Genomic DNA, 113,320 nt, shown 5'->3' with positions numbered 1-113,320 from the left:
CAAAAAATGTGCTGTTATTTTAAAAAACAAGGACATTTCTAAGTGACCCCAAACTTTTGAACGGTAGTGTAGATACAGAAATACATCACAGCTCAGGGCTTGGCTAACACCAAGATTTCTCATTTTGATATCTGTGACTCAAGTTTGGGTTGGTTTACCCTCTCCCAACTCCACAACTCTGGAAAAATGGCAATTTTTTAAAAAGCCGGAATTAATTTGTTCGTTAAATGATTGTAATAGCCATGGTGGAATGACAGCAGTGCGAGGGTGAGATTGAGGCACGGCAGCCTTGATATTTATTTAAAATGTTCTCTGTTCTCACTACATTGCTGGTGCGGAGTCTGTTTGTCCTCTGATAATGAGTTGTTTACTCTGAAGGAAGAGTGGAAATCATGAGCCAGCCAACCTGTGTAGTTGGCTCATTGTGGTTATTTCGTCCACCAACACTAGAGAATGAGATGAGTGTGACTGAACTCCAAGCTGTCTTGGTCAGAGGCAGCAGAAGCCCGAGAGGAAGTGGAGGTGACACAATACTGGGCTTTACAGGAAATGACATAGCATTGGGATGAAACTTCCTGTGTCCCTGGATCATGTCACTCTCCAGTTTCTCAATCACATTCTTAAGAAATGATTTATATAAAAAATTATTTAAGGTAAAATCATGTCAGGCATAGAACAATCTAGTTTACTTGCATACTGTGCACCTTTTTGTGTATGGGGACAACAAGCACTTATTGTTGAATTTCCTTGTTTGACTGACTCCGCTGCTATTATCTTTAAACAATGTCAGTTTTCCTATTTTTCCTTATCATTTGTCATCATTCCTGTTGTGTGGTGTCAAATTAGGGCAAGCCAGTGTGAACACTTGGGTAGTTTAGTTATACTAATGTATTTGTGAGATTAAGCTGAATTGAGTTCACATAATTTGAATTGATTTGTAGTGTGTAATACTATATCTGGATAGACTGAATTGTAAATGTGGTTTATGCCACAAACTGGAGTAGCAGTAGAACTGGTCCTGGTTTCCTAAAAGCATGTTAAGGCTAAGTTCATCGTTAAAACCAAAGGATCCTAAGGATGAACTTAGCCTTACGATGCTTTTGGGAAACGGGGCCCTGGGCTGTAGATCCTATACTTCACCATCATTCCTGTAAATAGCTATATTGAATGTTATGATGTACACTTTCACTCAGATGATTCTATTTGTAGTGGTATTTTAAGTTTGTATTGAGACCAAACTCAACATCCTAAGTGTGAAATGTAGTTTTCTTCCCTATTTCAATGTTCAACTCTCCCCCCCTTTAGTGTTGTTTCACTTGTGCCTTCAACATTGCTCTGGACAACATTATGAAGCTATTTGGACATATTCATAAATTGTTTTGTTATTGCAATGTACATAGTTGATGTGAATAGTTGTGCAAAGATGTGTATTTGTTACATAATCATAGTGTGATTTTGAAATAAGGAATGTCATTTTCCAACCATTTGCTGGGTATACTTCCATAACTCTCAAACTGTGCATAGACTTACAGTATATATCATGAAACTAAGGGCTCTGCTTCCGATCCCTTTTTCACGTCTCTGATCAGTTAATATACTGCTGCTCATTTCTGATTCCTTTTTTAAAAATCCTTCAGATGGATCCGAAACTTTTCTACAAAGATATCCTAGTTATTAAAATAACTGGAATCTGGAATTATCTACATTCATCATTCTGTTAAGAATGACAAAATAAGCCATTTCCCTATTTTATAACAATGTAAATGAAATGCTAGTGGGAGATTTTGATACAGCATCTGAAGTCAGCTGCTGCCTGCTAACCAAGGTCAGAGAGATTCATGGTTAAGGGCTGGATTCAATCCGTATCGCGGAAGATCCGTCTTATAGCACGATAGAAATTTAAAGGCAATGTTCCCGCATTCACGTAATCGCTGCATGTCGGCTTAATCGCAAATGACCTTTACATTTTAGCACGAATCTGCCACGATGTGGATTAAATCCAGCTGCTCTGACTCACTCAGCCCACAAGCTGTGGAGAACTATTTTATTTCAAACCACTAATACCATATGAAATAAGCCTACCCAACTGGGACCTCAAGGGAAAATAAGGCCTAGATTCAATCAGATTGTGTTAACCGGTGATAGCCAACATCACCATAGCTGATGTTTTGGCATGTCGGAGGTGTCAAATTGGTGAGTAGCTGCCTTGATCATTGTCACAAAGCCACACCCGTCCTACTCCTGTTAGAAATTCAGACCGAGAAAGTATAGGCTATAAAGAAACACTGAAATTGAAAATCATTCAACAAAATGAGGATTTTTAGCAGCCTAATGGAGGTGTAGATTACATCTCACATTCCAGTGTTTCAACTTGTAAACACGGCTATATGGGCTTTCACTTAATGCGACGTCCGATTTAAGTATAATGCCAGGAGCCGCTTGTGGATATGACAGCTCTAGTGCAGTTCCACCTCTGACACCACCTATGCTGATGTCGGCTAAAGCGGATCTGATTGAATCAATTATTTTTATTGCAATCAATTTCAAATTGGTGAGAATCCGCATTTCAATGAAACTATGCGCCTGTGTCATTTGCAATACTGTGTATTTTGGGACACCCTGTGTTATGACCCTGCAACATCAGTGACTCAGCTGGAAAGTAGTACACCCATGTTGACTGAACTGGTTTTCAACTTGGGAATGAACATGCTAAAACCAAGAGCTGGGGGCTAATGGGACCAGTGTTTGGTTCTGGGTCTATAAAACTGTCTAAATCATGAACTTACAAAATGTGCCACAATGTCACTTGGTTTACAATAAAACTATGGACCTGCTTTAAATTTGTATAAATGTCAAGATTAAAATACTTTATTGAACAACCTTTTACAACTGTCGCTGTCGATCATTAAAATCCATGTCGAAGGCATTTCATCTCTCCTTCTCCATTTTCACCCACTGGGCGATGGTGTCTGACTCCATCTTACGGGCCTTTATAACTGATGCTGGATCAGCATCATTGGCCTCTCTGGGGAAATAACATTAGCATTGAAATGCAGCCATTCCCATGTGGTGATACTGTATAAGAGACTAATATAGCACACTGTGAATTCACAGTAGTTGAGTGGAAGAAAGTCAAGTGAAATTTCTAATCATAAGTTCTCTCACCTCAGGTCCAAATGGTGAGCCCCCTCTGAGATGTTGATTGCAATCAACGATGAGCTCAAGGACTTTCTCACCTACAGAACAACAATCTTACAAGTGAGACAGACTGAATATATCACTGGCTATGTTTAGACAGGCAGCCAATTCTGATATTTGATTGGTCAAAAGACCAACTAGTGGCAAAAATATCAGAATTGGGCTGCCTGTGTAAACACAGCCACTGATGAATAGCATTTCAATTGTGAGGGTTTAGAAAAGTAGCACTCAAATACATTTGATTCAGATCTTACCCCTCCATTTGCCCATGGGTCCAGATCTCCATTGGAGAAAATGATGTTGCTGGCCGTGGAGAGGGCTGATCGAGACAACCAGAAACATAAAGAACAAAACATCACTGAGGAAACTATGGAAATATCAAGCAGACAAGGGTGGCCCTGTATGGCTACATTGGTAGAGCATAGAGCTTGTAATGCCAGGATTGTATGGTTTGATTCCCGCTGGGGCCATTCATACAAGAAATGTATGCACGCATAACTAAGTCGCTTTGGACAAAAGCATCTGCTAAATGGTAATAAGGGTTCAAGAAGCAAGCCCTGTGTACTGTATGGGAATTTCAGATGAGCAGAGCAGCACTAACAAAATCAATTATTTAAGATGTACGTAGTTAGCATCTGTAGCTGTGGTGATTAGGGGGGCAGCTCTTACCATCACCCCAAAACTGGGTTTTGAGCCAGCCAGGTCGGGGGATCACCCCCCAGCGCTTGGAGCAGTATTGTTCCCTGTGTTTCTCAGTGAAGGGTATAGGAGGGAACATGTCACTCACATTGTTGCTCTCATAGCACATCTCAATCTCTGTGCAGGCCTGAAAGAGAAGACATCAGTCTTTGTGAGAAAAAATTGCAAACATTTCCATAATTATTCCATTTTCAGTAGCTCTGCTTAGTTTTCCAACTTGATGAGCAAAGAACAAATGGTAATAGCTTGGTGATGTATACTGTACCTGGTAGTCCCAGGCCAGGCTATTGAAGCCCAGTCCACAGCCAGTTGGGTCAGCACATTCCACATACAGGGTGTAGAGGTCAAAGCAGGTCAGATCTCCTGTAGAGTTGTACACTATTCCTGTAGGAGATTTGGCATTACATCAACAACATATTACAACATGCCAGTTGCTGGTAGACCTAACATTGCATCTTCATATGGAAATGTGAGCACCTGCTATACAGAGCATCAATTATAAAGGAATTTCTGGGTTGATTGGGTATATGGTTTATAGTGATTCTGCCTGAGGAGCAGCTGGGGGATGTGTAGGAGGAGCACCCTCTAGTGGAAACTGATATGAAATGCCTCAATGATACAAAAGTCAACTGGCAGAACCCCAGGACTCATGGAGAACTCACTGGGCAGCCCTCTCGCCTACTTACCTGCAGTGTCTTTTAGGGCATGCAGCAAATCAGCTCCACCCAACATGGTGTCACAGGCCACCTACAAGCACATAGAGTTCTGGGTTGAACAACATAGTAGAGCTGAAATCCCAATGAGTTGTTATCTGTGACCAACAGTACCTTGACTGGGTTGGCAGGCATGCTACCCATGAAGTGGGTGCTGTAGGGGTAGTCCAGCATGGCCATGAGGGTGAAGGCATTACGTAAGAGCCCATTCAGCTGGTGGATGTCCTTATACGAGGATGGAGTCTTGCACAGGGAGAACGCTGACTGGATACGGCCATAGTCTGATGTTGGACAAACATGCAAAGGAGACGACGAGCATTACTGTAATGATGGAAAATCACAGTGCTTTTACAGTGACATACAACCCTATACGTATCAGTGATGACATTAATACTTTGTAAAGGCACATTCAAATGATGAACCCATTTCTACAGGGGCTTTTCAAATTGTATTTGTTACATGTGCCAAATACAACAGGTGTAGTACTTACAGTGAAATTCTTACTTACAAGCGCTTAACCAACAATGCAGTTTTAAGAAAAATACGTGTTAAGTAAAACATAAGAAATAAATAAATAAATAAAAGTAACAAATCATTTCAAGAGCAGCAGTAAAATAACAATAGCAAGGCTATATATACCGGTTAGTTGAGGTAATTGAGGTAATATGTACATTTAGGTAGAGTTAAAGTGACTATGCATAGATAATAAACAAAGAATAGCAGCGGCATAAAAAAACAGGGGGGTGGGGATGCAAATAGTCTGGGTAGCCATTTGATTAGCTGTTCAGGACTCTTATGGCTTGGGGGTAGAAGCTGTTGAGAAGCCTTTTGGACCTAGACTCGGCGCGTCGGTGCATGTGTAAAGGATGTCACGCAGCTTGCTTAGCTAATATCGCTTCCTCCTGATTCGGCACATACCAAGGCTCGAACCGAGGACCTCTGCCTCGCAAACACACGTGACCCCCCCATCTAAAGCATATTAAGTCGTGCCACAGAAAATCTAGCTGTTCAGCAGCGCAAGTAGAGACACTTCAGGCTGAGGAGTGAGTTTCACAGATCCCCATTTGCTACACATGCAGACTTTACCTTCCATTTGAGCCAGGTCTTGCAGCCTCTGGAACGCCCCTCTTACAGCATCCCTACACTCTGGGGCATAGTTCTCAAAATCCTACACACACATAAAAAAAACATTGGGTAATGTTAACAGAGAAATGTAAAAATCAAGAATGTAGAAAACCTAGAACTTTGGTCACTACAATCAAGGGACAAAACAGACCAGCTAATGTGAGACTATCTACTGTAAATTTGAACTTACGGATGTGACATCCTGGAAAAACTGTTTTGATTCCCCCATCCCTGCAGTAGACAGGATGGGAGCGCTGGCAGCCAGAGCCCCTGCTACAATGTTTGGGTACCTCAGTCTCATGTAGACTGACAACATTCCTCCATAACTGAAGGAGAGAGAGAGAGAAGACAACCTTTGTATGAGAGACTGGACTCTTTATCTCTACTGAAGTTGATGATGTCATTGTCTCATTGAGATTCTGTCTGATACTTTGGAAGAACAGAATTGGGAATTAATTGGATATGTAAAGAAAATATTATGCCTTCATTGTGGGAAAAGACATTTGGAACCGCAATTATTTTTTTATCTAAAAGCATAGAGTTTGCTTTGTAACATTTTTCATGAAACAAATTGGAACTTGCATTTAGCTACAAATAATAAAAATGACAGATTTCAGATCACTGAAACTAATACTGAAATCATTCAATAGACATTTGGTTTCCAATTGCCTGTAATAAAGCTCTTACCTTCCACCAAAGACAATGACTGGACATGCGGAGGCTCCTAGCTGCTGTTTCAGTTCTGTGATCATGATAGCATAGTCTGCTAGGGCCTGTTCTACCGTCAGTAACCCAACCTCTGGGATGTTGAACGAGTCCTGGCCAAATGGGAGTGATTTGCCATAGTATCTCTGTGGAGAGAAAAGTGGAACATGAATCAAACATTCAAGGTAACTGTATGCATCATGTTATAGCTAACAGCTCTACTTGAGTGTTTGACTGCCCTGTTCAAGGACATTCTGTAGTCTGGTATCAAAACAATCATAACAGAGAACTGATCTGAGCCTAGTGCCTGTGTAACGGATGTGAAATGGCTAGCTAGTTAGCTGTGGGGCGCGCTACTAGCGTTTCAATCGGTTACGTCACTCGCTTTGAGACCTTGAAGTAGTGGTTCCCCTTGCTCTGCAAGGGCCGCGGCTTTTGTGGAGCGATGGGTAACGATGCTTCGTGGGTGACTGTTGTTGATGTGTGCAGAGGGTCCCTGGTTCGCGCCCGGGTCGGGGCGAGGGGACGGTCTAAAGTTATACTGTTACACCTGTATCCATAAAGCGTCTCAAAGTAGGAGTGCTGATCTAGGATCTGGCCATACAATATTATCCTAGATCAGCAATCCTACTCTGAGACGCTTTGTGGATACGAGGCCAGCCTATTTCTGTGATACGGTTGAGTAACTTCCCCAGTTCTGTCATGATCACAAGCTTCAACATGAACATGTGACACATTATGGCCTCTTCTTACATGCTCAGCAAATATGACCAGGGCTCTTTGCTGTGCTGCCAGCTCTGTGATGAATCCAGAGTTCAGGGCAAACTCCCAGATGTCTCCCTCGTTTCCCGTGTAGAAGAAGATGGGCCCAGAACCTCTCTTCCAGTACTCATCTAGAAGGACACAGAGCATGGCAACAGTCAAAAGTGAGCATGCAAGTTGGACTGAATAAGAGAGACCAGCACAAATTGTGCAAAATAGCAATAACAATGGATGTTCACCTGTGATTAGGTACCGTTGCTCATAGGTTCCATTGCCCATAATGTTGAAGTTGAAGTGGTCCATTATTTGGGGAAAGTATTTCTCTTTAAACTGGGGTTTTGGGTCAGTGCTGTACCCATGAATCTTGACATAAAAATGTAAAAGCATGAAATGTTCAGAGGAACAAACCTGATATGCCTATAATGTAACATCTGAGATCATAAACATGCTAGAGTGAATGAAATAGCAGCAGTCTCTCTAGTCTTAGCCATTATGAACAGTCTTAGCCATAACTATGAACAAGTGTACTACGAATATAATTTGGTAACTATGAACATCGTTTAAGAAATGCAATGGGTGCTCTTGCATAAGTGAGCTAGCTAGACATACTACCAGCCATGCTCCAGACATTAGTAAACCCCAGTAACAGTGAACACTGAACGTCTGGGTAAAAAAGTTACCTGAAAACGGCTGTGTGTAAGCCCCTGCGTCTCAGAGTAGAGGGAGAGCAAGACAACAACGCAAATAAAAAAACAATTTGTCATATTGAAAAGGCTGTTGGTGAAAGCCTCTGTCAATAACTGTTTCGAAATGTTAATTGTCTAAATCACATGACATAGCTTCCTAACAGCTGATTTTGTTTATTGACCTCTGAACCCAAGCATCGTTTTGGCCGTGTGCATAGTGGAAGTTGTAGTTCTTCGACTCAGCTGTGAAGTTCTAAAAGACACTAGAGGGGAAAATCTACTAAATATTGCTGTTAAAGGTATCGCATTATGGAATCTACAGCATCAGCCTCTCATGGGGAATAAAATGCAAGAAAATACAATATAACTGTTGACTAATTTGTCCAGATAGGTAGATATATAAATTAGATGTGAATGTTGGTGGTAAAAAGTCAAATCTTTTAAGACAGTGTAAATGTCTGTCATAATGAATACAACTGTAATTCATTAGATATTAATATTGAGTATGAAAACTCTACTAATAACATTCAATATCAATTTAGAGGCATGTCTTGATTGTTTCTCTCTCGCTCGCTCGCTCGCTCTCTCTCTCACACACACACACACACATGTACTCTTACTCTCTCTCTCTCTCACACACACACACACATGTACTCTTACTCTCTCTCTCTCTCTCACACACACACACAAACACACACACATGTACTCTTACTCTCTCTCTCTCTCTCTCTCACACACACACACACATGTACTCTTACTCTCTCTCTCTCTCTCTCTCTCTCTCTCTCACACACACACACACAAACACACACACATGTACTCTTACTCTCTCTCTCTCTCTCTCACACACACACACAAACACACACACATGTACTCTTACTCTCTCTCTCTCTCTCTCTCACACACACACAGAAACACACACACATGTACTCTTACTCTCTCTCTCTCTCTCTCTCTCACACACACACACAAACACACACACATGTACTCTTACTCTCTCTCTCTCTCTCTCTCTCACACACACACACAAACACATGTACTCTTACTCTCTCTCTCTCTCTCTCACACACACACACAAACACACACACATGTACTCTTACTCTCTCTCTCTCTCTCTCTCTCTCACACACACACAAACACACACACATGTACTCTTACTCTCGCTCACTTTTTGTTTCTCTGTATCAGATATCATCACCTGAGTTTGATTGTGCTTGTATGGTTGCTGAGTCCATATTGTTCAACTACAACAGACTGGATTTTGTAGACCAAACTGATATCTTGAAATGAAGAACTGTAAGACTTGGTATACTTTACAAGATGGGGCTACTAACTCCAGTCAATTGATATTCAGACAGCAAAGACCACGGAAGACAAGTTGAAATCAAGACACGCATTGGTATCTTTTATTATATGAAGATTTTTTTTTTTTTTACAGATTGACAGTCAGGTAGTGGAAGAAAAATACATTTTATGCAAATTGAAACTTTGCAGGAAGGTAACATTTTATTGCAGATACTACAGCCTTGGGTTTGAATGAACAAATTGAGAACTTATACCATTCACAGCATCTCACAAAGCATCAGGCGAGGACACACTATAGAAACAGGACACCCCACAGTCTTCCTTTTTACATAGAGTAAAAAAAATCATCCAACATTCATCCAAATAATCATCTGTGGATTATTCTGTATCACAGAAACAGTCAATAAATAATAATTGTATAACTCCTCAATATTTCTGTTATTATTTATCTGTAAGGGCTTAAAACATCTCTTATATTTATGTTGTTTGTATACACCTTTCAGATCTCTTCCTCAGTGATACAAAGTCAAATACATGTTCTGTATGTATTTTTTTATTACTGTGGATCATTGTGAAACCTCTTATCCAAATGGAATTCTTAAGACTTAAGATTTCTGAAACAAAATCCTGCTTACAAAGGAAATACATATTCATATTTACATTGAAACAAAACAAGCCAAAGGCTCAAACAATTGGAGGGAGAGGGAAAGTTAATTTCCAAATAATCATTTAGAATAACATCTTGACCATTTCATGAACGACTAAGGGACACAGGACATATAGACTCAAGCCTGTTCTACTGTATTAACTGTCAATCTCCAAGCTGGCGTTATACTGTGCATTACCTTACCATTCCCCCAACACATATAAACGCAGCGCCACACAGACACATACAGACAATCCAATCAAGAGGCTTATGCTGCATTGATCCAAGAACTACTTATAACTCTAGCACTTTATTTAGCAGATTCTTGCTTTTGGTCAGAAGACCTGTTTGAAATGTGAACATGGAAACTGCGTACTGAAATAAGATAATTTATTCATACTGACCACAGCTGAGAAAAATATGAATTATTCTTATGACGGTTTGCTCTGTCAGCAAATAAATGCAATGTTCTTGAATATTTAACAAAACTCAAAACACAAATTGAAATAACACTGGATTTAAGATTTTAAAAATATAAACAAGAGTTTGATGAAAAATCTGGCGAAAATGAAAAGGCAAAATTTCTAAACAAATAAATACCCAGTGTACATCTGAATAACTCAGTATACTGCAGACAAAAGCACTACATATAAAAAATAAGCAAAGCTACAGTATCCCTACAAGTTTCACCTCTGCTCTGACTATGGCCTGACACCTTGGATCACACGTTTATGTAAGCAGGCGGAAGAAAAGGTATAAATAAGACATTAATAAATAATACGAGAAGGAATTAAACATAGGTAATTCTTACTGTTAGTATAAAAGCATATAAAAGAGCTTTGGGTCAAATCAGTCCATAGCTCTGATATTTTGTTTTGTTTTCTCAAGAGTGCCTTTTCATACAAAAATATCCATCAGTCCATTTGGCAAAGCAATGCAAACTCTCTACTTGAACTGATCGGGGATATGTCCGATCTGAGACTGCATGCTGCTGGTTGGTGGACTTGAGATGCCCTCCGACCAGTCAGACATGTTAGAATGCGGGGATGAGCTGGACCATTGGTCGGGAGACCCGGGGGAGGGGGTCAGAAAGGGGTGGTCGGGGACCTGTAGCTGGTGGTTGGGGGTGTTGTCCATGGGGCCGGAGTAGCTGTGCTGGGAGGGAGGGGTGAGGTACTGGGTGCTGGGCAGGTTCTGGCTCATGATCTGGGTCTCCTGGGGCAGGATGGTGTGGATGGGTATGGAGCCCTGGTTCCCTGTGCCCTGCTGGATCTCTGAGCCACTCAGCTCGGTGCTGATGAAGTTCTGGTTGCTGGCATGGCCACTGCTGCCAGTGCTAGAGTTCTGGTGCTGCAGCTGGATGCTCTGTTGCTGCTGTTGGAGCTGCTGTTGTAGGTTCTGTTGGTGCTGCATCTGCATCTGCTGTTGGACCTGCTGCATGGGGTGGGGCTGCGAGGCCAGCCGGGTGTTCTGCAGGCCCTGGTAGCTCAACATCTGGGACAGGCTGGTGGTGGGAAGCCCGGTGTGGAGAGAGGTCATCATGCCGTGCTGCCCGCTTCCTTGGTGCAGACCGCCCTGCCCCCCGACAGGACCAGCCCTCATGGGGTTGAACTGTCCGGGCTGGCCCATGCTGGCGTGCATCCTGGAGAGCCAATCACACTGGCCGTTCATGCCCCCAGAGCAGTTGGAGCCTGATAACGGAAGGTGGGTGAGACGGGGCGGAAGCGGGTCAAACTGCATGCGCGCTAGCTCCTGCTTGTTGGGCATACCCATGTGGTTGACCCCCATATGGGGGTCGGACATCCCCTGGAGGTGGTTGAGTGACATGGACGGGGACTGCTGGAAGGGGGACGTCATCATGGAAGGGGACGCCACGTCAGAGATATACCCGTGTGGAGACTCCAGGGAGTCCACGGGGGACAGAACAGCTGAGCTGTCCAACAGACTTCCTCCCTTCCCATCCTGGGAGGTTTTCTTCTTGTTCTTCATGTCCTTGCCGTCCTTGCAGCCGATGCCCTTGGCGCTGTGCTTGCGGGCCTTCTTGCTCTGGACCAAGGGCTTCATGCTGCCCAAGTAGCTGTTGGGGGAGCAGAGAGGGGGGGACAGAGTGGTGCCCATGGAGCCTCCATGGCCATGGCTGTGCATGGGCGGGCTGCGGACCAGGTTGTACTCGTCCATGAGACGGACAATGTCATGGTGCATCCTCTCTTGCGCTATGTCTCGGGGCAGCCGGTCCATGTGATCAGTTATCTCGCGGTTAGCAAAGTGCTCCAGCAGGACCTTGGCCGTCTCGTAGCTTCCTTCCCTTGCAGCAAGGAACAGAGGGGTCTCCTCCTGAGGCAGACACACAGACAAACAGAGAGAAATGTGTTTACAGTGGACCACAGATAGACAGCTCTGTCTTGCTAAAGAGATTTTATCTCAGTGACAATAACCTGTATAAATAAAGCTTAAATGTTGAAGGAATGTAGCTTACAGAAATATTGTATTATATTGTGTTCCATCAGGCAGCAAAGATTCCTTACCTTGTTGTTCTGCATGTCCTTGTTGGCTCCATTCTTCAGTAGTACGGTAGCTGCTTCAATGTTGTTCACTGCTGCTGCCCAGTGCAGAGCAGATTTGCCTGGTGAGAGCGAGGCAGGCAGAAAAACACGTTCAGTACACAACCCATGCCTGTCTAAAATGAAAACATTTTGTAAAAGCACATGGACTTTATCTTATCTTCTGCCCATTTCCAATGACAAATTCCTTGTTTGATTTAATTCGTGGATTGAATGTGCTTCACCTCTAGCTCTGATTGAAAGAATACGATGAGGCGATGAAGCCCATAGAGATTCAGCATTGAGATATGAGCCCTACCAAAGTCATCGATAGCGTTGACGTCAGCATGGCAGTTGATGAGCTCCTCCACCATGCCCTCCACTGCCAGGCGGGCTGCCAGGATCAGAGGGGTGGTGCCATCGTGCATGCGGGCATCCAGGTCTGTGGCACGATTCCTGATCAAAATCTACAGAAAGATACAATGAGTTGGTTAACCTTGTATGACAGGATTACCCAACTTGAGGCCCGCTGTGGTTTTATTTGGACCAACAGGTTATCTGAGCAACAAAAAAAAAGTCTGTAAAAACACCAGGAAATCAGTGATTTTAATTTTGGAAATCTGTTCCCAAGTATTCCCATGCATAATAGAGATAAACATGATCGTATACAAATGCAAGGAAATCTTGAAGTTATTATGTTTTATTCAAATAATGTATCTGTTTGGGCTTCTTGCGGTCAATTTGCAATCCACAAATGATTAGTAATTATGTTCCGGCCCCCCGACCATCTGCTCCAGAAATCTAGTTGATGATCCCTGTCGTATGAGATTATCTTTAGAGATACTAAGGAAGCAAGGGCACATTACCAATCCAATACAGTAGATCTCTTTGCTACACAAGAACAAAAATGTATCTGCATTTGACCCCCTACCTGGAAGACGCCCTGCGCATCAGCGGCCACGGCAGCGTGTAACGGGGTCTTGCCCATGTTGTCCTGGATGTTGGCATCTGCACTGGCCTCCAGAAGACGCTTGGCAGCATCAGAGCGGGCGTAGCGGGCAGCGAGATGAAGGGCGGTCTCCCCTGTGCGGTCTGTCTGACTGTGGAGGTTAGCACCCTGGTAAATGAAATCACTGATCACGTTGGCAGAGGCGTCTTCCTCCTCCTCGCTGTTTCCTGTTTCCAGACCTCCACCGCTACAGGAGGCGATCATCAGGGGGGTGAAGCCATCTGGATGGAGAGGAGGGAGGGAGGGAGAGACCATACTTTATTACCAGGGGAGTTGACCACACCTCAGCATTGACAGTCCAGTGCACTAGCGCAGGGTCAGCATAAGACTAAACAAAGTAACAAACAAATCTAATGAGAATTTGATGCTTTTGTCTGGGTGAATCATCACAGCTCTCTTTTCGATAACGGATTCTGATCAAGCTAGGCATTGGGGAGCTGCAGGAAGACACAGAGCTTTGGTAAACCTAGGCAGATGGAAAACTGAGCATTATCATCTCTGAGAGGAGGCTCAGACAGTCGACTTGGATGGGTTTCTCCTCTTCAAAAGAATAGCAAGCCCCCAGATCTCACAGATTTGGTTGATTCAGGCTCATTGATTGGTGAAGGAGAGTGTGTTGTGCTCTACTGTTGAAGAGTGCCTTACTTTAGATTTCTTAAACACTCTTCAGGGGGTTTGGCTCTCAATAAAAGTGTGTTCTTTATTTTTGTTCTGTTATTGGTTTTATTAATAAAGCATATGACAAGAAAGACCTATTAATGGTCCAATGATGGATGTAAGCATTAATCTGGAAGGGAGTTTTCCCCTGGGTTCAGGGCTTCTAGCTGCATGCTTTGATCTGGATCCCCTTACCCTGAGGACACAAGGCTTTAGCTGCTCCCACACACATGCTCTCTCTGTCTCGCCCCCTTGCTATTGCTCACTCAGATAAGGTGTAAATCAAACAACTAATATTTGAGGAGGCAGAAAAATACCTTAAAACATGATGTTAAGACAGTTTTGTTTAACTTCTTTACAAAGCAAGATTTTAGGTAATACAATGAAATAGGAATAACTATGTTAATTACTTAATTTAATGAGTAATTAAAAGTATGAGTTATGCTAATATGTGAATCATTATAAAATAATTGTTTATCTTTTTATCTAAATGTACCCTGCCACTTCCAATGACTCATAATTATGTACACCTCTCATCTTTCTAACTCTACACCAGTATTGACAACTGAAATGTGCCGTTCAAAAATATTTAGTCTTGACCTGTGCACTGCAGCTGGGGCAGAATTAACCAATTCCACATAACCATTTTACAAGTCCTACACACCAGGCAACTGATTAAATGGTACAATATTCTACAAGTTAAATGGTCAAACATTCTGTATTCACCACAAATATTGTCATGTAATTTCATGACATTTAATAATACATGTCAGAAGGGAAATAGGAGGGGTATGAAGTTCACAGTTAAAATCTGTCCTAAATTCCCTAACAATGAACCGAGTGGTTGTGTACACACCTGGTCCCCGTACGTTGACGTCCATGCAGTCATTCTCGATCTCGCCCTGAGGGGGTGTGGGGGCGATGGAGGGGATACGGAGATCAGCTGCGTCCAGGTGCTGCTGGGTCCACTGGCGGTGGTCTGTCTGGCCATCCAGGTCCAGTATCGCCTGCTCCTCAAACTGCTGGAACCAGATCAGGGGCAGATGGACAGTCAATTAGCTCAAACCGCAACCAAAGCATTTCAGCTCAAAGCTATTTGCAACCTAACGTTTAACTAACCAACTTTTACTTACTAAAATGCTGACATTCAGGACAATAAAACCAAAAACCAACACAAAGGAGACTATATTTTCTATATCTAAACATTGGTGGATATTAAGTTAAAGCTAATTAAATAGCCTATGTAAATGCACAAATATTTAAACAAAAACTTGAATCTAGTGATATTTGAAGACTATTATAATGATGATAAAGAGAAAATCTCTGACTGAAGATCTTTTCTTATTATTTCTCTATAGGTATTTCTTTATAAATCCATGTTCTACTCTTATTCCCGCCTTTCTCTCCAAATGCCAGTATGTGATGTAGTTAGACTTCTTACCCTAAAGCGCTTGGTGTCCGAAGGCTCCTCTTCTCCCCATTCATTCTGGTTGTCGTCCATCAGTGATATGTCCGAGAGGTTTTTCAGTGGCCTGTGATCCGAGAGAAATCCCATTGAAAATCCTGATACAGCAAAAGTGAGCTAGCTAACTATCCCAGCTGAGCACTCTTCCTCAGTGGTAGTGCACCAACACCGAAATAAAAGCATTGATTGACCCCCCCCAACCCCTATCGCTCCGATAAGTCAATTAATGCGCACGTTACCTATACCTGATGTATTATTATCATTAATGATCCAAACAAACCCCGTCCCCCCTCTTTCTCATCGCCAGCTACATCCCTCAGTCCCATAAACTCTCTTCACCGTTCCACACCCTGCTATGACCAAACCCACGACAAGCAAACTAAGACCCATGGTGGGAAAACAATGTGGTGGCGCATGGAAACCTGGGACACTTACTTCAATCCCACTGAATCCTCCCCCACCGGCTCCCTCCTCTTCTTCTTGTTGGGCTCACTGATCTTGAAGCCCTCCGGGAACCACAACTGGCCGTGCTCGCGACGACGCTTCCGTGAGGCGACCATCCCCACACCCACGAAAGCCAGGAGGGCCAGCCCAGCCAGGACCGCGTAGATGGGGTAAAGCTCAGACGGAGGCTGGGGGTCAACCTCACCTGGAGTGGGAAAGGACAACATGGTAAGGCGGACAGCGGCGCAGCCTGAGAACCCAGCCAGGCAGGCAGGCGCTGGATTGGTCTGAGGAGGACTGATAGTCCAGCTCCTCTAGTCTAGTAAAACCCCCTCCTGGAGCCTAGTATTCCACGGCCAGAGCTACAACAGGAATGATGAGCGCCGTTTGTAAAACAAGGTTGTTCCTTTTCTGTAATAATCAGAATTGCTAACCACTTTTCATCAAATAGAGCTAGAGATAAAAAAAATGAAAAACCACCACCACCTCCTCTCCCCTCTCAGCCCAGGGTACCAGGAGACAACTCTACCATTTCTTCTTTAAGGGGAAAAAAAGGGAGGGATTAATGAACTTCAAATTACTGCACGCGCTTTAAGCTGTAAAGACTAAGGATTTATTAGGATTTTCAAGATAACAAAGACTCCCAACTTCTAGCACACTCCCGATCAATTTTTCTTCTCTTTTTTTTTTACTAACGATTTTGAAATGATAAACTCTCCCAACCCAAACCCTTAGAGATGCATAAAGTCCTGGTATTACATTCAGCAAGCTGAAGGTTGCAGCAGACTTACACTGTAGGATGAAGTGTGTGTGTGCGTGTGCGTGTGTGTGTGTGTGTGTGTGTGTGTGTGTGTGTGTGTGTGTGTGTGTGTGTGTGTGTGTGTGTGTGTGTGTGTGTGTGTGTGTGTGTTAGAATGGTATGTGGATTGGGTAGGGGGCTGGATGAGTTGATTTACGGCAATTAACCATTTTGGAGCCTGAAGCCATTGGATTTACACACAGACTACTGCATTGATTGTTTAGTCCATGTGATTCACTAGTACATTTGTTCCATTGTTGAATGAAATACACACTCAAAGAACACCATATCACCCTTTTGTGGTGTTGGAGGGTTAAGACCTAGGGGATGAATACCATCAGTGTGTGTGTGTGTGTGTGAGTGTGTGTGTGTGTGTGTGTGTAGGGCTGAGGTATGATTAAAGAAGCATTAGGGATGCAAACCTTGGGTGTTGCAGCAGTACCCTGTTAGTGACTGTTAACATGGAAGAAGATAGAAACTCACTGTGAACAGCCTCTATGATGTAGGGAATATTGAGGTTTCCACTGGAGGCCAGGGCCCCCAGGAAGGCTGCTACATCAGTGGCACTCTGGAAGCACTCTGTGGACTGCTGAAAGCACTGGCGGTTGTCAATCTCCAGGTACACTATGGAGCTGTGGAGGACAGAGTCATATTATACACATTAGACCTGATCTAAAGCCCAGAGAGAAAGTAGAAGAGCACAATGGTTTCTGTTCTCACAAAACTACCAGAAGTTCTTAGAAAGCCAGACACTGATATATTTGTTATATAATCATCTATTGTGATGGAAAACTAAAGATATGGAAGGCCAGTTTACTTTCCACAACAAATACTTAGTCCTAGCTTGACTTTCACATTTCACATTCATGACAATATGAGGTTTGCATGAACATTCAGCTGAAATCCAGATTCCAAATGAGGATTGTTTCCAGAACATTTTTCTAATCCTTACCCTTTGATCAGCATGGGGTCCAGCTCCCTGCGTCTGCGTCTGTTTCCACTGGCTATAGTATACAGGCTATTCCTCATGGAGCTGAGCATGGTGCCAGGGATCTCTGTCCAACCCACTGAGCGCTTTATGTTGTGTTTGTTCAGCTCCTGCTCACTGCCGTAGTACGGGTAGATCATCATCTCTCCCTTGGAGTCCTGCCGGAACACCACGTTGGTGTGGAGAACGCGGCTCAGCTCGCGCAGGAAGCCAAGCGAGTTGTTCCGGAGCTGGTCGGGCATGATGTGCACCACGATGACCAGGCGGCCCACCGCCAGCTTCTCTGGCATGTTGTTAGCACAGTCCAGACCATCCCACTCACACTCAGCGTTGTTGCAGCCCTGGTCACAGTGGCCGTCCGCATAGTGGTCTTTACAGTACTGGTCGTACAGAGGGCTGGAGAGACAAGAGATTAGAGTATCATTCAGTATGACTTTTAATGGGATGTATAATGATGAAAGAAAAGCTTGTATCTCTACTCAGCCTTTATTCTTCCTCTATTCTCTACAGCATTAGCTGAATCAGGTGAGTTATAGAAGGTCTGGAGCTGAACCCTGCATAGCCAGTAGCTCTCCATGTGGACTGGCCTCCCCTTAGCTAGTATTCAGTGTTTAGACCCTGATGACACTCACTTGCACTGGCCCTCCAGGTTCTGACAGTCAAAGCCATCGTAGAGACAGCCGGCGTTGTTGCACTGCTCGTCACACTTCCCGTCATTGAAGTAACGCCAGCACTGCAGGGACGACGTGCAGTTCTTCCACGGGTCGTTGAAGTTGAGCGAGCAGTCGCCCCCGTCCCAGCCACACGCGTGGTTGTTACACAAGGTATCACAGAACTTGTTCCCCTTTCTTTCCTCACACTGGGGGATCTCACAGCTCACCTCCACCTCTGGCGGGGGCGTGATGTCACGGCCGAACCCACCCAGGAAGCTGTAGTCCAGGATGTGACATAGCAGGCCGTTGAAGTTGGTGGGGCATACGCAGTGGTAGTATGGAGCCTCTGAGCTGTACTCACAGGTTCCCCCGTTGTAGCAGGGGTTGGTGTTACAGGGGCTGTCTGTAGGGTATTCACACTCTGGCCCCGTGAACGAGGAGGGACAGAGACACTTGGGGCTCTTGTGTCCGGAGATGCAGGTGCCACCATTACGGCAGTGGAGACTCCCACATGAGTGGGCATCGTACTCACAGGTAGAGCCAGTGTAGCCCTGTAGAGGGGAAGGAGAGCAAATGTGTCAATCTAATACTACTAGTACTACTATTACAGTACATTTAATGAATGACAACACAGTGTAATACATCTGCTCAATGTCTTTATATACAGTATGCGTCTTGTATGCAGTATAATATGCCGGCAGCCTTAGTTGTGTGTGAACTTACAGGTGGACACTTGCAGATGAAGCCGTGAGGAGTGTTGCTGGCTACGGCACATGTCCCTCCGTTACGACAGGGTTTGCTCTTACAGCCGTCAAACACTGTGTCACAACGCTGGCCTGTAGGGTCACAGAGAGATATAGTTACATCAAGGACTGAATCCCCTTATCAATAAGCCAATCACAGGTTAACATTTAATGCCATACAGAGTAAATACTTCCAGTTGAAGTCGGAAGTTTACATACAATTAGGTTGGAGTTATTAAAACTCGTTTTTCAACCACTCAAACTATACTTTTGGCAAGTCGGTTAAGACATCTACTTTGTGCATGACACAAGTAATTTTTCCAACAATTGTTTACAGACAGATTATTTCACTTATAATATCACAATTCCAGTGGGTCAGAAGTTTACATACACTAAGTTGACTGTGCCTTCAAACAGTTTGGAAAATTCCAGAAAATTATGTCATGGCTTTAGAAGCTTCTGATTTGAGTCAATCATTTGAGTCAATTGGAGGTGTATCCGTGGATGTATTTTAAGGCCTAACTTCAAACTCAGTGCCTCTTTGCTTGACATCATGGGAAAATCAAAAGAAATCAGCCAAGACCTCAGAAAAAAACATTGTAGACCACAAGTCTGGATCATCCTTGGGAGCAATTTCCAAATGCCTGAAGGTACCACGTTCATCTGTACAAACAATAGTACGCAAGTATAAACACCATGGGACCACTCAGCCATCATACCGCTCAGGAAGGAGACGAGTTCTGTCTCCTAGAAATGAACGTACTTTGGTGTGAAAAGTGCAAATCAATCCCAGAACAACAGCAAAGGACCTTGTGAAGATGCTGGAGGAAACAGCTACAAAAGTATCTATATCCACAGTAAAACGAGTCCTATGTCAACATAACCTAAAAGGCCGCTCAGCAAGGAAGAAGCCACTGCTCCAAAACCGCCATAAAAAAGCCAGACTACGGTTTGCAACTACACATGGGGACAAAGATGGTACTTTTTGGAGAAATGTCCTGTGGTCTGATGAAACAAAAATAGAACTGTTTGGCCATAATGACCATCGTTATGTTTGGAGGAAAAAGGGGGAGGCTTGCAAGCCGAAGAACACCATCCCAACCGTGAAGCACGGGGGTGGCAGCATCATGTTGCGGGGGTGCTTTGCTGCAGGAGGGACTGGTGCACTTCACAAAATAGACGGCATTATGAGGGAGGAAAATTTATTGGATATATTGAAGCAACATGTCAAGACATCAGTCAGGACGTTAAAGCTTAGTCGCAAATGGTTCTTCCAAATGGACAATGACCCCAAGCATACTTCCAAAGTTGTGGCAAAATGGCTTAAGGACAACAAAGTCAAGCTATTTGTCACGCCCTGACCAAAGATTGCTTTGTATGTTTCTATTTTTTGTTTGGTCAGGGTGTGATGTGGGTGGGCATTCTATGTTTGTATGTCTATATTTTTTATTTCTATTGTGTTTGGCCTGGTATGGTTCCCAATCAGAGGCAGCTGTCAATCGTTGTCTCTGATTGAGAACCATACTTAGGTATCCTGTTTTCCCACTTTGAGTTGTGGGTGGTTATTTTCTGTTTAGTGTTTGTTGCACCTTTCAGAACTGTTTGCTAAGTCAAACGACACCGCTGGTTCTGCTCACACTGCCCTACCCTGTGCTTTGACCTCTTTCTCCCCTCTCTCTCCAGATGAAATCTCGCGTCTTGTGACGGCCGGTCGCCCAACAACCTGCCCGCTTGACCCTATCCCCTCCTCTCTTCTCCAGACCATTTCCGGAGACCTCCTCCCTTACCTCACCTCGCTCATCAACTCATCCTTGACCGCTGGCTACGTCCCTTCCGTCTTCAAGAGAGCGAGAGTTGCACTCCTTCTGAAAAAACCTACACTCGATCCCTCCGATGTCAACAACTACAGACCAGTATCCCTTCTTTCTTTTCTCTCCAAAACTCTTGAACGTGCCGTCCTTGGCCAGCTCTCCTGCTATCTCTCTCAGAATGACCTTCTTGATCCAAATCAGTCAGGTTTCAAGACTAGTCATTCAACTGAGACTGCTCTTCTCTGTGTCACGGAGGCGCTCTGCACTGCTAAAGCTAACTCTCTCTCCTCTGCTCTCATCCTTCTAGACCTATCGGCTGCCTTTGATACTGTGAACCATCAGATCCTCCTCTCCACCCTCTCCGAGTTGGGCATCTCCGGCGCGGCCCACGCTTGGATTGCGTCCTACCTGACAGGTCGCTCCTACCAGGTGGCGTGGCGAGAATCTGTCTCCGCACCACGTGCTCTCACCACTGGTGTCCCCCAGGGCTCTGTTCTAGGCCCTCTCCTATTCTCGCTATACACCAAGTCACTTGGCTCTGTCATATCCTCACATGGTCTCTCCTATCATTGCTATGCAGACGACACACAATTAATCTTCTCCTTTCCCCCTTCTGATAACCAGGTGGCGAATCGCATCTCTGCATGTCTGGCAGACATATCAGTGTGGATGACGGATCACCACCTCAAGCTGAACCTCGGCAAGACGGAGCTGCTCTTCCTCCCGGGGAAGGACTGCCCGTTCCATGATCTCGCCATCACGGTTGACAACTCCATTGTGTCCTCCTCCCAGAGTGCTAAGAACCTTGGCGTGATCCTGGACAACACCCTGTCGTTCTCAACTAACATCAAGGCGGTGACCCGTTCCTGTACGTTCATGCTCTACAACATTCGCAGAGTACGACCCTGCCTCACACAGGAAGCGGCGCAGGTCCTAATCCAGGCACTTGTCATCTCCCGTCTGGATTACTGCAACTCGCTGTTGTCTGGGCTCCCTGCCTGTGCCATTAAACCCCTACAACTCATCCAGAACGCCGCAGCCCGTCTGGTGTTCAACCTTCCCAAGTTCTCTCACGTCACCCCGCTCCTCCGCTCTCTCCACTGGCTTCCAGTTGAAGCTCGCATCCGCTACAAGACCATGGTGCTTGCCTACGGAGCTGTGAGGGGAACGGCACCTCCGTACCTTCAGGCTCTGATCAGGCCCTACACCCAAACAAGGGCACTGCGTTCATCCACCTCTGGCCTGCTCGACTCCCTACCTCTGAGGAAGTACAGTTCCCGCTCAGCCCAGTCAAAACTGTTCGCTGCTCTGGCACCCCAATGGTGGAACAAACTCCCTCACGACGCCAGGTCAGCGGAGTCAATCACCACCTTCCGGAGACACCTGAAACCCCACCTCTTTAAGGAATACCTAGGATAGGATAAAGTAATCCTTCTAACCCCCCCCCCCCCCTTAAAAGATTTAGACGCACTATTGTAAAGTGGTTGTTCCACTGGATATCATAAGGTGAATGCACCAATTTGTAAGTCGCTCTGGATAAGAGCGTCTGCTAAATGACTTAAATGTAATGTAAATGTTTGTTGGTCGTTTTGTTGTTTTTGTTCGCGTGCTCATCTTTATTAAAAGTATTATGGATACGTACCACGCTGCACTTTGGTCCTCCTCTCCTTCTCCCGACGACAATCGTTAGACTATTGGAGTGGCCATCACAAAGCCCTGACCTCAATACTATAGAACATTTGTGGGCAGAACTGAAAAAGCGTGTGCGAGCAAGGAGGCCAGTTACACCAGTTACACCAGTGTCAGGAGGAATGGGCCAAAATTCACCCAACTTATTGTGGGAAGCTTGTGGAAGGCTACCCGAAACATTTGACCCAAGTTAAACAATTTAAAGGCAATGCTACCAAATACTAATTGAGTGTATGTAAACTTCTGACCCACTGGGAATGTGATGAAAGAAATAAAAGCTGAAATAAATCAGCTGTCAGAGCAGCTTACCGATCACTGCACCTGTACACAGCTCATCGGTAAATAGCCCACCCAACTACCTCATCCCCATATTGTTTTTATTTTTGCTCTTTTGCACCCCAGTATCTCTACTTGCACATCATCATCTGCGCATCTATCACTCCAGTGTTAATGCTTAATTGTAATTATTTCGCCACTATGGCCTATTGATTGCCTTACCTTCCTAATCTACATTTGTACACACTGTATATAGATTTTTATTTTTCTATTGTGTTATTGACTGTACGTTTGTTTATCCCATGTGTAACTCTGTGTTGTTGTTTTTGTCGCACTCCTTTGCTTTATCTTGGCCAGGTCGCAGTTGTAAATGAGAACTTGTTCTCAACTAGCCTACCTGGTTAAATAAAGGTGAAATAAAATACATATATAATAAATAAATATACTATTATTCTGACATTTCATATTCTTAAAATAAAGTGGTGATCCTAACTGACCTAAGACAGGGTATTTTTACTAGGATTAAATGTCAGGAATTGTGAAAAACTGAGTTTAAATGTATTTGGCTACGGTGTATGTAAACATCCGACCTCAACTGTATCTTCTGGGGCTATATACTATAGGAAAACAGTGAAGAGGTGGTATATTCTTTTTTTTACTGTTGGGATTTCTCCTGCAAGGACAATGATTTGTCTCGAAAAAGACAGAAAAATGTCCGACTTAATTAACTCAGTTTGTCCTTACTTTCCCATATAAACCCCATGAAACAACTGGAATTGACATGAAACTAAACCCAACCCCACTCCCCAGTCACTCTCCAGTCACTCTCCAGTCAGAGCCAACATGTCTGATTGTTATATATATGTTACCTGTATATCCGGTACGGCAATCACAGCGGTAGTTGTTGGTGAGCTGGACGCAGTTGTGTGTCCCGCGGGTGTCACATGGGTTGGACAGGCACTCGTTGACGTCACCCTCACAGCGCTCCCCTACGTAGCCGGCGGGACAGATACAGTGGTAACCTCCCACCCTGTCCACACACTTCCCCTTGTTGAAGCACTTGGGCTCGTTGGTGACGGGGTCTGTGAAGGGGTTGCAGTCGTCTATGTTGATCTCACAGTGAACGCCTGCAAGGTAGAGGACGGGCGGGAGAGAGCAGAGGAACAGTCAGCCTCTTCTAAAACACTCAGCTGGGACACCACCACATGGGATCAAGAAGGATGGATGTACTACCTGCACTTGTTCAATACATCTTTTCATTTACCGTTTCAAAATGTTTCTCGTTTGCTTCTATAAAACCTTTTTGGCTACATTCATTTCACCAGTACTTTAGCTGACCAACAAGACACACTCCCTTCATGTGAAATACGAGAAATCAATCCCGTATTTCACGGGGACGAGAGTTTCGGACATGTGCTGGACGCTGTTAAGCCCTAATTAATGAAGTGTGGTGGATTGAGAGCGAGAGCGAGTGAGAGAGAGAGGGCGGGCGGAGAGGAACAGTGGAGACCGGGGGGAGAGAGGAATAGAGAGAGAGTGGGAGGATGGAGAGGAGCACAGAAAGAGGGATAGAGAGAAAGAGGGGGGTGGTGTGGAAGAGTGTGTGGAGGTGGGTGGCGGGTCCCTGACCTTGGGTTCCCCTGGGACAGGAGCATTTGTAGGTATTGATCAGGTCAATGCAGGTGCCTCCGTTCTGGCACGGCTGGGAGAAACACTCATTGATCTCATTGGAGCAGTTGGTGCCGACGTATCCCGGCACACACTAGGAGAGGAGAGGGAAAAGATAAATCAATGAGTGACATGAAACAAGGCTGTTTCTGTTTACCTGGTTGTTTTGCCAGTTTTCTGCACAGGACAGCAAATTCTCTTTCATCAGAGATCTACATAAATGAACAGTTTGTGAGTCTGTTAATAAACAACCTTTTGTCATCAGTTTGGATACAGAGTTTGATATGACTCTTTTTTATAGAAAGAACACCCACACACTCATTTATTTTCTGATTTAAATCATTCAATGGAAAGTGAGCATGACTGACTGACAATGTTTCTGCAAGACCAAGACCAGGAAACACACACTTTTTTGGCCACATGAATCGCTGTTCGGCCTAGGTATCATTTCTACATTAGGCTACATTTGTTATGCATTTCACCCAGCACCTGTGAAAAATTGGATTAAATTAAATTTGATGTAACTTAATTAGGACAATTCGTACCAATTGGATGTAATGTGCATTAGCGACAGTGCTGTGTTCCTAGTGAGCAGCCTACCTTGCAGGAGTACCCTCCTAGGAAGTCAGTGCAGGTGGCTCCGCTCTGACAGGGGTTGGGGATGCACTCATCCACCTGCTCTTCACAGTAGCTGCCTGTGTAGCCTGCCTGGCAGTGGCAGTAGTGAGTGTTCCCCGCATCCAGACACTGGCCTGAGTTACGACACAGAGCAATTACCTCCACACCTGGAGGGCAGAGAGATGGGGAGGGGAAGAGAGATGGGGAGGGCAGAGAGATGGGGAGGGCAGAGAGATGGGGAGGGCAAGAGAGATGGGGAGGGCAAGAGAGATGGGGGGGGCAGAGAGATGGGGAGGGCAGAGAGATGGGGAGGGCAGAGAGATGGGGAGGGGAAGAGAGATGGGGAGGGCAGAGAGATGGGGAGGGCAGAGAGATGGGGAGGGGAAGAGAGATGAGGAGGGCAGAGAGATGGGGAGGGCAGAGAGATGGGGAGGGCAGAGAGATGGGGAGGGCAGAGAGATGGGGAGGGCAGAGAGATGGGGAGGGGAAGAGAGATGGGGAGGGCAGAGAGATGGGGAGGGCAGAGAGATGGGGAGGGGAAGAGAGATGGGGAGGGCAGAGAGGTGGGGAGGGCAGAGAGATGGGGAGGGGAAGAGAGATGGGGAGGGCAGAGAGATGGGGAGGGCAGAGAGATGGGGAGGGCAGAGAGATGGGGAGGGCAGAGAGATGGGGAGGGCAGAGAGATGGGGAGGGGAAGAGAGATGGGGAGGGGAAGAGAGATGGGGAGGGCAGAGAGATGGGGAGGGCAGAGAGATGGGGAGGGGAAGAGAGATCGGGAGGGGAAGAGAGATGGGGAGGGGCAGAGAGATGGGGAGGGCAGAGAGATGGGGAGGGGAAGAGAGATGGGGAGGGGAAGAGAGATGGGGAGGGCAAGAGAGATGGGGAGGGCAGAGAGATGGGGAGGGCAGAGAGATGGGGAGGGGAAGAGAGATGGGGAGGGCAGAGAGATGGGGAGGGCAGAGAGATGGGGAGGGGAAGAGAGATGGGGAGGGCAGAGAGGTGGGGAGGGCAGAGAGATGGGGAGGGGAAGAGAGATGGGGAGGGCAGAGAGATGGGGAGGGCAGAGAGATGGGGAGGGCAGAGAGATGGGGAGGGGAAGAGAGATGGGGAGGGGAAGAGAGATGGGGAGGGCAGAGAGATGGGGAGGGCAGAGAGATGGGGAGGGCAGAGAGATGGGGAGGGGAAGAGAGATGGGGAGGGGAAGAGAGATGGGGAGGGCAGAGAGATGGGGAGGGCAGAGAGATGGGGAGGGCAGAGAGATGGGGAGGGCAGAGAGATGGGGAGGGCAGAGAGATGGGGAGGGGAAGAGAGATGGGGAGGGGAAGAGAGATGGGGAGGGCAGAGAGATGGGGAGGGGAAGAGAGATGGGGAGGGGAAGAGAGATGGGGAGGGCAGAGAGATGGGGAGGGCAGAGAGATGGGGAGGGGAAGAGAGATGGGGAGGGCAGAGAGATGGGGAGGGCAGAGAGATGGGGAGGGCAGAGAGATGGGGAGGGGAAGAGAGATGGGGAGGGGAAGAGAGATGGGGAGGGGAAGAGAGATGGGGAGGGCAGAGAGATGGGGAGGGGAAGAGAGATGGGGAGGGCAGAGAGATGGGGAGGGCAGAGAGATGGGGAGGGCAGAGAGATGGGGAGGGCAGAGAGATGGGGAGGGCAGAGAGATGGGGAGGGGAAGAGAGGAGAGATCAGTATGTAGTCTGTGTTTTGTTAGTGGTGTGAAATTAATAGCATAGTGGTGATTGAGGCTAACACAAACACACACACACACACACACACACAAACACACCTCATACATGCAGAAGGACAGACACACAAACACCCTCCTTCACACCCCCAGTATTACCTCTCTGTTTGGCTGCCACCTCACAGGAGACGCTTGGCACATCACAGTAGAGCCCTGTCCAGCCAGTCTGGCACTCACAGCTGTAAGTAGTGCCAGTCTGCCAACAGGTGCCCCCGTTCTGACAGGGGGACGAGTCACACCAGCGTACCAGATTCTGAGGAGACACACACACCATAGACAGTTAGTCACTAGCTGACAGGGGGAAATGTTTCTGTAAGTAAGCATGTACACTGTTGTTTCACAGATACAAACATTACCCACTGGGCACAGATGTAAATTCAACGTCTATTTCACGTTGGTTCATCTGAAATGACGTGGAAACAACGTTGATTCAACCAGTGTGTGCCCAGTGGGTAACTAGCTTATAGCTACAGTTATTTATACCACCTTTATTTAGTCAAGTACATGATCCATAAAAGCACATTTTACTTGACAATAACAACCTGGTATATAGCCTACAGCTAGTCTACTGTAAAGTCAGCGTGACTGGGCCTATACTGTACCTGGCAGTTGAGTCCAGTGTAGCCCTGGAGACAGATGCACTTGTAGGTGCCATAGCTGTCCTGGCAGGTGCCTCCGTTCAGGCAGGGCCTGGAGTCACACTCGTTGATGTCGTGTTGGCAGTAGCTGCCAGTGAAGCCAGGTGGGCACAGGCAGGTGTAGGTATTGATGCCGTCCACACACGTCCCACCGTTGAAACAAGAGCTGTTAAACAAAACATCCACAAAGCAATACCAGACGTGTCATTCAAAAACCAAATTCAATTCACTTTAAAACATGGTAAGTCCAATTAGTAAAATGAATTGAGAGTGAATATCCTGGGCTATAATGGGATATTTGAGTCATTCAACTTTCTGCCACAGGGGGCAGAAGTGGACAAGAGAAAGTAGTTTGGAGATGCATTCGTGGTTTGTGACAGAGATGCAACAGGCCATGTGAGGTAGAGAAATCCAAACTAAATAGGAATTCAAGCTCCCTTTACCTCTCAGTGCAGTCAGGTGTGTTGTTCTCACAGTGTATCCCACTGAAGCCAGGTGGACAGGTGCAGGTGTAGCTGTTGACACAGTCGGTACAGTTGGCTCCATTCTTACATGGGTTACTGTCACACTCGTTGATGTCCTCCTCACACTTAGTGCCACGGAAACCAGGCAGGCAGGTGCACGCAAAGTTGTCCACCTCGTCCCGACAGAAACCTCCATTGCTGCAGGGGTCTATGGGGGAAGAGAGCGGGGAGAGAGGTTAGCTTATAACTTAGCAGACTGGCTACAACTCAATAGTCTTGACTAGCTTCCTTTCCTTATGTTTTACTGACATGAAAGAACATGACGGGATTTATAGAGACGTGGTGGCCTTTCACCTCTCAGTCATGAAATAAAAGAGACAGGGGGCCACTTTAGAGTATTGAGACATGGCCACTGTCTCATATTAACCTGTTTTTATGATGAAGTCATAAAGATGATAGGAGACTTACTGGGCTTACAGTCGTCAATGTTGGTCTCACAGTTGCGGCCAGCATAGCCGGCCTTGCAGCTACAGTGGTAGTTGCCTTTGGTGTTCTCACAGGTGGCCCCATTGAGACAGGGGTTCTTCACACACTCGTTAATGTCCACTTCACAGGTCTGTCCTAGAGAGGGTAGAGGAAAGGAGAGAGTGGAGAGGTTTACTACACAGCACTGAGATCATTTGCCCATTTTCATAATTTTAATTTGATAACATACAGATAACCTAATACAGATAACGTACATATACTGCCTTCAGAATGTATTCATACCCTTTGACTTATTGCATTTTGTTGTGTTACAGACGGAATTCAAAATTGATTAAATCGATTTTCTTTCACCCATCTACACACAATACCCCGTAATGACAAAGTGAAAACATGTTTGTTTTTTTATTGTTGCAAATTTATAAAAAATGAAATATTGAAATATCTAATCTACATAAGTATTCACACCCCTTAGTCAACACTTTGTAGAAGCACCTTTGGCGGCGATTACAGCTCTGAATCTTTTTGGGATTGTACAGTATTTGCCCATTATTCTTTTTTAAATTCTTCAAGCTCTGTCAAGTTGGTTGTTGATCATTGCTAGACAGCCATTTCATTTCTTGACATAGCAGATTTAAGTCAAAACTGTGACTAGGCCACTCAGGAACATTCAATGTCGTCTTGGTAAGCAACTCCAGTGTATATTTGGCCTTGTGTTTGAGGTTATTGTCCTGCTGAAATGTGAATTGGTCTCCCAGTGTCTGTTGGAAAGCAGACTGAACCAGGTTTTCCTCTAGGATTTTGCCTGTGCTTATAGCTGTATTCCGTTTTTTTTTAATCCTAAAAAACTCCCTAGTCCTTGCCGATGAAAAGCATTCCCATAACATGATGCAGCCACCACCATGTTTGAACATATGAAGAATGGTACTCAGTGATGTGTTGTGTTGGATTTGCACCCAAACATAAAGCTTTGTGTTCAGGACATAACATTAATTTCTTTGCCATATTTTTTGCAGTTTTACTTTAGTGCCTTACTGCAAACAGGATGCATGTTTTGGAATATTTTTATTCTGTACAAGCTTCCTTCTTTTCACTTTGTCATTTAGGTTAGTGATGTGGAGTAACTACAATGTTGTTGATCCATCCACAGGTTTCTCTTATCACAGCCATTAAACTCTGTAAGTGTTAAAGTCACCATTGGTGTTTTAAAGTCACCATCCCTGAGCAGTTTCCTTTTGAAAAACCTCTCTGGTCTTTGTGGTAGAATCTGTGCTCGAAATTCACTACTCGATTGAAGGACCTTACAGATTTTGTATGTTGTGTGAGGTACAGAGATGGGGTAGTCATTAAAAAATCCTGTTAACCACTAGTATTGAACACTTATTGACTCAAGACATTTCAGCAAAAAAAAAAAAAAATGTAATTACAAAGATTTTCTACAAACAAAATTCCACTTTGACATTATGGGGTATTGTGTGTAGATCAGTGACACAATCTCAATTTAATAAATGTTTTATTCAGGCTGTAACACAACAAAATGTGGAAAGGGTAAAGGGCTGGGGAAACTTTCTGAAGGCACTGTACATGCATAGGAATTACATATAATCTACTGTAAAGATGTTGCTCGCTCACCTTGCCAGCCCTCTGGACACACACAGGAGAAGCTCTCGTAGTCTTCAGTCTCCTGACACTCACCTCCGTTCTTGCAGGGCTTGGGTTTGCAGGGTGCTAGCAGGGTCTCACAGTTCTCACCTATCACACACACACACACCACACACATTTTTAGATAATGGACATGAACAGTGTTCAATATTATTGTTCTTATATTATTATCGTGTCTAATATTATTGTTTTCGGAACCAGAGTATCATAACTGGAAGTAGTGGGTGTCTGGACACTGGATAGATCGCCCATAGATAATGCTTTTATTGGACATTTAAACACACACTTCATTCAGGAGGCTTCTTGCCCACAGTGAAAAGGTCTGTGAGTGTTAGAGAGCAGAGCTGTTTGGGCCTACGGAGACATTTCCCTATCTGTCTGTTTCCACGACACCCAGCACGGACAGGAAGCAGGCTGGAGTTTCCTGCTATTGTCAAGGCATTTGCTGTTCTGTGAGACAGGAAGTCTGCAAACAGGAAATGTGTCAAGCAGCTGGGCCGTTCAGTTCCCACCCCTCCGTCACACAACCAGAGCCACTATTATTCCAGCTCTCGACGCAGGGTGGAATTTTCCAAAAAGAAGACTCAGGGAATAAATAAAAAGGTTGCCCAAAGGCAGTCAGTCCATCATTATCTGTTTTATCAAATAATACGAGGGAGAAATGGATGTGAGGACTTCTTACAAATATTTCCCTGTACTGTTATCAGGGACACAACGTCAACACAGACGCTGGAGTTTTAGCCAAGAGGAAGTCTTGCTGCTGGACATTCATTGACAGCTTGGTCTTCCGGAGCATGTTTTTCCTGAACGTCCAATACCTTAGAGAAGCTAGAACTTTGAGCACCACAGCAAGGAAATACCAAAACATTACGCTTAGATAGACCATCAGACATATATTTCACAATAGCCAAATATGTTCATACCGGTATATGGCAGTAGGCAGTTGCACTTGTACGCAGAGACATCATCGATGCAGGTCCCTTGGTTCAGGCAGGGATTGGAGGCACATTCGTTAATGTTGGTCTGACAGCTTGGACCTGGGATCAAAAGGTCAAGAAGTTATCAAGCACATGAGTTTGAGTTAAGAGTCAGGGTCAAATAGATCAAAACAATATAAAATGTATTGATGGTGGGAGTGCAATCTCGAGGACCATACACACGTACACACACACACACTTACTCACCAGTGAAGCCGATTCTGCAGGAACAGACATATCCGCTCGTCATATCCTTGCAGGTGCCTCCGTTCATGCAGGGGTTGGACTCACACTCGTTGTTGTTGATGTCACAGTTCTTGCCACTCCAGCCATTGTCACACAGACAGTTGTAACTAAGGAAAAGGTGGGAAAGCTCAATATCAGAGTAACAGACACTAAATTCCACTTTGAGTCCTCAAATCCACACCTTTTATGAATACTTAGGGATTTACTGTAGATATATTCATACCATATATGTAAGGAAGATGTCTAGATGTACACAAAACACAACTTAGTGATTTCCTTGGCATTGAAACAGATGAGAAAAACAGACTCACCCATTGACTTTGTCCTGACAGTGGCCATGGATACACGGGTTGCTAAGGCACTCATTGACCTGGGAGAAGCAGGTGGTGTCATGGTAACCCTCTGGACACAGACAGGTGAAGCTGTTGATGCCATCGACACAGGTGCCACCGTTGTGACATGGGTTGAGGGCACATTCGTCAAGGTTGATGTTGCACATGGTCCCTGTGAACCAGAACCCATGAAGATGTTTACTTCTCTGACCTCTCATACAGTAGTGTCTCAACTTTATAGCACAAGGAACATTTACAGTTTACAAACTGATTCAATTGGTGTTAGAAAATGATACAGGTAACTGCCAAGGTAAAGGAAGAAACAACATAAAGTGTCTTAATGGGTCATTGGGTCACCACGAGCCAGAACAGCTTCAATGCACCTTGGCATAGATTCTACAAGTCTGGAACTCTATAGGGGGGATGCGACACCATTCTTCCACCATAAATTCCATAATTTGGTGTTTTGTTGATGGTGATGGAAACGCTGTCTTAGGTCGCTCCAGAATCTCCCATAAGTGTTCAATTGGGTTAAGATCTGGTGACTGAGACACCATATGCATTACATCGTTTTCATACTCATAAAATCATTCAGTGACCTCTCGTGCCCTGTAGACAGGGGCATTGTCATCCTATGGGGTAAAAGCCATGGTAGCCTGCCCAGGATTTTCATACATGACCCTAAGCATGATGGGATGTTAACTGCTTAATTAACTCACGAATAGGGTTGCACATTTTGGGGAATATTCAGAGGTGGAAACTTTCCATGAGAATTAACGGGAATATATGGGAATTAACGGAAATACATGCAAATTAATATTAATACCATTTAAATGTAGATGTTTTTTGAATTGGATATATTTACCATATTATATGGAGACAGAAACATAAACATTTTACCTTATCATAAGTAGACATAATTGCAAATGATTAAATCCTTCCAATAGAATTTTTTAAAAACAATTTAGTTACGAATTGAACTTAAATTAAATGAGTTGACTCTTCACATGGGATGACTTCAATGAACAACAAAAGAAAGGGAATATTGAATGATCCCCAATGATCCATCGCATCTCCCAAAAACGTTTTAAACATACATCTGTAAAATGATAGTCTAGAAACTAAAGCTTTGGTTGTCTTCCTCTCAGGCTTCCATGGCTTCTCCCTGGACATCCTCAATGTCCACCTCTTGAACATCACACTCTGAGGCTTCATCTTCACTGTCACTTTCCAACCTTCTTGAGGATGGCTCTTTGTCAGACTAAAAAAGCCTCAAATTTGCCCGGATGCAACCAATTTTTCAACCCTTGTATTGGTCAGCCTGTTGTGTGCTTTGGTGTGTGTGTTCCCAAACAAGGACAAGTTGCACTCTGGGGCGGCTGATGTTGGTGGGATTTGGAGGATGATGGAGGCAACAGGGGAAAGAGCCTCAGATCCACAAAGTCCCTTCCACCTGGTGGCTGATGAGATATGTTGGCACGACTGCCATATTGCATCTCCATCCCAAAGCCCTTGCTTGGAAGTGTACTTTACCAGACAGCCAAGAACCTTTCCCTCATCCAGGCCAAGGTGGCGAGACACGGTAGTGATGACACCATAGGCCTTGTTGATCTCTGCACCAGACAGGATGCTCTTGCCAGCATACTTGGGGTCCAACATGTACGCTGCGGCGTGTATGGGCTTCAGGCAGAAGTCTTCAAGCTTGTTGATGTATTTCAGAACTGCAGTTTCCTCTGCTTGGAGCAACAGTGAAGTGGGCAGGGCAGTATGGATTTCTTCTCTCGCAAGCAGAGCCTGAACACAGACAGGATGGCATTGTCTCCATCAATCCGTGCAATGGCTAGTGCTATAGGTTTCAGGAGTTTCAGGTTGCTTACCACTCTCTCCCAAAATACATTATCCAGGAGCATCCTCTTGATGGAGCTCTCCATATCGGCAGACTGTGATATGGCCATTTCTTGGAGAGACTCCTTCCCCTCCAGGAGACTGTCAAACATGATGACGACACCACCCCAATGGGTGTTGCTGGGCAGCTTCAATGTGGTGCTCTTATTCTTCTCACTTGCTTGGTGAGGTAGATTGCTGCTGTAACTTGATGACCCTTCACAAACCATTTCCTTGGCTCTCTTGTAAGAGTGTACCCATCTTTTTCAGTGCCATGATGTCCTTGAGGAGGAAATTCAATGCATGAGCAGCATAGCCAATGGGTGTGATGTGAGGGTAGGACTCCTCCACTTTTGACCAAGCAGCATTCATGTTCGCAGCATTGTCTGTACCAGTGCAAATACCTTCTGTGGTCCAAGGTCATTGATGACTGCCTTCAGCTCATCTGCAATGTAGAGACCGGTGTGTCTGTTGTCCCTTGTGTCTGTGCTCTTGTAGAATACTGGTTGAGGGGTGGAGATGATGTAGTTAATTATTCCTTGCCCACGAACATTCGACCACCCATCAGAGATGATTGCAATACAGTCTGCTTTCTCTATGATTTGCTTGACCTTCACTTGAACTCTGTTGAACTCTGCATCCAGCAAATTAGTAGATAAAGCATGTCTGGTTGGAGGGTGTATGCTGGGCATAGAACATTCAGAAATCTCTTCCAATACACATTGCCTGTGAGCATCAGAGGTGAACCAGTTGCATACACAGCTCGAGCAAGACATTCATCTACATTTCTCTGACTATGTTCCTCCATTGAGTCAAAAAACTTCTGATTCCAGGAGGACCATGAACTGTTGCTATCGATAAGGTGTCTGATTCATCATTTTCACATCGAATAGAAGTAGAGGGACTTTTGTCAGAGGTTGCTTGTTGTGAGCGGTGAGGGAACTTTATGCACTTGGCCAGATGATTCTGCATCTTTGTTGCATTCTTCACATATGATTTGGCACTGTATTTGCAAATGTACACCGCTTTTCCTTCTACATTAGCTGCAGTAAAATGTCTCCACACATCAGATAGTGCCCGTGGCATTTTCCTGTAAAGATTAGGGGAAAAAAGTTACAAAAAATACAATTCCATGTACAGATAAATAGTTAAGCAGTTAGATTAAACAACTCCTTTGTAAGATAAATGTTTTAAAATGAAACATGTTTGGAAACAGGTGAATTAACACTCAAGCAAGCTAAAATCCACATGGTAGCAAAAACTAACTAGCAGTTAAGTTAGAAATTATTTAAACACACTTTGCTGTAGGCTGCTATTTACTAGTTTACAAAAATTCATGTATGTCATAAAATATATTCACCCCACCCAGTATTGTAATCAAAACTTACCAGAAAGCATGTATTCCTTGGCTCAGACAGTGTAGTAGTGTGGGCTCAATAGCATCTCATTAGTGTGCAAGATCTTGAGAATCAGCTGTACATGTGATGGAAGAATGCACTGTGCATGTGATGGAAAAATGCACTGTGCATGCAGAGGTTTGCAATTCCATTGAATTGGGGATAGTGTAACCAAAATATGCCACAAGACCTAGAATTGCCTTATGTGTATCCCGCAAAAAAGATTCACTGTTATAAGCTAACTTTTTGATTATTTTAAGCAAAATTCCCCAAATTCCCGGGCTTAACTTCCCATGGAAAATTCCTGGAAACTTCCCGGAAAGTTTCTGACCCTTTGCAACCCTTCTCAGGAACCACACCTGTGTGGAAGCACAAGCTTTTAATATACTTTGTATCCCTCATTTACTCAAGAGTTTCCATTATTTTGTCAGTTACCTGTACAAATTAATAACACTTTATGGTTAGAAGTTATGAAACTTTGAACATAATATCATGTCGTAATCTTTGGAGTTGGTCAAAATCCATGAAGATATCATTTAGAAGTAAAACACAAAGCCCAACCCGTGCTACACCAGACAATGGACCATACAATGGGCTCTATATCCCCACAGTAAATTTATCCACCTAGACAAACATGGGCTTTTTAAGTCCGGTTTTGTTGGCCACTTGAAATGCCGCCGCCATTCAGTGGGTGCCACGCATAACATGAAGAGAGGCCATTTAGCCCTAAAGCATGGACCAGCTTCCCCCCTTTTAAAATATCAACTTTCAGGAATCTTTCTGGGGATCTTTCCTCCAGTGAAATCCCCGGTGAGTGTTGGTCCTTTCAGAGCCTGGTGAGAGAGGCCAGCTTGTGTCTAGGCAACAGGTTGGGGGGGGGGGGGGGGGGGGGGGGTCTGGAAAGTGACACTGCCACAGAAGGCCTCAAAAGGAGTGCATTCGCTTACCATCTGTCATCTCTCTCCCTCTTCCACCCCTCCACCCTACCCTCTATGCTCTTGTTTGTCCTGCCTTCACCTGAGAGGTCTGAATAGGAGAGGTAGGAGTACCCCCTTCAAATCTCAACCTGGGTAGCCACAGTCAGACAAACTGGTCCCCTACAGTATCTACTTACCGCTGTAGCCGGGCTCACAGGCACACTCGTAGCCATTGATCTTGTCGAGGCATGTCCCGTAGTCACATGGCTTGCTCTTGCAGTCGTCCAGGTTGACTTCACAGTTTATACCTAGAAGCAAAGAAATTATCATCAAAGTTTCTATAGTAACATTTTCACAGATTAAAGTAAATCTGGGTGTCGAGGACAGTTTCGAGCTTAGAGAAGTCTTTTAGTGTGTGTGTGTGTGTGTGTGTGTGTGTGTGTGTGTGTGTGTGTGTGTGTGTGTGTGTGTGTGTGTGTGTGTGTGTGTGTGTGTGTGTGTGTGTGTGTGTGTGTGTGTGTGTGCATGCATGCGTGCGTCTGACCTGCGGTGCCCATGGGGCAGGTGCAGATGTAGGAGTTCTCGCGGTCCTGGCAGATGCCTCCGTTCCGACAGGGCTGACTCAGACACTCGTTAATGTTGGTCTCACACAGCCGGCCCGTGTAACCAAGGCGGCAGTAGCAGGTGAAGGAGGCCAGGCCATCCTTACAAGTACCATAGTGACAGGGGTCCGAGAAACACTCATTGATGTCAGTCTCACAGTGTTGCCCCGTGTAACCTGGTAGAAAGACATGGAGTTGGTCACTTTAGTCTAATTTCTCTCCATTCTATTCAGGAGCCAGAAAACATTCAATCATTTTTAGTTTCTTTTGAAATCTATGTTTGTTGTTTTATTGTTGTTTTTATGAGTAAAAAGACGAAACCCGCACACTGCTCCTGCTAGTATCACTGCTCTTTATTAAGCTTACATATCAGCCCCAAGGCCTTCATCAGAGCTTTTGTGAGTGTTTTTAATTTGCACCATTGCTCCACTCACATCTGTTCAATATATTGAACGGGATTGGAGTCGAGGGAAAATAAACGTGTGTTACCAAATATAACAACTTTCTGTTTTTATACCTTCAGTGCATTCACAGGTGTACTTATTGGGGCCATCCGTGCACTTGGCGCCATTCTTGCAAGGCGTGCTGGAGCACTCATCAATATCTATCTGGCAAAGGTTCCCAGCAAAGCCTGGAAAAACAAGAAGATGTAGGGAGTGAGTGAGTGGTTCATTAGAGTGATCTTACCAAGCCCAAACTATGCCCACTCTATCCCTGGAAGCCTACATACATTATGATGAGAGCCCTCAATGACAGAGATGGCTGCATATGAATCAAAAGGCCTGCCGTACTACAGCTTACTGTGTTATTTCCTTCTACTCCTTTTCACCACTGCTCCCAAAAAGGGGGGGGGGGGTGGCTTCCAAGGCCTCATGACCAGGGGTGAAAGACAAAGGGGGGACTGTCTGCTCAATGTAATGCAAAGCCGAGCCAGTTGCCTCTTTTGTCCCCCAAAACTTTTCCATCACAATGTGCATTCTCACGTCCTGGTCTCGCCCCTTTCCCCGCCTGCTTCTCCCAACAGGGCTAGCTTGACCTCTGAACTCAGCTATTCAAATCCCTCATCATTGAAAATCAACCAGCAGGCTCCCTTATTTTCTCTAGTCATTCTGATCTCTGTTTTTATTTCTTCTTCCACCTTCTGTCGCAGGAACGGACAGTGTTCAGTAGTCACACATTTGAATTCTAAGTGGTAAAAAGAAGGATTCTATCTGATAAAGAACACACAGGTGGTCTAAGCCAAACAGCCAGCCAGAAACCAGTTGTCACTAATCCAAATAGGAAGTGGCTACATGGCTATCTGTTAGCTCTGCTCCATTCACAACACAGGGTCCTTTCAATTTTCACTGTCCATCCATGCTAACGCTAAAGTTACCTCACACACACCTCCCAGAGCCAAAGAGGGGATTTAGCCCGGGCTTCTGGAATCACACATTTCAAAAGGGACGAGTGGGGTTTCCATGGAGATGATGTGTACAGAAATGAAAGGAGAGAGGACCCTACCCCGGCCTGGGCTTACACAGGAACACATTTACATCACAAGCAGGCAATGGGGACCCCAAAATCCCCCGCCTCTACCCCATAACCCCTCTAGAGCATAACCGTCTGTGCGTCTCAGTCCCCTCCCGTACCCCAACACCCCCTCCCACTTTCACTACTGTTTCATTCAGGCCTCTCTCCTACCCCCTTACCCCATCCCCATCCCATAGATATGGGGGCTTTTCAGCAGCTAAACTCTTGTGTTCTCTGCTGTACCGCTCTACTGTTAACTGCACTTTCAACACACGGAGCCTCCTGCCTTTCTCTCTGAGCTATTTTTGATCAGAACCAACTGAGAACTGCACTATTTTCCATCAGAATTACTTCCACCTCAATAGCCCTGCTGAAAGAATCAAAACAAAAACACATTTTATAGGCTGAGAAACCTTGTTGAGTGTCGGTCCGCCTCCCGTTCTTCTATCAGAGCACTCCTCTGCTAACAGAACCCTCAATGCCTCTCGTCACATACTGTAGTCCAACCCTAATGGAATCCCTGTAGAAATACCTCTTCAAATCATCTAGATTCTACATGCAACACATCACTACACACAAAACCCAAACCTCACCACAACAGCTTCTACAACTACACAGAAATGTAATACATGAAAACACAAACCTATTTCAGCTGCTACTCTTAGTTAGACGTTATCTCCTTAATTCTCTCTCAAATAACGTTATTGTGGCTAGCTACATCCAAACCAAGTTTAAGTGCACACTCATCAGAGTAAAAACTTGTTCTAAGTGAAAACTTTGTCAAGCCCTTCCTTATGGATTTTCCTCCTCGTCGAGCGCTGGCCTGCTAAAGCCTGCCTGAGGGCAGGGATTAGAGTATACCTCCCGCACCCATCCAGTCCAGGGGGGTGATCGACCCCCTCAGACTGCCGCAGCGTCCCGGGGCTCACCTGTGGGGCACTGGCAGTGGAAGGTGTTGATCTTGTCGATACATTTCCCATTGTTCAGGCAGGGGTCGTAGGCGCACTCGTCAGTATTGATCTGGCAGAACAGTCCCTCGTAGCCTGCAGCCAATTAGCAAGGGAAACAAGACACAGGACCAGTTAGTTAACTATGAGGTTTGTACAGTAACATTGACAGTGCCTGACTTCAAAGATATGGGTTTAGATTGCAGCCATCCTTTGATTAAAACAGTGTCTTTACCTGGCATACAGATGCAGTGGAAACCTCCTATCTGGTCGAGGCAGGTGGCTTCGTTCTGGCAGGGGTTGGAGAGGCACTCGTTGACGTCGTGTTCACAGCGAGCTCCAGAGAAGCCGGGCTGACACTTACACTGGAACGAACCCATGGTGTTCAGGCACTTCCCTCCATGCTCACAGGGGTTGCCACCTAGACACGCAAAGAGACATGGAGTGAATCTTAACAAACATGTTACAGGGTGTGCTCCTTCACAATGCTGTGTAGGGGTTGTTACCTGTCTGCTGTGTAGGGGTTGTTACCTGTCTGCTGTGTAGGGGTTGTTACCTGTCTGCTGTGTAGGGGTTGTTATCTGTCTGCTGTGTAGTGGTTGTTACCTGTCTGCTGTGTAGTGGTTGTTACCTGTCTGCTGTGTATGGGTTGTTACCTGTCTGCTGTGTAGTGGTTGTTACCTGTCTACTGTGTAGGGGTTGTTACCTGTCTGCTGTGTAGGGGTTGTTAACTGTCTGCTGTGTAGTGGTTGTTACCTGTCTGCTGTGTAGTGGTTGTTAACAGTCTGCTGTGTAGGGGTTGTTACCTGTCTGCTGTGTAGGGGTTGTTATCTGTCTGCTGTGTAGTGGTTGTTACCTGTCTGCTGTGTAGTGGTTGTTACCTGTCTACTGTGTAGGGGTTGTTACCTGTCTGCTGTGTAGTGGTTGTTACCTGTCTGCTGTGTAGTGGTTGTTAACTGTCTGCTGTGTAGGGGTTGTTACCTGTCTGCTGTGTAGGGGTTGTTATCTGTCTGCTGTGTAGTGGTTGTTACCTGTCTGCTGTGTAGTGGTTGTTACCTGTCTGCTGTGTAGTGGTTGTTACCTGTCTGCTGTGTCGGGTTGTTACCTGTCTGCTGTGTCGGGGTTGTTAACTGTCTGCTGTGTAGGGGTTGTTACCTGTCTGCTGTGTCGGGTTGTTACCTGTCTGCTGTGTCGGGGTTGTTAACTGTCTGCTGTGTAGGGGTTGTTACCTGTCTGCTGTGTAGGGGTTGTTACCTGTCTGCTGTGTAGGGGTTGTTACCTGTCTGCTGTGTCGGGGTTGTTACCTGTCTGCTGTGTCGGGGTTGTTAACTGTCTGCTGTGTAGGGGTTGTTACCTGTCTGCTGTGTAGGGGTTGTTACCTGTCTGCTGTGTAGGGGTTGTTACCTGTCTGCTGTGTAGTGGTTGTTACCTGTCTACTGTGTAGGGGTTGTTACGTGTCTACCTCTCTGCTGTGTAGGGGTAGCTACCTGTCTACCTCTCTGCTGTGTAGGGGTTGCTACCTGTCTACCTCTCTGCTGTGTAGGGGTTGCTACCTGTCTACCTCTCTGCTGTGTAGGGGTTGCTAACTGTCTACCTCTCTGCTGTGTAGGGGTTGCTACCTGTCTGCCTCTCTGCTGTGTAGGGGTTGCTTCCTGTCTACCTGTCTGCTGTGTAGGGGTTGCTAACTGTCTACCTCTCTGCTGTGTAGGGGTTGCTAACTGTCTACCTCTCTGCTGTGTAGGGGTTGCTAACTGTCTACCTCTCTGCTGGGTAGGGGTTGCTAACTGTCTACCTCTCTGCTGTGTAGGGGTTGCTAACTGTCTACCTCTCTGCTGTGTAGGGGTTGCTAACTGTCTACCTCTCTGCTGTGTAGGGGTTGCTAACTGTCTACCTCTCTGCTGTGTAGGGGTTGCTAACTGTCTGCCTCTCTGCTGTGTAGGGGTTGCTTCCTGTCTACCTGTCTGCTGTGTAGTGGTTGCTAACTGTCTACGTCTCTGCTGTGTAGGGGTTGCTAACTGTCTACCTCTCTGCTGTGTAGGGGTTGCTAACTGTCTACCTCTCTGCTGTGTAGGGGTTGCTAACTGTCTACCTCTCTGCTGTGTAGGGGTTGCTAACTGTCTACCTCTCTGCTGTGTAGGGGTTGCTAACTGTCTACCTCTCTGCTGTGTAGGGGTTGCTACCTGTCTGCCTCTCTGCTGTGAAGGGGTTGCTACCTGTCTACCTCTCTGCTGTGTAGGGGTTGCTAACTGTCTACCTCTCTGCTGTGAAGGGGTTGCTACCTGTCTACCTCTCTGCTGTGTAGGGGTTTCAACCTGTCTACCTCTCTGCTCTGTAGGGGTAGCTACCTGTCTGCCTCTCTGCTGTGTAGGAGTTGCTACCTGTCTACCTCTATGCTGTGTAGAAGTAGCTACCTGTCTGCCTCTCTGCTGTGTAGGGGTTGCTACCTGTCTGCTGTGTAGTGGTTGTTACCTGTCGACCTCTCTGCTGTGTAGGGGTTGCTAACTGTCTACCTCTCTGCTGTGTAGGGGTTGCTAACTGTCTACCTCTCTGCTGTGTAGGGGTTGCTACCTGTCTACCTCTCTGCTGTGTAGGGGTTGCTTCCTGTCTACCTCTCTGCTGTGTAGGGGTTGCTACCTGTCTACCTCTCTGCTGTGTAGGGGTTGCTTCCTGTCTACCTCTCTGCTGTGTAGGGGTTGCTACCTGTCTACCTCTCTGCTGTGTAGTGGTTTCTACCTGTCTGCCTCTCTGCTGTGTAGTGGTTTCTACCTGTCTACCTCTCTGCTGTGTAGTGGTTTCCACCTGTCTGCCTCTCTGCTGTGTAGGGGTTGCTACCTGTCTACCTCTCTGCTCTGTAGGGGTAGCGTAGCTACCTGTCTGCCTCTCTGCTGTGTAGGGGTTGCTACCTGTCTACCTCTCTGCTGTGTAGGGGTTGCTACCTGTCTGCCTCTCTGCTGTGTAGTGGTTGCTACCTGTCTGCCTCTCTGCTGTGTAGGGGTTGCTACCTGTCTACCTCTCTGCTGTGTAGGGGTTGCTACCTGTCTGCCTCTCTGCTGTGTAGGGGTTGCTACCTGTCTGCCTCTCTGCTGTGTAGGGGTTGCTACCTGTCTGCCTCTCTGCTGTGTAGGGGTTGCTACCTGTCTGCCTCTCTGCTGTGTAGGGGTTGCTACCTGTCTACCTCTCTGCTGTGTAGTGGTTGTTACCTGTCTGCTGTGTAGTGGTTGTTACCTGTCTGCTGTGTAGGGGTTGTTACCTGTCTGCTGTGTAGGGGTTGTTACCTGTCTGCTGTGTAGGGGTTGTTACCTGTCTGCTGTGTAGGGGTTGTTATCTGTCTGCTGTGTAGTGGTTGTTACCTGTCTGCTGTGTAGTGGTTGTTACCTGTCTGCTGTGTATGGGTTGTTACCTGTCTGCTGTGTAGTGGTTGTTACCTGTCTGCTGTGTAGTGGTTGTTACCTGTCTACTGTGTAGGGGTTGTTACCTGTCTGCTGTGTAGGGGTTGTTAACTGTCTGCTGTGTACTGGTTGTTACCTGTCTGCTGTGTAGTGGTTGTTAACTGTCTGCTGTGCAGGGGTTGTTACCTGTCTGCTGTGTAGGGGTTGTTATCTGTCTGCTGTGTAGTGGTTGTTACCTGTCTGCTGTGTAGTGATTGTTACCTGTCTGCTGTGTAGTGGTTGTTACCTGTCTACTGTGTAGGGGTTGTTACCTGTCTGCTGTGTAGTGGTTGTTACCTGTCTGCTGTATAGTGGTTGTTAACTGTCTGCTGTGTAGGGGTTGTTACCTGTCTGCTGTGTAGGGGTTGTTATCTGTCTGCTGTGTAGTGGTTGTTACCTGTCTGCTGTGTAGTGGTTGTTACCTGTCTGCTGTGTAGTGGTTGTTACCTGTCTGCTGTGTCGGGTTGTTACCTGTCTGCTGTGTCGGGGTTGTTAACTGTCTGCTGTGTAGGGGTTGTTACCTGTCTGCTGTGTAGGGGTTGTTACCTGTCTGCTGTGTAGGGGTTGTTACCTGTCTGCTGTGTCGGGGTTGTTAACTGTCTGCTGTGTAGGGGTTGTTACCTGTCTGCTGTGTAGGGGTTGTTACCTGTCTGCTGTGTAGGGGTTGTTACCTGTCTGCTGTGTAGTGGTTGTTACCTGTCTACTGTGTAGGGGTTGTTACGTGTCTACCTCTCTGCTGTGTAGGGGTAGCTACCTGTCTACCTCTCTGCTGTGTAGGGGTTGCTACCTGTCTACCTCTCTGCTGTGTAGGGGTTGCTACCTGTCTACCTCTCTGCTGTGTAGGGGTTGCTACCTGTCTACCTCTCTGCTGTGTAGGGGTTGCTACCTGTCTACCTCTCTGCTGTGTAGGGGTTGCTAACTGTCTACCTCTCTGCTGTGTAGGGGTTGCTACCTGTCTGCCTCTCTGCTGTGTAGGGGTTGCTAACTGTCTACCTGTCTGCTGTGTAGTGGTTGCTAACTGTCTACCTCTCTGCTGTGTAGGGGTTGCTAACTGTCTACCTCTCTGCTGTGTAGGGGTTGCTAACTGTCTACCTCTCTGCTGTGTAGGGGTTGCTAACTGTCTACCTCTCTGCTGTGTAGGGGTTGCTAACTGTCTACCTCTCTGCTGGGTAGGGGTTGCTAACTGTCTACCTCTCTGCTGTGTAGGGGTTGCTAACTGTCTACCTCTCTGCTGTGTAGGGGTTGCTACCTGTCTGCCTCTCTGCTGTGTAGGGGTTGCTAACTGTCTACCTCTCTGCTGTGTAGGGGTTGCTAACTGTCTACCTCTCTGCTGGGTAGGGGTTGCTAACTGTCTACCTCTCTGCTGTGTAGGGGTTGCTAACTGTCTACCTCTCTGCTGTGTAGGGGTTGCTACCTCTCTGCCTCTCTGCTGTGTAGGGGTTGCTACCTGTCTGCCTCTCTGCTGTGAAGGGGTTGCTATCTGTCTACCTCTCTGCTGTGTAGGGGTTGCTACCTGTCTACCTCTCTGCTGTGTAGGGGTTGCTACCTGTCTACCTCTCTGCTGTGTAGTGGTTGTTACCTGTCTACCTCTCTGCTGTGTAGTGGTTGTCACCTGTCTACCTCTCTGCTGTGTAGGGGTTGCTAACTGTCTACCTCTCTGCTGTGTAGGGGTTGCTAACTGTCTACCTCTCTGCTGTGTAGGGGTTGCTACCTGTCTGCCTCTCTGCTGTGTAGGGGTTGCTTCCTGTCTACCTGTCTGCTGTGTAGTGGTTGCTAACTGTCTACCTCTCTGCTGTGTAGGGGTTGCTAACTGTCTACCTCTCTGCTGTGTAGGGGTTGCTAACTGTCTACCTCTCTGCTGTGTAGGGGTTGCTAACTGTCTACCTCTCTGCTGTGTAGGGGTTGCTAACTGTCTACCTCTCTGCTGGGTAGGGGTTGCTAACTGTCTACCTCTCTGCTGTGTAGGGGTTGCTAACTGTCTACCTCTCTGCTGTGTAGGGGTTGCTAACTGTCTACCTCTCTGCTGTGTAGGGGTTGCTAACTGTCTACCTCTCTGCTGTGTAGGGGTTGCTACCTGTCTGCCTCTCTGCTGTGTAGGGGTTGCTTCCTGTCTACCTGTCTGCTGTGTAGTGGTTGCTAACTGTCTACGTCTCTGCTGTGTAGGGGTTGCTAACTGTCTACCTCTCTGCTGTGTAGGGGTTGCTAACTGTCTACCTCTCTGCTGTGTAGGGGTTGCTAACTGTCTACCTCTCTGCTGTGTAGGGGTTGCTAACTGTCTACCTCTCTGCTGTGTAGGGGTTGCTAACTGTCTACCTCTCTGCTGTGTAGGGGTTGCTACCTGTCTGCCTCTCTGCTGTGAAGGGGTTGCTACCTGTCTACCTCTCTGCTGTGTAGGGGTTGCTAACTGTCTACCTCTCTGCTGTGAAGGGGTTGCTACCTGTCTACCTCTCTGCTGTGTAGGGGTTTCAACCTGTCTACCTCTCTGCTCTGTAGGGGTAGCTACCTGTCTGCCTCTCTGCTGTGTAGGAGTTGCTACCTGTCTACCTCTATGCTGTGTAGAAGTAGCTACCTGTCTGCCTCTCTGCTGTGTAGGGGTTGCTACCTGTCTGCTGTGTAGTGGTTGTTACCTGTCGACCTCTCTGCTGTGTAGGGGTTGCTAACTGTCTACCTCTCTGCTGTGTAGGGGTTGCTACCTGTCTACCTCTCTGCTGTGTAGGGGTTGCTTCCTGTCTACCTCTCTGCTGTGTAGGGGTTGCTACCTGTCTACCTCTCTGCTGTGTAGTGGTTTCTACCTGTCTGCCTCTCTGCTGTGTAGTGGTTTCTACCTGTCTACCTCTCTGCTGTGTAGTGGTTTCCACCTGTCTGCCTCTCTGCTGTGTAGGGGTTGCTACCTGTCTACCTCTCTGCTCTGTAGGGGTAGCGTAGCTACCTGTCTGCCTCTCTGCTGTGTAGGGGTTGCTACCTGTCTACCTCTCTGCTGTGTAGGGGTTGCTACCTGTCTGCCTCTCTGCTGTGTAGTGGTTGCTACCTGTCTGCCTCTCTGCTGTGTAGTGGTTGCTACCTGTCTACCTCTCTGCTGTGTAGGGGTTGCTACCTGTCTGCCTCTCTGCTGTGTAGGGGTTGCTACCTGTCTGCCTCTCTGCTGTGTAGGGGTTGCTACCTGTCTGCCTCTCTGCTGTGTAGGGGTTGCTACCTGTCTGCCTCTCTGCTGTGTAGGGGTTGCTACCTGTCTACCTCTCTGCTGTGTAGTGGTTGTTACCTGTCTGCTGTGTAGTGGTTGTTACCTGTCTGCTGTGTAGGGGTTGTTACCTGTCTGCTGTGTAGGGGTTGTTACCTGTCTGCTGTGTAGGGGTTGTTACCTGTCTGCTGTGTAGGGGTTGTTATCTGTCTGCTGTGTAGTGGTTGTTACCTGTCTGCTGTGTAGTGGTTGTTACCTGTCTGCTGTGTATGGGTTGTTACCTGTCTGCTGTGTAGTGGTTGTTACCTGTCTGCTGTGTAGTGGTTGTTACCTGTCTACTGTGTAGGGGTTGTTACCTGTCTGCTGTGTAGGGGTTGTTAACTGTCTGCTGTGTAGTGGTTGTTACCTGTCTGCTGTGTAGTGGTTGTTAACTGTCTGCTGTGTAGGGGTTGTTACCTGTCTGCTGTGTAGGGGTTGTTATCTGTCTGCTGTGTAGTGGTTGTTACCTGTCTGCTGTGTAGTGATTGTTACCTGTCTGCTGTGTAGTGGTTGTTACCTGTCTACTGTGTAGGGGTTGTTACCTGTCTGCTGTGTAGTGGTTGTTACCTGTCTGCTGTATAGTGGTTGTTAACTGTCTGCTGTGTAGGGGTTGTTACCTGTCTGCTGTGTAGGGGTTGTTATCTGTCTGCTGTGTAGTGGTTGTTACCTGTCTGCTGTGTAGTGGTTGTTACCTGTCTGCTGTGTAGTGGTTGTTACCTGTCTGCTGTGTCGGGTTGTTACCTGTCTGCTGTGTCGGGGTTGTTAACTGTCTGCTGTGTAGGGGTTGTTACCTGTCTGCTGTGTAGGGGTTGTTACCTGTCTGCTGTGTAGGGGTTGTTACCTGTCTGCTGTGTCGGGGTTGTTAACTGTCTGCTGTGTAGGGGTTGTTACCTGTCTGCTGTGTAGGGGTTGTTACCTGTCTGCTGTGTAGGGGTTGTTACCTGTCTGCTGTGTAGTGGTTGTTACCTGTCTACTGTGTAGGGGTTGTTACGTGTCTACCTCTCTGCTGTGTAGGGGTAGCTACCTGTCTACCTCTCTGCTGTGTAGGGGTTGCTACCTGTCTACCTCTCTGCTGTGTAGGGGTTGCTACCTGTCTACCTCTCTGCTGTGTAGGGGTTGCTACCTGTCTACCTCTCTGCTGTGTAGGGGTTGCTACCTGTCTACCTCTCTGCTGTGTAGGGGTTGCTAACTGTCTACCTCTCTGCTGTGTAGGGGTTGCTACCTGTCTGCCTCTCTGCTGTGTAGGGGTTGCTAACTGTCTACCTGTCTGCTGTGTAGTGGTTGCTAACTGTCTACCTCTCTGCTGTGTAGGGGTTGCTAACTGTCTACCTCTCTGCTGTGTAGGGGTTGCTAACTGTCTACCTCTCTGCTGTGTAGGGGTTGCTAACTGTCTACCTCTCTGCTGTGTAGGGGTTGCTAACTGTCTACCTCTCTGCTGGGTAGGGGTTGCTAACTGTCTACCTCTCTGCTGTGTAGGGGTTGCTAACTGTCTACCTCTCTGCTGTGTAGGGGTTGCTACCTGTCTGCCTCTCTGCTGTGTAGGGGTTGCTAACTGTCTACCTCTCTGCTGTGTAGGGGTTGCTAACTGTCTACCTCTCTGCTGGGTAGGGGTTGCTAACTGTCTACCTCTCTGCTGTGTAGGGGTTGCTAACTGTCTACCTCTCTGCTGTGTAGGGGTTGCTACCTCTCTGCCTCTCTGCTGTGTAGGGGTTGCTACCTGTCTGCCTCTCTGCTGTGAAGGGGTTGCTATCTGTCTACCTCTCTGCTGTGTAGGGGTTGCTACCTGTCTACCTCTCTGCTGTGTAGGGGTTGCTACCTGTCTACCTCTCTGCTGTGTAGTGGTTGTTACCTGTCTACCTCTCTGCTGTGTAGTGGTTGTTACCTGTCTACCTCTCTGCTGTGTAGGGGTTGCTAACTGTCTACCTCTCTGCTGTGTAGGGGTTGCTAACTGTCTACCTCTCTGCTGTGTAGGGGTTGCTACCTGTCTGCCTCTCTGCTGTGTAGGGGTTGCTTCCTGTCTACCTGTCTGCTGTGTAGTGGTTGCTAACTGTCTACGTCTCTGCTGTGTAGGGGTTGCTAACTGTCTACCTCTCTGCTGTGTAGGGGTTGCTAACTGTCTACCTCTCTGCTGTGTAGGGGTTGCTAACTGTCTACCTCTCTGCTGTGTAGGGGTTGCTAACTGTCTACCTCTCTGCTGTGTAGGGGTTGCTAACTGTCTACCTCTCTGCTGTGTAGGGGTTGCTACCTGTCTGCCTCTCTGCTGTGAAGGGGTTGCTACCTGTCTACCTCTCTGCTGTGTAGGGGTTGCTAACTGTCTACCTCTCTGCTGTGAAGGGGTTGCTACCTGTCTACCTCTCTGCTGTGTAGGGGTTTCAACCTGTCTACCTCTCTGCTCTGTAGGGGTAGCTACCTGTCTGCCTCTCTGCTGTGTAGGAGTTGCTACCTGTCTACCTCTATGCTGTGTAGAAGTAGCTACCTGTCTGCCTCTCTGCTGTGTAGGGGTTGCTACCTGTCTGCTGTGTAGTGGTTGTTACCTGTCGACCTCTCTGCTGTGTAGGGGTTGCTAACTGTCTACCTCTCTGCTGTGTAGGGGTTGCTAACTGTCTACCTCTCTGCTGTGTAGGGGTTGCTACCTGTCTAACTCTCTGCTGTGTAGGGGTTGCTTCCTGTCTACCTCTCTGCTGTGTAGGGGTTGCTACCTGTCTACCTCTCTGCTGTGTAGGGGTTGCTTCCTGTCTACCTCTCTGCTGTGTAGGGGTTGCTACCTGTCTACCTCTCTGCTGTGTAGTGGTTTCTACCTGTCTGCCTCTCTGCTGTGTAGTGGTTTCTACCTGTCTACCTCTCTGCTGTGTAGTGGTTTCCACCTGTCTGCCTCTCTGCTGTGTAGGGGTTGCTACCTGTCTACCTCTCTGCTCTGTAGGGGTAGCGTAGCTACCTGTCTGCCTCTCTGCTGTGTAGGGGTTGCTACCTGTCTACCTCTCTGCTGTGTAGGGGTTGCTACCTGTCTGCCTCTCTGCTGTGTAGTGGTTGCTACCTGTCTGCCTCTCTGCTGTGTAGTGGTTGCTACCTGTCTACCTCTCTGCTGTGTAGGGGTTGCTACCTGTCTGCCTCTCTGCTGTGTAGGGGTTGCTACCTGTCTGCCTCTCTGCTGTGTAGGGGTTGCTACCTGTCTGCCTCTCTGCTGTGTAGGGGTTGCTACCTGTCTGCCTCTCTGCTCATGGCCCTCCTGCTACTCGGACCCTATCTGGCTGATTTCTACCGGCCTCCCCTCCAACCCTGTCAGCCCTGGCCCATGACTGGGTTTCTGATCTCTGAGGTCGAGGAAATCACATTTCTAGTTCTTGACTAACCAAATATAATGAAGCCCATGAAGAATAAAGCCTATTCCTATATTGATCTAATGTGTGTTTATGAAAGCATCCCTCAGTGGTCTGAGCCTACTTACCTAGTGAGCACTCGTCAACATCCTGGTCACAAGCGGCGCCAATGTAGCCAAGGGGACAGGTGCAGATGGCCTTGCCGTTGACGGGGTTGGTGTCACAGTTAGAGCCTTTCTGACAGGGGTTACTGATACAGGCGTCATCCAGGTGACACAGCAGACCTGGCACAGCACAAGAACAACAGGAGACGTTGATAGGCGTTACAGTTATTTACTTCGTTAAAGTTATTTATTTAGTTATTGCTTTTCAACCTTGTAATAACTAGCTATAGTAAATACAGTGAGAGTATATGTGCTGCTGGCACTGTAAAAGGAAAGGCTACCAATTTACTCTCACTGTTGTAAACACACGAGATTCAGCATAAAATGGTGGGAGATAGACAAGTATAAAAAGCTCAGGGTCAGAACAATTCAAAAACAAGGAGAAATGCAGAAGACCAAAGTGCTTTGGCTGACCTGTGCGACCATGGGGACACTCGCAGAAGAAGGACGCCACACGGTCATGGCAGATGGCACCCTGATAGCAGGCGGCATTGGCACAGTCGTCAATATTCTCTCCACAGTCATCACCCGTCCACCCGTTGACACACACACACTGGTAGGCACCGTAGATGTTGTGGCACGTTCCACCGTTCTGGCACGCGTTGGGCATCAGTTGGCACTCGTCAACGTCCTCTGTACAGAACTGGCCTATAGGGGAGAACATGGAGGAAATGCACTTGTCAACAGCGCACCGTGCACCCAAATGGGTCAACGAGAGCCAACGAGAGCCAACGAGAGCCAACGAGAGCCAACGATTAATAATAATGAAAAGAAAGGGGACTTCCACTGTAGAGTTCAGAGTAGGGTCAAAGTTATCCCATAAAGACTGATGCAGGGTGATACAGTATATGTTTGTATTCACCTCATGACCTAGGTTAGGATTGGGGGTTAGTAATCTGATCCTAGATCTGTATTCATGAGCAACTTCTACCAGGAGTGTAGAGAAGAGTGGGTGGGTGAGGGGTACTGTATGGTTACCTGTGAATTCTGGTTTGCATTGGCAGTTATAGGTGTTAACTCCGTCCACACAGGTTCCTCCATTGTGACACTCGTGTCCTGGACAGTCGTCAATGTTAGTGTCACAGTTCTGACCCGAGAAACCTGAAGAGGACAGGACATCATGTTAAATACACACATATTACACACTGTTGTTTTTCATCTCAACAGAAGGGATCATGTTAGATTTTCATGAATAAAGAGGGAATATCAAGGAAACCTATTGGATATCTAAATATTTTTGTCTCTTTGGATCATTCTCTTTGCTTTTCCTAGTTAAAAAAATGCCTGGTTGGTGTCTTTCAAAACAAGGGAAGTGAAACTCTTTTACAGTTAATGCGGTCAACGGCCTCCTTCTTCAGAGGGTAATGAATGGCAGCGGTGGCAACCCTCCTTGAGTATGTGGCAGTCAGAAAAACAGCCAGCCACACCACAGCTACCCTTCCTGCCCTGGCATTACACAACACACCACCACACTATTGTTTGGCACCCTGACTGCAGAAGAAAAAGACAGGGACATTTAATAGGCAATACTGCCAATTTTGTGGGAGTAGAATCTGAGCATCATTGGATTGTTGACAATGAGAGTACTTGTCTTGATTCATAATATAAATGATTTTTCTTTGGTACTGAAGTTACTGTGAGAACCGTCCAAAATAGTGTGCAAGGCACAAAGACAGTGGTATGGCGCTTGCTAGGAGCTCAGTGGAGGTCTGTCTATCCCAGCCTGGCTTTAGAGCAGGGCGGAAGTGGTGACGTGATGGGTGGGGAGCAGGGAGAGGGGAGAGAAGATGACAAGTCCTGGTAACCCTGCCTATAGGACTAGCAGGCTCTATTTTGCTGTGAGAATGTTGTCTCTCCGCCATTTCCTCACAATAAGGCCCAATGCTTTCCTGCTCACACACACACACGCACACAGCACTGTGGAGCCACTACAAACAGCTCTCACACACACAGCACTGTGGAGCCACTACAAACAGCTCTCACACACACACATGCACACGCACACAGCACTGTGGAGCCACTACAAACAGCTCTCACACACACAGCACTATGGAGCCACTGCACAGTTTCCACCTCCTGCACTCACATCATGACCAGCCACTAGACAACAGAGAATAGTACTGCTAGTTTAATTCACAGTGGTTTTGGATGTTTGATTGAGTCAAGATGGCTTGAAGTGGGTAGACTGGCGGAGAAAACACTTAGCTGCCCCTAAGTGGAAACGGATGCTTGAAGTTGAAAGTTCGTACAGGATCAAATCCTAACTTTATATAATCTCACATAACTGAAACTTTTTCATAGTGTAATGGACTGATTGTAAATGGCTCGGGATACAAGCGCCTGCTAAATGACTAAAAAGTCATGTAAATGTAGGCTTCTGCTCATAGTGGATCAGACGGGACCACATTAAACAGAGCAGTACCTGGCACACAGGAGCATTCGTAGGTGGTGTCTCCCTTCTGGACGCAGGTGGCCCCGTTGTGGCAGGGGGAGGGGTTGCAGGGTAGGTAGCGGATATCACAGTGCTTGCCTGTGTACTCCTGGGGACACTGGCAGCGGTAGGTGCCCACCTCGTTCACACACACCCCTCCGTTCTGGCAGGGCGAGGGGCTCTGGGCACATTCATTGACATCCTGCTTGCAGGTCTGACCATAGAAGAAGGAGGTGCAGGAACAGATGTAGTGGGACTCGAAGGGGGTGCAATGCCCGCCGTTGGCACAGGGGTTAGAGGCACAGGGGTCTGCCTCCTGGCACTGCTTACCTGGAGGAGACAGACACTCATCTTGTAAATAAAGGATGAGACATTTAATAAATTCACGATTTTAACTTTATTTACATTAGGGCTCTCACAATAAAATATTATCACGATACTTAGGTGCCGATACAATATGTATTGCGATTCTCACAATTTTATATGTATTGCGATTCTCACAATTTTATATGTATTGCGATTCGATACTGTGGTTTTATTGTGATTTGATGTTCCAAACATATTGCTCACCATATATCTGCTGCAGACAGACAAGAGCCGTGAGAAAACAAGTTGATCAGTCATGGAAATAAAAATGCTGAAAACAAATTTGCTCCCTATTTCAAAAGAAGATGGAGAACAAGCTACAAAGGACAAATACTGGAGTTTTGGTGCAGGTACAGCCAACTAGCACAACAATTATATTGCGATATTGTCAAAACGATTCGATGAAATTTATCGTCAAAAATAATATCCCGAGATGTAACTGCATCGATTTTTCGCTCATCACTAATTTAATGGCCAAAAGTTTTGAGAATGACACAATATTAATTTCTACAAAGTTTGCTGCTTCAGTGTCATTAGATATTTTTGTCAGATAAGGCTTTTATTGACAATTACATGAAGTTGATGCAAAGAGTCAATATTTGCAGTGTTGACCCTTCTTTTTCAAGACCTCTGCAATCAGCCCTGGCATGCTGTCAATTAACTTCTGGGCCACATCCTGACTGATGGCAGCACATTCTTGCATAATCAATGCTTGGAGTTTGTCTGAATTTGTAGGTTTTTGTTTGTCCACCCGTCTCTTGAGGATTGACCACAAGTTCTCATTGGGATTAAGGTCTGGGGAGTTTCCTGGCCCAAAAGATCGATGTTTTGTTCCCAGGGACACTTAGTTATCACTTTTGCCTTATGGCAAGGTGCTCCATCATGCTGGAAAAGGCATTGTTCGTCACCAAACTGTTACTGGATGGTTGGGAGGAGATGTTCTCGGAGGATGTGTTGGTACCATTCTTTATTCTTGGCTGTGTTCTTAGGCAAAATTGTGAGTGAGCCCACTCCCTTGGCTGAGAAGCAACCCCACACATGAATGATCTCAGGATGCTTTACTGTTGGCATGACACAGGACTGATGGTAGCGCTCACCTTGTCTTCTCCGGACAAGCTTTTTTCCGGATGCCCCAAACAATCGGAAAGGGGATTCATCAGAGAAAATTACTTTACCCCAGTCCTCAGCAGTCCAATCCCTGTACCTTTTGCAGAATATAAGTCTGTCCCTGATGTTTTTCCTGGAGAGAAGTTGCTTCTTTGCTGCCCTTCTTGACACCAGGCCATCCTCCAAAAGTCTTCGCCTCACTGTGCGTGCAGATGCACACATACCTGCCTGCTGCCATTCCTGAGCAAGCTCTGTACTGGTGGTGCCCCGATCCCGCAGCTGCATCAACTTTAGGAGACGGTCCTGGCGCTTGCTGGACTTTCTTGGGCGCCCTGAAGCCTTCTACACAACAATTGAACCGCTCTCCTTGAAGCTCTTGATGATCCGATAAATGGTTGATTTAGGTGCAATCTTACTGGCAGCAATATCCTTGCCTGTGAAGCTCTTTTTGAGCAAAGCAATGATGACGGCACATGTTTCCTTGCAGGTAACCATGATTGACAGAGGAAGAACAATGATTCCAAGCACCACCCTCCTTTTGAAGCTTCCAGTCTGTTATTCGAACTCAATCAGCATGACAGAGTGATCTCCAGCCTTGTCTTCGTCAACACTCACACCTGTGTTAATGAGAGAATCACTGACATGATGTCAGCTGGTCCTTTTGTGGCAGGGCTGAAAAGCAGTGGAAATGTTTTTGGGGGATTCAGTTCATTTGCATGGCAAAGAGGGACTTTGCAATTAATTGCAATTCATCTGATCACTCTCCATAATATTCCTGAGTATATGGAAATTGCCATCATGTAAACTGAGGCAGCAGACTTTGTGAAAATAAATATTTGTGTCATTCTCAACTTTTGGCCACGACTGTACATACATAGCTGCTTGTATTTTAAGGAAAATAATGCCCTACGGTTAGTTGTAACCATGGTCAGTTTACATTTTTCAATGAACAGAAGACCAGTGAGTAATGCTATTTGTCACTACTAGAGTATGCAGCTTTTCCTTCCGGTATTCTGACTACAGTGTGAGTAGTAAATATGACAGTGTTCACCTGACCAGCCAGGGGGACATCTACACTTGTACTCTCTGAGGTTGACCAGATCGCAGGTGCCACCGTTCCGGCAGGGAGAGCTGAGACAAGCGTTGTCGATTGGCGTCAGACACAGGCGGTCCGTGAAGCCCGGTTGGCAGAAACACGTGGAGTCCACTGAGTTCCCACGGGGTACAGTGTGACACGAGCCGCCATTTTTACATGGAGAGGAGATGCAAGGGTCCCGGTGCTGACACTTGCTCCCTACGAATCCATCCCGACACCTGCAGAGAGAGAGAGAGAGAGAGAGAGAGAGAGAGAGAGAGAGAGAGAGAGAGAGAGAGAGAGAGAGAGAGAGAGAGAGAGAGAGAGAGAGAGAGAGAGAGAGAGAGAGAGAGAGAGAGAGAGAGAGAGAGAGAGAGTCAGCATTAAGGGTTTAGGGAAAGTTGTATTCAACAGGTGAGGACTGACAACAACAAAACACTTTCTTTTTTTTCAAGTTAACACGAGTCAAGCATGTGTGGCTATTGCAATGCCACCTGTCTTCTTCTGTTAGATAGATATAAGATGTGGGAAAGCAGGAAGGGTGGAAGCAAATACCTAGTTGGCTTCCACTTGACTGCTTTCACCTGTTTTCAGAGGTCAGTGCAAACAAGGACGGGAAGCCACTTTAGGCAATTGAGATTTCCCTACTGTGTGCTCATCAATATAAATCTCCAGCAGCCTGGGAAACAGCCTCAGCCTGATACTAACTAAGTAAGTAAGTAACGAACTAACTAGTCCCTGCTCACTGTGAAAGACACCCAGAGGGCTCAGACAGGAGGATGTTGTCTCTCTTTCTGTCCTGACCACTGTTTCAACAACACGGCAACATAGCCATGAGAACTATGCAGAAAAACCGCACATTTTCCTTTTCACTGTCATCCTCTCAGACAGACAATGTGTTAGGCCATAAACCACAGCAACTCCAGGACATGGGGGCAGGGGGTGGGACTGCAAACGGTTCCCAGAGAGGAGGGGGAGAGAGAGAGAGAGAGGCAGAGAGAGAGAAAGAGAGAAAGAGGGAAAGCGGGAAAGAGGGAGAGAAGGAGAGAGAGGAGGAGGCGCTGGAGGGAGAGAGAGAGAGAGACAGAGTGAGAAAGAGGGAGAAAGGGAGAGTGAGTGGGACAGCGGCTGTCAGGTCAGTGGGGATGGATTCACACATTTACTATTACAATGAGAGGGCTTGGAGAGTCCCCAGAAGCTACGCAAAGTACACTCCCAACCAAGGGCCACACAGCGTGCACACAGAGCATGCACACACACACATGCACGTGCGCACTGCACATACACACCCACACAATCACACAGGTGGCCAGAGAGGTTAGTGGGGTCAGTGAGGTGATCAGGGAGGTTACCAACTGTTCCACAGATCAGTCATGTCAGAGTCAGCTGAAAGAGATAACCCACCACCTTCAGTTTGGAACCTCACTGCTTCAACATGCTCCTATTTGTCTTCCAGAGGGTTTCTGTACTGTTTCCCACAGGGCTGAAGGGTGGGGGTTGGTCATTATGGATAGACTAACTCCATTCATCAATAGTACACAATAACATTGAGCTGGAGTCTGACAATAATGGTAATCCAGTCTCATTTTTTTACATAAAAAGTTGTCCACCATGGCGCCTATCAACAGCTCTTAGCAAGAAATATGCTCCACTCCACTCCTTTTTTTCAGTGCCCTAAGGACAAGACAGTGTCTATACCAGTCTTTAAACTCAGAGGTAACATCATGGATACTTAAAAGCAGTGTGCCCCCACCTCAACTCTCTCTCTCTCTGAGACAAGGGACACAGAGAGAGCACTGTAAACTCTATCATGAACCATACAGACACTTTTGATATCAGTCATTCTCCTAGCGAAGCTTTCGCTAATTCCTTGTCAATTCCCCCAAGGCAAAACATGAAAACAATACCAAACATTCCCAAACAAGCTGAGTCCTTCCTATTGGAGGTTGTTGCGTTTTTGTTTTATAGTTGCAACTAGGATTGCATTTATTTAAATATATAATACCTGTTGATTACAGCTACTGTGTGTCATTGATTACATAGTGTTACGGCTCAGCAACATTTTAATATCGTTAAAAGTTCTCACTCCAAAATACCATGATAGAATTGTCTATTACTATTAGCCATGGGGGGCTGGCTAAATCACATCCCCAAACATTCCCAGGGGGCCGTTGGATGGGTGAGCGAGAAGACTGGGGGCCTGGGGCCAAGCAGAGGCACCCTGTGGGGACAGACATGTGTTTAGACAGGGTTCCTCTCTCACAGGATTAGGGTGACCAGGGAAAGAAAACATCACATGCTAGGCTGGCCGCTAGCTACACAAACATTAAGGGTCCGATGGCATGTCACTCTGCTTTAATGCTAGGCTGAGCAACCTTTCCAGTCACTGGGATAAACCATGGAATCACCCCTCTTTGGTTACAATGAGCATGTTTGTTAGGATGTTTTTTTCTACAGAGATAGAAAAGGCCATCTACCAAAGTCCCATCACTGCCATATGCTATTTTAGGACTATTCTAAATCACTCATCTAAACATGGTCCTGTTTATTTTGCTGTGGAGAGAACAATTAATCCTCCGTTCATCCTTATTCTCTATAGTTTCTGTTCTGCTTTCATTTTTCAGATAATTCAAATAATTTGCTATCTTTTTTAATTATGACAGAGATGTATAAGAATGCAGAAGCATTCCACCAGGCAGCAATGCAATGCAGTTCTGAAATAGTGGGAGTCTATAAGGCAACCCGGGTCTCCCATAGAGGGGGACAGCGCAGACACAGTGGGTGCCTGGTTCTAGGGTTGTGAGGCTGGGCATGCGTTGCTCTCTGGGCCATCATTCCCAAAAGGCTGCAGCCAGGGAGCAGGTGCGCATGTTAATGAGGAGACGGCAGCTGCTGCCTAACCACCGCTCACTCACCCCTCCCTCCCTCTATCTCCCTGTTTCTGCGCCCTCTGTGCCCATCTTCTTCCCGCCGTACCTCCATCCCCCGTCCCCAGGAGAATAGCTAGAGCCTGGGCTGCGGGTGTCTGAATGCCCCCCTACTCCCCAGCCCTGGAGGGGGATAGGAGGCCCCATTGTTTCTCCTCCCCATTCAGACCTGACCATAGGCAGGCCAGGTTGGGCCAGGAGCCTCCAAGTTGAGAGTGTGCATTGAGCTGTTAAACCTTCACCTTTCTGTTCCTTCTTCCCTCCGTCCTGCTCTCCTTTCTATCTGGCTCATCCCTGCTCTCCTTTCTATCTGGCTCATCCCTGCTCTCCTTTCTATCTGGCTCATCCCTGCTCTCCTTTCTATCTGGCTCATCCCTGCTCTCCTTTCTATCTGGCTCATCCCTGCTCTCCTTTCTATCTGGCTCATCCCTGCTCTCCTTTCTATCTGGCTCATCCCTGCTCTCTCTCACACTCACTTTTTCTGGTCCTTCATTCGGTCTTCTTTTAATTTCCTCTCACTCACACCTCCTTCATGAATCTTCTTTCGCTCTCTTTCTCTCCAACTGTTCTTGCCCACCCTCTCTCTCTCTCACCCTCTCTCTCTCTCACTCTCTCTCTCTCACTCTCTCACTCTCTCTTTTCATGGCATCCATAGGGTTGTCTGGTTTTGTAAGCCACCATATTAGGATTTATGAGTCTCTCTCAACTGGGTCTTTGCTCCAAAGTCCTCAAATTCTGAGTCTGTTTGTTGCTTTTCAATGGTGAACCATGTTGGGGGGGGGGGGGGGGGGGGGGCGACAAGTGAAAGGGGATCCTAAAAGTGGAATTTTAAAAACAAACCCCAAACACACTTGAAAGATGCAGAGAGACACAAACAAAAGCTGTCTGAAAGAAAGGAAATTGGAACTGGTTTTGGAGGGGGGACTGAGGAGGTTGCTGGTTTGGAAGGAATGTTGGTGTTTACTATAAAAAAGCTTTCCCCGTCTCCTGAACCTCTTGACTGCAGTCCTCAATGGAGGCTTCTGGCAACCTCACTTTACAGGGCTCCACAAAACCTCACACCAGGTTTGAAACGGGGCCCAGACCTGCGCGTCCACACAAACATAGCAACGTCTCTCACACATGCACTCATACACACACACACACACACACACACACACACACACACACACACACACATACACAAAGGCCTAGAGAGCTGCCGTTTCTTACAACACAGCCCACTGTCTCACACAGGGGCTTCAAAGACAAATACATAAAGCACCCTCTCCCCTGCCTTGGTCCACGTGGCCCCGCTGCTCAAACACACTGTAGCATTGCCATTTGCACAGAGTCAACCTCAACGCGCGCTATCCAAGAATACTAAAAGTTCTCTCTTTAACTTGGCGAGAAGTCGACAAATACGCTGTCAGCACAAAATACGTTTTACAGGACACACACGGCTAACCGTCTTAATGCCTCACACAGACTATAAAAGGGCAAAACAAAAGACACTCAACTAACTCTTTTATGGAGTCTTTAGTTTGCACCACTCAGAACAAACAGTGAAAGGCAGCTGCTGCTGCTACAACAGACTCCTGGCTGCGTCATCTAGAGCTCGCTAATCTCGACAGCAGGTAAACTTTCTGCTCCAAAGTTAAATAAAGAAGAGCTGAAAAGAGGAGAGGAGTCAGAAGCTGTTCAAATATCAGGTGTGCGGCAGGCCGGAGTGGTGTTGCATAACAGGAGAACAGGAGGATCTCTAGTCAGGCTGATGCTGTTGTTGTTATCCTTTCACTGTTGTGCCTCCCTCCCTCTCTGCTCCAGTAGCCTCAATTGTCCTGCTGGGATTTATTTTCTTCCTGGCCACCAGTAGCCCGTGGCAACAGATCTCTCCCTCTGTGCGTGTGTGTGTGTCATTGATGCAGTGTGCATCAGGCGGCTCAGGATCAGCCCAGGCCGGCAGCAGATGTTGTCATGACACCTGACCTCGGGAGCAGACACCACTCTGGGGGTTTCCCCACTGTTGGGCCAATCTGCCATCTGTCACTCTCTGAAGTCGCTATGCACAGAAAGGCACTGCGGCTTTGAAGACAGACGGGCATGCAGGCGTACATATGCACACACAGGCGTATAAACACACACACACGTATAAACACACACACACACAGAGGCGTACAGGCTCCAGTCTCCCACTTGCCTGCTGTTGTCGCCTACCTCTGGACCTATCAGGGCTGTGCTTTGTTTCAATAGATCCTATGACAGCCATGAAGCCCCTCTATGTTACCCATTCTACAGTATCGTACTGTAGTTTATCTAGAGGGGAAAACAGACCAAGCAGACGAACGGTAGTTAGCAGAGTGGCTGTCCTATCGCATCTGAACCCCGAACATCGGCCGTCACTTTCTATTCATTTCCTGACAATTCTACATGTTGAATGCTTGAATCGCCAACTTGGTCGACCCCCAACAGGTGATGTACTGCGCAGGGCGGATGTTTTGATTGGTCTGTCGGTGTTGTAAGAGAAAAGGAACACTTAAACTGTTCTAATTTAATTTCATAACAACACCACATATTACTTGAACCTCTTCTTTTTCAGATTTCAACACAGTGTATTAAGTGACAAACTGTTTCTGGCACTAAACTGCCTTCAGCCTGGAGTCAAACTGTGCCAGGAACACTCTATTCCCCTGTATCACTTCTCTCCACTCTCTTTTCCAGGCAGTTTGGTGTCTGTGCCTCTGCTAAAGTATCCTTTCGTCTTCTCTGATCTGTTTAAAAGCACTCCCCGGGGCCTGCTTTGGTACTGTGCCTCAGCCTCTCTCTCTAGTGGTGCACATGAGAGCTGACCTTCCCAGCCCAAATCTGTTAGTGTGTATTACAGGCCTGTTTATTTGGCCGTTTGGCTGTTTAAGGGCAGGAGAAAAACAGGGGATATAGGAGTTGGGGAGGCAGGAGGAGGACAGTGGAGGAAGGAGGAAGACAAGGGAGACTGGAGGAAGACAGAGGAGGCAGGAAGAAGACATGGAAGGCAAGGGGGAGGACAGGCGAGGCAGGAGGAGGACAGGGGAGGCAAAGGGGAGGACAGAGAAGGCAAGAGAAGGACAGTAGAGGCAGGAGGACAGTAGAGGCAGGAGGATATTGGGGAGGCAGGAGGAAGAGTGGAGGCAGGATGAGGACAGTGGAGGCAATAGGAGACCAAGGGAAGCAGGGGGTGGACAGTGGAGGCAGGAGAAGAACAGGGGAAGCAGGAGGAGGTCAGGGGAAGCAGGAGGACAGGGGAGGCAGGCCTCGGGGACTTCTGACTCATAGCTGCCTTCTCCTAGTGACTGGTAGTGCTCACGAGCCAAAAGTGGTCCCTGAAAATTGCATACTACGTTATAAGTGTGCTGATATGTGCACCATGTCATTGCCCTCTCTCTCTCGCTTTGCTGTGGGTGCATCATGTGCATCTTGCCAGCTGTCACCCATATGGCGAGGGGCTGAAGCTCATTGGTTGAACTCGAATCGCTAGGGGGCTGGCCCAGGTCGGGGGAAAAATTTGGGAAAAATTTTCTGGAAGTCGCAGCACGACTTCCAGAAAAACAGTCGCTTTCAAACTAGGGATTTCATGGCTAATTAGGGGTAAGACAGTACTTCTGCTCATAGATTATGCATGTATGAAATACACATTGATACATCCAGTCCAAAGTGGGAGGTTTAAAAAAGACTTAGTAGTCGACAAAGTTCCACAGCATGTCTTTAAGTGCTTAAAGGTGGCTGAAGGTGTGTGACATGGAAGCAGACCATGAGGTAGTTATGGTACAGAGCACACTGAGCTAAGTGTTGTGTTTGGTTGAGTACTACCTATGAGAAAATTAAGTAATTCTAATGTATTTTTTGAAGTAATGCCCTTGGCGTTATTTTAAACATGATTTCAGAATGTTTGTTGCTGTTTTTAAAACTTTAAAGGTCCTCATCACTCCATCCAGAAGAAAGGCATTAGCTTATGTTTTATGTTGTCTTTGTGGAAAGTATCCTGTGTGAGTATGTGTGTGAAAGATCATAGAACACCTGCCACTGTAAGGCACAAGTCTTCTGTTTAGAGTTGAATGGCAAAACCACAAGTAATCATGGGTATTATGGAGCGTGCTGCCTTGTGGATAATGTAAGTCCCTTTCAGTTGTTCTGTTATGATCCACAGACAGGTGGTCGGGTTCAAATACACCAATTGAGGAAATGTTCCTCTAAAATGTTCTATCCTGCCCTGCTACACATGCACAACTGAGTGGCTGTCACTCATATTAGCCGGTGATCAAAGTTGATGTGATTTTTCTTGGCATGTGTCACCCGTCCGGTACAAATATCTCTAATCCGGCGTTGAAGTTCCCCAACATCAAGTCACTACAATCAGTCAGAACAGAACAGAATAGAACAGTTAGAGGGTCAGCTCAGCCTCTTTCTCTCCACTGAGGTATGTGCTAAAGGGAAGCTGACACCGCCCCCGGCGGCCCATGAAAGCACAGGGTAAAACCATTAGAATTAAATAACTTTTTCACAGCACCCCTTTTGATTTGAACGAAACCTTCCATACATACAGTATTTGCCCAGTGTAGAAGTGGTCAGAAAGTGACTTTTTGGACCTGAATGCCAAAACGTTCAAGAGATAAAAAGGTGCTCAAAGTTGACCCATTTTGCATACCCCACCATACCATGAGATATCCATGTCTTCATCACTGGAAAAGATCAACGGTTGAGATTGATACTTAAAAGCTTACAAACAGGGTTTTCAAACTATTTTATAATTTCTGGTGGAAAAAAATCTTTCCAGTGATTGTATGGTGGGGTATGCAAAATAGGACAACTTTGAGCACCTTTATCTCCTGAATGTTTTGGCATTCAGGTCCAAAAAGTCACTTTATGACCACTTCTTCCATGGGAAAAAACATCTATGGAAAGTGTTGTTTAAATCAAAAGGGATGCTGTCAAAAAGTGATTAAAAATGGATTTACCCCACAGGGCCCTGTGTGATGATATGATCACATGCAATACAGCACCTTTTCTTTCCCCAGTCCTTTCCTGTTTTCTGAATGAAAGGATGGGTGGTGGGGGGGGGAGACTAAGAGTCAGGGACTCATCTGCCCCGTAGCAAACAGAGGATGTATTGAAGCATCCCTGGCCGGAGACAAGGACCGCTTTCATTCATGATGATACTGTAGTCAGTCACCACCACACCACACATGCCAGGGAATTAATTGGCCTGCTTCTTTTTTAACTTCAGTCAGAGAAAGTTTTAACACACACGTAGCTAGGCAATCTAGCTAGCTATTCTGAAGGGAATTCAATAAAGCCTGGACAGAAACTTGAGAGATTGATTATCTGAGGTTATATCAGTTCCAGGTCTTTGAATACAGTGCCTGCAGAATATAATCTGTCATAGAAGCCTCTGCCTCAGGCGCTAACTGGAGTATTTCTGTCTGTCTGAAGGAAGGGTTACTGGCTGTTACTGAAGAATAGCGCTCCAATTACTGAAGCCTCAATTTAGATGACATCCTCACAAGCTGGAGACGCTGCTGTGACATATTGGAGTGGCCGGAGGGAGACAGGCTGTTACTGCAGATTACTTATCTCATCAGGCAAAGTAGTGCACTACATAGGAAATAGGTTTCATGGGCCCTGGTCAAAAGTAGTGCACTACATAGGAAATAGGGTCCATGGGTCCTGGTCAAAAGTAGTGCACTACATAGGGATTAGGGTCCCATTTTGGACACACTTAGAGTGATTAGGTCTATCTACAGTACAGGACAGGTTGGTGAGTGACATATTGCCCAATATGCCCCAGCCCAGTTTCATCCATACCACATCACCTCCAAATCTTCCCTCTCCAGTGAAGGACTAAGCCCTCCTTTGAAGTACAAGAGGTCACGTGACTCACTGTATCAATGGCCTGTCAAAAAAACGAAGTCGTTTTGAGCAGTCTCTTCTGTTTGCCTGCCGACTGACTGAGGTATGTGAACTCTGGGCATGGAAGCCCTCTCCAGACCATCGATCGCTCATCTCTCTGTCTGAGGCTCGGAGGCTAAACCCCTTGATTCTAGCCATCCCTGATAAGGTTTCATATTTTCTAGGTATTTTACAAATGTTCCATCCCGAGAATAAATCACTTTTCTCCCGGGTAACACGGAATTTCTCGCCCAAACCAGAAGTGTCATTCTAACTCATAAATATTTCTGGATTTGATTAGAGCTTTGATCGACATGAAAATTCAGACCTGATGAGCCATACATTAAAGACATTTTATGAGACAAACCTAAAAAAGCCCAAATGATTGTGTTGTTATCCAATACATAGCCTCTGATATATAGACTAGCACCACAGATGCACAACAGAAAAACTTAAAAGCCCAAAGATGTAGCTATGCTCTCCTGGGTAAATAAATGAAACAAGCTCCAGTAAGCTAATATTTTTGAGAGTGGACTGTATTAACTTACTGTATTATACTGTAGCATATGGAATGGAATTACGCACCTCGTTCAAACCATGCAGCTGGGAGAGAACATGTGATCCTGATGCAGGAAACGCGGCCTACAAAGTTACAATTATTGACTAGCATTTTTTATATACAGTTGAAGTCGGAAATGTCCATTGCAATGTCCATTGTTTCTTGGCCCAAGCAAGTCTCTTCTTCTCATTGGTGTCCTTTAGTAGTGGTTTCTTTGCAGCAATTCAACCATGAATAAGAGAATAAGAGCACCTCCTCTCAGCTGCCCACTGCACTGAGGCTAGGAAACACTGTCACCACCGATAAATCCACCGATAAATCCATAAAGAATTTCAATAAGCATTTTTCTATGGCTGGCCACCCCTACCCTGGTCAACAGCCCTGCACCCCCCACAGCAACTTGCCCAAGCCTCCCCCTTTTTCCGTCAAATCCAGATAGCTGATGTTCAGAAAGAGCTGCAAAACCTGGACCCCTACAAGTCAGCAGGGCTAGACAATCTGGACCCTCTCTTCCTAAAATTATCAGCCGAAATTGTTGCAACCCCTATTACTAGCCTGTTCAACCTCTCTTTCGTATCATCTGAGATCCCCAAAGATTGGAAAGCTGCCGCGGTCATCTCCCTCTTCAAAGGGGGAGACACTCTAGATCCAAACTGCTACAAACCTATATCTATCCTACCCTGCCTTTCTAAGGTCTTCGAAAGCCAAGTTAACAAACAGATCACCGACCATTTTGAATCCCACCGTACCTTCTCCGCTATGCAATCTGGTTTCAGAGCTGGTCATGGATGCACCTCAGCCACGCTCAAGGTCCTAAACAATATCGATAAGAGACAATACCGTGCAGCCGTATTCATAAACCTGGCCAAGGCTTTCGACTCTGTCAATCACCACATTCTTATCGGCAGACTCAACAGCCTTGGTTTCTCAAATGACTGCCTCGCCTGGTTCACCAACTACTTCTCAGACAGAGTTCAGTGTGTCAAATCGGAGGACCTGTTGTCCGGACCTCTGGCAGTCTCTATGGGGGTGCCACAGGGTTCAATTCTCGGGCCAACTCTTTTCTCTGTACACATCAATGATGTCGCTCTTGCTGCTGGTGAGTCTCTGATCCACCTCTACGCAGACGACACCATTCTGTATACTTCTGGCCTTTCTTTGGACACTGTGTTAACTAACCTCCAGATGAGCTTCAATGTCATACAACTCTCCTTCCATGGCCTCCAACTGCTCTTAAATGCAAGTAAAACTAAATGCATGCTCTTCAACCAATCGTTATCAGCACCTGCCCGCCCGTCCAGCATCACTACTCTGGACGGTTCTGACTTAGAATATGTGGACATCTACAAATACCTATGTGTCTGGCTAGACTGTAAACTCTCCTTCCAGTCTCATATTAAGCATCTCTAATCCAAAATTAAATCTAGAATCAGCTTCCTATTTCGCAACAAAGCATCCTTCACTCATGCTGCCAAACATACCCTAGTAAAACTGACTATCCTACCGATCCTTGACTTCGGCGATGTCATTTACAAAATAGCCTCCAACACTCTACTTAGCAAATTGGATGCAGTCTACCACAGTGCCATCCGTTTTGTCACCAAAGCCCCATATACTACCCACCACTGCGACCTGTATGCTCTCGTTGGCTGGCCCTCGCTACATATTCGTCGCCAAACCCACTGGCTCCAGGTCATCTATAAGTCTTTGCTAGGTAAAGCCCCACCTTATATCAGCTCACTGGTCACCATAGCAGCACCCACCCGTAGCACGCGCTCCGGCAGGTATATTTCACTGGTCACCCCCAAAGCCAATTCCTGCTTTGGCCGCCTTTCCTTCTAGTTCTCTGCTGCCAATGACTGGAACAAATTGCAAAAATCCCTGAAGCTGGAGACTCATATCTCCCTCACTAACTTTAAGCACCAGCTGTCAGAGCAGCTCACAGATCACTGCACCTGTACATAGCCCATCTTGAAAATAGCCCATCCAACTACCTCATCCCCACTCTGTATTTATTTAGTTTTGCTCCTTTGCACCCCAGTATCTCTACTTGCACATTCATCTTCTGCACATCTATCACTCCAGTATTTAACTGCTAAATTGTAATTACTTCGCCACTATGGCCTATTTATTGCATTACCTCCCTTATCTTACCTCTTTTGCACACACTGTATATTAACTTTTTTTCTATTGTGTTATTGACTGTATGTTTGTTTATTACATGTGTAACTCTGTGTTGCTGTTTGTGTCGCATTGCTTTGCTTTATCTTGGTCAGGTCGCAGTTGTAAATGAGAACTTGTTCTCAACTAGCCTACCTGGTTAAATACAGGTGAAATTGAAAAAAATAATTACATGAAGGCCTGATTCACAAAGTCTCCTCTGAACAGTTGATGTTGAAATGTGTCTGTTACTTGAACTCAGTGAAACATTTATTTGGGCTGTAATTTCTGAGGCTGGCAACTCTCATGAACTTATCCTCTGCAGCAGAGGTAACTCTGGGTATTCCTTTCCTGTGGCGGTCCTCATGAGAGCCAGTTTCATTATAGCGCTTGATGGTTTTTGCGACTGCACTTGAAGAAACTTTAAAAGTTATTGAAATGTTCCTCATTGACTGACCTTCAAATCAAATCAAATCAAATGTATTTATATAGCCCTTCTTACATCAGCTGATATCTCAAAGTGCTGTACAGAAACCCAGCCTAAAACCCCAAACAGCAAGCAATGCAGGTGTAGAAGCACGGTGGCTAGGAAAAACTCCCTCGAAAGGCCAAAACCTAGGAAGAAACCTAGAGAGGAACCAGGCTATGAGGGGTGGCCAGTCCTCTTCTGGCTGTGCCGGCTGGAGACTATAACAGAACATGGCCAAGATGTTCAAATGTTCATAAATAACCAGCATGGTCAAATAATAATAATCACATTAGTTGTCGCGGGTGCCAGAAGTCAGAACCTCAGGAGTAAATGTCAGTTGGCTTTTCATAGCCGATCATTGAGAGTATCTCTACCGCTACTGCTGTCTCTAGAGAGTTGAAAACAGCAGGTCTGGGACAGGTAGCACGTCCGGTGAACAGGTCATATCGTAAAGTAATGATGGACGGTCATTTCTCTTTGCTTTTTTGTGCTGTTCTTGCCATAATATGGACTTGGTCTTTTATCAAATAGGCTATCTTCTGTATACCACCCCTACCTTGTCACAACACAACTGATTGGCTCAAATGCATTAAGAAGGAAAGAAATTCCACAAATTAACTTTTAACAAGGCACACCTGTCAATTGAAATGCATTCCAGGTGACTACCTCATGAAGCTGGTTCAGAGAATGCCAAGAGTGTGCAAAGCTGTCATCAAGGCAATGGGTGGCTACTTTGAACAATCTCACATTTGTTTATCACTTTCTTAGTTACCACATGATTCCATATGTGTTATTTCATAGTTTTGATGTCTTCACTATTATTCTACAATGTAGAAAATAGTAAATATAAAGAAAAACCCTTGAATCAGTAGGTGTGTCCAAACGTTTGACCTTTACTGTATATATATCTTGAACATGATTATCTATTTTGGATGCAATTTGAATGGAATTGATGGAGAGAGAGAAAGACCGCGAGAGTGTGCTCACATGCACACTGATTTAAAGCAACGATTCGAGTGATAGGCTGTTTTAAAACTCTGCAGCTGCAATAAATAAAAATAAAAACATCTTTACAATTAAAAATTGAGGTGACCCCCCAAAAGCCAGATGGATATGTGTAAATTAGATGAGCATTCAGTTCATATATTACTGTAGCATAGGCTATGCTGCAGCAATGTAGGCCTACCTGTCATGAGAAAAAGTTACCATGATGAGATGATACATGCATTGTAAGCTGCGCTCCATACTGAGATGAGCTGTCTGTCCCCACCCTGAGCGTTGATGATTGATCATACAGAGAGCAGAGAGAAGGCCGTAGAGAATCAGATTTAGACATCGCATATCATTTAGCAGTTTCATTTCACGTCATAATGTTCATAGAAATAACTTATTCGAATTGACTGGTTTCTCGCCGTTAAATCCCACAGCCTTGCCAGGATCGTGGATCATATCTCTCTCTCCTGGCTCTGCTTGGCCCTACACTGCACTGCTTTCTGTTACTGTCATGTCCTCCTGCTAGATGAAAGGCCTCCTTCAAGGCCTCAGAGATAAACTACCCTGGCCTGCCCTGATCCCGGTGGCTCTCATTCGCCAGTCCAGATATGAGGTTGGGCCGCGGTACTCATGGAATGTAAAGTAGGCATCCCTGCAGTACTGTATAAAACTGAAGGATTGGATGGCACTTGACCTGGGAATCCCACTTGTCTTGACCTCAGAGTGACATGGTTTTATTTGAGGTTAAGGAACGTTGTAATCCTGTTAGGAATGGAAACATGGCAGTGGAAAGACACTTTCTGTCTGCTCAGGAAGGAGTTTCATGGAGACCATCATAGAATGTAGCTCATATCATTCAGTGGGTTAGACAGGCTGTAACACAGACAGACACCACCACACCTCACCACACCCAACTCTCTCTCTGTGAGCATCTCATTAAACCTCCAACATAAGGCCTTTGGTATACAGTAAAGCAGGGCGATATGGGGAAAAAATCCATATTGTGATAAATTGCTTGAATTGATGCGATAACGATAAATAGAACAATACGTTTATAACATTAATGTGCACCACAGTCTTTTACAATTATCCTTTAAACTACTACAACTAGTTTGATGGTTGTAGCTACCAACTGTCCCATTAACAATCACCCATATTAGAAATGCATTTCATTTCAAACTTCACGTTTCTCTAGCATAGGATACTTATTGTAATGAACGATATCAGCTGATAAGTGATTGGTATGTTCGGTATCGTCCCAGCTCTAGCCTAGAGTACCTTGTGGGTTGATGGGTCATTCATTACCAAACTCATAACATGAAAAGGCATCATGTCAATTATCTGCAGACCCCATCTGGATGTGGTTAGTCCATCCAGGCATTCACTTATACTGTATTATTTTCCCACAACGCTCACAACATTTGTCAACAATTCAGTAGGACCTGCCACACAATTCTTCCATTTTGAAAAGACACTGGTGAGAAATGCATGTTGAAGATTCAATTGTTATGGAAAGAAACTAGCGCTGTTAACATTAGGCCACAGTATTAGTATTAGATCAATCTGATAGGGTGCACTTAGCTTGCTCCGCCAAATGTTCCCGTTTCAGGCACTTTTTCACATCACTGCACTGTTTAAAGTTTGTCACAACCCTGTTTAAAGGCCCAGTGCAGTCAAAATTAAGTTTCCTGTGTTTTATATCATATTGTACAACAACTGAAATGAACATTGTAAAAGTGTGAAAACATTGGATCAGTGTTATTTCCTGATAGTTGCTGGTTGAAAATACAATCTACACAGGACCTTCTAATGAGCAGGTTTGCATGGGCGGGAGTTTCGGCTTTCCATGGTGACATCGCCATGTGGTAAATTGGTTAATAGACCAATAAGAAAGAGAGTTTCAAGCCTCTCTGCCAATAACAGCTAGTTTTCAGTTTTCTCCCTCCCCACTCAGACCACTCCCAGACAGTCCTTGCAAAATTGGTGGACAAAAAAATGTTGGGCTAAAAAGCTATTTGTGCCCATTTTAATGGAAATCTTTTACAGCAAGGCACTTAATTGTTTCCTAGAAATTATTTGATATTGATATAAAAATGGCTGCATTGGGCCTTTAAAATTTGTCCAAACATACTGTATATCCATAAACAAACAGCATTTCCAGCAATGAACACTAGAGAAGACACAACCTCTGCCTGCACATTTCAGACACATTGTGGGATTGTCAACTCTTGTTACTACGTAATAATAATTTAAAAAATAAGCATAGTATACAAAATTAGGCCTAGTAAAAAACTCCATCCCTCTCAAAAAAACATGGTGCTCCATCACAATCTCCATGTTTAACTAAAAGAGTCTGAGGACAGTGAGAGGCACAATGATGGCTATGTGGCCCAACAAGAGGGTTCTGCCGGACAGAATTAAGATGTGGCCAAGAGCCAAAATGGCTGCCTGGGCATGCAGGAGCCAAGTGCCGATCCGGCCGGCCTGATTGAGCTGCCGCACAAGCCCAGCTTTACCACACTCCACTGCAGCTCAGTAAGACGACACTGGCACTCCAATGCCACGCTGGAAACAGAGCCAATGTTCAGGTAGCCTTAATGGAACAGGGGGTAAGAGGGTTCAGCGGACAATAGAGGTTCTATGTGTCGGTGATGTAGAAGAGCTACTCAACACTTTGTATAGAACTGCTCATTTCACTTTCAAAAACAGTGAATAACAACAACAACATAAAAACAACCTGAGAAATGCATTACAACTTGTTTACTAACTTCCAGTTTCCTTATGTATCGGCTCCCAATTATGAAACCATCCAGTCTAATTATACTCTACTGCCATCTGTCCTTTGAAATCTCTCAGAAAGAGAGAGAGAAAGCCCATTCAACATCAACAGGGGGACAAAACCCTTCAGCAGGGGGAGGACAGAGGGAGTAGGGGGTAGGACGGGGGGAGTAGGGGGTAGGACGGGGGAGTAGGGGGTAGGACGGGGGGAGTAGGGGGAAGGACGAGGGGAGTAGGGGGTAGAACGAGGGGAGTAGGGGGTAGGAGGAGTAGGGGGTAGGATAGAGGGAGTAGGGGGTAGGGTAGAGGGAGTAGGGGGTAGGAGGAGTAGGGGTAGGACGGGGGGAGTAGGGAGTAGGACGGGGGGAGAGGCAGTAGGTCAGGGGGGAGTAGGGGGTAGGACAGGGGGAGAGGCAGTAGGTTAGGGGGGAGTAGGGGGTAGGACGGGGGGAGAGGCAGTAGGTCAGGGGGGAGTAGGGAGTAGGACAGAGGCCGCAGCCAGCACTCTGGGAAGCCTCACCCAGATTAGTCACACAGAATTAATCTGACTGGAGAACAATGGCCGCCGAGCTTCTGGCAAAGCCCAGCTGTCGCTCCGTGAAAGAAAAGAGAAACAAGATTTAGGGCCCAGAGTGGGTGTCTCGAACATAGACTTCTGCTGGAGAGAGGGAGCCTGCATGCAGTAGCAGTGGACAAAACTCGGCAGGCCACGAGACACACAGACACAGCAACCCCCAGTGCAGTCCTCATCAATAAGCCTGGGTTGTGTTTGCCTTCCAACAATAGGCATGTGCTGCTGTCTGAGAGAACTGAAAATGCAGTGTGCGGCATATGGCGGGCCTCATCTCAACACGATTTAACAACTTATCCCAAAAAGTTATGTCATTCACTAAATGATCTCTGGAATGTATAATATGTGTTTATACAGGCTGCAGGTGTTTCCCTCTAGTCAAATAATGGGATTTGAAACTTACTTGCACTCTCCATTTCCATCAGCTGTGGCCTCACACCTCCCCAGTTTCAAACACAACTCGGTGGACATAGAGCATCTTAAACCTGCAAACAGAATGTGTCAACACAACAACAACAGCACAATCCAAGTATAAATACTCATGTCTTCTTTCTATTTTCACATACAGTCATCACATTAACAAAATAACACCCAAGTGCTTTGTTAACTAAGCCATGAGTAATAAATTACAGAACTATCCCTCATGACGGTGATTGTTATGGCTTAGGTGTGACTACAGCCATCTTGAAGTGCAGTTTGTGGTGAATGGGACTTGACACCACACTGGTAGGTGCATTTGTCTTCCCTTTTCAGCTGTCCCATCGAATGTACTATATTTGGGGAGTAACATAGCTCTGCAAAAACGGTTCTGTGTAACTCGACTCAAAACTGCCCCAATGGCCGAGGCTTGAGTTTTCATATTCCTGTGAAAAGTTATAGACTGAACAGTGAACTTTCTGGCAAACGCGTCACGCACAGCGAACCGTCTGTTGCAGCGTCTGCCTGGCACCAGGTTGGTCTGGCGCGAGCTGCGTCTGCGAGCCGAGAGTGCCACAGCTGTCTAGCGAGAGGCGCACGCACAATGAATACATCCACATGAAACGTATGGAGGAAATGGAAACAATATCCATGTGCAAATAAAACCTACATAGAAAGTATACGTTGGAATGAGAATTAGTTATAACAGAGCAGTTATACGTAAATCTTAATTGGTTATCAGTGCGTTGTGGGGGCTCAAATCACTGCAAATTAAGAAACTTTCTCACAATTGTGGGAGTCATGCATGAGACTGCAACCAATATCAATATGTCAGATGTTGACAATGTGATGCCTGGCTATCTGTGAATACAAAATAAACTTATTAAGATAGAAACAAAACGGAAGCTGAAGAAAAAAGAAGCACAACTAAAGAGGCACTTTTGCCAAGTAATTCCCATATGTCAAGCCATCCTCAAAGAGAGATGCTGCCTTTCAAAAAACGCTTGGAGAACGAATGCAACAAGTGTAACGTTCTGAGATAGTTCAAAAAAATCAGGTTTGCGACTTCTTCCTATTTGTTCCTATCAGCATTTACTTTGCAATAATACGAGCGCATGTGACTGAATTCATGGAAAACATCTCCGTAATAGGCTAAATGTATAATTAATTTTTTAATGAATATTTACCCACTGTGTATCAAACCAAACATGGTTTAATATTATTATTGCGCTTACCTCGTGTTAGAACAATCAGCGACAACAGGAAAGTTAGTTTCACAAAGAAAGGATGCATTCCTTTTTTTCTGATTTAAAATTGATAAATAATTCCACCTGGAGTTATCATAGATCCTATTTTATTTTCCTCTTCGACAATTAAAAAAACGTCGAATTCATAATTTCATAGATCCAAAAAAGTAACCGTTTGCGGCGCGTCTCTGTGAACTCCGTAGTGTACATGCAATGTTGTCACTCCAGTTTCCAAGTTGTAAATGATTTGAGGGACTCAATTTTCAATTCCTCCATTCCCAATTCCACATCTAGGGGCGTTATCCTTCCGCGCCACAAAAGCCTTGTTCACATTGGCAGTTTGAAGTGACTCAGTATTTGTTTGTTTTTTTAGAATCTGCTGTTTTTCCTACAATCTGAACAGCCAAAAAGCACATGGAATCAGATATGTAACAGACACATATATTATTTGAAATCATATAAGATGCTGTATCTGTGCTTGATTAAGCGTGCCTATTGCAATGGAACCAATAGAAAAGTCCAAAAAGTGCGCACCTTCGTAGGTGGTTTGAAGTCAGATACAAATTTGATTCCTGGCCATTGGACTTTTGTCTGAATGGTCAAATCTAATTTATTTGCTCTCAAGTGGTTCTTAGACTGTTATTTGGCATATTTTGTTGCTAGCTAGCTACTCTGTTGACAGTTTGTTGAGCTCTAGTGGTGAAGTCCTGTGTGGCTTAGTTGGTAGAGTGTGGCACTTGCAATGCCAGGGTTGTGGGTTCGATTCCAATGGGGGACCAGTTTGAACAAATACTAAAATGTATGCACTCACTACTGTTGATTGTTTACAAACAAATTAGTGAATGTGCTAAATAGCTAGCCAAAAAGGATGGTTCTTGAAAGTTGGATAATCTTATCCTTTGAGGCTTTAAAGTGTTTTCACAGTATGGCTTTGAGCATTCGAAGCAACTGGGATGTCCATGGCAGGCATTGTTGTCACCTTAGCTTGCTGCATAGCTTCTGAGTGGTCAAGTACTTTTTGTGTGCCCTGGGTGAGCGGAGTTTGCTCATTTTAGACCATTCCATTGATCCTTAAGTGAAATCTACACCCACCCGGGGCACCGGGCCATGCAAAACAAACTCCTCGAGGGATTATAGCCTGTCAGCAAATGACCGCTGTCTGAACACACACATCCGATTTGGTCATTTGTAACTTGCTGTTTGGACAGTCAGTATTCCAAAACGGATTTGAAAAGCAACTGATTTGAGCATTAAGGCCTGCAGTGTGAACAGGTAATAGGCCTACTTCAACCATGACAACTATTCATTGTATCCAGAAAACTTTCTGAGGAGCAGTAGGAAAATACACGCACCCTATGTAAAGCCGTCAAAATAGCACATTTACAAACATTTTCTCCCTGCCGTTTCTTGTTAAATGGTAGGCTATTGCAATCACTGACAAAACAACACACATTAAAGCCACAGTATGTAGAATTCCCAGTAAGCCTAGGCTAATTTCTATTAATGTAATCCTAAATATAACAGAAGGAATCCTCAATTAAACCAGGTGAATTAAACCAATTAACCCCTAGTTTGGAAGAATATGTATTTTGTTTTATCTACTGTATGTCTTATGTCATAACCAAATGATGTAAGGGATAATCAAGGAGGGGCTATGCGTTCACAGGAAAATAATGTACGACGTGGAAGGTTAACTATCCTTCCACAGAGTTGCATTATTTTCCAAAGAAGGCATAGAGCCCTGAGTTGATTATCCCGTTTATACCATGGCTATAAATTAACATATTTGCCGCTAGAAATGTATTTATTTGTCAGTAGAAATGTGAAAACATCCACTGAAATAGCTAGCACGTTTACTAGCTAGCTGGATAACTACAGTAGTTGCCTAACTGGTGCCTTACTGCTATTATAAATTGGTTACCAGGGCCTCCCGAGTGAGGCAGAGGTCTAAGGCACTGCATCGCAATGCTAGAGTCATCACTACAGACCTGGGCTGTATCACAACCGGCTGTGATCTAGAGGCGCACAATTGGCCCAGCGTCGTCCGGGTTAGAGGAGGGTTTGGCCAGGGGGGCTTTACTTGGCTCATCATGCGCTTGTGGTGGGCTGGGTGCCTGCAGGCTGACCTCGGTCGTCAGTTGAAGGGCGTTTATTCCAACACATTGGTGCGGCTGGCTTCCGAGTTAAGCGGGCGGGTGTTAAGAAGCGTAGTTTGGCGGGTTTCTGAGGACACATGACTTGACCTTTGCCTCCTGAGCCCGTTGGGGAGTTGCAGTGATGAGACAAGATCGGAAAAGGGGTCAAATGCAAAAATAACAATGTACCAATGTAATTAGAAGAGTAAAAATAAATGTTTTGTCATACCCGTGGTATACGGGCCAATCAGCTTGTCACGTTCTGACCATAGTTCTTTTGTGTTTTCTTTGTTTTAGTGTTGGTCAGGACGTGAGCTGAGTGGGCATTCTATGTTGTGTGTCTAGTTTTCCTGTTTCTATGTTTTGGCCTGATATGGTTCTCAATCAGAGGCAGGTGTTAGTCATTGTCTCTGATTGGGAACCATATTTAGGTAGCCTGTTTTGTGTTGGGGTTTTGTGGGTGGTTGTCTTCTGTCTTTGTGTCTATGCACCAGATAGGACTGTTCCGTTTTTTTCACATTTATTGTTTTGTATTTTGTAGTGTTCGCGTTTATCGTCTTTAATTAAACATGATGAACACTAACCACGCTGCGCTTTGGTCCGATCCCTGCTACACCTCCTCTTCAGACGAAGAGGAGGAAATCTGCCGTTACACAGCCAATCAGCATTCAGGGCTCGACCCAGTTTATAAAACCAAATAAAGAATGTATTCCTATATTGTTTATGTTTTTGTTGGTGGCCCACTCTTTGATTGTATGCACATCTTACAAATACAAATGTAGGCTTTAAAGAGCTCTTTAAGCAGCCCAAGTGAAGATGTACTGTAAATTCACACAACACACAACGTTCTGTCTTGCAAACACTTGTGGGGAAATGTTCTAATCTACTCATCCCCATATGTTATATGCATTCCGATTCCTTTGAACAGCTTCTAATGTAGAGCATCACAACCTTCTCTCAGGATGTAGGCCTATGCATGATTCAAATCTGTCATCTAGCATGAACCATGATAACAGATCTAATCCTCCATAGTAAATAAGATAAGTAAATGCTGACAGTAGGCCTGGAACTTAGATAAGTACTTTCTGGTTGTGCTGAACCAGCAAAAACAGAGCAGGTCAGATTCAGAAATTGGTTCATTTTCCTGATCATTTTACAACTGCTAATTATCAAATACAATTGTATTGGTCACATGCATATGGTTAACAGATGTTATTGCAAGTGTAGCGAAATGCTTGTGCTTCTAGTTCCGACAGTGCAGCAATATCTAACAAGTAATCTAACAACTCCACAACAACTACCCAATACACACAAATCTAAGTAAAGGGATGGAATAAGAATATGTCCATATATTTATATGTACATATTCTTATTCCATCCCTTTACTTAAATTTGTGTGTATTGGGTAGTTGTTGTGGAGTTGTTAGATTACTTGTTAGATATTGCTGCAATGACCGAGCAGAATAGTCAAGATGCAATAGATGGTATAAAATACAGTATATACATAAGGGATGAGTAATGCAAGATATGTAAACATCATTATTAAAGTGGCATTAATAAAGTGACTAGTGATCCATTTGTTAGAGTGGCCAATGATTTCAAGTCTGTATGTAAGCAGCAGCCTCTCTGTGTTAGTGACAGCTGTTTAACAGTCTGTTGGTCTTGAGATAGAAGCTATTTTTCAGTCTCTCGGTCCCAGCTTTGATGCACCTGTACTGACCTCGCCTTCTGGATGATAGCGGGGTGAACAGGCAGTGGCTCAGGTTGTTGTTGTCCTTAATGATCAAGTATACCCTTCGTGAGAATGTTTTAGTAGTTTATGATGACTTTTAACATTGTTTCTCAGGCTGGTACTGTCACGACTTCCGCCGAAGTCGGTCCCTCTCCTTGTTCGGGCGGCATTCGGCGGTCGACGTCACATGTCTTCTAGCCATCACCGATCCACCTTTCATTTTCCATTTGTTTTGTCTTGTCTTCCCACACACCTGGTTTCAATTCCATCATTACATGTTGTGTATTTAACCCTCTGTTCCCCCCATGTCCTTGTCCGGAATTGTTTATTTGTAGTGCTTGTGCATGTTATGCTGGTGTGTAACGGGTTTTGTTTACCCATTGATTTATTGTTCTGTTTACGGTGGTTTTGTTTATTAAACTGCGCCGTTGTAAATCCGTTTTTTGCTCTCCTGCGCCTGACTTCTCTGCTGCCAGTACGCACCCCCTACAGGTACGTGTATCCTAAGGTTTCAGGGCACACAATCAGATCGTCAGTGCAAATGTTAACTCCCACTCACAAATACCATTAATTCATTTCAAAATTGTGCAATAATTAATTTGGCACTGGTACAAACATTTTCCAAGTATCACTAATCAGAGGGGTTGGGTTAAATGCAGAAGACACATTTCATTTGAATGCATTCAGTTGTACAACTGACTAGGTATACCCCTTTTCCTAATCGTAAACAAAGCAGAAGGGAACAGTTTTGCAACCGGTGGTTTCTATGCCTGCAGGGCAGGGACAAATTTTTTCAGTGGTGAATCCATTTCTGTGTGACATTTAAAGGAGCTGCGTACATGCCAACCGGACCTCCAGGTAGAACAAAAGCCTGGAGTGTGGGAAGAGGAAGACTGAAGCAAACTTTGTGTCCCTGGGTCCTGAGAATGGAGAGAAGAGTTAGAGGAGTAGATCATGGAGAGAATGGCAAAGGAGTGAAAGGATGGGGGAGAAGATGATGAAGAGAAGGTTAAAGTGGTTGAGGAAGTAGTGATGTCCCACTCCAGTCTCCCTTTCACCTAATTTATCACCTGATTTACTTAACAAAAGGCACATCGCAATAGGTGGTCCAGGTATCCTCATGACATGACACAAGTGGGAGGGGGTGGGCCTTTCCTCTGTTATTCTTTATTGCTCCCTTATTGTTCCCAACTTCTTGAATGCATACTCCATGAAGTTTGCACATGTCTAAAAAAATATTTTGTCTAAAAAAAACTTTAAGTGTGTTTACAATACAGTATTTATATGTGGGATATTGTTTTTCAACAGTAATTATTTTTTTAAATAGCTGGAGTTTGACAAAAAAAAAAATCTAACTTTTTCAGAAAAACATAGACAAAAGTAATGTAAATTATATAATCAGCTATTGTTTTATGCCCAATGTAATAAGAGGAACATTTGTATTGTGTCACATCCCAAGGTTGAGTGTAAACAGGATTTGTGTTGCCTTCCTTCTCATTGTGTTGATCTGGGCCATTTCAATGCCCCCCATCCCGGTAGCCATTATTGAAGACCATACATATGCAGGATATTCATTTGAGCCAGTTTGCAACAGCAGGTAAATAATCCTGCAGCAAAAGGAAATGTGAATTACTATGGGGTTGATAAAATGATTGGGTCAAGTCTGACATTTTAAAGTGGAAATTACAAACTTTAGAAGCCTTTTTAAATGTCAAATACACTACAAGTTTGCATTTCTTGCTGTGCAGGAACATTCTCAGTAACAAAAGAGCAATGAAATGAAGATGCTACATCTGTAATGACACTTAGCAAATTATTTTATCCAAAGCAATTTACAGTTAATTGAGTGCACGCATTTAAGTATATGTTACCCCTACGGGGATTGAAACCACAACCTTGGCATTGCTAATGCCCCTCTCTTACCAAGGCACACAGGGCCAGCCTCACTTTATCAGCTCATGCCACTGAAAACAGACAGGGTAGAATTTCACTATTAGATCACTCCCTGGAAAATAATTGTGTTGTCTACCTGTTAGTACCTGTCCTGGTAAAATGGTCTCTGTTAGCACTCCAAGGTGAGTTTATCACAGTTGGGAGGGGCTCTAGTTTCAGTTTGTTTTAGGTTGTGATTTAGTAGTGCTGAGGTACTGCCTGAGCTATCACTGCATGCCCAAACATTGACATGGCAGAGTCACAGATCAGAGCTTCTTACTGGCCACTTGTCTAAACACACGTATTACAATGCTACTCACTTATTACAATGCTACTCACTTATTACAATGCTACTCACTTATTACAATGGAAATATTAGACTGCTACAATATACAGTGGTACAGTAGGTGTATCAGAGAAACCAGATAATTATTTTAATTCCTCCCAAAAGCTGTCCTTCAAGTCTCTCTCTCTCTCTTATTAGTTGTTACTTAGACGAGTGTGTCTTTTCCTTAAACCAAGGCTCCATTCATCCCAATTCAACACTCCTAAACTAGTTGAATATGATCCATATCTCTAAATCTACTGTGTGTTGAGATGAAGTGTACAGCTAACCCAATCCACACCAGAGCATACAGCACTCTGAGCTAAAGAGAAACACAGAGTAATTGTTTGTACCATGCCATGTGAAAACCAGAACCATCCCTCATCCTCCCTCCACATGCTAGTAGGACTGAGGGGGAGGGAGATGGCTTCAGCGGACATGTTGGGACGTGTCTATTCACTACAGCTTCATAAAGAACTCAATGTTTGCCTCTTTTATGCATACATCTACGTACTGTATTACCATGCTGTACCAATTTGTGGTGTTTTGTCATCAGAAGATATAATTTCAGCACTGAAGTGGCACCTCACCGCCATATCATGTTTGAATTAATTTTAAGTTGATAACATCTTAGCTCAATGTCTCAGTTCAAGGCAGTCCAAACAAATGTTAAAATGCGTAAATTCCTTCAACAACATGTTGCTTAGGTTTGTAAATCAACAGGAACACATCGACTGGGCATAAACTCCTCTCCAACACACTTCCAGTAAGGGTTTAATTGTTGACTCATGGCACTCCACTGGATTATATAGCAGTTTGCTGAAGTGTGAACAAAAAGAGTAATTAACAAAATTTGCTGAAGTGTGAACAAAGAATTTGCTTTCTCTTCTGCTTCTCTCCTTCATCCACCTTCGCCCATCACGTACACATACAGGTGTGAGTATTCAATTAACACTCTTTGTTGAAACATGTTTCCCTTTGAAAGTAAAACAACCCTGAAAAGCAACGGATCTATCTAATCCTTTGAACGATCACCTGATCAGTTTCCTCTTGTGACCATATGCCCTGATATCCACACTAGCCCTGTTGTGTCAATTACTCCCACCTCTACGTCCCTGAGCTGCCCTGCCACACCAAGAGGAAACACTTAAGTCTGTGGGGGCAGGAAGGCCAGGAGACCCTGTTGCCTCGGTAATACCACACAAAGTGAAACACCCCCCACCCCCCACCACAAACCTCAGCCCTACCAACCGTTTGTCCTGCTTCTTGTCTGCGGGCACTGATGGTTAGGTTAGCCTGGTAATTACCATGTTGAGTGCACATAAACCTCCTGTAAGAGGCTCTGGGATCTTCTAATCACTTTAATATATGACTGTTATGTCACCTCCAGGCCACTGAGCTTTTTTAAACATCCAATCAGAGAAAAGTAGAAAGTCTAGTTGATCATCTTGTTTATAATAAAACAAGGAGTTACAGGCCAGGGACAGCTGAATCTGTGTAAGGGAGATAATCATTATGATTTATATCGCATTCATTTATTTGGGAGCTATATCACCACATGTACGAAAGTGGACCCCAGTCTTGTCAAGGCAATCAGTCTTGACAAAAGTGTTCTGCTCCAATGCGGCCAATGGGTGCGTTCGAGTGGATCAATTTTGTCTAGTCGATGGTCACCGCAAATGTTCCCTCAATTTTTTTAAATCACTGCAAATTTCAGGTCTGTGAGCGCAAACTTGAACATTGTGAAAATTCTGTGCCACTTTCGGTGCGTGTTTACTGTGAACACTGAGGCTGTACCCGCTTTAAGTTAGATTGAACAGTGGTCAAGTAGGCTCTGTGGCTATTTGATCATCATGTAGGCCTAACAGAGTGGTCTACCATTAAAAACAATGTAGAAAATGCATCCAATAACATTTTTACATGGAAATAGCTGTTCTATCGTCCAGCCTACAGTAGCAGTCAATGTGTGGTGTTCAATGTATGCCTACATTCCTTGAGACTTTTGAAAAAAACATGCAGAGATTGACATTAACCTGTTTATCCACTTGTCCTTCAGACAAGGAGGTGACTGAAAATATTGTTGTGTTGTTCGATGTACTTTACAAAATAAAATGCATAATTATTCCCATACCACTATTACAGAGAATCAGACGAATTATGCTAAAACTCTAGAAAGTTGAGTGAAGTTCAATCTCGTGCAAATATGCCCTCATTGATATTTCTTCTGCGCAGCTGTCCCGGGGGAGCTTCACTCCCCTGCATGTGCGCAGTTTAGAGGGAACATTGTGGTTATCGCCTTTCAAAGTGTGTTGCATTACGGGGATAAAAAGTCGTCTTTATTTGTCACATGTTTACAACCTTACAGTTGTAGACCTCAAATCAGATGGCCTGTTGTCCGGACCTCTGGCAGTCTCTATGGGGGTGCCACAGGGTTCAATTCTCGGGCCGACTCTCTTCTCTGTATACATCAATGATGTCGTTCTCGCTGCTGGTGATTCTTTGATCAACCTCTATGCAGACGACACCATTCTGTATACCTCTGGCCCTTCGTTGGACACTGTGTTAACTAACCTCCAGATGAGCTTCAATGCCATACAACTCTCCTTCCGTGGCCTCCAACTGCTCTTAAATGCAAGTAAAACTAAATGCATGCTCTTCAACCGATCGCTGCCCGCACCTGCCCGCCCGTCCAGCATCACTACTCTGGACGGTTCTGACTTACAATATGTGGACAACTACAAATACCTATGTGTCTTTTTAGACTGTAAACTCTCCTTCCAGACTCACATTAAACATCTCCAATCCAAAATTAAATCTAGAATCGGCTACCTATTTCGCAACAAAGCATCCTTCACTCATGCTGCCAAACATACCCTCGTAAAACTGACCATCCTACCGATCCTCGACTTTGGCGATGTCATTTACAAAATAGCCTCCAACACTCTACTTAGCAAATTGGATGTAGTCTATCACAGTGCCATCCGTTTTGTCACCAAAGCCCCATATACTACCCACCACTGCGACCTGTTTGCTCTCGTTCGCTGGCCCTCGCTTCATACTCGTCGCCAAACCCACTGGCTCCAGGTCATCTACAAGTCTCTGCTAGGTAAAGCCCCGCCTTATCTCAGCTCACTGGTCACCATAGCAGCACCCACCCGTAGCACACGCTCCAGCAGGTATATCTCACTGGTCACCCCAAAGCCAATTCTTCCTTTGGTCGCCTCTCCTTCCAGTTCTCTGCTGCCAATGACTGGAACAAACTGTAAAAATCTCTGAAGCTGGAGACTCTTACCTCCCTCACTAGCTTTAAGCACCAGCTGTCAGAACAGCTCACAGATCACTGCACCTGTACATAGCCCATCTGTAAATAGCCCATCCAATCTACCTCATCCCCATACTGTATTTATTTATTTATTTATCTTGCTCCTTTGCACCACAGTATCTCAACTTGCACATTCATCCTCTGCACATCCTACCATTCCAGTATTTAATTGCTATATTGTAATTACTTTGCCACCATGGCCTATTTATTGCTTTACCTCTCTTATCCTACCTCATTTGCACATGCTGTATATAGATTTTCCTACTGTATTATTGATTGTATGTTTGTTTATTCCATGTGTAACTCTGTGTTGTTGTATGTGTCGAACTGCTTTGCTTTATCTTGGCCAGGTCACAGTTGCAAATGAGAACTTGTTCTCAACTAGCCTACCTGGTAAAATAAAGGTGAAATTAAAAAATGTAAAAACAGTGAAATGCTTACTTACAAGCCCTTAACCAACAACGCAGGTTTAATAAAAACACGTGTTAAGTAAAACATTTAATTAAAGAGCAGCAGTAAAATAACAATAACGAGGCTTTATACTGTACAGGGGGTACCAGTACAGAGTCAATGTGCGGGGGTACCGGATAGTCAAGGTAATTGAGGTAATATGTACATGTAGGTAGAGTTAAAGTGACTATGCATAGATAATAAACAGAGAATAGCAGCAGCGTAAGAAAGTGTGTGTGGGGGGGGGGGGGGGGGGGGGGGTCAATGCAAATAGTCTGGGTAGCCATTTGATTAGCTGTTCAGGAGTCTTATGTCTTGTGGGTAGAAGCTGTTGAGAAGATTTTTGGAACTAGAATTGGCACTCCAGTACCGCTTGCTGTGCGGTAGCAGAGAGAACAGTCTATGACTAGGGTGGCTGGAGTCTTTGACATTTTTTAGGGCCTTCCTCTGACACCGTCTGGTGTAGAGGTCCTGGATGGCAGGAAGCTTGGCCCCAGTGATGTACTGGGCCGTACGCACTACCCTCTGTAGTGCCTTGCAGTCGGAGGCCGAGCAGTTGCCATACCAGGCAGTGATGCAACCAGTCAGGATGCTCTCGATGGTGCAGTTGTAGAACTTTTTGAGGATCTGAGGACCCATGCTAAATCTTTTCAGTCTCCTGAGGGGGAATAGGTTTGTCGTGCACTCTTCACGGCTGTCTTGGTGTGTTTGGACCATGATAGTTTGTTGGTGATGTGGACTTGTCTTGATCACATTGAGGGAGAGGTTGTTGTCCTGGCACCACACGGCCGAGTCTCTGACCTCCTCCCTATAGGCTGTCTCGTTGTTGTCGGTGGTCAGGCCTACCACTGTTGTGTCATCAGCAAACTTAATGATGGTGTTGGAGTCGTGTTTGGCCATGCAGTCATGAGTGAACAGGGAGTACAGGAAGGGACTGAGCACGCACCCCTGAGGGGCCCCCATGTTGAGGATCAGCGTGACGGATGTGTTGTTACCTACCATTACCACCTTGGGGCGGCCCATCAGGAAGTTCAGGATCCAGTTGCAGAGGGAGGTGTTTAGTCCCAGGGTCCTTAGCTTAGTGATGAGCTTTGAGTGCACTATGGTGATGAACGCTGAGCTGTAGTCAATTAATAGCATTCTCACATAGGTGTTCATTTTGTCCAGGTGGGAAAAGGCAATGTGAAGTGCAATAGAGATTGCATAATCTGTGGATCTGTTGGTGCGGTATGCAAATTGGAGTGGGTCTAGGGTTTCTGGGATAATTATGTTGATGTGGGCCATGACCAGCCTTTCAAAGCATTTCATGGCTACAGATGTGAGTGCTACGGGTCGGTAGTCATTTAGGCAGGTTACCTTAGTGTTTTTGGGCACAGGGACTATGGTGGTCTGCTTGAAACATGTTGGTATTACAGACTCAGACAGGGAGAGGTTGAAAATGTTAGTGAAGACACTTGCCAGTTGGTCAGCGCATGCTCTGAGTACACGTCCTGATAATCCGTCTGGCCCTTCGGCTTTGTGAATGTTTCAGTGTTCCTTGCCTCGAAGCGAGCATAGAAGTAATTTAGTTTGTCTGAGCAGAGGAACACAACTGTTGTCACTATCAGTGGAGGCTGCTGAGGGGACAACGGCTCATAATAATGGCTGGAATTGAGTCAATGGAGTGGTGTCAAACAAACGGAAAATGCGTCTTTGATGTGTTCAATACCATTCCATTGACTCCATTCCAGACATTATTATGAGCCATCCTCCCCTCAACAGCCCCCACTGGTCACTGTATATATGCAGTTCAGTGTGACTGACCTCTGACAAATTCAGGCGACATAAACAAAGTGTGTGGAAGACATAGCTGTCTTCCTGGTCTCTAGTAGAAAGGAACAACACAATCATGATGGAAGACGATGAAGAAGTAATCATCCATCATGTTTTAATCAAATATGTTTTTTCCAGAAACCACAAAAGTGCTGTTTCTGAAGTCCTGATGAATTCATCATTTTGCATTATTGAGAAATACTGATTCCCTGCAAAAAAGCCAAAGCAATGGATCATCAGTTTACTCTTTAAAAGTGTCATGCCTCTCCCTGGCTTAATCACTTTTTGAAGACATTAGTTTCTGTATGCCTCTGGAACTGATGCTTGTGTAATACGTTCTTATGTCTCAGAGAATATAATTTTCCCACAATAGAGGAAGTGTCCATCACATCTAATACCCCCCACACCGAGCCAATACATGAAGCAGTCTATAACTGGGGATATGAAAACTACTTGATCATAGGACAAATACACCATTGTATTGCAGTCTCATTATTTCCTGAGCGTATCAACCACAGATGAATGTATTCTACTCCTCTAGTATTGTTCTTATAAATGGCTGCAGGAGATGGTTTACAAATTGTATTGATGGTTTTCAAGTTATACTGTCAAATGGCGGGAAATGCTGGCCTGGGTCCTTGGTTAGGCTGTGTGGGAAGGGGGTGACATGTCTGGAAAATAAGAAGTGTGATATGGGGTACGTTGCTACCAACCATTGATATTAGTCAAGCATTTTGAATTGTCTGTTGATTAGCCAGTTCAACAATGACAGTATTTCTAAACAACTTATGTATAACCAACACAGTCCTGATCGACTGCCACCCATCAACACTCACAATACTGAAAGGGACTGAACAAGACACTTAAAGTGTGGACTAAAATTTCCAACACCTAATCACAACTAATTAGGTTAATAGCTGGGTAACATGTAATTGGATGCATAAACACACATTTGTCACTTTTATGTTGGCCAATGCAGCTGCTTCCCAGTATTGTGCCCTGGGCACTCCAGCTACTGTAGGGAGACAATGTACGGACAGGCCCACCGTGGGTCAACAGTAGTAGCTTACCCCAGTGCTGTGGAACCATGGGAGGTCCAGACCCCTCTCTAGCTGCTCTGATTCTGTTTTTGGCTGCGTAATCACAAACAGGAAGCCAGTGGGAGCCAGCTGCATAGGACCACTTCCTTCTTTTGTTTACTGGGGGATTGTATCAACCTCTGTGGCTCCTGGATGCTGTCATGTCGCACCATGCCTGCTGACCCATATTATACCCCTGCTTTTCTTTGTCCATCGCCACACTCTGTCTCTCTCCCTAAGCTCTTTGAAGACTCCTCACCCTTCTCATTGAACTCATGGCCCTAGCACTTCTCCACTTCAAAGCTAATTAATTCATATTTTCAGTTGCTCATATGCCTGACAGGTTATGAAATATACGCTTGGTTGAGGTTGAGGTTTAAGTTGGTATATGGCTGTTTCATCATGAACAATATGAACATTAGAATGTCTTGTCCAAGATAGTCACTACTCAGTGAGAAAGATGATTTGTCTTTCATCATAGGAATGTTCTGTAGAGTAGGCCTCTATAGCACTAATAAGTAGAAGAGTGCCACTCCCCCTGACCATGATTCCCAGGCAGTGAGAACACCATTCCCTTTGTTACCTCAACAGTCAATAAACACTGGCACTTTATTCTCACACTTCTCACCTCAGGATAGCAGCATTTGACCTCACAGTGTTCTTTCTACTGTAAGTTACAGCATCAAACCATAGCAATATGCCAAGTAATTTTTTAAAATAATAAAGTTAAACCGTATTGCTTACTGTCTCTTTAGAAAATCAGAGATGATATAATATGCATTTAAATACGCATATTTCAGATTCAGGTTTATTTAACATTCACTGTGCCTGCTGAAGGAGTGTTCTCAAGGTTTTGACTTTCCCTGTGTTGGTGGGATCCACTCTTTCCGAGTCTCTGAAACCCCTCCCTTGAGCCTGAGCTGACATATATACCATATTTCGTGGAGTAAATGTTAGCTTCCCAACATCCCATTAAAGCCACTGTGTGAGGTGCAGCCAGAAAGAAGTAGTGAGTTTAGTGAGTTTGGGAACAATGTGGCCTTTCATCACGAGGGCTGCTTCTCCCCAGTCTATCTTTCCCTCTCTCTTTTCCTTTCACCCTCTCTCCCTTTAATTCTCTCTCTAGTTCTATCTCTTTCTCTCTGTAGTTCTAAAAAAGTCTATCTCTCTCTCCTCTGTCTTCCTCTGCGGTAGGTCTACAGTATCATGCAGGCATTCTATGTCCCACACCCGTTGCTTGGGCCATGAGTGAAGAGGTCCTGTGATTTTTCAATTCCCAGGGTGGTTCTGCCAGAATGTTATTTTTTTACTACTTAACTTCCCATTAAATGTATTAATAGATTGAGTACACATCCATCTCAGATTATGTTTAGTTCTCAACACTATACTCTGCACTGGTGACACTGGAGGAACTTTCTCTGAAACATAACTCATCTCCCTGAAGATTACCCAAGGATCTCCCACAAGATTATTCAAATTGGAAAATGAGTGCACCATTTTTACATTATGGCCCCTGTGGAATTGTTCACCAGCCAATGAGCAAAGAAAACTGGTGATCCAGGATAGGCACAACAAAAGGCATGGTATGTGTCTGCCCATGCAGCTCAGTATTCTGTGTCATGATGAGGTAATTTACCAAACTATCAACATTCTGACCTATTGCATCACCTCTTCCAGAGTGGGCCAATCTGAATTCCTGTTAATGGCTTACTAATCAAACATTTATCCTATCATTACCTCAGGGTAAAATCTTGCATATATTTTCAACATCAACTTCTGCATTTACATACTACAGTAGATGATGAGAGATCCTGAATTTGATATTCCTTCACATCACCACCAGTCTGAGAGAGAGGGACCTGCGTTGCTCCCAAATAGGGTAGGCTGATGTAATCACGATAAGAGAGACTTGAGAGGCTAAGGATCACTGAGCAGCATGACAGACTGGCTCCATGCCCTCTGGAATTATGGGTAAATATCTGAGGCCCAGTCATGGGAATGAAATACATGTCAAGTCTCAGAGCGCTGTTAGTGACACTGGCTCCAACACAGCAAGGTCACCAATGTGCCTCAGTGTGAGTGAGGGACTTTCCTTCTTTCCCTCTTTCTTTCTTTCATTCTTTCATTCTTCCTTTTCTTTCTCTCTCAATGTCTTTCTTGTGAATGTAAATATCTACAGCAAAATAATCTACTTAAGACTGATGCACTCTGGTTGTTGTTGCAACATATAGTGTTACTCTAAGTGTGTTTTTACAAGAATAGTTGTGTATGCCTCAATAGAGCAAGTGAGAGACAGTGTGTGTGTAGCAATCTAATGATTGTTTGGGGAGAGGGAAGGTAGGGTGAGGAGGCTTAGTACTCAAATCAAATCAAATGTTATTTGTCACAAGCGCCACATACAACAAGTGTTGACCTTACAGTGAAATGCTTACTTACAAGCCCTTAACCAACTCCCATATGAGTGGTGTGTAATGTCGGTATGTGAGAACTATGGTAGCATGTGACACCCAGGTTTAGAAAGAGACTGGGAGATGTACATAACTTCCTGTCTTCCTGCAACACCACAAGAGACTAATAATCTCACCTTAGTCAGGGCAGATGAGATGTTTGATAACCTCTCTAAAAACCTGGACACAAAATGATATGCCTGTTTCATAACAATAGTCCTCCTGAAAGACAAAGGCCCAGAAGAGGTGCATGGTAGGAAATCTGCCTCATCCCCTCCTGGACCACATTTCCCAGCAGAATGTCACGTCCCAGTACAGTATACAGGAAGTTAGTGTTTTGATTTCCATAGCCCGGTTCTTTCACTTCTTGAGCTAAAAGTGCCTGTTATCATGCGGTCCTATTCTGTAGCTCACATAGAGGGACCGACTGGATCAACAATATTCATGGGTGACTTCATGAATGTTTGTCTTACTGTCCAATCTCTCTCTCTTTCTCTCTCTCTCTCAACAAGATTTTCCATGAAATAATATGGTACCATCACCTTAAAGTCACCTTAAACATTCTTCTCTCACTAACTTCAGCTCCGTTCCTTGTGTTTTCCCTCTTATTTGTCCTGAGTGATGAAAATGTGAAAACCAAAACAGTTATTTAAGGCAAGCTGCAGCTTTAGCCCATGCTGTTCACAGGGTGCTCAGATGTCCACCCCCTACTCTCTCCAAACAATGCCAAAATTAAGAGTCAACACATTTCAGACCTGCTTTGTTTGTGTCTGGCAGAGAGTGTTGTTATCAAAGTCCTATTCATGATATAAATACTTTTACACAGTGGGAAACACACAGAGCAACTGGGCGGAACTAATACTGCAACGACACCTGTGAGAAAGAAGTAGAGAAACAGAAGGTTGATTGCACCTTGGGCATTATACCATGATTACACTCAAATGGGACTATTGTAAAATATAATCAACAGCCTAATAGTGCACATAGGGTAAGTTAAGTTTAAGTGCAGTGCAGTTCTTCAGTCTTAATTCCAAAACTTTATTTTGACTTGCTTTGGATATGTGCATGCTCCGATTTATTGCATGCATTCGCGACAATCCCATGTCAATCAATCAATCAATAAAATGTATTTATAAAGCCCTTTTTTACATCAGCCAATGTCACAAAGTGCTATACAGAAACCCAGCCTCAAACCCCAAACAGCAAGCAATGCAGATAAGCTTTGCATAAGGAGTTGACTAAGCAGTTCACTATGTTCCATATGAATCCAAAATCAAAAATGTATTCACATTTTCCAAAGCTTTAAATAAAATAATGTTGATTGATGTGTGATAAAAATGTTTGTCTGATATATGACTAAGATCTCAGATGTGGCTCCCTGCTGTATGGGGTTTTTCTCATGTCTTCCTTAAAACTCAATCATGGCATGTTGCCATTTTAAGCTAATTCCATCTCTGGTCTCTCTCTCGCACTCTCTCTCTCTGCTGTCTTGTTTAGTCTTTGTAGCGGCTGACTGTCTCCCTGTAGAGCGGTGATTGTGGTGCACCGTGGCCCAAAAGACGCGCATCTAGTGCGCATCTAAGGACATATGCCTTTGTTTAGCTAACATCAGCAGTGCTCTGAGGATGCTCCCCCTTCTGATATGTGGTTGTGTTGACCTGTACTGTACTGTGGGTATTTAACTCATACAATATATAGTAGGCTCCCCTGGGGTGAAGATTATCGTCACAGTAATCCCGGGGAGGAAGGACTACCCTTGCATATGTCCAAGATGCTGCTTGATGTCATGCCATCTCTGTCCACTGTCCACTATAGTCTTTTATGTATCTGTTATTTATGGCCAACAGAATATTTCATTTGGTACTGCTGTTTTATTCAGTCATTATGAACCCTTTTAAAGCCCTTTTGTTTATGGTCCTTAAACAATGATCATTGTTTCATACTGTTTTGGTTTGTTAGTCCCACCTGAACTGACTTATTCTAGCTTGACATACCTCTGGTCAGAACATGGCATGTTCACACACACACACACACACACACGGTGCCTCCTCCCTGTTGTGTTCCGTTCACAGCAGTTTCCCATCAGGCCAGAGGTGGAAATCACTTGTCCCAGTGCAAAAGGAAATGGCCTCAGATTCCCAGGCCAGGCGTGGGGCGGAGAATCAGTGTCGCCACAGAATGATGTTACACTCACTGTAGTACACTTTGATGCAGTAAAGAGATATTAGTAAGACCTGTCAGCTTTGGTTCCTAGGGCGGAAATGGGCTATAATGGGTAGAGTGATGACAAGTCTTTCCTAAAGCACTATGTGCTAATTTGGCTCTTGATTAAATGATAATAAACAATGAATACTGTACCTCATGCTCTCTGACTGTACTCTATGTAGTGCAAGCTGAGCAGAAAAGAGATTCAAGTCTCTCCCCACTGGGCTCAGATGTCAGTTCAACATCCATTTTTGATATACATTTGGTTGAGTTATCAAGAACGTGAATTCAACATGAAATAACAAAGAATTACACCCTGTCATTGGATTTAGGTTAAAAATTGTGTGAAAAGAATAGTAAATTCCCTTACGTCAATTACTTTTTGCAAATCCAATCAGTTGATCCATCACATTGATATCAGTTTTTTTGTTTTTTGACCAGTGTGTCACTTATGAATTAAAAGTCCATTGATTATTTGAATCAAAAACCTTGAGGTTTTGGCCATGTATGTTTTACACCGAATGCTTCACTTTTTGCTTTCATTATTTATTTTTCTTGCATATTGACACAATGTCAGTTGAAACACTGTTCTTGAACCTCACTGTACCTAAAGCTCCCACACTACAGTGTGAATGATCAGTGTGTCACGTTCGTTATAAGGAGGTGCAGCATGGTATGCGTACATTCTTATTTATTAAAAGAATGAACACTGAACAAACTAACAAAATAACAAAACGAAACGTGAAGCTATACAAACGAGTGCTGACAGGCAACTACACATAGACAAGATCCCACCAACACCAAAGGGAAATGGATACCTAAATATGATCCCCAATCAGAGACAACAATAAACAGCTGCCTCTGATTGGGAACCATATCAGGCCACCATAGACATACAAATCACCAAGACCTACAAAAACCCTAGACATACAAAAAACCCTAGACAATACAAAAACTAGCGTACCCACCCTAGTCACGCCCTGACCTAACCAAAATATAAAGAAAACAGAGATATCTAAGGTCAGGGCGTGACAGTACCCCCCCCCCCCCCCCAAAGGTGCGGACTCCCGGCCGCAAACCTGAACCTATAGGGGAGGGTCCAGGTGGGCATTATACCCTCGGTGCCGGCTCCGGTTCTGGACGCAGCCCCCCCCTCTTTACGCTGATCCCTCCGCCTTTGTAGAACCGGACCGTGGATCCTTGCCGGAGGCTCTGGTCTGCGGATCATCGCCGGAGGCCCCGGACTGGGGACCTTTGCCGGAGACCCCGGACTGGGGACCGTCGCCGGAGACCCCGGACTGTGGACCGTCACCGGAGACCCCGGACTGTGGACCGTCGGTGGAGGTTCCGGACTGTGGACCGTCGGTGGAGGTTCCGGACTGTGGACCGTTGTTGGAGGTTCCGGACTGTGGACCGTCGGTGGAGGTTCCGGACTGTGGACCGTCGGAGGAGGTTCCGGACTGTGGACCGTCGTTGGAGGTTCCGGACTGTGGCCCGTCGTTGGAGGTTCCGGACTGTGGCCCGTCGTTGGAGGTTCCGGACTGTGAAACGTCGCCGGAAGCTCTGGACTGGGAACTGTCGCCGGAAGCTCTGGACTGGGAACTGACGCCAGAAGCTCTGGACTGGGAACTGTCGCCGGAAGCTCTGGACTGTGGAGGCGCACTGGAGGCCTGATGCGTGGGACCGGTACTGGTGGTACCGGGCTGATGACACGCACCTCAGGGCGAGTGCGGAGAGGAGGAACAGGACGTACTGGACTGTGGAGGCGCACTGGAGGTCTGATGCATGGGACCACCGGGCTGATGACACGCACCTCAGGGCGAGTGCGGAGAGGAGGCACAGGATGTACTGGACTGTGGATGCGTACTGGAGACCTGATGGGTGGGACCGGTACAGGTGGCACCGGGCTGATGACACGCACCTCAGGGCGAGTGCGGGGAAGAGGTACAGGACGTACTGGACTCTGGAGGCGCACTGGAGATCTGGAGCGTAGAGCTGGCACAATGCGTCCTGGCTGGATGCTCACTTGAGCCCGGCAAGTGCGTGGTGCTAGCACAGGACGCACTGGGCTGTGCAGACGCACCGGAGACACAGTACGCAGAGCCGGCGCAGGATATCCTGGTCCAAGGAGGTGTACTGGAGACCAGGAGCGCTGAGCCGGCACCATCCGTCCTGGCTGGATGCCTATTCTAGCCCGGCAAATGCGAGGAGCTGGAATAGAGCGCACCGGGCTATGAATGCGAACTGGAGACACCGTGCGCATCATTGCGTAACACGGTGTCTGACCAGTCACACGCTCCCCACGGTAAGCACGAGGAGTTGGCTCAGGTCTCCAACCTGACTCAGCCAATCTCCCCGTGTGCCCCCCAAAAACATTTATGGGGCTGCCTCTCGTGCTTGTCTCGTTGGTACAACTCCTCGTAATATCGCCGTTCCGCTTTCGCTGCCTCTATCTCCTCCTTAGGAAGGCGATACTCCCCAGCCTGCGTCCAGGGTCCTGCTCCATCCAAAATCTGCTGCGTGGTCAATTTTTGGTGGGATCTTCTGTCACGTTCGTTATAAGGATCGGACCAAGGCGCAGAGTGGTATGCGTACATTCTTATTTATTAAAAGAATGAACACCGAACAAACTAACAAAATAACAAAACGAAACGTGAAGCTATACAAACGAGTGCCGACAGGCAACTACACATAGACAAGATCCCACCAACACCAAAGGGAAATGGCTACCTAAATATGATCCCCAATCAGAGACAACGATAAACAGCTGCCTCTGATTGGGAACCATATCAGGCCACCATAGACATACAAATCACCTAGGCCTACAAAAACCCTAGACATACAAAAAACCCTAGACAATACAAAAACTAGCGTACCCACCCTAGTCACGCCCTGACCTAACCAAAATATAAAGAAAACAGAGATATCTAAGGTCAGGGCGTGACACGGTGTTGGTGATAGTGTGTAGATACACCTTTATGTTTCCCTGAGATCTGGGTTTTCTCCTCTCACCCAGGACAGGTAACTGCTGACTTTACCTTTCTTTCTATCTCTGAGAGGATCAGACGGACTCCCATTTCTCTCACCTGACACCTGCCATCCTGTGTCATCTCAGCAAACGGTTTTCTCCTTAATGCCCCATCACAAAGAGAAAGGGCTGGAGGGCACTAGGACTTTGTTTACTATCTAACAACCTGATATCTTTTCTTCTCTCTCTATCGGCACAGTTCCACTGGTTCAGCAAAACGACCACATTCCACATGCAGTCAGAAGCCTGGGAATAAGTTCTAGTGGTGAAAATAATATTTACAATTTTGTCTTCCCACAAACACAATTGTTTACTGTCACCTCGTACAAATAGTTTTCTACTATTTTATGAGGATCTGGCAAAATGTGTGTTTTGGTTTTTATTGCTGCGTGTGCCATGTTGCAGTAGACCATATTGAAGCCTTCACACTGTTTTGGTATACTTTCATTTGACAGGTATAATAGAAGTAGATAGTGAACACGAAAGTTATATTTTAGGTGAAGGAAAATAAATCATGCTTTTGTCAAAATCTCGCCGATCCCATGCAGCTGGGATCATTTTGTATGAACATGTTTATCCTTTAAACTATAAACACTGAACTAGGATAAACTTTGCATAAAATACATTTAAGAAAAAAAGTGGCAGTTATTCTTTGAATATTTACTCAACAAATCCATGTTGGGAGTTGAGTAAGTCTGCGATTTGAAAGTTTCCTACAGTTGCTTGACTGTTCAGCAGTAAAGATAGGCATATACACTTCGATTTAGAAGATAGTTCAAATCTAGCTGGATTTTCTTTACATTGACAGGACAGAACGACAGCATCGAGTAAACTCAAGAGGGTGGTGTGTGTCTCTTTGTTAACAACAGCTGGCGCGCAATCTCAAATATTAAGGATGTCTTGAGGTTCTGCTTGCCTGAATTAGAATACCTCATGATCAACTAGATTCAGCTGCGGGATGATTGTTTTCTGTAGCGGATGGTCGGGGGGGCAAATTCAGTTGGGGAAGCCTGCTGTAGACCATACTATTTACCACGAGAGTTTTCATCTATATTTTTCATAGGTGTCTATTTACCACCATAAACCGATGCTGGCACTAAGACCACACTCAACAAGCTGTATAGGGCCATAAGCAAACAAGAAAATGCTCACCCAGAGGCAACGCTCTTAGTGGCCGGTGATTTGTAATTTCTACCAGCATGTTACCTGTGCAAATAAAGGCGAAAAAACTCCAGATCACCTTTACTCCACAGAAATTAATACAAATCTCTCCCTCGCCCTCCATTTGTCAAATCTGACCATAACTCTATCCTCCTGATTCCTGCTTATAAGCAAAAACTCAAACAAAGTACCAGTGACTCAATCAATACGGAGGTGGTACGATGAAGTGGATGCTAAGCTACAGGACTTGTTGCTAGCACAGGCTGGAATATGTTCCGGGATTCATCCGATGGCATTGAGGAGTTTACCACATCAGCCACCGGCTTCATTAATAAGTGCATCGACAACGTCGTCCCCACAGTGACCGTACGTACACATACCAACCATAAGCCATGGATTACAAGCAACATCCGCACTGAGCTAAAGACTAGAGCTGCCGCTTTCAAGGAGCGGGACACTAATACAGAAGCTTATAAGAAATCCCTCTACGCCCTCCAATGACCTATCAAACAGGCAAATTGGCAATACCTTCTATGCTCGCTTTGAGGCAAGCAACACTGAACCATGGATGAAAGCAACAGCTGTTCTGGATAACTTTGCAATCACGTTCTCCATAGCCGATGTGAGTAAGACCATCAAAAAGGTTAACATTCACATGGCCGCAGGGCGAGACTGATTACCAGGACGCGTACTCAGAGCATGCGCTGACCAGATGGCAAGTGTCTTCACTGACATTTTCAACCTCTCCCTGACGCAGTCTGTAATACCAACATGTTTTAAGCAGACCACCATAGTCTCTGTGCCCAGGAACGCCAAGGTAACCTACCTAACAGACTACCACCCTGTAGCACTCACATCTGTAGCCATGAAATGCTTTGAAAGGCTGGTCATGCTTTGAAAGGCTCACATCAACTGTTATCCCAGACACCCTGGACCCATTCCAATTCCCATACCGCCCCAACAAACCCACATATGGCACAATCTCATTTACACTCCACACTGCCCTTTCCCACCTTGACAAAAGGAACACCTATGTGAGAATGCTGTTCATTCAGTACAACTCACCGTTCAATACCATAGTTTCCTTCAAGCTCATCACTAAGCTAAGGACCCTAGGACTGAAAACATCCCTCTGCAACTCGATCAAGTATGTGTAGCTGCAGCCCAATAGGGCGACCAGAGTATGGGTGAGTGGGTGTGTCGAAAGGAGTGGGTGTATGAAATAGAATCAGCTAATTGGGTAGATTTGTTGCCACTCAAGAACATTTTGCGTGGCTGATTGGGCTGCATGACGAATTGATAAGCCGCCAACCATTGCACCGGTGTTGTATCGGCCAGCCTGCCGACTTGAAATGATTCTTACTGTGTATCACGGTCGTGTCGTCGGAGGTAGCTAACTTGGCAATTTTTTCTCTCACCCAATTTCATTTAAAGTAGGATAGCAGCCTACAAATAAATAACTAATATTGATAACCATCTAGATGTCACCTTGATATAAAGCATACATACAATCTACTACTCAATGGGGAGGGCATGAATGGTAACACCGGGACACAGTGCCCTTCGCTCCAGCTTGACAAGCACTACTGTCTGGCAACGGCGTGGGAAGCGCTACCTAGTAGCCAATATCACTGACAATCACAGTAAGTACACGCATACAACATATGAAGTAACAGTATACCAATCATAAATACTTTTAATCGAAAATAAAGAATTGTCAGTTTTATAACAGAAAATGTACAATTATTTGTGTAAAACTAACAGTAAAATACGACTCAGATTCATCCTAAGGCTTAAAAACAGAAGTCCAAACTCTTGCGGTACGGTAGCTCAATGTACTACAGTTGTGTTGTAAGAAACGGAAGGGACAAAAAAACACTGCTCAATCAAAATTGTCTAACCTATAGCAGAAATCTTTCGGCACACCCACTCCTTTCCACATCTGCCACGCTGACCCTTAACACAGAGGCCCCTCAGGGGTACGTGCCTGTACTCCCTGTTCACCCACGACTGCGTGGCCAGGCACAACTCCAACACCATCATGAAGTTTGCAGATGACACGATGGTGGTAGACGACGAAACAGCTTATAGGGAGGAGGTCAGAGACCTGGCAGTGTGGTGTCAGGACAACAACCTCTCTCTCTCTCAATGTCAGCAAGACAAAGAAGCTGATCGTGGACTACAGGAAACAAAGGCCCGAGCACGCCCCCATTCACATCGACGGGGCTATAGTGGAGCGGCTCGAGACCTTCAAGTTCCTCAGTGTCCACATCACTAAGGACCTATCATGGTCCAAACACACCAACATAGTCGTGAAGAGGAAACGACAACGCCTCTTCCCCCTCGGGAGGCTGAAAAGATTTGGTATGGGGCCTCAGATCCTCAAAAAGTTCTACTGCTGCACCATCAAGAGCATCTTGACTGGCTGCATCACCACCTGGTATGGCAACTGCTCGGTCTCCGACCGTAAGGCTCTACAGAGGGTAGTGCGTACAGCCCAGTACATCACTGGTGCTGAGCTACCTTCCATCCAGGACCTCTACACCAGACGATGTCAAAGGAAAGCCCTAAAAATTGTCAAAGACTCCTGCCGCCCAAGTCATAGTCATAGACTGTTCTCTCTGCTACCGCACAGCAAGCGGTACTGGAGCACCAAGTCTGGGACCAAAAGGCTCCTGAACAACTTCTACCCCAAGCCATAAGACCTCTGAACACTTAATCAAATGGCTACCCGGACTATTTGCATTGATCCTTTTTTTTGCACTGACTCTTACACTGGCTCTATGCACACTCATTGGACTCACACATCTCGTTATTGTATTACTATCTCAAATGTGTCTTACTTTTTAACTCTGCATTGTTGGGAAAGGCTCGTAAGTTAACATTTCACGGTAAAGTCTACACCTCTTGAATTTGGCACGTGACAAATCAAATTTGATCTGATAGAAGATTCTTATTTCATGAGCATGTGATCAGACCAGGAAAAACTCAGGGCCCTGTTAATAAGTGGGGCTTTCCTCTTCAATACTCCTCCTATCCTTCCCTCCTCTATTGCAGCTCCTTATCATCTCAGTGTCAGGCGGTGTTCATTTCGTCAATGAAAATAAAGACAAATATTTACACCTACTGTATTTTTAGTGGCAATTGAAGATACGATAACTGACTAAGTGGACTCAGAAAAAAACTATAACTAAACAAACATGTTTTTTTCGGTTGACGAAAAAAATGAGACAAGACTTAATTGTCTCTGTGACTAAAATCTTACTAGTAAGTGGACTGGACAAGCATTTTTGGAGATTGAGAGCTTTTCAGTGTTATTTGTTTGGTCCAATCAAAAGTATGCATGACATTAGCAGAATTGTAAGGCTTTCTCAATGCAATGTTGCAATGCGGTGGAAAAATAAATACCATGCCCAGGTCAATCACGAGTCACCTCTCTGCCCGGCAACCGTTCTCCAATCTGGCGGCACAAATCATTGATGCAAATAAAGCACACACCATGGCTACTCTCCCAATGGTACACACTCATGGTTGAAAAAAGGGGTGATGTTTAGAGCCACTTTACTTATCCTGTTGATTCAAACAAGGCCGAATGCAGGGTTGGGTAGGTTACTTTTTTAATGTAATATGTTACAGTTACTAGTTACCTGTCTAAAATTGTAATCAGTAACGTAACTTTTGGATTAACTAAACTCAGTAACGTAATCTGATTACTTTCAGTTACTTTTGGATTACTTCAACCGTAAAACACATAAGAAGAAAAAAAAGATGACTAATTTAACAACATTTATTGCAGGATGTTTGAGCCACTAAGCAGAGGCACAACACAAAAAGTGTGACAAAAATGTATTTAAGCCCTGTATACCTGCCTCTAACATGTGTCCTTCATTCTGATCTTGTCCATTTACACTTATAAGATCTGATCACAGGCAGACCACAATGCGTCTTTTAATCATGTACACCTGTCTAAAAATGTGGGCACAAACACAATGTGCAGGACAAAGGATACATGTTAAAACCAGGTATAAGTAAGGGCTTAAGTAACACAGCAACGTGGATGATGCTAAACGCTTATCCCTTAGGACACCAGTACAAAAAAGTATGAACATGTATGCACTCACTACTGTAAGTCGCTCTGGACTTATGCTTATGCTTATGCTTATGCTAAGTGACTAAAATGAGAAATGGAAATATGAAGTTTTTATTTTTTATTTTTTTACAACATGCACAGAGTAATCACGCATTTAGTCCACCAAGTAGTTTTTAAAGTTTAAGCAAAAACAGTGCAGCTAGGTGCTATAAACCCACACATCAGACAAGGCATTACAGTAGGCCTTTTCTGAAGCTAGCTTACTCAGATGATTGAAGACAGAAATTGCTGTTGTATCGCAGCAAGAGGACATGCTCTAGATGACCATCAGACATCCAGTTTCACTGAGGGGTGAACAGGTTTCCACCATAGCTGAAAAGGCGCTCAACTGGGGCACTGGAGGGCAGAGTAGTGTTGTACTTCAGAAACAAGTTCAGGACTATGGGGAACGATTTCAAGGAGTCCAAAGACTTGTCTTTGTCTTCAAGGAACTTCCTCACCTCATCCTCTGCAGTACCACTGGCCCTTGTTGTTGCATCTCCGAACACAAAAAAATGTGTCTTCTGACTCATCAGACTCGTTCTATGCTCCCTCATCAACCTCTTCGGAGTGTGTGTTCTCCATAGAAACTGCATCTCCTCTCTCTTTCCAGGGTTGAGAGGCATTTTCTCTGAGAGCTTAGACTTCGAACTTAGACTTGAAGCTTAGGATTGTTGGGATAAGAAAGCCAAGAAAACACTTCTCTCTCTGAAGAAGATCATTAGAGAATGTGAGTGGCTGTAGGACTGTACTGTACTCCTTGAGAAAATCAATCTCACGAGGATGTAGTTTGCTGCTCACACCCAGGTCGTCACAGATTTGCCCCAGCTGGTCAATTGTGAGAGCTATGAGTTTGGAGATGGCACGGTACTCTGAGCTCCATCTTGTCACACATGGCACAGTTACTTTCATGCTTGCAATGACCTCTATTGCCTCTGAAGCTAATGTTGACCGGTGTGCTTTGTTCCAAATGCTGGAACATTTTGACATTTCACTTCTGTACAATCTTTGTGATGGACCTTGGGATGCAGCTTGTCTACCTCATTGGTGGCGATGAGGTTGAGGGTGTGTGCCACACAACATTGATGTGGAGGGAGAAAGAAATTATTGCTCAACCTCCTCAAGAATCGCACCCACATCATCAAACCTCACTCCAACCTCCATCTCATCTTGCTCATCTTCATTGCCACCAAACTCCCAAAATGTCTTTACAAAGTTGTTTCCATTGTCTGTTACTGTGGCCCTCATTTGTGCTGAATTTAAAAGTCTGCATATATTTCACTTAACTTGACAGCAATCACATCGTATGTATAACGTCCTCTCAGTCTCGCACAAGCCAAAGAATCTGACTTCCTCTCCAAGGTGTCCTCCTTGATCCAGTGTCATGTCATGCCGAAGAAGCTTCTGTTATGGGCAGACCTGATGTCTGCTGTGGTGCAGACTGACTTTGCGCTCTGGAGTTTGGTGGAGAGAGCTTCTTTCATGGACTTAAATTCCTATTCAATTCGTTGCATCAAAGTCTTTCTACACATGACCTTTCTCCCACCACTGATTCCTTCTACTAGCTTGCAGAATGAAGGTACCTCCAATAGTGAAATGGGTTGCATATCGTCTATGATGAAGTCAAATACCAGGTGATTAACCCGGCTTTGTGAGGTGTGTGGTCCTCCTGGTTGTAGTTTTGCTTGTTTCAATGGTGTACAATATGTCCTTTTTTGGCCATCTGTAGATGGCTGTGCATCACTGCACTCCTCCATGTCATTTGGCTGCCTTTTCCTGCTCAGGGTCTTCCAGTTATTGTTATACATCCTCTGAAAAAACAAAAAGTAATTACTTAACTATGACACTAAAGTATAAGTAAAACAACAGTGGAGTGAGCACCTTGTTATTGTTTCAATTAAGGATTGTAGTTTTACCCAACTTTTGTCCACCCTTTTGAAACAAACAACCCTGACAGTGAGCATCTTGTTATGTTGGGTTACAGAGTGCAACTAGCTTTCAAAATGTTTTTTAAACGTTTGATTTAGCTAGCTAGCTAGGCTATGTAGCCCAGTGAATCTCACCCAACTATCTACAACTGATTTATCTTAGTTAAAATATATTTAATTAACGAAATTGTTAACAAATTAGCACAATAGCATACTTGCTATGATATCTTGTTAACTACAGTAGCTAGTTACCAACAGAGCAACCTTAAGTGAGCAGCATACCACATAGTGTAGGAGAGTTGGCAAGCAAATTAGCAAACTAAACAGGCTAGCTAGCTAGAAATCTGACTAACAAGCTAGCTAGTATAGTACTCTCTTAAATCTCCGACCTATGCTGGAACATTGTGAAGACAACATGTCTGTCTCTAAAGACTAGCTAGCAAAGCAAGCTAATGCTCCACACCTAAAGTTACCAATCATCATCCTGTTTCTTCAGGTTCGAGTCGAATCTCTGAATGTTGACAGCGGCTTTACCATGGGCAAACAGTTTGCATTGAACTGTTACATTCCTGCCCTTAAACTTCTATGTAACGATCGTCGTAATATTCTTCCTCCTCCTCGGACGAGGAGAGGCGAGACGGGTCGGACCAATAAGCAGAGTGATTCGTGTCCATGATATTTTAATGAATCGAACTGAACACTTAACATACAAAAAACAACAAAACGTGACAAAACCGAAAACAGTCCCGTGTGGCACGAACACTGACACGAGATACAACCACCCACAAAACACACGTGAAACCCCGGCTGCCTTAGTATGATTCTCAATCAGGGACAAACGATCTACAGCTGCCTCTGATTGAGAATCATACCAGGCCGAACACAAAAACCCCAACATAGAAAAACACACATAGACCAACCCACCCAACTCACGCCCTGACCAACTAAATAAATACAAGAAAAAAGGAAAACAGGTCAGGAACGTGACATAACCCCCCCCTTAAGGTGCGAACTCCGGGCGCACCCGCATAAACTCTAGGGGAGGGTCTGGGTGGGCGTCTGTCCACGGTGGCGGCTCTGGCGCTGGTCGTGGTCCCCAACCCACCATAGTCAAACCCCGCTTCCGTGGTCTCCTCCCAATGGCCACCCTCCATGTCAAACCCACTCTACCAAAAGGCAGCACCGGACTGAGGGGCAGCACCGGACTGAGGGACAGCACCGGACTGAGGGGCGGATCCTGGCTGGCTGGCTCTGACGGATCCTGGCTGGCTGGCTCTGGCGGATCCTGGCTGGCTGGCTCTGGCGGATCCTGGCTGGCTGGCTCTGGCGGATCCTGGCTGGCTGGCTCTGGCGGATCCTGGCTGGACGGCTCTGGCGGATCCTGGCTGGACGGCTCTGGCAGCTCCTGGCTGGACGGCTCTGGCAGCTCCTGGCTGACTGGCTCTGGCAGGTCCTGGCTAACTGGCTCTGGCAGGTCCTGGCTGACTGGCTCTGGCAGGTCCTGGCTGACTGGCTCTGGCAGGTCCTGGCTGGACGGCTCTGGCAGGTCTTGGCTGGACGGCTCTGGCAGGTCCTGGCTGGACGGCTCTGGCAGGTCCTGGCTGGACGGCTCTGGCAGGTCCTGGCTGGACGGCTCTGGCAGGTCCTGGCTGGACGGCTCTGGCAGGTCCTGGCTGGACGGCTCTGGCTGGTCCTGGCTGGACGGCTCTGGCTGGTCCTGGCTGGACGGCTCTGAAAGCTCAGTACCGACGGACAGCGCTGGGCAGGCAGACAGTTCAGGCGCCGCTGGGCAGACGGCAGACTCTGGCCGGCTGAGACGCACTGTAGACCTGGTGCGTGGTATAGGCACTGGCTGCGCTGGAGAGGAGGAAGGCTCTGACAGCGCTGGACAGGTGGGAGCAGCTGGAGAGAGAACCCGGAGAGACAGCCTGGTGCGGGGGGCTGCCACCGGAGGACTGGTACATGGAGGTGGCACCGGGTATACCGGACCGTGAAGGAGGACACGTGCTCTTGAGCACCGAGCCTGCCCAACCTTACCAGGTTGAATGGTGCCCGTAGCCCTGCCAGTGCGGCGAGGTGGAATAGCCCGCACTGGGCTATGCTGGCGAACCGGGGACACCATTCGTAAGGCTGGTGCCATGTATGCCGGCCCGAGGAGACGCACTGGAGGCCAGATGCGTTGGGCCGGCTTCATGACATCCGGCTCGATGCCCAACTTAGCCCTACCAGTGCGGCGAGGTGGAATAGCCCGCACTGGGCTAAGCACGCGTACTGGGGACACCGTGCGCTTTACCGCATAACACGGTGTCTGACCAGTACGACGCCCTCTCACTCCACGGTAAGCACGGGGAGTTGGCTCAGGTATCCTACCCGGCTTTGCCACACTCCTCGTGTGCCCTCCCCCAAGAAATTTTTGGGTCTGACTCTCGGGCTCCCAACCGCGTCGCCGCGCTGCCTCCTCATACCAGCGCCTCTCTGCCTTCGCTGCCTCCAGCTCCGCCTTGGGACGGCGATATTCCCCTGGCTGAGCCCAGGGTCCTTTGCCGTCCAGGATCTCCTCCCAAGTCCAGGAGTCCTGGGTTTTTTCCCACTGCTGTCGCTGCCCGTTTGCACTCCGCTTGATCCTAGATTGGTGGGTGGTTCTGTAACGATCGTCGTAATATTCTTCCTCCTCCTCGGACGAGGAGAGGCGAGACGGGTCGGACCAATAAGCAGAGTGATTCGTGTCCATGATATTTTAATGAATCGAACTGAACACTTAACATACAAAAAACAACAAAACGTGACAAAACCGAAAACAGTCCCGTGTGGCACGAACACTGACACGAGATACAACCACCCACAAAACACACGTGAAACCCCGGCTGCCTTAGTATGATTCTCAATCAGGGACAAACGATCTACAGCTGCCTCTGATTGAGAATCATACCAGGCCGAACACAAAAACCCCAACATAGAAAAACACACATAGACCAACCCACCCAACTCACGCCCTGACCAACTAAATAAATACAAGAAAAAAGGAAAACAGGTCAGGAACGTGACATTCTATGAATACATTGTTCTTTGAAACGCCATACAAAAAAAAGCACTGCATTGCACTGCATTCTTTTGTGACCATGTATGTTGCTCAGGCGGGAAGCTCAAGCACTTTTTCGGTTAATGACTGACGTTAATTAAGAAAACAGGCAATTGTTTCGTGCACCTTTTTTCTCTGCAAAGATCTGTTCTAAACTCGAAAGAAATTCTAGAAGTAATTCTCTACTTTTTCAAAAGTATCGGTAATCTGATTACAATATTTTTGAAACGTTTCTATGGGAGAAGACAGCGTTTGCACCCACAAGTTGAAGGGGGAAATACTACCAGCCTCAAGAGATGTCTGAAAGCACATCATTCCAATATATTGACAATGCTAGCTAAACGCAGCAAAAAAAGAAACGTCCCTTTTTCAGGACCCTGTCTTTCAAAGATAATTCGTAAAAATCCAAATAACTTCACAGATCTTCATTGTAAAGGGTTTAAACACTGTTTAAACACTGCCCATGTTGGTTCAATGAACCATAAACAATTAATGAACATGCACCTGTGGAACGGTCGTTAAGACACTAACAGCTTGCACACGGTAGGCAATTAAGGTCACAGTTATGAAAACTTAAGACACTAAAGAGGCCTTTCTACTGACTCTGAAAAACACCAAAAGAATGATGCCCAGGATTCCTGCTCACCTGCGTGAACGTGCCTTAGGCATGCTGCAATGAGGCATGAGGACTGCAGATGTGGCCAGGGCAATAAATTGCTATGTCCGTACTGTGAGACGCCTAAGACAGCGCTACAGGGAGACAGGACGGACAGCTGATCATCCTCACAGTGGCAGACCACGTGTAACAACACCTGCATAGGATTGGTACATCCGAACATCACACCTGCGGGACAGGTACAGGATGGCAACAACAACTGCCCGAGTTACACCAGGAACGCACAATCCCTCCATCAGTGCTCAGACTGTCCGCAATAGGCTGAGAGAGGCTGGACTGAGGGCTTGTAGGCCTGTTGTAAGGCAGGTCCTCACCAGACATCACCGGCAACAACATCGCCTATGGGCACCGTCGCTGGACCAGACAGGACTGGCAAAAAGTGCTTTCACTGACGAGTCGCGGTTCTGTCTTACATGGGGTGATCGTCGGATTCGCGTTTATTGTCGAAGGAATGAGCGTTACACCGAGGCCTGTACTCTGGAGCGGGATCGATTTGGAGGTGGAGGGTCCGTCAGGGTCTGGGGCGGTGTGCCACAGCATCATCAGACTGAGCTTGTTGTCATTGCAGGCAATCTCAGCCCTGTGCGTTACAGGGAAGACATACTCCTCCCTCATGTGGTACCCTTCCTGCAGGCTCATCCTGACATGACCCTCCAGCATGATAATGCCACCAGCCGTACTGCTCGTTCTGTGCGTAATTTCCTGCAAGACAGGAATGTCAGTGTTCTGCCATGGCCAGAGAAGAGCCCGGATCTCAATACCATTGAGCACGTCTGGGACCTGTTGGATCGGAGGGTGAGGGCTAGGGCCATTCCCCCCAGAAATGTCCGGGAACTTGCAGGTGCCTTGGTGGAAGAGTGGGGTAACATCTCACAGCAAGAACTGGCAAATCTGGTGCAGCATGAGGACGAGATGCACTGCAGTACTTAATGCAGCTGGTGGCCACACTAGATACTGACTGTTTCTTTTGATATTGACCCCCCCCCCCCCCCTCTCTTTGTTCAGGGACACATTATTCAATTTCTGTTAGTCACGTCTGTGGAACTTGTTCAGTTTATGTCTCAGTTGTTGAATCTTGTTATGTTCTGTCATGACGTTGGCCTGGGGGTAGGTTTATGACAGTCATAAATACCTCTTTCCCCCCTCCCCCGTTCCTCTTCCCTACTGATGTGACATAAGAAAACCCCTTGGTTAACATAGAGATTCTGGGAACATCAGAAGTTGGGGGGAAATGAACTATATTCTGGTAATCCGACCAACTGAACATATGCGGTGGTACTTAAGGTATATTATGTCAGTTCGGTTGCCCTCTGACACATTCTCATCAATGATAGAATGACATAAACTCTACTGTGGAAAGTCTTAACATCAGAGGTATCTGATTCACATGGAATTGTTGTTTAATTCAAATGTTTGAATATGAAATTATTTGTGAAGAGATGAAATGTAATTTTAGCTTCCAAATGAGAGATTTGGGTTTTCATAAGTTTGGGCCTCTGCTCAACCAGTGGCCCGCCCCTGTGAAGAGACATGGGTAATAAACTTTTCAGACACACCCCTCTCCCTCCACTATATAAAGCCATTGACAAAAATATAACTTCCTGTTCCGGGTACATTAGGATGACGATCCGATGTCAGAATGGTTCAGATAATAACTACAGAACTAAGCCAACATCAGCATGGACTTTGGTTGTGAATGGAATGAACTTTGAACTCGTATTCACTACAGAAGTGATACCTCCTACCCGTTGAGTTAGCAACAGCTGCTACAAACGCAGGTTAGGAAGGACAGTCAGAGTATCCCGTCTACTACACAACGACGTTACTACGACAGTGACCACCAGAGACATTCTTCAAAGGACAGAGGACTCGGTTTGGCAACCCGGTCTTCCATCTACCACCAACCTACTGAAGCGCAGCTCAGAGTAAATATTTATTGCATTTTCCAAATGGGCGGTAATTTAGAATGCATAAGATACTGTATTTACGATAGCACAGCTTCGCCTCTGTTCCAGTCTCCCGCTCTTTCACTAAAATCCCGCCCCTTTCCTTTGTGGAACAAGCTGTCATATCTGTTCCGCCCGCTAGGGACGTTTTCCTTTATGACGGCAATTTGTAATCAAGTTATGATTTAATTGTGTATGTGTGATTCTGTGTGATTAGTTAAGTATTTAGTAAATAAATAATTAAACCCAATTTTGTATTGCTGATTCAACTTGTTAGCCAGGATTCTTGCAGATAACCAAGAATTTACAACTTTCAGAATATGAGACTGAAGTAAGATGACGATTAATATTGACGGCTATGGATGTAAAATATTACTAAATCTTTAAGAGTTTATTCGGAAGATAACAGCTCTATAAATATTCTTTCGTGGTGTCCCTCTCTAGTTAATTACATTTACATGATTAGTTCAATCAGGTGATATTAATTACGGAGAAATTATTTTATAGAATAGCATGTCATAGCAATTAATCTGGCATAGCCAAAGACACGACAGTTCATACAAATATTTACATATGTTAAGTTTGCTGAAAATAAACGCAGTTGACAGTGAGAGGACGTTTCTTTTTTTGCTGAGTTTAGTTAGCTTGCTGCAACCTATCAGACCATTACTTATGACAGAACTTTGATTACAATATAGCTACATTAAGTCAAGGGGAAGGGCTACAGACCATTTAGTCGCATTTTGCAATCCTTTGACTTGGCTGTGCATGCAAACATTTCTGGAATGGGTTTTATAGTAAACACGCAATTGTAAACACGCAAAAAAAGATATTAACTTTTAATGTGCCATGAACACAACCAATCATGATGTTATCATCAAATTGTCAAACAAATCACCTCAAAAAATAGGTTACCTTCCTTCGCACCTTCATAAAAAATCATTCCAGCATCGGAACAGTGCACTGTGCACCCGCCAACTTTCATTCGATTTGCGAGTGGTTGAAACTGTCTCACCGGAGAAAGCATCAGAGCGAGCGAAACAGCACCCCTCTGTCTTACTACATGTAGCCCATGTATCTCATTCTGTCTGGCCGTAACTCTTTTTGTCCAGACAGCAACATTCGGAAAGTATTCAGACCCCTTCACTTTTTTCACATTTTATTATATAACAGCCTTATTCTAAAATGTATCAAATCGTTTTTTTCCCCTCATCAATCTACACAACATGCCCCTTAATGACAAAGCAAAAAATATATATTTTTATTTTTGTTGCCAAAAATGAAATATCACATTTACAAAAGTATTCAGACCCTTTACCCAGTACTTTTTTCTAAGCACCTTTGGCAGCGATTACAGCATCAAGTGTTCTTTGGTATGATGCTACAATCTTGGCACACATGTATTTGGGGAGTTTCTCCCACTCTACTCTGCAGATCCTCTCAAGCTTTGGGCTCCCGAGTGGCACAGCAATGTAAGGCACTGCATTTCAGTGCTAGAGGCATCACTACAGACACCCTGGTTCGATTCCAGGCTTTATCATAACCGGACGTGATTGGGAGTCCCATAGGGAGGCCTGGGTTAGGCCGGTGTAGGCCGTCATTGTAAATAAGAATAAGTTCTTAACTGACTTGCCTAGTTAAATAAAGGTTACAAGCTCTGTCAGGTTGGATGGGGAGCGTCGCTGCACAGCTATTTTCAGGTCTTTCGATCGGGTTCAAGTCTGGGCTTTAGCTGGGCCACTTAAGGACATTCAGAGATTTGTCCCCAAGCCACTCCTGCATTGCCTTGGCTGTGTGCTTAGGGTCGTTGTCCTGTTGGAAGGTGAACCTTCGCCCCAGTCTGAAATACTGAGCGCTCTGGAGCAGGTTTTCATCTAGGATCTCTCTGTACTTTCCTCCGTTCACCTTTCCCTCGATCCTGACTAGTCCCCTAGTCCCTGCCTCTGAAAAACATCCCAAGGTATGATGCTGCCACTACCATGCTTCACCGTAGGGATGGTGTCAGGTTTCCTCCAGACGTGACGCTTGGCATTCAGGCCGAAGACTTCAATCTTGGTTCCATCAGACCAGAATCTTGTTTCTCATGGTCTGAGAGTCCTTTAGGTGACTTTTGGCAAATTCCAATCGAGCTGTCATATGCCTTTTACTGAGGAGTGGCTTCTGTCTGGCCACTCTACCATAAAGGCCTGATGAGTAGAGTGCTGCAGAGATGGTTGTCCTTCTGGAAGGTTCTCCCATCTCCACAGGGGAACTCTGGAGCTCTGTCAGAGTGACCATCGGGTTCTTGGTCACCTCCCTGACCAAGGCCCTTCTCTCCCGATTGCTCAGTTTGGCCGGACGGCCAGCTTTAGGAAGAGTCTTGGTGGTTACAAACCTGTTCCATTTAAGAATGATGAGGCCACTGTGTTCTTGGGGACCTTCAATGCTTAAGAAAATGTTTGGTACCCTTCCCCAGATCTGTGCCTCGACATAATCCTGTCTCAGAGCTCTACAGACAGTTCGTTCGACCTCATGGCTTGGTTTTTGCTCTGACATGCACTGTCAACTGTGAGACCTTATATAGACAGGTGTGTGCCTTTCCAAAATCATGTCCAATCAATTTAATTTACCACAGGTGGACTCCAATCGAGTTGTAGAAACATCTCAAGGATGATCAATGGAAACAGAATTCACCTGAGCTCAATTTCGAGTCTCATAGCAAAGGGTCCGAATCCTTATGTATATGTGATATCGTTTTTTAAATTTGCAAAATTTCTAAAAATCTGTTTTTACTTTGTTATTATTGGGTATTGCATGTAAATTGATGAGGGGGAAAAAATGATTGAATTAATTTTAGAATAAGGCTGTATGTGGAACAGAATGTGGAAAAAGTCAAGGAATCTGAATACTTTCCAAATGCACATCTTAAATTTTGATGGGGTGTTTAATCTGCGATTTCCAGACTATCCTCAGTTTAGACTGTAAAAAGAATCATCCCGCACTGTTGCACTTACAACAATAATCTAGTGAGCACTATTGGAGCTCCACCTAAGCAAGGCATTTCATTGGTTTAACATGTAGCGAGGCGTCACTGATTTTTATATCGGGTCTCCACCCTTATTTAGATATTTTTCTGCCACGAACTTCCCCAGGCACCCATATTAGGGAAGCCTGGTTGTCGACAAAGCTAGCTTAGTAGAAAGCAAGTCCCAGGTCATTAGACTGTAGTGGATAAAAACTATGCATTTCTTTAGTAAAAACACAGGTGCTCCTAAAAATACTGCTTCCGGAAGAGGCAGAGGACATGTACTGTATTTCTTGAATAGCCTACCATCTCAGTAGTCTATTATTTTATTTTTATTTATTTAACCTTTATTTAACTAGGCAAGTCAGTTAAGAACAAATTCTTATTTACAATAACGGAACCAAAAGACAAAAGGCCTCCTGCGGGGTCGGGGGTTTAAAAATATAGGACAAATCACACATTACAACAAGAGAGACAACACAACACTACATACAGAGAGACCTAAGACAACAACATAGCATGGCAGCAACATATGACAACACAGCATGGTAGCAACACAACATGACAACAACATGGTAGCAACACAACATGGCAGCAGCACAACATGGTAGCAGCACAAAACAGGGTACAAACACTATTGGGCACAGACAACAGCACAAAGAGAAAGAAGGTAGAGACAACAATACATCACGCAAAGCAGCCACAACTGTCAGTAAGAGTGTCCATGATTTGGTCTTTGAATGAAGAGATTGAGATAAAACTGTCCAGTTTGTGTTTGTTGCAGCTCATTCCAGTCGCTAGCTGCAGCAAACTGAAAAGACGAGCAACCCAGGGATGTGTGTGCTTTGGGGACCTTTAACAGAATGTGACTGGCAGAACAGGTGTTGTATGTGGAGGATGAGGGCTGCAGTAGATATCTCAGATAGGGGGAAGTGAGGCCTAAGAGGGATTTATGAATAAGCATCAACCAGTGGGTCTTGCGTCGGGTATACAGAGATGACCAGTTTACAGAAGAGTATAGAGTACAGTGATGTATCTTATAAGGAGCATTGGTGGCAAATCTGATGGCCGAATGGTAAAGAACATCTAGCCGCTCGAGAGCACCCTTACCTGCCAATCTATAAATTGCATCTCCGTATTCTAGCATGGGTAGGATGGTCATCTGAATCAGGCTTAGTTTGGCAGCTGGGGTGAAAGAGGAGCGATTACGATAGAGGAAACCAAGTCTAGATTTAACTTTAGCCTGCAGCTTTGGTATGTGCTGAGAGAAGGACAGTGTACCGTCTAGCCATACTTCCAAGTACTTGTATGAGGTGACTACCTCAAGCTCTAAACCCTCAGAGGTAGTAATAACACCTGTGGGAAGAGGGGCATTCTTCTTACCAAACCACATGACCTTTGTTTTGGAGGTGTTCAGAACAAGTTTAAGGACAGAGAAAGCTTGTTGCACACTAAGAAAGCTTTGTTGTAGAGCATTTAACACACAATCCGGGGAGGGGCCAGCTGAGTATAAGGCTGTATCATTTGCATATAAATGCATATTACACAGTCTAAAGCACTGTGAATGACTTTATAAGGTGATAAAAATATATATTGCGTGACGCCGCAGAAACAATTGGTGCAACCAAATCATCGGCTGGGGCCACCAACTGAAAAAGTTAGCGGCACCAGTGCCACTAGGAGAAAGTGTAAGTCTAGAGCCCTGTCAAGGGGTGTGATTTTTTTAGTCTGCTGCAGAGTAATGTGTTCTTCTGCCAGTTTTGCTGTTGGGAAGAGAATAATGCGGTAGGATGTTATGCCGAAAAATATGTTGGTAGGAATGTTGGTAGGACAAGGCTATGTATGTTTGTGCACATGGAAGTCAGTGATTTATGTTGACTATAGGTTAATGAGGCAATACAAATGTGATGTGACTAAAATGAAAGGGCGTTTAGTTCACTAAAATGGCCCACTGTTTTCGTGATTTTGACAATAACTAGACAAAATCGTTATTCAAATGACATATGACTTAATGACTAAGACTTAATGATATTTTTGTCAAAATGGCAAACCCCCAAAATAATACTGGTGTCAGGGAGCCATACTGCTAGGGCCCCATGTGTCTGTCCCCCAGGCACCCTCCCAGTGTCCCCAGACAGCCACCAGTGCTCCTGTACTGGGCCTGCCATCCGTTTTGACATGTGCTGGGCAAGTGCTCCCGACAGTGAGCTCCCAACGCTGGAAAGAGTTCACCCGTGTGTCTCCATATGTGGTCCCTGGGAAACAAAGACCCCTTTGTACTTGTGGACTCACGGACTACGTGCCACACCGCAATGCAACAACACGGTCGGCTCCTCCAAAGCCAACCTCCAGCCTTGCCGGCCACCAAGGCTTGTGTGTGTGTGTGTGTGTGTGTGTGTGTGTGTGTGTGTGTGTGTGTGTGTGTGTGTGTGTGTGTGTGTGTGTGTGTGTGTGTGTGTGTGTGTGTGTGTGTGTGTGTGTGTGTGTGTGTCCATTCATTCATTGCCACCACATTCAGCTCCTCTCCTAATTTGTGATTTGTGTTTTGAATGGATGGAGGAGTCAGGGTGGCAGAAAGAGGCAGCGACAGGCCAGGGAGATGGTCCCTCATTAGGGACTGAATGGCTGCCAATCTCCCAGCTGCCTCTGCTCAACTGGAGGATTGCAAAAGAGAGACTCACGCACTCCTCCTTCTGGTCTCCCTGTTTTTAGATATACTTTATCAATTAGCCTCCATGGTTATGTGTGTGTGTGTGTGTGTGTGGTTGCCAGAAAACAAGGAAAAATCTGACAAGTGGGGACATTTCAACCGGACCCTAGAAGGAAAAAGGCTATTATGGGCTTTGGGTTACAATTAGGGTTAGGAGTTAGGAGTTAGGGGTTAGGGGTTTGGGGTTAAGGTTAGGGTTAGGGTAGCCTCTGCAGAGTCCCCAACAACCAGATGTTTGTGCTTTCAGCAGAAATGGAAAGAAAGCCTGTGACACGACTTCCGCTTTTAGACGTTAACAATACGACACGTCGTCACAGAGTTTCTAAACCCAGAGGCACAACATCGCAAGACTTCCGGGAACGCTCGCGAAACAGACCAAGCAGACCAGGCTGGGGTTTGGGGTTTGAGAAGTCACTGAGAGAAGTGAAAAATTCTTCCTTTGTTGTTAATTTTCTCGAAATCTAAAGGCACAACCTAGATTTGAGCCAATGTCTTAAGTACTGTAGTTGAACATGTTATTACTCCAACCTCGTGAAAGCGACAAACTGATACGTTTAAATTTAGGCAAAACAACTTTATATCGAAGGAGTGCCTTTTGATTTGACGGCCTGCACATGTGCAGTTTGGTACGAGACGACAATTAGACCCGATGATGTGTTTCTGCACATGAGCATAGCCAGCCAACGTCGCCATGACATTGCCTTCAAGTGTGATCGGGGATTTCTATTGGAGTAGCAGTTTCTGCCTATCTTCATACTGTGCTTTCTTTGACTCCATTTTAACTCCTCTTCCACATTTACTGGATTGGTTGAACAGGATCTAGTTTCAGGAGCTTCTTTTACACCTGCTACATTAGGTTAGGGCTAGGGTTAGTTAAGGTTTAGGGTTAGGGCTAGGGTTAGTTAAGGTTTAGGGTTAGGGTTAGTTAAGGTTTAGGGTTAGGGTTAGGGTTAGTTAAGGTTTAGGGTTAGGGTTAGTTAAGGTTTAGGGCTAGGGTTAGTTAAGGTTTAGGGTTAGGGTTAGGGTTAGTTAAGGTTTAGGGTTAGGGTTAGTTAAGGTTTAGAGCTAGGGTTAGTTCAGGGTTAGGGTTAGGGTTAGTTAATGTTTAGGGTTAGGGTTAGTTAAGGTTTAGGGTTAGGGTTAGTTAAGGTTTAGGGTTAGGGTTAGTTAAGGTTTAGGGTTAGGGTTAGTTAAGGTTTAGGGTTAGGGCTAGGGTTAGTTAAGGTTTAGGGTTAGGGTTAGTTAAGGTTTAGGGTTAGGGTTAGGTTCAGGGTTAGGGTTAGGGCTAGGGTTAGTTAAGGTTTAGGGTTAGGGTTAGTTAAGGTTTAGGGTTAGGGTTAGTTAAGGTTTAGGGTTAGGGCTAGGGTTAGTTAAGGTTTAGGGTTAGGGTTAGTTAAGGTTTAGGGTTAGGGTTAGGTTCAGGGTTAGGGTTAGGGCTAGGGTTAGTTAAGGTTTAGGGTTAGGGTTAGTTAAGGTTTAGGGTTAGGGTTAGGTTTAGGGTTAGGGTTAGGGCTAGGGTTAGGGTTAGGGTTAGGGTTAGGTTCAGGATTAGGGTTAGGGCTAGGGTTAGTTAAGGTTTAGGGTTAGGGTTAGGTTCAGGGTTAGGGTTAGGGCTAGGGTTAGTTAAGGGCTAGGGTTAGTTAAGGGTTTGGGTTAGGTTTAGAAGTTAGGGGGAAATGATTTTGAATGGGAATCAATTGTTTGGTCCCCACAAGGATAGCAAAGCAAACGTGTGTGTGTGTGTGTGTGTGCGCGCGGATATGCGTGACAATAGCAGGTCACTCAGCCTTGCTCACCTGTTCCTCATGCGTGAGAGGGTAACAACTGGTTACTGACTCCCCGGCCTTCCTCCCTCCCAACTGCCCCCCTCTGTCTGTCAAAGCCTCCACCCTGGGGATATGTGGTGTAGTTTATATCACCACACTCTGTGTAACACACCTTTATTTGTCACAGAGCTTATCAAAGAGCCTGCTATTAAAGTCTAGTGTGCAGAAATTAGCTGTACAATAATGCATGATGATTAATTAAATCCTACAATAAAGCAATTTAGAAAAATGACCCCATGGGAAAACAGCAAAACCATTCTTACTG

At 45.5% G+C, this 113,320-nt stretch overlaps 2 protein-coding genes across 2 annotated transcripts; both read right to left on the bottom strand.

Annotated features, from left to right (window-relative positions):
* Positions 1-2,830: 2,830 nt before the first annotated feature.
* dpp7 (dipeptidyl-peptidase 7) lies at positions 2,831-8,065 on the bottom strand. The gene is made up of 13 exons (XM_039006744.1): positions 7,883-8,065; positions 7,442-7,565; positions 7,194-7,333; positions 6,423-6,586; positions 5,926-6,061; positions 5,697-5,778; positions 4,725-4,891; positions 4,584-4,644; positions 4,163-4,281; positions 3,868-4,024; positions 3,453-3,517; positions 3,166-3,236; positions 2,831-3,025 (listed from the first exon to the last, which is right to left on the bottom strand). Exons 1-13 carry the CDS (start codon positions 7,964-7,966, stop codon positions 2,929-2,931), a joined length of 1,467 nt encoding a protein of 488 aa, XP_038862672.1. The 5' UTR covers positions 7,967-8,065; the 3' UTR covers positions 2,831-2,928.
* Positions 8,066-9,266: 1,201 nt separating this feature from the next.
* LOC120058119 (neurogenic locus notch homolog protein 1-like) lies at positions 9,267-72,339 on the bottom strand. Its single transcript, XM_039006622.1, has 34 exons — positions 72,118-72,339; positions 70,869-70,950; positions 54,084-54,346; positions 51,551-51,889; positions 50,107-50,229; positions 49,543-49,776; positions 49,093-49,248; positions 39,238-39,423; positions 38,985-39,098; positions 37,061-37,174; positions 36,486-36,719; positions 36,139-36,249; positions 31,723-31,915; positions 31,373-31,518; positions 31,112-31,225; positions 30,159-30,278; positions 28,512-28,664; positions 28,023-28,251; positions 27,544-27,745; positions 27,041-27,194; positions 25,182-25,366; positions 24,543-24,675; positions 23,783-24,040; positions 19,118-19,230; positions 18,374-18,945; positions 17,706-18,137; positions 17,237-17,385; positions 15,946-16,159; positions 15,487-15,577; positions 14,902-15,064; positions 13,311-13,609; positions 12,699-12,846; positions 12,365-12,462; positions 9,267-12,173 (listed from the first exon to the last, which is right to left on the bottom strand). Exons 1-34 carry the CDS (start codon positions 72,173-72,175, stop codon positions 10,785-10,787), a joined length of 7,569 nt encoding a protein of 2,522 aa, XP_038862550.1. The 5' UTR covers positions 72,176-72,339; the 3' UTR covers positions 9,267-10,784.
* Positions 72,340-113,320: the final 40,981 nt, after the last annotated feature.

Source organism: Salvelinus namaycush, chromosome 1 (assembly GCF_016432855.1).
Source record: "Salvelinus namaycush isolate Seneca chromosome 1, SaNama_1.0, whole genome shotgun sequence".
Lineage (NCBI taxonomy): Eukaryota > Metazoa > Chordata > Actinopteri > Salmoniformes > Salmonidae > Salvelinus > Salvelinus namaycush.
This window is presented reverse-complemented; position numbering and strand designations above follow the sequence as displayed.

Excerpts from the sequence above, each read along its gene's own strand:
- LOC120058119 (XM_039006622.1), bottom strand. The coding sequence starts at position 72,175 with ATGCATCCTTTCTTTGTGAAACTAACTTTCCTGTTGTCGCTGATTGTT. Across the intron at positions 51,890-54,083 it reads ATGTCCCCCTGGCTGGTCAG|GTAAGCAGTGCCAGGAGGCA; the intron begins GTGAACACTGTC and ends TGTCTCCTCCAG. Across the intron at positions 12,174-12,364 it reads AGGACATGCAGAACAACAAG|GAGGAGACCCCTCTGTTCCT; the intron begins GTAAGGAATCTT and ends TGTCTGCCTCAG.
- dpp7 (XM_039006744.1), bottom strand. The coding sequence starts at position 7,966 with ATGACAAATTGTTTTTTTATTTGCGTTGTTGTCTTGCTCTCCCTCTAC. Across the intron at positions 7,334-7,441 it reads GCAACGGTACCTAATCACAG|ATGAGTACTGGAAGAGAGGT; the intron begins GTGAACATCCAT and ends GTGTCCTTCTAG. Across the intron at positions 3,026-3,165 it reads GCTCACCATTTGGACCTGAG|AGAGGCCAATGATGCTGATC; the intron begins GTGAGAGAACTT and ends TTATTTCCCCAG.